General features: G+C 47.9%; 2 protein-coding genes and 1 non-coding gene across 5 annotated transcripts; 2 read left to right on the top strand and 1 right to left on the bottom strand.

The window, feature by feature from the left end:
• Nucleotides 1-81493: 81493 nt before the first annotated feature.
• TOP3B (DNA topoisomerase III beta) lies at nucleotides 81494-103155 on the top strand. Of its 2 annotated transcripts, XM_043558228.1 has the most exons (18): nucleotides 81494-81652; nucleotides 84342-84524; nucleotides 85704-85835; nucleotides 87333-87439; nucleotides 88033-88107; nucleotides 89501-89697; nucleotides 90199-90355; nucleotides 91130-91243; nucleotides 92730-92820; nucleotides 94304-94458; nucleotides 94582-94687; nucleotides 95417-95563; nucleotides 95709-95882; nucleotides 97094-97222; nucleotides 97991-98140; nucleotides 98760-98860; nucleotides 99693-99894; nucleotides 100935-103155. In XM_043558228.1, exons 2-18 carry the CDS (start codon nucleotides 84455-84457, stop codon nucleotides 101414-101416), a joined length of 2589 nt encoding a protein of 862 aa, XP_043414163.1. In that variant the 5' UTR covers nucleotides 81494-81652; nucleotides 84342-84454; the 3' UTR covers nucleotides 101417-103155. The 2 variants fall into 2 exon arrangements, with proteins under 2 accessions (XP_043414163.1, XP_043414164.1); XM_043558229.1 differs by lacking the exon at nucleotides 97991-98140 and having other exon boundaries at nucleotides 100935-101497.
• On the bottom strand, nucleotides 84013-84085 carry TRNAK-CUU. Its single transcript has one exon. It is a non-coding gene; the product is annotated as a tRNA-Lys (tRNA).
• A 3536-nt stretch (nucleotides 103156-106691) lies between the features above and the next one.
• On the top strand, nucleotides 106692-136615 carry PPM1F (protein phosphatase, Mg2+/Mn2+ dependent 1F). Of its 2 annotated transcripts, none has more exons than XM_043558227.1 (8): nucleotides 106692-106797; nucleotides 113038-113284; nucleotides 117531-117700; nucleotides 122815-123017; nucleotides 123687-123875; nucleotides 126863-127006; nucleotides 131182-131275; nucleotides 132445-136615. In XM_043558227.1, the coding sequence occupies exons 2-8, from the start codon at nucleotides 113088-113090 to the stop codon at nucleotides 132795-132797; spliced, it is 1350 nt and encodes a 449-aa protein (XP_043414162.1). In that variant the 5' UTR covers nucleotides 106692-106797; nucleotides 113038-113087; the 3' UTR covers nucleotides 132798-136615. The 2 variants fall into 2 exon arrangements, with proteins under 2 accessions (XP_043414162.1, XP_043414161.1); XM_043558226.1 differs by lacking the exon at nucleotides 106692-106797 and adding an exon at nucleotides 111285-111459.
• The last annotated feature ends 5932 nt before the right edge of the window (nucleotides 136616-142547 follow it).

Raw genomic sequence — 142547 nt, 5'->3', positions numbered from 1 at the left:
TTGTCTTTCTGTTGCTTCATTGTTAGTGTATAAGAATGCAACTGATTTCTGTACATTGATTTTGTATCCTGCAACTTTGCTGAATTCATGTATCAGTTTTAGCAGACTTTTGGTGGAGTCTATCAGATTTTCCATGTATAGTATCATGTCATCTGCAAAAAGCGAAAGCTTGACTTCATCTTTGCCAATTTTGATGACTTTGATTTCCTTTTGTTGTCTGATTGCTGATGCTAGAACTTCCAACACTATGTTAAACAACAGTGGTGAGAGTCGGCATCCCTGTCGTGTTCCTGATCTCAGGGAAAAAGCTCTCAGTTTTTCCCCATTGAGGATGATGTTAGCTGTGGGCTTTTCATAAATGGCTTTTATGATGTGTATGTTCCTTCTATCCCGAGTTTCTCAAGGGTTTTTATTAAGAAATGGTGCCGGATTTTGTCAAAGGCCTTTTCTGCATCGATTGACAGGATCATATGGTTCTTCTCTTTTTTTTTTTATTAATGTGATGTATCACGTTGATTGATTTGCAAATGTTGAACCAGCCCTGCATCCCAGGAATGAATTGCGCTTGATCATGGTGAACAATTCTTTTTATATGCTGTTGAATTCGATTTGCTAGTATCTTATTGAGAATTTTTGCATCCATATTCATCAGGGATATTGGCCTGTAGTTCTCTTTTTTTACTGGGTCTCTGTCTGGTTTAGGAATCAAAGTAATACTGGCTTCATAGAATGAGTCTGGAAGTTTTCCTTCCCTTTCTATTTCTTGGAATAGCTTGAGAAGGATAGGTATTATCTCTGCTTTAAACATCTGGTAGAACTCCCCTGGGAAGCCATCTGGTCCTGGACTTATTTGTTGGGAGATTTTTGATAACCGATTCAATTTCTTCACTGGCGATGGGTCTGTTCAAGCTTTCTATTTCCTCCTGATTGAGTTTTGGAAGAGTGTGGGTGTTGAGGAATTTGTCCTTTTCTTCCAGGTTGTCCAATTTGTTGGCATATAATTTTTTATAGTATTCCCTGATAATTGTTTGTATCTCTGAGGGATTGGTTGTAATAATTCCACTTTCATTCATGATTTTATCTATTTGGGTCATCTCCCTTTTCTTTTTGAGAAGCCTGGCTAGGGGTTTGTCAATTTTGTTCATTTTTTCAAAAAACCAACTCTTGGTTTTGTTGATCTGCTCTACCGTTTTTTTAGATTCTATATTGTTTATTTCTGCTCTGATCTTTATTATTTCTCTTCTTCTGCTGGGTTTAGGCTGCCTTTGCTGTTCTGCTTCTATTTCCTTTAGGTGTGCTGTTACATTTTGTATTTGGGATTTTTAGTTTCTTGAGATAGGCCTGGATTGTGATGTATTTTCCTCTCAGGACTGCCTTCGCTGCATCCCAAAGCGTTTGGATTGTTGTATTTTCATTTTCGTTTGTTTCCATATATTTTTTAATTTCTTCTCTAATTGCCTGGTTGACCCACTCATTCTTTAGTAGGGTGTTCTTTAACCTCCATGCTTTTGGAGGTTTTCCAGACTTTTTCCTGTGGTTGATTTAAAGCTTCATAGCATTGTGGTCTGAAAGTATGCATGGTATAATTTCAATTCTTGTAAACTTAGGAAGGGCTGTTTTGTGACCCAGTATATGATCTATCTTGGAGAATGTTCCATGTGCACTCGAGAAGAAAGTATATTCTGTTGCTTTGGGATGCAGAGTGCTAAATATATCTGTCAAGTCCATCTGATCCAATGTATCATTCAGGGCCCTTGTTTCTTTATTGACCATGTGTCTAGATGATCTATCCATTTCTGTAAGTGGAGTGTTAAAGTCCCCTGCAATTACCACATTCTTATCAATAAGGTTGCTTATGTTTATGAGTAATTGTTTTATATATTTGGGGGCTCCGGTATTCGGTGCATAGACATTTATAATTGTTAGCTCTTCCTGATGGATAGACCCTGTAATTATTATATAATGCCCTTCTTCATCTCTTGTTACAGCCTTTAATTTAAAGTCTAGTTTGTCTGATATAAGCATGGCTACTCCAGCTTTCTTTTGGCTTCCAGTAGCATGATAAATAGTTCTCCATCCCCTCACTCTCAATCTAAAGGTGTCCTCAGGTCTAAAATGAGTCTCTTGTAGACAGCAAATAGATGGGTCTTGTTTTTTTATCCATTCTGATACCCTATGTCTTTTGGTTGGCACATTTAATCCATTTACATTCAGTGTTATTATAGAAAGATACGGGTTTAGAGTCATTGTGATGTCTGTATGTTTTATGCTTGTAGTGATGTCTCTGGTACTTTGTCTCACAGGATCCCCCTTAGGATCTCTTGGGCTGGTTTAGTGGTGACAAATTCCTTCAGTTTTTGTTTGTTTGGGAAGACCTTTATCTCTCCTTCTATTCTAAATGACAGACTTGCTGGATAAAGGATTCTCAGCTGCATATATTTTCTGTTTAGCACACTGAAGATCTCATGCCAATCCTTTCTGGCCTGCCAAGTTTCAAAAGAGAGATCAGTCACGAGTCTTATAGGTCTCCCTTTATATGTGAGGGCACGTTTATCCCTTGCTGCTTTCAGAATTTTCTCTTTATCCTTGTATTTTGCCAGTTTGACTATGATATGTCGTGCAGAAGATCGATTCAAGTTACGTCTGAAGGGAGTTCTCTGTGCCTCTTGGATTTCAATGCCTTTTTCCTTCCCCAGTTCAGGGAAGTTCTCAGCTATTATTTCTTCAAGTACCCCTTCAGCACCTTTCCCTCTCTCTTCCTCCTCTGGGATACCAATTATGCATATATTATTTCTTTTTAGTGTATCACTTAGTTCTCTAAATTTCCCCTCATACTCCTAGATTTTTTTAATCTCTCTTTCTCTCAGCTTCCTCTTTTTCCATAACTTTATCTTCTAGTTCACCTATTCTCTCCTCTGCCTCTTCAACCCGAGCCGTCGTCGTTTCCATTTTATTTTGCATTTCGTTTAAAGCGTTTTTCAGCTCCTCGTGACTGTTCCTTAGTCCCTTGATCTCTGTAGCAAGAGATTCTCTGCTGTCCTGTATACTGTTTTCAAGCCCAGTGATTAATTTTATGACTATTATTCTAAATTCACTTTCTGTTATATTATTTAAATCCTTTGTGATCAGTTCATTAGCTGTTGTTATTTCCTGGAGATTCTTCTGAGGGGAATTCTTCCATTTGGTCATTTTGGATAGTCCCTGGAGTGGTGAGGACCTGCAGAGCACTTCCCCTGTGCTGTGGTGTATAACTGAAGTTGGTGGGCAGGGCTGCAGTCAGTCCTGATGTCTGCCCCCAGCCCACCGCTGGGGCCACAGTCAGACTGGTGTGTGCCTTCTCTTCCCCTCTCCTAGGGGCAGGATTCACTGTGGGGTGGCATGGCCGTCTGGGCTACTTGCACACTGCCAGGCTTGTGGTGCTGGGGATCTGGTGTATTAGCTGGGGTGGGTAGGCAAGGTGCACGGGGGCAGGAGGGGCAGGCTTAGCTTGCTTCTCCTTAGGTGGTCCACTTCAGAAGGGGCCCTGTGGCAGCGGGAGAGAGTCAGATCCGCTGCCGGAGATTTGGCTCCGCAGAAGCACAGCGTTGGGTGTTTGCACAGAGCGAGCAAGTTGCCTGGCAGGAACTGGTTCCTCTTATGCCCAGAATTCGTGATCCCCAAAGACCACCAGGGAGCCGAGTCCGATGCAAAAGCAAAAGAGCCTTTATTCAAGCTAGCTCGAGCTCAATCCCCTACCTGTACCGACACAGTGGTGGGATACCGGGGAGAGAGAGTGAGTTTCAAAAGGACAAAGGTTTTATTGGGGCCTAGGGGCAGTTGGTGAGGTAATGGCTATGGCCTCAGCTGATTGGCTGGGGAATGGTCCGAGTCCTCTTAGGCAGGTGAGGGGGGGAGTTACTCAAGGGGAGGAGGTGTGGTCAAGGTGAAGGACACAGAACAAGATGGAGTCAGCCGGCGTAGGCCTGCCCTTTCATTCCCCCCTTGTCATGTAGCTTAGGGACCCAATCATGGGACCAGCTGCATTTATGGTGACAAGGGGAACAGAGTTTGGAGGTTTATGCAAAGTTCTGAGAAGCAAGTGTCCCTGGGGTGGCTCTGGGAGGTCTGATTAAGTAATGTCCCCGAGCTGGTGTCTATGATCTGCCAGGTGATGTTTTGGGGGGTGTGGGGACTCCCAGCAGCATGAGCAATGACAAGCAGAGTTAACAGAGTTACCAATATTAGGTGGGTCGAATGCGCTGTAGCTTGAGCTTCAGCGGGTTGTGTTGGTCCCTACTGATGGCCCATTGCGTGACGAAGTCCTTCTGTATTGAGGAGGGGTCCGCTGGCCGAACGTGGGTGTGATGGACCCAGGTCGCGATGCCGTCTACTTTGAGAGCGGTGGGGGTTGTCAACACCACGATGTAGGGTCCCTTCCAGCGCGGCTCGAGGGTCTCTCGGTGGTGCCTCTTGACGTAGACCCAGTCTCCCGGCCTGTACTGATGAGGTATCGGGGTCGGGCCAGCCTCATAGATGGCACGGAGGCGCGGCCAAATGTCCTCATGCGCCCTCTGGAGCCCGCTCAAGGAAAGAAAAAGTTCTTGATCTTTAAACTCAGCAATAAGTTCAGCTTGAAGGCTGGGAATAACAGGGGGTGGCCTGCCAAACATGATCTCGTAGGGAGTAAAACCCAAAGCGTAAGGAGTGTTTCTAACCCGGTAAAGGGCGTACGGTAGGAGAGTCACCCAGTCCCCGCCAGTATCCATGGTTAATTTGGTAAGGGTCTCTTTTAGGGTTCTATTCATTCTTTCTACCTGTCCTGAGCTCTGGGGCCTATAAGCACAATGTAATTTCCAGTTTGCCCTCACCGCCTTGGCTACTGCCTGTGTTACCTGCGAGATAAAAGCTGGTCCATTGTCTGATCCTACCATGGCAGGAAAACCATACCTGGGTAAGATGTCTTCTAGTAGCTTCTTAACCACCATCTGAGCCGTTTCATGCTTGGTTGGGTATGCCTCCACCCAGCCAGAGAAGGTGTCTGTAAATACTAAAAGATATTTAAAACCATACTTTCCTGGTTTGACTTCAGTGAAGTCGACTTCCCATTGGGCTCCTGGTCTGGTGCCTCTGAGCCTGGTTCCTTTTTTATTTGATGTGGCTCTCGCATTGGTGAGTTGGCAGGTCTTGCAGGCAGATACAACTTGCTCTATTTTGGTGTCCTGTTGGTGAATCTTGATTCTGGCATGTCGGATTGAGTCTTTTAATTTTCGGGCCCCCATGTGAGTAGACTGATGCATGTGCTCTAATACTGAGACTCCGAGCCAGTCTGGCAGCACGAGCTCCTTGTTAGGTGTAGACCACCATCTCTTTATCTCCTGGGCCATGGGGAGTTTCTTGATCCACTGTAACTCCTTCTGGGAGTATTTGGGCTGGTCTGGTAAAACTGGGTCTCCCGGGTCCAGTAGTTGTATGGTCATGGTGGGGACTGAAGTAAGGGCTACTGCCATGGCTGCCTGGTCAGCCTTTCGATTACCTCTAGCTACTGGGTTATCAGCTTTTTGGTGCCCTTGGCAGTGGATAATGGCTAGCTTGGCAGGAAGCCATAAGGCCGTAAGCAGGTTAAGTATCTCCTGCTTATTTTTTATAGTCCGTCCTTCTGCCGTCAGTAGCCCCCTCTCCTGATAAATTGCCCCATGAATATGAGCTGTGGCAAATGCATAACGGCTGTCTGTGTAGATGTTAAGCCGTTTTCCAGTTCCCAGCATCAGCGCCTTGGTGAGGGCTATGAGCTCTGCTCGCTGGGCTGACGTTCCGGAGGGTAGAGCCTCCGCCCATACGGTGTCCATTTCAGTGACCACCACTGCACCCGCATACCTGTGTCTGTCTCGCACAAAGCTACTGCCATCAGTGAACCAAGTAGCCTCGGCATCGGGGAGGGGCCGGTCGGTCAGGTCCGTCCGGAATCCATGTACTTGTTCCAGGATTCCCGCACAGTCATGTAGTGGAGCACCTAGGTCAGGGTTGGGCAGCAGGGTTGCAAGATTGAGGGCTGCACTGGGGTGGAACTGGACTCATGGAGGGTTGAGTAGGAAGCTCTGGTAATGAGTCATATGTGTATTGCTCATCTATCTATCCAGAAGCTGTTTCAGGACCCCTTCAATGGCGTGTGGGGTCGTGATCCAGATCTCCTGTCCTAGGGTCAGTTTGTCTGCATCCTTGACTAGGAGTGCTGTCGCTGCAATAATTCTTAGGCATGGTGGCCAGCCGGCAGCCACTGGGTCTAGTTTCTTAGACAGGTAAGCCACTGGGTGGTTCCAGGGGCCTAAGGCTTGAGTTAGAACCCCTTTTGCTATTCCCTTATGTTCGTCTACAAAGAGGTGGAAGGGCTTCATAATGTCTGGTAGGCCCAGGGCTGGGGCACTTAGGAGGGCCTTTTTTAACTGATTAAAGGCAGTTTCTTCTTTTTCAGCCCATTTAAATGTTTTCCCCTCTTTGGTAGCTTCATATAGGGGCCTGGCGATCTCAGCAAAACCTGGAACCCAGAGGCGGCAGTAGCCGGCTGATCCTAGGAATTCCCTCACTTCTCTTCGGGAGGTGGGATTAGGGATCTTTAGGACAGTTTCTTTTCTGGCATCTGATAACCGCCGCTGTCCGCCCTCCAGGATATATCCCAGGTAACTTACCCTCTCCCTGCATATCTGAGCCTTCTTCGCGGATGCCCGGTACCCTAAGGCCCCCAGGGTAGCCAGCAGGTCCTGGGTCCCTTGCTCACAGTCTTTGGCCATGTCGGCCGCAATCAGGATGTCATCTACGTACTGTAGAAGGGTGAGGCCAGGGGGCTCCCTTCTGTACTCACCCAGGTCCTCGTGTAGTGCCTCGTCGAAGATGGTGGGTGAATTTTTGAATCCCTGAGGTAGCCGTGTCCAGGTGAGTTGCCCACTGTAGCCCTCCTCCGGATCATGCCACTCAAAGGCGAACAAGGGCTTGGCTCTGGGGTGCCAGCGGCAGACTGAAGAAGGTGTCCTTTAAATCTAGTACAGTATACCAGACCCTGGAGGGCGCCAAGGAGCTCAAGAGAGTATATGGGTTGGGAACAGTTGGGTGTATGTCCGCGACCCTCTTATTTACTTCCCAGAGGTCTTGTACCGGTCGGTAGTCATTTGTGTGAGGCTTTTTGACCAGCAGTAAGGGGGTGTTCCAGGCAGACTGGCAAGGAACTAGTACCCCTAGGCTTCATAGTCTCCGAATGTGTGGCTGGATCCCCTTCCGGGCCTCCTGAGACATGGGGTATTGTTTGATCCTTACCGGACTCTCTCCTGGCTTGAGCTCTACCAGGACTGGGGTCCTATGAGCGGCTAGTCCCATCCCCCCCCCCCCATCTCTGCCCAAACCGAGGGGAATTCTTGTAGCCATCTGTCTATATTATCCTCTCTCGGGAGCGCCTCCTGGTGGAGGAGGTATTCATCCTCCAGTTTCATGGTCAGGACCTGGATGGGGTGGCCCTTGCCATCGGTGACCTGAGGCCCCCCTTGTCTGAAAGTTATCTGAGCTCCAATCTTGGTCAGTAAGTCCCGTCCTAACAGTGGGTAGGGGCATTCTGGTATTACTATAAAGGAGTGGGATACCCGGCCCATTCCCAAATCTACTGTTCTTCAGGTAGTCCATGAATACTGGCTCATACCAGTTACCCCTTGTACCCAGGACTTCTTACTAGCTAGTTTTCCTTGTGGGGTGCGGAGGACCTAATGTTGTGCTCCAGTGTCGACAAGGAAGTCAATAGGGGTCCCCTCCACTTTAAGAGTTACCCTGGGTTTGGGGAGAGGGTCCGAACCCCAACTCCCCTAATCACTTAGTTCATCTAGCTCTAGGACTTTTACTCGATCAGTCTTGCTTCCCTTCCCGCTGGCCCTTTTTGGACAATCTCGGGCCCAATGCCCTATCTCCTTGCAGTATGCACACTGATCCTTCTGCAGCCTCTGCTTCCCCCCCTTGGTGGTTCTTTTACCTTTTCTTGCATCGTCTGCCAGCTGCCGGAGACGGCAGTCTCGTTCCTCGGGGAAGTCAGCAGTGGTAGCTGGTAGTATTCTGGCCAGGTCTCGAGTCTGCTTACTGCTGGCAGCCGCCATGTCGCGAGCCTGCTTGTCCTCAGGAGGCTCCCGGTTATTATATACCTTTTCGGCTACCACCAGTAAGTCCTGCAGACTTTTTTCTCCTAGTCTATCTATTTTTTGTAATTTTCTCCTAATGTCTATGGCCGATTGGTTTACAAAGGCCATGATAACAGCTGCCTTGGTTTCGGAGCCTCTGGATCCATGGGGGTATAGGTACGGAATGCCTCCATGATCCGTTCTAAAAAGGCAGCCGGAGATTCATCTTTTCCCTGTTGTACATTTCCTACCTTGGCCAAATTGGTTGGCTTTCTAGCAGCCATTCAGAGACCGCCCATTAGAGTCTGGCGGTAGACCCGGAGCCTCTCCTTACCTTCTGCCATGTTGAAATCCCACTGGGGCTGAGTTAGGGGAAGGAGGCATCTATCTGAGCCTGGTTGGTGGTGGGATTCCCGTCTGCTCCCGGAACTAGTTTTCGGGCCCCATTGAGGATTCTTTCTCTTTCTTCAGTCATGAACAGGACCTGCAAAAGCTGCTGGCAATCGTCCCACGTGGGCTGATGGGTAAAAAGAACAGAGTCTAATAAATCAATAAGCCCTGCCAGTTTCTCGGAAAACTTAGGATTCTGAGCTTTCCAATTGTAGAGGTCACTAGTGGTGAAAGGCCAATAGTGATGGGGCTGATTCCCCTCCGCGTCTGGGGGTCCGGTGGCTCGCAGGGGCAGAATAGTGGAGTCGGCAGTGGAGGTGGATTGCTCCCTCTGAGCCCTTTGTCTGGTAAAGGGCGGGCTTCCCACTGGAGTGTTTCTGCCTCCCGCTCTTGGAACAGCGTCTGCCTCCCCCGGAGGGGGAGGATGGTGTTCTTCCGGCATCCTAGAGGGGTTATACGGGGGAGGAAAAATTAATTCTTCAGTACCCCCCTGTAGGACAGGGTAGAGGGGTGCTGAAGGCTGGGTAAGACTTTTCTTCTTCTTTGTCCCCTGCAAAGCAAGAATGGGTTTTGGCTCTGGAGGGAGCGGGGCTAGGAAGGGCTTAAGCCAAGAGGGTGGGCCTTCTACAAGGTCCTGCCAAGTGATAATGTAAGGGAGCTGATCAAGATGGCCCATCTTAGGCCGAGAGATGATACTCCTGACTCGGTGGATGGTAGGGAGGTCAAAGGTCCCCTCTGGTGGCCATCCGACATTGAAAGTTGGCCACTCGCTAGAACAAAAAAACTGCCACCGACCCTTTCGGACTTCCACACTGAGGTTGTTAGCTCTTCCCCTCACATCCTTAAAGTGATCAATCATAATACTTAGAGGAGTAGTCTGAGTCTGTCCCATAACGTCCGTCCAGTAAGTCCACAGAATAAAACAGAGAAACACAAAAACAGACAAACAGAGGGCCCCTAGAAAGTCTTCCAACTCCATGGAAGTAAAACTGAAAGCTAGCTTAGACATTTGAGGGGATTCCATGTCCCTCCAAAACCGATGAGGGGATTCCACGTCCCTCCAGAGACGACGGCCTCATGCCGACCAGCAGGAGCGACCCGCCTCGTCTCAGACCTTTGAGGGGATTCCACGTCCCTCCAGAAGGGAGGATCGGAACGTCTTCCAAAACTCCCGGCCCGTGGTCCTCCAGTGCGTCCACTTAGACCGCGTTGGGCACTACCAGAATTCCAGAAATGAGCGCACACAGAAAAGACAGAACGACACTAACCATTGCCAGTCAGGCTCTCCGGGTCGGGGGTCCCTTGGGGGTCTTGGGGATCCTGGACGAGCCCCCAAATGTTATGCCCAGAATTCGTGATCCCCAAAGACCACCAGGGAGCTGGGTCCGATGCAAAAGCAAAAGAGCCTTTATTCGAGCTAGATTGAGCTCAATCCCCTACCTGCACGACACAGTGGTGGGATACCAGGGAGAGAGAGCGAGTTTCAAAAGGACAAAGGTTTTATTGGGGCCTAGGGGCAGTTGGTGAGGTAATGGCTATGGCCTCAGCCGATTGGCTGGGGAAGGGTCCGAGTCCTGTTAGGCAGGGGAGGGGAGGGGGGTTACTCAAGGAGAGGAGGTGTGGTCAAGGTGAAGGACACAGAACAAGATGGAGTCGGGCCGGTGTAGGCCCACCCTTTCAGTTCCCTTTGGGATTTTGGCTGGGGGATGGGCGAGGGAGATGGCACTGGCGAGTGCCTTTGTTCCCCAGCCAAACTGAGCTCTGTCGTCCCGGGGCTCAGCAACTCTCCCTCCCTTTGTCCTCCAGCCTTCCCGCTTTCCGAGCAGAGCTGTTAACTTATGACCTCCCAGATGCTAAGTCCCGCTTACTGTGGGAACACACTCCATCTGGCCCCTCCGCTTTTGCCAGCCAGACTCGGGGGCTCTGCTTGGCCAGCAGGCTGCCCCTCCGCCCCGGCTCCCTCCCGCCAGTCCGTGGAGCGCGCACCGCCTCGCCGCCCTTCCTACCCTCTTCCGTGGGCCTCTCATCTGCGCTTGGCTCCAGAGACTCCATTCTGCTAATCCTCTGGCGGTTTTCTGGGTTATTTAGGCAGGTGTAGGTGGAATCTAAGTGATCAGCAGGACGCGCGGTGAGCCCAGCGTCCTCCTACGCCGCCATCTTCTCACACTCTCCAATGATAGCCTTAATGAAGGTAATAAAGTTGAGAAGAGTGTTCCAGTAAGAGAAAACGATATGGATCAGACATGAGGAGAAAACGAAAGGTGTCCACATAACCCCACAGCAGGATTCTTGAGAGGAAATAAGGTATACAAAGCCCTGGCCAGGACGCCTACCACAGGGCAAGCGTCCATTAGGAGATAGTTACTTCTGTGAGCTTTCTGATGGCCGTAGGGGAGAAGGTTGAGAGCCTGCTCTCTCTACAAAATCTGATTCAGAGCAAGCCAGTTGCAGACCTCTGGGACCCCTTTCCAACACCAGAAGGGATCTTCAAACTGATGCTAGGGGCAGGGCCGCCTTCCAGACCTAATCCTCAGGCCCAGTGCCGGGACTTCAGCGAACAAAGACCCTTTTCTCAGGTGCTGAGGCTCTTTCTCCCAATTCCCAGAGGACCTTCCCAGGGTCCAGGTGCCCCCCGGGGGTCCTCCATGCCCCCTCCTCAGTCCTTCCAACAGGTCTTGGCTGGCTGGAGGCCAGCACCAGGCCTTGGGCTGCCCAACCTGCAGACCGGAACTTACTCAGCCCCCCATGTTTCCAAGCCCACACTAGTGACACGACCCACAGATGGCAGTCCAAGGGTGCTTCTCAGTCCTTCCCAGCCAACTCACCACCCATGAGACTGGTATGAGGCGCGCAGGCCCCAGCCACTTCCCACGTGATACCAGGTGAGAAAAACGAGGTCCTGTGCACATGACCAAGGTGAGGCGACCAGGCCCCACCCACGCACCCAAGATCCCTTGAGGAGAGCAGGCCCACCCCACCTCACTTCCCACGCTTTCCTTGGTAAGAGGCAGCCCCCCTCCCCCACCCACGTGACCCATAGAGAGTTGGGGGAGGAGGTAAACTTGTCCAGCCCCCACTTCCCACCCGACCCAAAGTGAGGGGGAGCAGGCCCTGCCCTCGTGACCAGTGTAAAAGGCGGCAGGCCCTTCACTCCTCCCACGTTTGACCCAGGAAGAGGCCCCAGTCTTAGGAGTCTCTGCAGAGCTGCAGTCAGGCTCTGAGTCTTCCATGTCGGGCTCTTTGCGACGGCTCTCATTCTCCGAGGGTGCCATTCTCAGCTGCCCCCTGGACTGTGGGGTCGCCGGGGGCCTTAAAGTGTGGAACAGGAGCCCAGGGCTTGCACACCGAGGCCTCAGGACATCAGATTGGAAGCTGCCTGGGCCCTTGGCTTCCTGCTTTCTTGTGCGGTTCAGGTGGCCCATTCCGGATGCAGGACACTCCCCAAGAAAATTGATGGGGGATCCAGAGAGGTTCCCAAAGGAAAATCACACGAACCAGTGGCATGGAGAAATAGGCAGATTCCCAGGTGGGTACAGACTCCGTTATTACAGGGCTAGGATAGATGGTCTTTTCTTGCTGTAGCCACCTGCGCTGCTTGTTACCCTTGACCAAAGACCGCAGGTGGTGCCCTTACGGACCTCGTTTGGAGGCTGTGGCCAACACAGTGGGACAGAGGGCACGTGACAAACCCGGTTCCTAGCGTTGCCCACACGGCGGACCTACAAGGATGGGCTGAGGCTCACACCTCACCCTGTCCTGCTTCGGGATACCGCGCACCGCCTGTTGGCATTGAGGAGCCATCCCTGGTGGAAGGCGTAGTGGAGCTCAGGTAGCCCAGGCACAAGATGGTGGCCCCATAGTTAAAGCTTCCACTGGTGTTGAATTGGGATGGTATGCCCATGGAAGGGAATGCAGTAGCCAGTGCTGTAGATCAGGCGCTTTGGAAAGCATAAGGAACTATGCTAGTGTTAGGCTGGGTTGACACCATAATAAAGGATAAAGGCAGGGAGCCAACTAGCAATTGAAAGCCATCCTGAGGATCTCCTTGGTAGCATATAAAGAGGCCTTCATCTAACCCCGGGGGTGGGATGGGGTGAGGGTTGGGGGTCGGCAGCAGAGAAAGCTAAGGATCCGGCCAGGACTTAATCTTCAGAGAAGTAGAGTTCTGAAGAAGGTTAAACTCACAACCACCATAGGTCTGCTATGCCAAAGTCATCCCTGTTGGGAAGGAATAGCACCCTGGCATAGTGATGGAGTTATTTGCATTGAGGTCTCTGTCATCTCAAATTCACTAATTCTCCTTGACCCTCTGAACCTGCAGAAGTTAGTGGGCCAACCCACCCTATTAAAAACTAAATTTTTTATTTGAATACATTGCAGAAACATCTTTCAGGAAGACAAAACATCTGTTTCTTGGTGTCTTCCCCAGTTTCCCTCCTGGCCTGTAATAGGGTTATGTCTCAGCATAACACAAGAGATGTGCTCAGGCTGAGAAGGGAGAAAAGGTACCACACCCTAAAGAAGCCGGAAGATCTAACCAGCATGTACCAGCTTGGGGACTATGTTTGGGGCTGGATTATGGGTGCTTGATAAGGTTGGGAGGGGGGAGAGTTAAGATTGGGTAAGGTGAATTTATTGATTTGGGAGCCTTCTTCTGAGATACAAGATTTAATATCTTGCCAGGGATTCCAGAAGTTTGTGTGGACTTGCTACTATGATGGCTTCTAGAAGCATGAAAGAAAACAATGGCCCATGCTAAGTGAGGTTGGAATTCCTGGATTGCTGACAGGTTGCAGCTCAGGGCTAATACACTGGGGGAAGTTGTCAAGCTGTGTAAGGTTGTATAATACACTTACTGTGTAAGGTTAGAAAACCCAACCAAATGGGTATATCCCACAGGAAGCCCTGTCAAACACACAATTTACCAGCGTTCTTAGGAATATGCTGATGAGAGAGGCAACAGTGACATTGAACAGTCCAGTGGCAGTGTACCTGTGTAGGCCAGTGCTGACAGTAAGAGTGTTACAGTAAGAGTGTAAACAGAAGAGTGTAAAACAGTAAGAGTGTTACAGAATTAGACTAATAGAAACAGGGATGATAGGACCCTTAAGCAATTGAAGTCAGGCAGTAGCATTTAACCATCAGAAGGCAGGTTTACACACTTTACTATGAGCCATAAAGGTTGGAGTGGCAGCGAAGGCACCTGACCCACAAAGAGTTATAGAAATGGTTTAAAAAACACAGCATCATGGGGCATGCAGGTGGCTCAGTGGGTTAAGCATCCAACTTCAGCTCAGATCGTGATCTCATGGTTCGTGACTTCAAGCCCCATGTGTTGGGCTCTGTGCTGACAGCTCAGAGCCTGGAGCCTGCTTCAGATTCTGTGTCTCCCTCTCTCTCTCTGCCCCTCTCCCACTCTGTCTCTCAAAAAATAAATAAATATTTAAAAATTTGTTTAAAAGATAGTAAAGAGAAAATATCACATACTAGGAGGAGTGACAGATAATTTTGTCATTCTTAAGGCTGTAAAGGACTTGAGTGGTGGTCCTTGTCATATTTCCATTTAGTTCACCAGTCTACCCCTGCAGAAACCAAATTTATCCTGGAGGTTGGCTGAGACTTCTTAAAACTCACCCAAACAGTAGCCCCAACTGAAACTGCTATGCCAGATGTGCTGTCTTTACTAGAACTGGATTAATGAAGTTTCAGGTATATGATATACAAATGTTAACTGGAAAATGTGTTCCTTTCTGTCCCTAGCAGATACCATTTGTGTTCACATGGAACAGACGACAGTATACATTTAATTTTGCTCCAGGATTATACCCTTCCATCCTCTGTCACAGTTCACAGAGATCTGGACCATCTACCACCTGAGCATCTACAGAACATCAAATTGACTCACTACTTCTATAGTATGTTAATCAAGTTGTATTAGTAAGAAATGGCTGGCATATTGGAGGCCTTAATAAGAAACATGCACCGCATTGTTGGAGAGAATGTATATGAAGATTCAAGGATCTGCCACATGAGAACGATTTTGAGTGTCCCAGTGGTCGAGGACATGCCAGGACATATCATCCAGAGCAAAAGGTGATTTGTAACTTTCACCTTCTATGGCAAAGAAGCACAGTGACTGATAGGACTCTTCAGGTTTTGGAGATGGCATATTCCATATCTTGGAACACTTCTCTGGCATGTATACTAGGTGACCCAAAAGACTGCTGCTTTTGAGTAGATCCCAGAATAGGAAAGTTCTCTGCAGAGCAGCAAAATTTAGCCTGTAGTGAAAGCAGCCCTGTTGCTTGGGCCATAAGACTTGGCAGATTTTAGGGGTTGGGGGGTATCAGTGGCAGGAAAGGGTGTCATGGAGAATCACAACCCTGACTTCTAGGGACCTGGAGCAAGGTTGTGAAGTCTGCAGTAGAGACTCACATATGTTTTATTTATTTGTTTGTTCGTTCGTTCATTTGTTTATTTTGGGAGAGGGAGAGTGCATGTGTGTGCATGCAAGCAGGGGAAGGGCAAAGAGAGAGGGAGAGAGAATCCCAAGCAGGCTCTGCGCCATCAGTGCACAGCCAGACACAGGGCTCAATCCCTATGAACTGTGAGATCATGACCTGAGCTTAAATCAAGAGTCGGAAGCTTAACTGACTGAGCCACCCAGGCACTCCTCAGATATGTTTTATAGAGCAGCTCCTATAGTGCTGCCAAACCCTGGCAGAAGACCATTGGACACAACAGGACTGCATGTCCAGGACTGCTTGTCATGAGGTAAGTTGTGGCAGACCCGCCGAGTCATAAAGTTGGTTAGGCTCAGCAACCATCCATTGTTAAACAGAAGAGTCCCATTGAGTTATAAGCTATGGCTGCCACCTGAACACTTTGTCATCTTTGTGTCCAGCACCCAGTTGGCAAGAAAAGGAGCCCCATCTTGGTGGGGGTAAGTGACCCAGATCAGGAGAAGGTAGGGCTCCTTTTAAACCAGAGGATAGAGAGGAATAAGTTTGACTCCCAGGGGATCCATTTAGCTATCTCTTTGCCTTGCCCCATTGTGGCAGTAAAAACACAGGCGCTACAGCCCTCACTGGAGAAGGTGGAGTGAGCAGAGGCTTAGACCCTTTAGAGACAAGGCATGAGTCAGGCCACCTGGTAAGCTACCAAGGACAGCAGAGATGGTAGGTGATCTTGAGGGGAATCTACAACGAATAATGCAAGGAGGATAAGATGGCCATTGTAGCCCAAGACCAGCTGCAGTGGCCAAGACTATAATTGACCTTATCAGCCTTCCTCTTTTAAGTTTCCCCTAAGATTAGAGGCCGCTGGAATCCCAGAGGAGTCCCTTCCCAAACAGATGAAGTGCATTCAGGTGGTGCAAATGTGGTGGTGCAAAGCTAGCAATAGACCTTGGGTTTTGTGGACAAGGAAGATAGTGGCTGATTGTTGACTGCTCACAGGAACCAGAGGCCTCAGCTCATCATATCCTGCTGGGCAGAGACCCATTCAGAGGAAAAGATGCATTGGGACCTAAGAGAAGGCCCTGAGAAAATCAGTGGGACAAGTAAAATATGTGCTTATGTTATAGAGGGAGGTTGGTGAGGATCCTTCAGGTGCTGGGTGGGGAAATGCTTAGGGGCTTCAGTTGGGAGAAGCTGGAGGTGGGAATGGCTCTTCCTAAGAAAGGCATTTGGCGGGAAGACTGACAGGCTGAGGGAGGAACAGGGAGGTTGGCTCAGTGTGCTGAGTTCTCACTGCCGAGTTTTGTGGAACCTCTTCTCTCTGTCCTGTGCAGACGTCGGTAGGATATACATCCCTCATGAAGAGTTTGGTATTTGGACTTAATTTTTGCTGAGTGAGAGGGGCATGAGAGGCAAGGACAGAGGCACCCCTGAGGGTCCCAGGCATGTGGCTTCCCTTGGGCTGTTCCTCCTGAGAAATGGGACATTTCAGAAGCACAGAGGAGGGCTCAAACTTGTCACGGTCTCTGCAGCAAGGGCTCTGTCAGCTCCAGAGGAGCTCTGCCTTCAGAACAATTGGTGGATTGTGACAGGGACCTGGTGCTCACTCTTCTGCTCTGCCTGCTCCATAGGCTGCCTACGAGGCCTGATCTCTCAGCAGGTGCTTCTTCTCACTCATACAAAAGTGGAAAATGCTCCAGTAGAGAAGATTCATTCGGGTCATAGTCCAATGTTACATTTGTTAAAATGATCATTTACCAAACCTGCCCTAGTGCAACCCGCTTGTCCCTGACGAACAGGTAGCCTGCTGTAAGATGAGGGTTGAGAGCTGCTCCAGGAAGCAGCAGAGCAGAGTCAGGGCAGGAACCAGAGAAAGGTTGGGCCCAGGTGTGGATTGCTGGCTATGTGCTGGTGGTGGAGGTAAATGCATGTGTTTGTAGAGACTCTACCACAAGTACCACAGTGCTGGCTGTGGTCTCTGGCTCTTGCCCAGGGCCATACTTGTGAGAACCACTCCTGAGGCCTTTGCAGGTTCTGCAATTGATTTTTTTTAAGTTTATTTCTTTATTTTGAGAGAGAGAGAGAGTGCATGCACACGCAGCGGGGAGAGGGTCAGAGGGAGAGCGAGAATCCCAAGCAGGCTCCCCACTGTCAGCACAGAGCCCAACACGTGGCTCCATCTCACGAATCATGAGATAATGACCTGAGCTGAAAATTAAGAGTCAGATATTGAACCAACTGAGCCACCCTGAAGCCTCTGCAGTTGATTTCTTTCTTTGCCACCCACGTGGGCTTAGGTTTTGGCTTCCGTAGTGTGCACAATGGTTCCCTTAATCCACCCTTTTCCAGATTCCAAAGTGTGCCTTTTTCTTGAAGAGCAGGGATGTCTAATTCACTCTCTTTTGACTTTCTGGTTTTAGATCTTCTTTACTTCATTTGGGTTTTCAGGTGGCAGCTCAGAGCACTCATGTTTCATTATCCAAGTGTAATCAGAAGTTCACTGAGGGATTCTCTTATGTGTTCTCCTTTTGTTCCTGGAAGAAATGCTTTGTGATTCTACTCCTTTATAAGACTCGGCTTAGTTCTACTTCATAACATTTTATTCAGGACCTTTGTATCTATTTATACATGAAATGGTGCTTTAATTTTCCTTTTTCTTGTTTTTTTTTCTGACATTCTGTGTCAAAATTTTACTAGCTCCATAAGAGGAGCTTTATATCTTTTTTATTTCTTGGAATAAGTTTTTGGTCTCTGAATTGCATTGAAGCCTGGTGGGATGTGAGTAGGAATGCACTCCATAAAGCAGGAAGGATGACAGATCTGAACATGTGCAAAGTTGCCATTACTGTTTCAGAAGCCCTGTTTGCTGGAGAAGGCAGACAAAACCATGGGATTAGTGTAAGAGATAGGTTGTTCAGTCCTGCTCCTTAAAATCACCTTGAAGATGGTGACAGTCTTGGGGAAAGCTCAAGAAATTAAGTTTGGGACAATTTATACTCTCTGAAGCCCAATAAGGAACAAAGGTAAAACCCTAATTATTCTCATTTCATCCAGCTGGTATCAGGGTGAAGGACACCAGGTGACATCAGCAGCAAAAGAGCTGAAGATTTAGAACTAGAAGTTGTAGGACAGAAGGAAGGGTGGGGGCCATCTGGGGGCTCACTTCCTGCTAAGAAGGGTGGTTGACGCTGGGTTGTCCTGGCCCAACAGAAGGAGGCTGAGCACCATGAAAATCCATTCAGGATTTTCCCTTCCCTTGCACCAGGTCAGTGGAGATAGGCAGACAAGACCCTCTCAGTCTCTTGGATCTTGCAGCACAGAGCCTGCTGAATGATGAGGACTCAACTGTACATGCCGTGAAAGAGCTCCCTGTGGGCCTTTTCCCAACTCTGTCCACACCAGCCTTTAATGGGGGAACACACGAAGCCTGTGACAGCAATGGTATGGGCCTAGCACTTCCCCTGCCTCCATCTGGGATCGTTAATAGATCAATGACTCAAGACCTGTTAGAAGCTGTACTAGATCGGCTACCAACCAATGCTCCTACCAGTGTTGCTTGCCCCAGTAACTCTAGAGACAGGGTGTGGTAGGGGCACATTGAACTGAGGAAGCAGGAGCTGAATTAAGAGATGTGGGGCCCATGGATATGCCAGACTCTCCTGGCGGTACATCAATCATGGGGAGGCCTTGAGGCCACTGTTCAGAGTCCCTCTGAGAAGTAAGCCCTCGTGTAGTTTAGAGCTGATCGTGCTGAGGTGGTTAAGAGTGTGGTTAGGTTCCTGGGTGATACCCCTGGACCATATAAGAGGTTGGGATGAGGAGGATCTGAGGGTGGATGAGGCTGGAGGAGAACACTTGGAAGGCATGGTAGATGGCAGTGGGCAGGGCTGGCGGGCACAGAGGCCCCTTCCCAGGGTCTGCTGCTGCTGGTCTCATACCAGCTCTGCTATACTGTCCTGAAAGTAAAAATCTCTGCTCTCCTTCTCTTTCCCTACAGGAGATCAAAGCTAAAGGTGCTGGATTTTATCCATGACTTTGAGCACTGCTCTGAGACCACTCCCGTACCCTTTGTCATCACGCACATGCTAGAAGAACCAGAGTCAGACCAGCTCACACCCAGCTCCAGAGAACAGCCTTGGCATGACCAAGAACCTGTGGAAATACACACAGACCTTTTCCTAGGTTGTTTGTTTGGCTTCTTCCATCTGTGTTCCCCTTATACTTGTTGCAGAGAGTTGAGAAGAGCCATGGCTGGCTGTGCCTCCACTGTCAGACACTGGTCATTAACCAAGGGCTGTTCCACAGCCTCGTAGAGATCCTGGGAATGCTGGAGCTGGAGGCCATCCAAGAGGTGAGGCTTCATCACAGAAGTATATTCTTCTCCCAGTCGGACCTAATCCAGTTCTTCACCCAGGTAGGGCAGATGTACAACCTGGGCAACCTCATCATGAACAACATCCCCTGGGATTTCCCTGCGGACTATTTCTCTTTGCTGAGTCTGCTGGGCCACCTCCAGAAGCTCCACCTCATCTTTGGCTGTCTCTTGGTCCAGTTCATAAGATGCTTAGGTGAATGTGTGGAAGGTCCCTCTGAAGGTACAGAGGCCGAGATCCCTGAACACGTCTATGAGCATTGCTCTGTCGGAGCAGAGACAAGCCTGGACTTCCCCCTTCTGTGAGTTTGTGGAGTCACTGATAGACACAGACTCCAAGGCTGGGGTCCTGGGCCAGCCAGTGGCTGTTGGCTGCTATAGAAGAGAAAGATTTATGTCTGAAATTGGCGTCTCATCCACTCATTTATTTGCTCATTCATTCATGCACTTAGTCCGTGCCAAGCAAACAGCTAAGAATGGATACGAAACCCTGAACAAAATCAGGGTCTCATATTCATGGAGCTTAGAGAAGGGTAAATAAGGATGTTAAGTTTTGCGGGTGGTATTTGAGGGAGGGAATTGCCCCCACAACACCTAAGTTGGTAAACTCATTGCCCTCATTTATGTCTCACAGATCTGTCTGTGGCACACCCTAGAATAGGGAGCTGTTCTCCAGGGGCCTGGTCTTTGAGCAAATAGAAGCATGGGGAACCATCTTCGTGAATCTTCCAACCAGTAAAACTTAGGCCTTACCATGTGTAAGAGCTATATCTATAAGTCATTAATTCTTACAGCAACTTATGGAGTCTGAGTGATAACTGTGTTTATGTGACTCGTTAGGCAGCTGAGACTAAGAGGTGTGCCCAACACCATACTCTAAAAAATAGAAAGGTCCTGTTAGGAATGGGGAAATGTTGCACTCCAAGCTTTATGTTCTTAACCACCACAGAAGCCTGGCTCCCCCCATTTGCATCCAGACTGGGGTAGGCATAGTGCAACTTTTTCAAGCCAGATTTCTGGATCTTGCCCAAATTTATCTAGTGCTGCATTCCAGTTTCCAAGAAGTAACTGTCTGTCTCTCCACAGTGGCCTGCAAAAACCACTGGAGACTCTGGTGATCAACGGATGTAGGCTTACTGAGAATGACATCACCTACTTGTCCCAGAGCATTCATGCCACCCGCCTGAAGGAGTTGGTCCTCCGTGGCAATAATCTGTCCCAAATGGTCCCTGAGCCCCTCGAGGCTCTGTTGGGTGAAGTGTCAGGCACTCTGCAGCACCTGAACTTGAGAAGGTGCCGGCTGAAGGAAGCCCAGCTCCGAGCCCTGCTGCCTGCCCTTTGCTGCTGCTCCCACCTCCACTCTCTTGTGTTCTATGATAACATCATCTCCACATCAGGTATCGTGAACGTGCTGCAGCACTTATCAGGGCTGAAGGAGTTGAAGTGTGTGTAATACCCTGTCCCTGATGAACATGTTGTACACTTGGAAAAATATGGGTGAGGGAGCTTCAACAGAGTGGAACTATCCCGGGTGCACACCAGGCTGCAGCACATGTTACAAACACTGGGGTGGGCTGACCTGATGTTGACTAATTTTACCTCTGTGGCCTCCTTCCAACATTTGGTCTTTGACCCCATCCCTGATGCTGGGCTCTTGGAACCATTATAAATTCCTAAGTGATAAGAACACTAGGAGCATCTTTTGTTCTACCTCCGTGGCCTGAGTTAAAACGCACAGCTGAGATGGGAAAGAGAAGCAGCAATGAGTCCTGGAGCTGTGGAGGGGGATTTCCTCAATGGATGGTGTGGCTTGAAAGAAACCTACCAAAATGAGAAAAAACACGATGAACATTCTGGTGGGGACTGCAGTTTCTGGATCCAGCTGGGGCTCAATGATTTCATGAAACTGACAAGCACTGGTCAAAAATCTGCACCGTGCAAGTGTGGTTCTAATGCCGGATATAAAAAGACAGCTTCTCCAAGCACTTGTCCTTCTGGTCTGTTTCCTCAATTTCCCTTTCATTTTGCTTCAGTATTCCCACTTTGAACAACAAGCAGTTGGGTGAGTTTCTTCTCAAGACATTTGTTTATAGAGTGGGATAAAGGAAATGTTCATCAAGGGAATAGATGAAAATAAGGTGTTCACAGAGCTTTCGTTCAGCCGTGTATTCAGATATTTGTTGACTTCCTGCTTTGTTCAGAACTGAACTGCTCTCACGGAGGGAAACAGAGGTAAACATTCAACGTTTCTACTTCCAAAGGACTTAACTTTGAATGGGGTTAGAGCACCAAACAAGTGAGCAAACCAATAAGAAAGCTGGTTTCAGAGGAGCTCCATGAGAACAACAGGCCACCAGCACGATGAGGGGTTACTGGAGTTGGAGGATTATGAGATCATTGAAAATATGTATTGGTCTAGTTCCTGGCAAAGAGCTCCTGAAATACTTGTCCTTTCCTAAGTGATAAGAACATTAGGCACATCTTTTGTTCCAACATTTGGTCTTTGACCCCATCCCTGATGCTGGGTTCTTGAAACTCTTATAAATTCCTAAGTGATAACACTAGGAGCATCTTTTGTTCTAATGAGGTGATTCTAAGTGGGCTCCTGGATGGCTTCCAGATGGGGCTCGTCCCCAGAAGGACCAAGCCATAATTAAGAGCTTGGAATTTTCAGCCCCACCCCTCATCTTCTAGAGAGGGGAAGAGGGGTTGGCAATGGAATGAATTGGTCATGCCTACATGAGGAAACCTCTGTAAAACCCCAATAGAAGGAGGTTTGGAGAGCTTCCACTAGGAAGCTGGGAGGGTAATGCACCCCAACTGCAGGAGGACAGAAGCTCCTGCACTTGTCCCCCCCCCCCCGACACCAACTTCTGTGTCTCTCTTCATCTGCCTATTCCTCCATATTATCTATCACCCTTTCATAAAGTGATAAATGTGTTTCCCTGAGGTATGTGAGCAACTCTAGCAAAATAATTGAACCTCAGGTGGGGGGCATGGGAGCCTCTGATTTGTAGCCAAATCAGACAAGTTGTAGGTAACATGGGGACCTCCTCCTTGCTATTGCTCAAGTAGGGTGGGGGTAGTCTTGTGGGACTGAGCCCATAAACTGGGATCTGCCACTATCTCCAGGGGGATGGTGTCAGAATCTCTGGTGTCAGAGATGTGGTATGACTTAATTTTTGCTGCAGGAAAAAAATCCCCACACATTTGGTGACCAAAAGTGTCAGAAGTGAAGTATTTTGTGTGAGTAGTAAAGGAGACACAGGAGAAAGACTCCCAGTAGGGAAGAGCTGGGTTTTTCCTTATGAAGGAGGTAGACAGAACTGGGGTTTTCCTTTATAGCGACTACTCTTTTTGAGGGGCTTGGGGAGATTAGGGAATCATGTCTTCTCTGTAAACATACCAATGACTGATAGGTGAGTGTTGAGAGACATCCAGAGAGTTGGGGAGAGCCCTCCCAGGCAGAGAAATGAGAGGTACGGTGAGAAGGAATCAAGAAGATGGAGGATGAAGGATGTGTCACATCCTTTGATGGTGAAATGGAGAATTGTTTTTCATGGAGTGGCCCTTTACATAGAGTCCTCTGGAGAAAAAGCAACTGATATGGAACAAAGGTGATTACGGTGGAGGGCAGGCTAATGGAACAGAGTAGTTTTAGTTATTTTTGCTTCATAAGAAATTCTGATACCTAAATGCATGTCTCTTCCCAACCTGTTCCCTATTCTGCACTACTTCCCAAGAACTACTCTTATTTTCTAGGTCCATTACACTTCCCTCTGTTATCTCTAATAATTTATACTTTTGTATTTTGTCTATCATCTGCAATAGCAGCAGTTTTATTTACTTATTTCCAATTTTATGTCTCCAATATAATTTTCATTCCTTATCACCCAGGCTAGGATCTCTAATAAACAGTGGGTATCCTTGTCTCATTCCTGATTTTGTAAGATATACCTCCAACATATGTCAGTCTAGAATGATGCTTATTCAGGAACGATGTTTCAGTATGTCTCACTTTTGCTGTTTGTTTTCTTCCTAGACACAGGTGTCCCCTGCTTTTTTGAAAATTTGCGTTATGCTACTTCATTTTTTACGAAAGACCTACGTTAGTACCTTTTTTCCCTAAGCGAAAGAAATCCAAGGAGGATTTTCACTTTTATGAAGAAAGGCAAAAAGGGAAGATAGCATTCAGCATTTGTTTTGCAGCAAGCAATGCACACCCCAAGCAGTACCCCAAGCAGCAACAGTGGTCCTACCAAGTTTCTTCCCTGGGAACTCCACTCAGCATCTCAGCGTCAAGCCATGGTAGCTTTGGACTGTGTCTGTGAGCATCTGTGCTTTATCTTGATTTATTTTGTGCATTTGTTAGCAGGGTGTGTGCTAAGGTATCAGACAAGCCTAGAAGAGGTTATTTTTGGGGTCTGGGAACACTAAAGTATTTTCCATATAAATTAATGGCAATTGCTTTGCTTTATGCCGTTTCAGTTTATGAAAGCTTACATAAGAATGCTCTACTTCCAGGGGAAATCTATAGTCTCTAAAAGTCTAAAAGTTTAGTAAAATTCCAAGTGAAACTATCTAGGTGTGGTATTTCCTGCACAATAGATCCTGATAGCTTTCTCTGTTCCTTCTATGGAAATTAATCTAAGTGTATAATTTAGTGGCATGAGTTACATTCACAATGTTTTGCAACTATAACCACTATTTTCCAAAATTTCTTCACCCCAAAAAGTCTCTGTACATTTACACAATAACTTCCCATCCTCCTCTCTCCACCACCATAACAAAGTACCACAGTGTGGGTGACTTAAAACAAATTTATTCCATCACAGTTCTGGAGGCTAGAAGTGTGAAATCAAGGTGTTGGCAGGGCCATGCTCTCTCTGAAATATCTAGCATATGATCCTTCCTCGCCTCTTAGACCTTCTGATCTAAGCCAGGAATTCCTTGTCTTGTAGCAGCATAACCTTCATCTTCACCTGGCTGTCTTCCCTCTGTGTCTGTGTCCAAATTTTCCTTATAAGAACACCAGTCTTATTGGATTAGGGGCCAACCTAGTCAAGTATGACCTCATATTAACGGATTGCATCTGCAAAGACTGTTTCAAAATAGTCATATTCACAAGTACCAGGAATTGGGATGTCAAGTAATCTTTTTGAGGGGATACAATTCAACCCCTAATCTAGTATTGTCATAACAGTATGAAGTCCTCCAATCCATGAACATGGGATATCTATTTCTTTAGGTCTTCTTTAATTTATTTCCATTTTATAATTTTGTAGTCTCCAGTGTGCAGATCTGTCATCTCCATGGTTCAGTTTATTCCTAAATATTTTATTATTTTTGTTGCTATTTTAAATAGAGTTGTTTTCTTCATTTTTTGGATGGTTCATTGCTAGTATATGTAAATACAACTGATTTTTATTTGTTGATTTTTGTATCCTACAACTTTGCAAACATATAATTTTATTTCTTCTTTTCCGATTTAAATGCCCTTTATTTCTTTTACTTGCCTAACTGCACTATCTAGAACTTCTAGTGCTATGTTGAATAGAAGTGTTGAAAGCCGACATGCTTGTTTTCAGTCTTTCACCATTCAGTATAGCATTACCTGTGGTATTTCATTATGGGCCTTTATTACATTGAGGTGGCTTGTTTCTATTTCTGGTATATTGACTGTTTCTTTTTATCATGAAAGGATGTTGGATTTTTGTCAAATAGGCATCAGTTGAGATGATCATGGAGGCTTTTCCCTTTCGTTATACTAATTTTATAATTAATATAATTATACAATTATACAATTGTATAATTGTGTTGACTGATTTTTTTTTAATTTTTGTTTGTTTATTTTTGAGAGAGAGAGAGAGGCAAAGTTTGAGCAGGGGAGGGTCAGAGAGAGAGGGAGACACAGAATCTGAAGCAGGCTCCAGGCTCTGAGCTGTCAGCACAGAGCCCAACGAGGGGCTCGAGCTCACGGAGAGTGAGATCATGACCTGAGCTGAAGTCGGAAGCTCAACCGACTGAGCCACCCAGGCGCCCTGATTGATTTTTGAATGTTGCTTTCTGGGAATAAAATTCACTTGGTTATGATGTATAATAATTTTTAAATGTTGTTAAATTGCACTTGGTAATATTTTGTTGAGGATTTTAGAATTTGTATTTGTGAAAGACATGTAGTTCATTTCTTGTAGTGTCTGGGTAATGCTTAGGTGTCAGGTTAATGCTTACCTCATAGCTTGAGTTAGGAAGTTTTCCTTCCTCTTCAGTTTTTTGGAAGCATTTGTGAAACAGTGGTGTTAAGTCTTTAAATGTTTGGTAGAATTTACCAATGAAACCATCTGGTCCTGGGTTTTTCTTTGCTGGAAGCTTTTTGATTGTTTCAATCTCCTTAAAAGTTGTAGATCTAGGGGCGCCTGGGTGGCGCAGTCGGTTAAGCGTCCGACTTCAGCCAGGTCACGATCTTGCGGTCCGTGAGTTCGAGCCCCGCGTCAGGCTCTGGGCTGATGGCTCGGAGCCTGGAGCCTGTTTCCGATTCTGTGTCTCCCTCTCTCTCTGTCCCTCCCCCGTTCATGCTGTCTCTCTCTGTCCCAAAAATAAATAAAAACGTTGAAAAAAAAAAAAAAAGTTGTAGATCTATACAGAAATTCAATTTCTTTGTGATTCAGTCTTAGTAGACTTTATGTTTCCAGGATTTTTTCCACTTTTTCTAGGTTATCTAATTTGTTGGCATATAGTTATTCATAGTACTTTCTCATAATAATTTTCCTAAAATAGCCTTACTAAGATATCATTGACATATAAAAATTGTATATATTTAAGTTATGCATTTGGTGTTTTGCTGTATGTATATATATTGTGGATGATCACCAGAGTCAAGCTTATTAATAGACAATATTAGTTCTACATAGGTATGGGGTGTGTGTGTGTGTGTGTGTGTGTGTAGTGAGAACATTTAAGATGTGTCCTCTCAGCAAATTACATGCATAAAATACCAGTACTGTGAATGTTTGGCACCATAAGGTACATATATTAGATCTCTAGAAATTATTCATCTTGCATACTTGAAACTGTATTCTGACCATCATCACCACATTTCCCCCTGTCCCCACCCCTGACCACCACCATTCTACTCTTTGCTTCTGTGAATTTGAATATTTTAGATTCCACATGTGAGATCATTCAGTATGTCTCTTTTCTGTGTCTTGTTTATTTTGCTTAGCATACTGTCCCCCAGCTCCATCCATGCTGTCACAAATGGCAGGATCATAAATATATATATATAAATGTATAATGACAGAAGAATGAATAAAGAAAATATGATACTCTTTATCATTCATTCATCCATTGACAGACATTTAGTTTATTTCCATATCTTAAAAATGCTGCAAAGAACATGGGAGTGCAGATACCTCTTGGCTATCCTGCTTTCAATTTCTTTGAAATATTTACCCAGAAGTAGGATTACTGGATCATTTGATAGCTCTGCTTTTAATTTTTTGAGGAATCTCCATACTTTTTTTTTTTCACGTTTGTACTGATTTGTATTCCCACCAGGAGTGTATGAGGGTTCCCTTTTTCTGCATCTTCACCAACACTAGTTATCTTTTGTCTTTTTGATAATACCCTAATTAGCAGGTATGAGGTGATACTTTATTGTGGTTTTGATTTACATATCTCTGATGAGAGATGTTGAGAACCTTTTCATGTCCCTATTAGCCATTTGAATTTCTTCTTTTAAGAAATGCTATTTAGGGGCGCCTGGGTGGCGCAGTTGGTTAAGCGTCCGACTTCAGCCAGGTCATGATCTCGCGGTCTGTGAGTTCGAGCCCCGCGTCGGGCTCTGGGCTGATGGCTCAGAGCCTGGAGCCTGTTTCCGATTCTGTGTCTCCCTCTCTCTCTTCCCCTCCCCCATTCATGCTCTGTCTCTCTCTGTCCCAAAAATAAATAAAAAACGTTGAAAAAAAATTTTTTTAAAAAAGAAATGCTATTTGGGGAACATCTGGGTGGCTCAGTCAGTTAAGCATCTGACTTTGGCTCAGGTCATGATCTCGGGGTTCATGAGTTTGAGCCCCATATCAGGCTCTGTGCTGTCAGCTCAGAGCCTGGAGCCTGCTTCGGATTCTGTGTCTCCTCTGTCTGCCCCTTTCCTGCTTACACTCTGTATCTCCCTCCCTCTCTCTCAAAAATAAATACATTAAAATTTTCTTTAAATAAAAAAATGCTATTTAGGTTTTTTGCCCATTTTAAATAAGGTTATTGATACTTTTAGTATTGAGTTGTAGGAGTCTTTCTATATTTTGGATATTTAATGCCTTATTAGGATATATGCTTTGCAAACATTTTTTCCCATTCTGTGGGTTGCCTTTTCGCTTTCTTCTTTCCTTTGATAAGCCAAATATTTTTTATTTCATATAGTCCCACATTTGTCTATTTTTGCTCTTGTTGCCTGTGCTTTTGTGTTATATCCAAGAAGTTATTGCCAAGACCAATATCAATACTTTTCCCTATGTTTTTTTTCCTAGGAGTTTTGTAGTTTCAGACCTGAGGTTTAATTCTTTAATACATTTTGAGTTGATTGTTGTGTATGGTGTGAGATAAGGGGTATAATCTCATTCTTTTGAATGTGGATATCCAGGTTCCCAAAAACATATGTGGTGTTCTTGGTACCCTTGTGGAAAATCAGTTGGCCATAAATGTGTGTGTTTATTTCTGGATTATCTCTTCTGTTCCATTGGTTTATATGTCTGTTTTTATTTGGTTTGGTTGCTGTGTAATATAATTTCAAACCAGAAAGTGTGAGGACTCCAGCTTTGTTTTTCTCAAGATTGACTATTTGTGGTATTTTTATGGTTCCATATGAATTCTATTTCAGTTTTTCTATTTGTGTAAAAGGTGTCACTGTAAAGATTTTGATAGGGGTAGCATTGAATCTGTACATTACTTTGAGTAGTATGAACATATTAGCAGTATTCTAATCCATGAACATGGGATGTTTTTCCATTTATTTGTGTCTTTGAAAGTTTCCTTCAGCACTGTTTTATAATTTTCAACATTTAAGTTTTGTACCTCTTTTGTTATTTCTAAGTATTTTATTCTTTTTGTTGCTATTGTAAATGGAATTGTTTTCTTGATTTCTTTTTTAGGTAGTTCATTGTTAGTCTTTAGAAACACCTTATATTTTTGTAGGTTGATTCTTTATCTTGCTAGCTTACTGAATTTGTTGTAGTGGTTGGTTGGTTGGTTTTTAAAATTTTTATTTTTAAGTAATATCTATGCCCAACGTGGGGCTTGAACTTACAACCCTGAGATCAAGAGTCATATGCTCCACTGACTGAACCAGCCAGCTGCCCCTCTAGTAGTTTTTTATGGAGTCTTTATGGTTTTCCACATATATGATCATTCTGTCTGCAAAGAGATAATTTTACTTCTTTCTTCATGAATTCTATGTCTTGTATTTTTGTTTCTTGCCTGATTTCTCTGGCTAGGACTTCCAGGACAGTGTTGAATAGCAGTAGTGAGGGTGGGAATCCTTGCTTTGTTCTGGATCTTAGAGGAAAATCTTACAGTTTTAACTCATTGGTTACGATATTAGCTGTAGACTTTACATAGATGGTCTTTATTATGTTGAGGTTTGATAGGTTTTATTTATCATGACTGGATGTTGAATTCTGTCAAATGATTTTCCTGCATCTACTGAGATGATGATGTAATATTTGACTTTCATTCTGTTTATTTTGTGTATCACATCATTTGATCTGCATATATTAGACCAACCTTGCATCCCAAGGATAAATCCTACTTGGTTATTGTATATGACACTTTGGCTATGCTGTTGAATTGTTTGCTAGTAAGTTGACCCTTGAATAGCATGGGGGTTAGGAGCACCAACCCCCGACATGATAAAAAAAAAAAAAAAACTATGTATAATTTTTTAAAGAAATTCTCTTTTATTTGTTTTCTAAGTTTATTTTGTTTTGAGAGGGAGAGAAAGTGCACGCATGCGCAAGAGTGGTGAAGAGGTAGAGAGAGAGAGTCCCAAGAGCAGGCTCTGCAGAGCCTGGTGTAGGGCTCAAACTCAAAGAACTGCAGATCATGACCTGAGCCAAAATCAAGAATTGGATGCTTAGCTGACTGAACCACCCCCCGTGTATATTTTTCACTCCCCCAAAACTTAACTTCTAATAGCCTATTGTTGATCAGAAACCTTACCAATAATAGCCAATTAACACATATTTTATGTTATATGTGTTATATATTGTATCCATACAATATAGTAAGCTGTAGTAAAGAAAGCATTAAGAAAATCATGAAGAAAAGGGGCGCCTGGGTGGCGCAGTCGGTTAAGCGTCCGACTTCAGCCAGGTCACGATCTCGCGGTCTGTGAGTTCGAGCCCCGCGTCAGGCTCTGGGCTGATGGCTCGGAGCGTGGAGCCTGTTTCCGATTCTGTGTCTCCCTCTCTCTCTGCCCCTCCCCCATTCATGCTCTGTCTCTCTCTGTCCCAAAAATAAATAAACGTTGAAAAAAAAATTAAAAAAAAAAAGAAAATCATGAAGAAGAGAAATACATTTACAGAACTGTATATCTAATTACTGAAAACAATTTGTATATAGGTGCACTGCGCCAGGACAGTGATGGCGGCAGTGGCAGGCCTGGCCCCACAATGGCAATGTTCCGCAGCCTGGAAGCCTTGGTTCAGCAGTGACAATGCTGGGTGGGCCCACAGGCGGCAACAGTAACCCGGAGGTATAGTATAGCTGCCCATCTGCCTGCAGGTGTACCACCAACCATGGTCAACAGCTGCTGTTGCCAAACTTGAGTGTGTTGGCATCTAGGAGGCCGTTGGCACCAGGGCATCTCTGTAGGAAGAAGTCCGTACCCAGCCCAGGAGGAGCCCAAGGCCTGAAGTCACCTCAGCACATCCCCAAAGCCCAGTGCATGGAGGCCTTGCAGGGTGTTGGAGGCACCAAGGGTGTGCTATCCCTGCCCTCTGGGCACATTCTCCTAGACTAGCCTCCTGCCTGCCATCTCCAGGAGCTCAACCCAACCACCCCATTGGCACATGGGATTGACCTGCACCCTTCCCAGTCCTGGGTCCCCTGGGGGTATGCTGACAGCCTCATTGAGCCTTTCCAGGTACTCGGCAACAGGCATGACATCTGTGCCAGTGACTTCAGTTTGGTCCTGTGCAATTGTAAATAAATGCTTTGTGGCTTTTGCTGTCAGCTCTTCAAAAAGCCACATATAAATGGACCTATACAATTCAAACCTGTGTTGTTCAAGGACCAGCTGTATATCCTGTGCTTTTTCTTATGCAAACATACCTATGGTAAAGTTTACTTTATAAATTAGGTACAATGAGAAATTAACAACAGTAGCTAATAAAACATTTTTAACAATATACCCTAATAGAAGTTATGTAAATGTGGTCTTTCTCATCGTATTGTGTCATCTTCTTGTGATGATGTGAGATGGTAAAGTATCTATGTGATGAGATAAAGTAGGTGAATGACATAGGCATTGTGATTTGATGTTAAGCTGCTATTGACCTTCCGACGTTACCTCAGAAGGAGGAGGATCATCTGCTTCTGGATCACAGTTGATCATGGGTAATTGAAACTGTGGAAAGCAAAACTGTGGATAAAATTGACTACTGTATATTCACTGGGATGCTGGGTGCATATACATGTACAATTCTTTTACTATCGAGTTAACCCTTTTATCATTACATAATGACATTCCTTGTTTCTACAGACAGTTTTTGACTTAAAGTCTGTTTTGCCTGACATAAGCATAGCCACTCCTTCTTTTAGTTACCATTTGCATGGAATATCTTTTTCCATTCCTTCACTTTTGGTCTTGTGTATTCTTAGATGTACCATGAGTGCCTTACAGCATGTCACTGGTTCTTGCTTTACTTATCCATTCAGTCACTCTATGCCTTTTGAATAAAGAGTGTAATCCTTACATTTCAAGTAATTACTGATGGATGAGGACTTACTATTGCCATATTTTTCACTGTTTTCTATTTTGCAGTTCTGTTCTATTCTTGCTATCTTTGTTATTTGATCATTTTTTTGGTAGTAATTTGCTTTCTCTTTATCTTTTATGTATCTATTACAAATTTTTTTCTTCATGGCTACCATGAAAATGTTCTTAATGGCACCTAGAATGGTGTATCCTTTGCAGAGGTTTTCAGTTTAGTTGCCCCATATCCATCAGAGGAATAACTATGGCAGCTATAGCTTTACAAAATATATTTCTTAAGTAATAAGACTTGAAAATCAAAATTGCTCCTTGATCCATGGGCTGCAGAACAGATGTGTTGGCAGGCATGAAAACATTAATCTCATTGTATATCCCCATCAGAGCTGTTGGGTGACCAGGTGCATTGTCAGTGAGTACTGATATTTTGAAAATAAGCTTTTTTTTCTGAGCAATAGGTCTCAACAGTGGGTGAAAAATATTCAGTAAACTGTGTTGTAAACAGATGTGCTATCACCCAGGCTTTGTTGTTTCATTTATAGAGTAGATTTTGCATAGTTCTCAAGGGCACTAGGATTTTTGGAATGGCAAATGCGCATTGGTTTCAACTTCAGGTCACCAGCTGCACTCGCCCCTAACAAGGTAGTCAGCCTGACCTTTGAAAAATAAATTTTTTTTATGTTTTTAATGTTTATTTTTGAGAGAGAGAGAGCAAGCTGGGGAGGGGCAGAGAGGAGGACAAAGGATCCTAGCAGGCTCTGTGTTGATAGCAGCAAGCCCAATGTGGGGCCTGAACTTGCAAACCATGAGATCATGACCTGAGCTGGAGTCATGATCTCAGACTCTCAACCGACTGAACCACCCAGGCATCCCGTCCTTTGAAGCTTTGGAGCCAGGTATTGACTGACTTCTCTTTGTAGCCATGAAATCCGAGATGGCATTTTCTTCCAAAATAAGTCTATTTTCTTTACATTGAAAATTTGTTGTGGGGCACCTGGATGGCTCAGTCCATTGAGCATCCGACTCTTGATTTCATCTCAGGTTATCATCCCAGGGGTGTGGGATGGAGCCCTGCGTAGGGCTCTACACTGAGTGTGGAGCCTGCTAAAGACTCTCTCTCTCTCTCTCTCCCTCTGCCCCACTCCACTCCTGCTCTCTCTCTCCCTCTCTAAAATTACAAAATAAATAATTTTTTCTCAGGGTACCTGGGAAATTTTTTCTCAGGGTACCTGGGTGGCTCAGTCAGTTAAGCATCCAACTCTTGATTTCAGCTCAGCTCATGATCTCATGGGTTGTGAGTTTGAACCCCATGTTGGGCTCTGTGCAGACAGTGGGGAGCTTCCTTGGGATTCTCTCCCTACCAATCTCTATGCCCCTCCACTGCACACCCGCTTTCTCCCTTTCAATAAATTTAAAAAAATTTAATTTAATTTAAAAAATAATTTTTTCTCAGGGTACCTGACTGAGTCAGTAGAACAACCAACTATTGGTTTCGGCTCAAGGTGATCCCAGGGTCATGAGAAGGAGCCTTGTGTAGGACTCCATGCTGAGTGTGGAGTCTGCTTAAACTCTCTCCTTCTGTCCCACTCCCCCGCTTGCTTGCTGTCTCTCACTAAAACTAAAAACATAAATTCTTCTCAGGGCGCCTAGGTGGCTCAGTCTGTTAAGCATCCAATTCTTGATTTCAGCTCAGGTCATGACCTCACATTTTGTGAGTTTGAGCCCCACATCAGGCTCTGCACTGACAGCGTGCTTGGGATTCTCTCCCTCTCTCTCTCTGACCCTCCCCCATGCTTGCTTGCTCGCTCTTTCAAAATAAACTTAAAAATTAAATCTTAAAAAATATTTTTTTCGGGGCGCCTGGGTGGCACAGTCGGTTAAGCGTCTGACTTCAGCCAGGTCACGATCTCGTGGTCCGGGAGTTCGAGCCCCGCGTCGGGCTCTGGGCTGATGGCTCAGAGCCTGGATCCTGTTTCCAATTCCGTGTCTCCCTCTCTCTCTGCCCCTCCCCCGTTCGTGCTCTGTCTCTCTCTGTCCCAAAAATAAATAAACGTTGAAAAAAAATTTTTTTTTAATATTTTTTTCTATGGGTGGTTGGGTGGCTCAGTCGGTTGAGCATCCAAGTCTTGATTTCAGCTCAGGTCATGATCCCAGAGTCATGGGATGAAGCCCTATATAGGCTCCTCACTGGGTGTTTGGCCTGCTTAAGATTCTCTCTTTCCCTCGTCCCCCTCCTCCGCTCATGCTTTCACTGTAAATTTAAAAAAATAATTTTGTCTTGGGGTGGTTGGGTGGCTCAGCTGGTTGAGCATCTGACTCTTGATTTCGGCTCAGGTCACGATCCTAGGGTTGTGGAATCGAGCCTTGAATAGGGCTCTGCACTCAGTGTGGAGCCTGCTTTAGATTCTCCTCTCTCTCCCCATGCCCCTCTTCCCTCCTTTTTTCTCTCTAAAGACAAAAAAATAATAAAACTTTCTTTAGTGCACCTGGGTGGCTCAGTTGGTTGAGCATCCAACTCTTGATTTTGGCTCAGGTCATGATCCCAGGGTCATGGGATCAAGCCCTGAATAGGGCTCCATGCTAAGTGTGGAGCCTGATTAAGATTTTCTCTCTCGGGACGCCTGGGTGGCTCAGTCGGCTAAGCGTCAGACTTCAGCTCAGGTCAAGATCTCACGGTCCATGAGTTCGAGCCCCACATCAGGCTCTGGGCTGATGGCTCAGAGCCTGGAGCCTGCTTCCAATTCTGTGTCTCCCTCTCTCTCTGCCCCTCCCCCGTTCATGCTCTGTCTCTCTCTGTCTCAAAAATAAATAAACGTTAAAAAAATTTTTTCATAAAAGATTTTCTCTCTCTTAGTGGGGTTCCTGGGTGGTTTAGTCAGTTGAGCCTCCGACTTCAGCTTAGGTCATGATCTCATGGTTCATGAGTTCAGGCCCCACATGGGGCTCACTGCTGTCAGGCTGTCAGCACATAGCCCGCTTCCTATCTTCTGTCCCCCCCCACTGCCCTTCCCTCACTTGCACTCTCTCAAAAATAAATATTTCTTTTAAAAAAAGGTTTTCTCTCTCTTGGGGCACCTGGATGGCCCAGTTGGTTAAGCATCTGACTTCAGCTCACATCATGATCTCACAGTTCGTGAGCTCGAACCCTGCCTCAGGTGAGCATGAACCCTGTTTCAGACTCCACACTAACGTTGCAAAGCCTGCTTGGGATTCTCTCTCCCTCGTTGTCTGCCCTTCCCCATTCATGGGGGTGCACGCTCTCTCTCTCTCAAATTAAAAAAATAATAATAGGGGTTTTTTTTCCTATTCTTGGTGTGTCTGGGTGGCTCAGTTTTGCTAAACATACAACTCTTGATTTTGGCTCAGGTCATGATCCCAGGGTCATGGGGTGGAGCCCTGTATAGGACTCTGTCCTCAGCATGGAGCCTGTTTAAGATTCTTTTTCTCTCTCTTTCTGCCCCTCTCCTCTACTCCTGTGCCCTCTCTCTTTCTAAAATTAAAAAAAAAAATTTCCTCAGGGCCCCCAGGTGGCTCCGTTGGTAGAGCATCTGACTCTTGATTTTCATTCAGGTCCTGATCTCACGCTTTGTGAGTTGGAGCCCTGTGTTGGGTGCTGTGGTGACAGTGCAGAGCCTGCTTTGGATTCTCTGTCTGTCTACCCCTCCCTGGTTCTCTGTCTCTCTCCCTTTCAAAATAAATAAATAAACTTTAAAAAATTATATTGAATTAAAAAATAATTTTGGGGGGCACCTGGGTGGCTCAGTAGTTAAGCATCTGACTCTTGATTTTGACTCAGGTCATGATCTCACAGTTCATGAGCTCAAGCCCTACATCTGTGCTATCAGCACAGAGCCTGCTTGGAATTCTCTGTCTCCCTCTCTGTCTGCCCCTCCCCCAATCCCACATGCACACTCTTTCTCTCTCTCAAAATAAACATTAAAAATAAACAAAACAATTTTTTCTCAAGGCACCTGGGTGGCTCAGTTGGTAGAGCATCTGACGCTCGGCTCAGATTGACCCCAGGGTCATGGAATTAAGCCCTGTGTAAGGCTCCATGCTGATCGTGGAGCCTGCTTAAAATTCTCTCTGTGCTCCTCTCCCCTGCTCATGCACACTCTCTCTCTAAAATTAAAACAATATATATATTTTTCCTGTTCTTGTGGCACCTGCATGGCTCAGTTTCACTGAGCATCTAACTCTTGATTTTGGTTCAGGTCAGGATCCCAGGGTGGTGGGATGAGGAGCCTGCATAGGGCTCTGTACAGACTCAGTGTGGAACCTGCTTAAGATGCTCTCTTTCTCTCCCTCTGCCACTCTCCCCCTCTCACACTTTCACTTTCTCTCTTTCTCTCTTTCAAATAAAAAAAATTGGGGGGGGGGGCGCCTGGGTGGTTCAGTCGGTTAAGCGTCCGACTTTGACTCAGATCATGTGAGTTCTCACGGTTTGTGAGTTCGAGCCTTGCATCAGGCTCTGTGCTGACAGCACAGAGCCTGGAGCCTGCTTTGGATTCTGTGTCTCCCTCTCTCTGCCCCTGCCCCACTCACACTCTCTCTCTCCTTCAAAAATAAGTAAACATTAAAAAAATTTTTAATTTTTTTCCTGGGGTGCTTGGGTGGCTCAGTTGGTTGAATGTTCGACTCATGATTTTGGCTCAGGTCACGATCCCAGGGTGGTGGGACTGAGCCCTGCATAGGGCTCCACAATTAGCATGAAGCCTGCTTAACATTCTCTATCTCTGATCCTCTGCCCCTCTCCCCCATTCTCACTCTCTCTTGAAAAAAAAAAAAAGAAACAAATCTCTTTGGGTAGTTTCCACTATTCTTCCAGATTGCTGATCCATTCTTCTGTGTTATCTCATCTGCCATTGATTCCCTCTAGTGTATTTTTCTTTTCAGTTATTGTGTTCTTAAGCTCTGTTTGGTACTTGAGTGTTTTCTAATTCTTTCTTGAAGGCCTCACTGTGTTCCTCCATTCTTCTCCCAAGTACAGTGAGCATCCTTATGAGTGTTACTTTGAACCTGTTATCAGGCAGATTACTTATCTCTGTTTCATTGAGGGTTTTCCCCCCCTGAGGTCTTGTCTTGTTATTTCATTTGGAATATATTTTTTTGAGTCCTCATTTTGCCTGACTCTGTTTTTACATGTTAGGCAAATTGACTACCTCTCCCAGTCTTGAAGGAGTGGGCTTTTGTAGGAGATATACTATGGGGCCCAGAAGCACAATCCCCCCTCATCACCAGAGCCAGGGCCTCAAGAATGCTCCCGTGTGGGCTGTATGTGCTCACCTGTTTTGGCAGGAGAGTGGCTGTGGCACTCTGGTGGGCAGGACTCTTTGCACAGATGGCTGGGGCTGCAATGGCTGGTGGTGCCATGGCTGCAGAGGTGGACAGGGCTCTCCCCCTGGCCTGGCTGACTGGGGCACTGTGGTTGCTGATATGGCTGTGGTCATGGGCAGTGCTTTCCTACTGGCCCAGTTGGCTGAGGTGCTGAAGTGGCTTTTGTGGCTACTGCCCTAGCTGCAGTGGTGAGCAGGATTCTAAAGCAGTGCATGCGTACCAGCATTAGCAGGTTGGAGTGAAAGTTCCAAGATGGCATCTGCCAGTATTGGCACTACCAAAGTAGAATTTGACAGCAAAAATGGCACCCAACAGTGTCTCCATCCCTAGGGCTTATATTAGCAGATTTCTGCCTCTGTAGCAGATGCTTCAGGACTAGTAAGTGGGTTTCCTTCACCTGTGTTCTAGGCACTTTTCCAACTGGTGTCTTATTGCAGGGCCCCACCATCTCATCTCATGAACCCTTTAAGAGAATGGGTTCTCCATTCTCTATAGCTCTATGGTTTTCCTCTAATCTGTTAGTTTTCAAATTCCAGCTTTCTGGGGGCTCATTTTTCCTATGAAGGATCTAACAGTTGTAGTTCATGATGTGGAACCCCCAACTCCTCCTCAGAGAGACTTTCTGTGTTTTTGATATCACTCCTAATTGTGGGTAGCCACACCTGGGGTGGGTTTTGTTTGTTTGTTTGTTTGGTGAAACCTTGTCTCTGCTAGTCCTACCCATCTCATTGCTGTCCCTTGACTTTCATTTTGGAGGTTCTGTTCATCTAATTTTCAGGTCTTTTTGTATGGAAATTATTTCATATGTAGCTATACATTTGTTGTGTCCCTGGGAGGAGGTGAACTCAGGCTCCTTCTCTGCTGCCATCTTGAACCCCCCCCCCACTGTCTCCCTTTCATTTTTTTTGTCTCCCTTTTATTGCTAAAGAACAGTTATGCCAAGTATAGTATTTTTGGTTGTCAGTTGTCAGTCTTTTAGTTCGTTGAATATCAACCTACTCTCTCCTGGCCTGCGAAGTTTCTGTTGAGAAATTCAGTTATAGTCTTATGGGGGGGGGGGGGGGGTCAGTCCCTTATAGGTGATGAGATGCTTTCCTCTTGCTGTTTTTAAAATTCTGTCTGATTGCTTGTTTGAAAGTTTACAGTAATCCTCCTTTATCTGTAGGGTGTACGTTTCAAGAACCCCACTGGTGCGTGAAACCATGGATAGTACCAAACCCTATATGTACTATGTTTTTCCCTATACATACATATCTATGATAGAGTTTAATTTGCAAATAAGTCATACTAAGAGGTTAACAACAACTAATAATAAATAGAACAATTATAACAATATATTGGAATAAGAAAATGAATGTAGTCTCTCATCTCAAAATATCTTATTGTACTGTACTCATCCTTTTTCTTGTGGTGATGTGAGATGATAAAATGACCATGTGATGAGATAAAATGAGGTGAATGATATAAGCATTGTGATGGTAGTGTTAGGCTACTGTTGACCTTCTGACAATACATCAGGAGGAGGATCATCTGCTTCCAGACTGCAGTTGACCACAGGTAACTGAAACTGCAGAAAGCGAAACTGTGGATAATGGGGGACTATTCTGTAATATGTCTCAGTGTGGACTTCTATATGTTCAACTATTTGAGATCCTTTGAGCTTCTAGGGTCTGGATGTCTATTTCCTTCCCTAGACTTGGAAAGTTTTCATTTCTTATTTAAGTTAATCTTTTCGCCTCTTTTTCTTTTCTCCTTTCAGTATTCCTGTAGTGTGCATATTGCTTTATTTGATAGAATCTCATAAATCCTGTGGGCTTTCATCATTCTTTCTCATCTTTTCCTTTTCTCTCTTCTAAATTGATAATTTCAAATGATCTGTCTTCAAGTTCACAGATTCTTTCTTCTACTTGATGCAGCTTGCTATTGAAACTCTTTATTGCAGTTTTCAATATATCATTATACTCTTTTGCCACAGAATTTGTTTGATTGTTTTTTTTATGATTTTTATGTCTTAATCAAACATGTTATTTTGTTCACATATTTTCCTGTTTTTGTTGAGTTGTCTGGGTTCCCAAGAAGCCTGCTGAGCTTATTTAAACCTGGGTGACTCAGTCAGTTCAGCGTCCAACTGTTGGTTTCTGCTTAGGTCATGATCCCAGGGTCATGGGATCAAGCCCTGCATCGGGCTCTACACTGAGCATGGAGCTTGCTTAAGATTCTCTCTCTCTCAAGGTGAGGAAAAGGCCAGTAGAAAAAAATTCTTTCTCTCTCTTTCTCTCTCTCTCTCTCTCTCTCCACCTCCCCCGACCTGTGCATGCACACTCTATGTCATAAGTAAATAAATAAATAAATAAATTTTTTAAAATTTTTTTTTCAACATTTATTTATTTTTGGGACAGAGAGAGACAGAGCATGAATGGGGGAGGAGCAGAGAGAGAGGGAGACACAGAATGGGAAACAGGCTCCAGGCTCTGAGCCATCAGCCCAGAGCCCGACCCGGGGCTCGAACTCATGGACCGCGAGATCGTGACCTGGTTGAAGTCGGACGCTTAACCGACTGCGCCACCCAGGCACCCCTATAAAACAATTTTTTTGAGAGAGAGACAGAGGGCACAAGTGAGCAAGGGGCAGACAGAGGGAGAGGGAGAGAATCCCACGAGGGACAGAGATTGGGAGAGAGACGGAAACAGGGCTCACCAGAAGCAGGGCTCATGCTCATGAACTGTGACACCATAACCTGAGGCAAAGTCCAGTGCTCAACTGACTGAGCCACCCAAGTACCCCAAAACCATTTTAATTCTTTGTCAGGTACTTCATAGATCCCTATTCTTTGGAAATGATCGCTAGAAATTTATTATGTTCTTTTTGTGGTGTCATGTTTCCTTGATTTTATCCTGTGATCTTTTATTGATTTGTGCATTTTCAGAAGCAGTCACCTCTTGGGGCGCCTGGGTGGCTCAGCCAGTTAAGTGTCTGACCCTTGATTTCAGCTCAGGTCATGGTCTTAGGGTTCATGGGATCAAACCCTATGCCAGGCTCTGTTCCAACACAGTGGAGGCTGCTTAGGATTCTCTCTCCCTCTCTGCCCCTTCCCTGTTTGTGCAGGTGCATGTGCTCTCTGTCTCTCTCTCTCTCTCTCTTTCTCTCAGAGTAAATATTTTAAAAAATGATATTATCAAAAAAGAAGAAGAAGAAGCAGTCACCTCTTCTAGATTTTCCAGGCTGGTTTGTTAGGGAAAGACCATCTGTGAGTGAGTGTGAGGCCGCTGGCTGAGTGGGGTGCACATTATCACAGGTATAGGGAATAATGTGGTGCAAGATTCATGGCAGGCTTAAGCTGGCACCAGCAGTGAGGGAAAGAGCTAGCACAGTGATGGTGGCTAGGGGTCAGGTCGCATGGCAGCATGCATTCTGGGTGATGCACAATTCTAGCTCCTAGCTACTCCAGCAGCTGGGAACCACATCTTTGAAGACTGAGGGGATTTACAGTAGTGATAAAGATTGCTGGGGTCCTCCTGCTCTCATCTTCCCCACAAGGGAACTGGCAGTCCTGGTAATTCCCCTTGATACTGAGATGTTCCAGTCTGGAGGATGTGGTGACACAGATATAATTCTTCCTACCCTTTTCTATGTGATTATCCTCAGTTTTTGTGCTTTGCTGGGTTGTTGCAACTCATTAGCTGTATTCTGTATCTCTTCCAGAGCTATTTTCATGCTTGGGTAGTTAAATCCTTAGTTTTGTGGGGTCACTGTGCTTGGGATCTCCTAATCCTCCATCTTACCGATTTCTAACTTCATCTCACTGTGGTCAGAGAAGATACCTTCTATAATATCTATCTTTTTAAGTTTGTTGAGTCTTGCTTTGTGGTCAGTCCTGATGAATGTCCCATGTGTGTGTTAGATCAGGTTGGTTTATTGTGTGCTTCAAGTCCCCTGTTTCCTATCTTTTATCTGATTGTTATTGAATTCTCCAACTATTATTGTAAAACTATGTATTTCTCCCTTTAGTTCTGTCAGTTTTTCTTCATGTATCTTGAGGGTCCCTTATTAAATGTGTAAATGTTTATACTTGTTACATCTTATTGTATTGAATCTCTAATTAATATATAATGTTTTCTGTCTCTTTTAACTTTTTAAATTTAAATTCTATTTCGTCTGATATTAATATAGCCACTGAAGCCCTCATAGACAACAATGGTTAGATCGTGTGTTTTTTGTCCTTTTTGCCAATATCAATCTTTTGATGAGACTGTAATCCATTCATATTTACAGTAATTAATAAGAAGTAAATGCCTGCCATTTTGCTATTTGGTTCCTATATGCCTTATAGTATTTTTTCTTCTTCATTTCTTGCCACACTTCTTTTGTGTTTAATTGACATTTTTGCAGTGCAACGGGACTCCTTTCTCATTTCCTTTTGTGTACATTCTATATTTTCTTTTTTAAATGTTTTTATTTATTTTTGAGAGAAAGTGAGTGAGTGGGGGGAGGGACAGAGATATGTCTTTTGATTTTTTTGATGTTTATTTTTGAGAGATAGAGTGTGAAAGGGTGAGGGACAGGGGATGGGGACAGAGGATCCAAAGTGAGCTCTACACTAACCAGCAGCAAGCCCGATGCAGAGCTTGAACTCAAGAAATGCGAGATCACGACCTGAGTCGAAGTCGGGCCCTTAACCGACTGAGCCACCCAGGTACCCTACTATGTCTTGGGATTTTGGGTTGTTTTTGAAAACTAGATATGTGAATCTCACAATGTGGTGACTCCATAAATCAGATTCTTCCCTTTCTCTAAGGTTTGCTAGGTTAGGTTTTTGTAGTTGTAGGGAATCTCTTAGCTGGGGATCACCTGAGATGTAACTTTAAGGTCTTCTTTGTTCTTCTCTGAGCCTGCCTCTTTCCAGGATATGTGCAGTGATTTTCTAAAGCTTCTGAAGCTGTTGATATAGAATATCTGAGTCCTTCAATGTCTAGATCCCAAAAGGGAAAAGGGAGAAATGGGGAGAAAACCGCTGCTGTCTTTTCAAATTCCCTGGAATCTGCTTAGCCTGTGGGAGTTATAACAATGGCAGCCTGCTTCTAACTGCACCTATATTATCCACAAAAGCCATCAGAACACAGATCCCTGATTTTTTTAGGAAAAAGTCTTTATTGCCCATTCTGCTCCTTATCACGCAACCAATGCAGATTGCTCTTTGGTGAATTATAGACAGAGACTACACCAGGTGGAGGTGCCTCACAACGTCATGTTTATTTGCAGTACATAAGGAAATCACAGGGACTCATTTCTAAAGCTGTAACTCCCCAAGCAGGGGTAAGCATGGTCCTTTTATTAGGGTTGGGATGAATATTCAGAGGGGGAGGACGCATCATTACAGGCATAAACGTGGACACGCACACTCAGAAAACATCCTAAGGGAGCCTGGGTGGTGGTTCAGTTGGTTAAGCATCTGACTCTTTTTTCAGCCCAGGTCATATTCTCACAGTTGAGTTTGAGCCCCACCTCAGTCTCTGTGCTGACAGTGCACAGCCTGCTTGGGATTCTCTCACCCTCTCTCCCTGCCCCTTCCCTGCTTGCTCTCTCTCTCTCTCAAAATAAACTTAAAAAAAGAAAAGAAAAGAAAACATGCTCATACATACATTGTATGTCACACCAATGAGTTTTATGTCCCTCCCAGGGGTTTTTACATATAATGAAGCTCTTAGGCACTTTATGAATCATATGATTCAATGGAATCTTTTTCTTTTCATGCAACTTTAACAAGGAACCTATCCAATGACACTTGCTTTTGCCTCCTTTTGAGGATTTCCCAGAAATGGGACATTGCATGGTCATTAAACAGATTCATTGCTTGCACTGCTACAGCCTATTCACGTGGTGCTTTTCTACAGAATTTTGCAGTTTCCCACATTTTACACATTTTCACAATCTCATTTGAAGTGAGGGATTCCTCTGCCTTGTTCTCCTCCTCCTCTGCAGATGATATCTCCTCCATAACCTCTTGCTGTTGCTCGTGATGCAGATCCATCAGTTCATCAGTGGTCAGCTCCTGGCCATGTTCCTCTACCAGCTCTTAAATGTCATCCTCATTCACCTCCAGACCCGTGGTCTTCCCCAATAACACAATTTCATCGACAACTTGTGGCCCCTCTAGGTCATGTCCAAGAACGCAGTCACGCCACAGTTTTCTCCAAGCAGAATTGAGGGTTCTCTTGGTGACCTTATCCCAGGTCAGTGTACAAGGCCTTTGCCTTCTTGCAGATAAAGTTCTCAGTTACAGTACTACCTGCAGTTGCTTCTTGTTTATCCAAACCAGAAGCAGCTTTTCTACATCGTCCAGAACACATGGCTATTGCTTTGATATTCTCGTGACTCCTTTTGCTGCATCTAACCTCCTTATTTTCCTTCTTTTTATTGTACAAATGGCCAGGGCGTCTGAGTGGCTCAGTCAGTTAAACGTGCAACTTCAGCTCAGGTCATGATCTCACGATTCATGGGTGCAAAGCCCTGCATCAGGATCTGTGCTGTCAGCCCAGAGCCTGGTGTCTGCTCTTGATTCTGTGTCTCCCCTTCTTTCTGCCCCACCCTGCTCACGCTCTGTCTCTCAAAAATAAATAAACATTTTAAAAATTTTAATATATATATTGTACAAATGGTCAACATAGACTTCTTGTAAAATCTTGCAATTTCAGCCACTCACATACCTCATTCATACTTCTCAATGATTTCATTCTTAACTTCCACCATAATCATCTCTTCCTTCTTACTGCCTTTCTTTTCAACCTTTTTCTGCATGGGGGGCCATTGTGTACACTCTCACGGATGTTGACTACAATATTAACAAAATCTTGTCATATACTGCATTTAATGTATCTGGCAATAAGGCAGCAGAGGAAAAAGTCTATACCTGCAGGCAGCCTGACCTAGAATGAAGCAAAGCATTCCTAAGCTTGCTCTTGTATGGAAAAGCAAAGGACTGTCCATAGGTGCTTTGAAGTGACAAAAAATACACTAGTGCCAGTTGTGGGCACCTTCTAACTTTCTGAAAAATCACTGATTTCTGCAAAATACTGAAGCCTGAGGGGCGCCTGGGTGGCGCAGTCGGTTAAGCGTCCGACTTCAGCCAGGTCATGATCTCGCGGTCCGTGAGTTCGAGCCCCGCGTCAGGCTCTGGGCTGATGGCTCAGAGCCTGGAGCCTGTTTCCGATTCTGTGTCTCCCTCTCTCTCTGCCCCTCCCCCATTCATGCTCTGTCTCTCTCTGTCCCAAAAATAAATAAACATTGAAAAAAAAATTTTTTTTTTAATACTGAAGCCTGAGACTGAGCATCAATGCATAGGAGATGATCACCCACAATCCCACAGCAAGAATGAGAGAGTGAGAGCAAGAGCGAGAGAGAGAAGAACTGTTGGCTCTGTTGTGATCATGTGATGTTTGGCGTCTCATACTTATATTGCAAGACATCACTCACTTATCAAGTTAAAATTTATTAGAAATGTTTGCTCATCTCCCAGAACACTCACAGAACAAGTTACATGCAATCCAATGTTTTACTATAATTATTAATAAGGAGTTACTTCAGTCATTTTGCTATTTCTTTTCTATATGCTTCCTAACTTTTTCTCCTTATTTTCTGCATTACTGTTTTCTTTCATGTTCAGTTTGTTTTTGTAGTGAAATGTTTTAATTATCTTAGCATTTCCTTTTGTGTATATTCTATAGCTATTTGTTGTGATGTTATGATACGGATTATGTTTAACATTTTAAGGTTACAAATCCTAATTTGAATTTATACCACTTTAACTTTTATAATGTAAAAACTCTGCTTCTATAACCCTTTTTCAATCTTGATTTTGCAAAATTACATCTGTATATACCATCAAAAAATAGACCAATACTTTTTTTCATGCATTAGTCTCTTAAATCACATAGAAAACAGAATGTCGAGTTATGAACTAAAGTTACAGTAATACTTTATAATACTTTTTTTACCTTTACTGAGACCTTTATTTCTTCACACAGCTTTGAGTTAGGACAGGTCTAGTGGTAACAAATTCCCTACAGTTTCATTTATCTGGGATTGTCTTAATTTCTCTCTCTTTTGAAGGACAGTTTTGCTGGATATAGGATTTGGGGTTGGCATTTATTTTCATTCAGCTTTTAAATACATTAACCCACTGCCTTCTGGCCCAGTAAGTAGTAAGCATTTGCCACCCTTATAATGTATAATGCAGGACCAAGGAAGTCAGTTTTTTGTATTAGAAGCCCTTTGTGGCAGCGCTTGGGTGGCTCAGTCGGTTGAGTGTCCGACTTCAGCTCAGGTCATGATCTCACAGTTCATGGGTTTGAGCCCTGCATCAGGCTCTCTGCTGTAAACGAAGCCCACTTCAGATCCTGTCTCCCTCTCTCTGCCCCTCCCCCACTCATTTGCACCCTCTCTTTCAAAAATAAACATTAAAAATTAAAAACAAAAAGAAGAATCCCTTTGTAAGCTTATGGGCATCATAGGTGGTCTAGAAACTCCAGGAGGTATAAGAGGAGATTGCTAAAGCCTCTACAGTAAAGGAATCCCTGAAGGCCCTAACAGGATTGCCTGATGATTCTAATCTGGACAGATTCTACAGCCTTTTGTTAGAGGAATTGCCATTCCATGTGGGTCGATTTGCAATAAGCATCAATAAGATTAAGTAAAATTTGTAAATAGGGAATGTGTTGACTTCTGAAGGCCCAAAAGAATTAAAAGATTTTGGAGCTGTATTAATACCATGGATGCTGAGAACATTAACTGTTTCCTGACAGTGTCAGGGATAGTTTGCCAAATAATTTTCAAGATTTTTTTTTAATTTTTTAACATTTATTTTTTGAGAGACAGAGAGTGTGAGTGGGGGAGAAGCAGGGAGAGAGAGAGGGAGACACAGAATCCGAAGCAGGCTCCAGGCTCTGAGCTGTCAACACAGAGCCCGATGCGAGGCTCAAACTCACGAACTGTGAGATCATGACCTGAGCCAAAGTCAGATGCTTAACTGATTGAGCCACCAAGGCACCCCAATTTTCAGGATTTTTAAGTGAGGTGGTGTGACATTGCATTATGTGTGGGGCATTGGCAACCCATCCTCCTTTTGTGAGCTCTAGTATTTGTATCTCCTTAATGAGTGTGTCAAGTGAATCTCTTTGGAGGGAGGATATCATCAATACAATGTTATTTGTGTGCTTCTTGAGAAAATTGGGTGCAGTTAAGGGCTTGCCCTCAAAGATTTTATGTGATGGATGGCAAAGCTGTTGAAGGTAGCCCATGGATAGATAGCCTGGTAAAGGTATATCGTATCCCTTTGAAGATGAAGACAAACTGTGGCTGAGAGGTATTGAAATAGGCGATGAACAGAAGTATTAGCCAAATCTGTAATAGCAGAATATTTATTGATTACTGATCGGATGGAGTCAGTAATTTCAATAATATTGGATATTGGAGCCTTAAGTGATGTGATCACGGAATTAAGGTTGCAGTAATTTGCCATGAGGTACCTGCCTTCTTTCCAAGTTTAAGAACAGGCAAAATTGGGCTTTTCAATGGAGAAGTAGTGGGGATAATCACTTCTTCACTCATTAGGTCCTAAGTTTCAACCTTTGAAAGAGGCCTATTTTAATTTAAATTGGGCTATAGTGACTATTTTAGTGGAGGAGGGGTGTCCATGGGGGTTCAGTTTTGTCAAGCCAATTTGTAATTGCCAAAGTCTTTTTTTTTAAGTAGGCTCCATGCCCAACATCGGGCTCAAACTCACTACCCTGAGGGGTGCCTGGGTGGCCCAGTCAGTTAAGCATCCAGCTTCAGCTCAGGTCATGATCTTGTGGTTCAGAACCTGCTTGGGATCTTCTGTTCCCCTCTCTCTGCCCCTCCCCAGCTTTCACTCTCTCTGTCTCTCAAACATAAATTTTAAAAAAATTAAAAAACACCAAAACTCACGACCCTGAGATCAAGAGTCACATGATCTACTGACTGAACCAGACAGGAACCCCTGTAATTGCCAGAGTCTTAATTTTTTTTAATATAATTTATTGTCAAATTGGTTTCCATACAACACCCAGTGCTCATCCCAACAAGTGCCCTCCTTCCTGCCCATCACCCACTTTCCCCTCTTCCCCACCCCCCATCTACCCTCAGTTTATTCTCAGTCCTTAAGAGTCTCTTATGGTTTGCTTCCCTCCCTCTCTGTAACTTTTTTTTTCCCCTTCCCCTCCCCCATGGTCTTCTGTTAAGTTTCTCAAGATCCGCATATGAGTGAAATCATATGGTATCTGTCTTTCTCTGCCTGGCTTATTTCACTTATCATAATACCCTCCAGTTCCATCAACATTGCTGCAAATGGCCAGATTTCATTCTTTCTCATTGCCAAGTAGTATTCCATTGTATATATAAACCACATCTTCTTTATCCATTTGTCAGTTGATGGACATTTAGGCTCTTTCCATAATTTGGCTATTATTGAAAGTGCTGCTATAAACATTGGGGTACATGTGCCCCTATGCATCAACACTCCTGTATCCTTTGGGTAGATTCCAAGCAGTACTATTGCTGGGTCATAGGGTAGTTCTATTTTTAATTTTTTGAGGAACCTCCACACTGTTTTCCAGAGTGGCTGCACCAGTTTGCATTCCCACCAGCAGTGCAAGAGGGTTCCCATTTCTCCACATCCTCGCCAACATCTGTAGTCTCCTGATTTGTTCATTTTAGCCACTGCCAGAGTCTTAATTTTAATTTATTACTTATTTGGGCAGAACTTTCCTACCCACCATGGGATATGTTTGGGCAATGGGTGCTATGGCCATGAAGATTTAGGCAAGAGTTCTGATGGCTAAGGTAAAGCCTACCTATTTGTTCTCTATATTCAGTAACTCCCTTAAAGGATTATAAGGATGACCTTGTTTAAATTTATAAGGATACAACTATAATTTGGACCTCAGTATTAAAGCCATGAAGTTTTACCACCTGGTACATTTCAGCAGATATTAAAGTTAATTCAGAACCTCTGTTGTAGAGGCATGAAGCCAATCAATCTGTGCTTTTTTGTTGTATAAAATTTTTTAGGAGATTTTGAATTTCCAGTTGGATCAAATTGTGGACCCTTATTTCAGCCTTTGTTACAGTTGTTCCCTCACTATGTCCAGGTTTCTTTCTTTCCTCTTCCAGTCACTGGGTATGCTTCAGTGGATTCCCCTACATTCTTCCTCATCTGTATAAATTTCTTCCTCCAGAGATCCTCCAATCAGCACCATCAGGGTTAGAGGCCTCCCTCATGGCATGGTTGCTTTATAGGATTTAAGGACCCTGGGTTTAAGTTTAGTTTGAATTAACCTCTTCACTGTGCTACAGGGATGTCACAAATGTTTGTCCCTATAGCCCTAAAAATAGGGATTTTTGTTACAGTACAGGCACAGGCAGCAAAAGGGTGCTGGACTCATAATCCAAAAGGTCAATGGATCAAAACCATCCTGTGCTATAATCCTACATTTTCTGCCATGCTTTTTCTTCTCTTTTTTTTTGTACAAAGAATATGTTGGGTTTCTAGCCACAATAAGGTCATAACTTTCAGTTTCTATCTTTGTCCAATCATTCCTACTGCAGGCCTTTTGGGTAGTTATGGGAAAAGTTCAGGAACCTAATGGCCTGGCTCATAAGTGACTATCTCCTCCTCAAGGGAGCACCAGTCAGTCTCCCCCAGATTGGGGTACACATCCAGTAAGATCATTTTGTCGGTGGCATATTTACATAAGTGTTTAATGCTATTAATTTCTTTCTAAGCACTGCTGTAGCTGCAGCCCATGAATGGTGATACATAGCACCGTAGACTCTTGAACATTTAAACTGCAAGGGTCCACTTGTACGTGGATTTTTTTTTTACAAATATAATACTATAAATGTTTTTCCTTATGATTATATTTTCTCTAGCTTTATTGTAAGAATACAGTGTATAATACATATAACATATAAAATGTGTGTTCATTGACTGTTTATGTTATTGGTAAGGCTTCTGGTCAACAGTAGGCTATTAGTAGTTAATTTTGGAGAGAGTCAAAAGTTATACACAGATTTTTGCCTCTGTGAGGGTTTGGTGCCCCTAATCCCTGCATTGTTCAAGGGTCATCTATATTTTTATTTTCCTTCTACTCATAATATTTTAAAATTTCCCTCCTGACTTTTTGTTGACTTTCCTTAATCTTAAGATAGTTGAAGATTTTAAAGATATCCTTCTCTAATTGATTTCCAGTTTTATTTTGTTCAAAAACCTACTTTGTATGATTTCAGTTTTCTTCTATTTGTTTTATAACCTAGGATACAGTCTCTCTTGGTGCTTAGAAAGAATGTGTATTCTGCTATTGTTGGGTGGAGAGTTCTATAAATGTCAGGTCAAGTGTGTTACATATCACTATAAAGTAGGTCTCTTATAGGTGGCATATGGCTGGGTCTTTTTTTTTTTTTTTTTAATAAAATCTGAGAGGCGTACCTGGGTGGCTCAGTCCATTTAGCATCTGACTTTGGCCTAGGTCAGGATCTCGCCGTTCTGAGTTCTGTGCTGACAGCTCAGATCCTGGAACCTGTTTCAGATTCTGTGTCTCCCTCTCTCGCTCTACCCCACCCCACTCACGCTCTATCTCTGAAAGATAAATAAACATTAAAAATTTTTTTCAAATAAAATCTGAGAGTCTCTGCCTTTTGATGTGTTTAAGCCATATGTATTTAATGTAATTATCAGTATGGTGGGATTGATGTCTGTGATAAGAAATAAACATTCAGTATTTATCTGGTTCCTTGATGCAGAATTCCTAAAACTCTTGGAATTTACTGTGTTTTATATGCTAGTGAGATAACTCCTTAGGGAAGAGGGGCTAGATAGCTTTAGGATGTGGGCTGATGTCCAGAAAAACCAACCACACAATTAGAGAGTTTTAAAACTTTTAGCCTCACCCCCAACCTTCTGGGAGGGAAGAGGGATCAGAGACTGAGCTCAATCACCATGGCCAATGATTCAATCAATCATGCCTATGTAATGAAAACCTCCATAAAAAAAAAAAAAAACTTAAAATGGGGCACCTGGGTGGCTCAGTCAGTTAAGTGTCTGACTTCAGGTCATGATCTCAAGGCTCCTGGGTTTGAGTCCTGCATAGGGCTCTGTGCTAATAGCTCAGAGCCTGGAGCCTGCTTTAGATTCTGTGTTTCCTTCTCTCTCTGTCCCTCCTCCACTCACGCTCTGTCTCTCTCACTCTCTTTCTCAAAAATAAAAATAAACATTAAAAAAATTTTAAATGAGTTCTGGAGAGCTTCTGGGTTGGTGAACACATGGACGTGTTGGCAGGGTGGCATACTGGAGAGGGCATGAAAGTTCTGTGTCACCCAACCTCTATACCATGTCCTACATATCACTTCCATTTGGCTGTTACTGAGGTTTATCCTTTATAACCAGTAATAGTAAGTAAAGTGCATTCCTGAGTTCTGAGTCATAAACCTGAGAGGGTGATGGGAACCCCCAAATTTGTAATCAGCCAGGCAGAAGTATGAGTAGCCTGGGTACCCCATTTGTGGCTAGCATCTGAAGTGGACATAGTCTTGTGAGACTGAGCCATTTAACTTGTGGAATCTAATGTTAACTCCAGGCAGTGTCATTATTGAATTGAATTTTCAGACACACAGTGTCAGAATTTGTTGATATGGAAAACAACACATATTTGGTATGAGAAAAACACACATTCCTTTCATCTTATTTTTCTTCTGTTTGTTCCCTCCATTTTTCTATTTCTGTTTTCCCTTTCCTGCCTTATTTTCCTTTCCTGGGTTCACTGTTACAGGCACTACCTGCCCAGGATGGGGAAGGAACCAGAGGAGTGATGTTGGCTGAGGTCTCAGGCTGCAGAAAAGCTGATTTCCCTGTTCAGGCTCCTTAGATCCTGCCCCACTTCCCCACCATCTCAGACCCCTTCTCCCTGTGGTGCTGCACATTGTAACCTCTTCTGTTGAGTTCCTCAGACCTTCTGATTCCATGAACCTCCTCATTCTGAACAATCCCTAGAGGCATTTCTTCCCCCAACAGGTATATTTAAATTCAATTTCTAGAAAGCACTACCCCTGACTGGATTAACTTAACATTTTTTGAGGACTTGACCTGTAAGTAACCATTTACCTGTGATACACTGGGGGTGTTAAGTCTACAGAGACCTGCTCCCAGCACCACTGAGGACAGATGACCCCACTGTGAGCCCCATTGGTTTTTGATAGTGCCGCCGATTTATCCACCTACTGTCATTTATGCACAAGATCTGTCTTAACAGGGTCAAAAGAAAATCATGCTGAGGGCAGGCCATCCTATTTGGATTAATGGAGTTATTTTTAAGGTTTATGTTCATCCCAATCTCCTGGTAATGACCAGTCCCCTGAATTTTATGGAATATGGGCTATTTATGGGGGTTGTGAAGTAGGTCACTGTGTAGACAGGCCTTAGCTCCTATGACATCATGGGATAGCATGGAAGTTTGAACCAGGTTTTAGATGCCATTACCTACCACCCTGATGCCAGGAGCATCTTGAGGTCAGCACATTCTCCTAAAAGGATCACACAGAATCAGAGCCGCTGGGAACAGCACTGAACAGGATGCAGAAGAAACAGGAAGTAGGACCATGAAGGGAGGAGGTGATCCTTTGAAAACAAGGAACCTTATTAACCACGCCAAATTTGGGTGATGTCCAGAGTGAAAGAGCACGTGGCTAGGGGTGAATGATGGACTTGGTGGATAAGAGGTTACATGTGCATTGAGGATAATTGTTTCCTGAACTAAGATGGTCTCTGATCTGGCTTGTGAATTCAGTCCATTGAAAGGACTTTGGGGGTGCCTGGGTGGCTCCATAGGTTAAGCATCCGACTTTGGCTCAGGTCATGATCTTGCAGTTCATGAGTTCGAGCCCTGCGTCAGACTCTGTGCTGGCAGCTCAGAGCCTGGAGCCTGTTTTGGATTCTGTGTCTCCCTCTCTTCCCCTTCCCTGCTCATGCTCTGTCTCTCTCTTTCTCTCTCAAAAATAAACATTTAAAAATTAAAAAGAAAAAAAGTACTTCAGTTGATCTTATAAAACCAACTCAAAGAATCACTTCCCCTCACTTTTTTTTTAATGTTTATTTCTGAGAGAGAGAGAGCCAGAGAGACAGAGTGCAAGTCAGGGAGGGGGAGAGAGAGAGGGAGACATAGAATCCGAAACAGGCTCCAGGCTCTAAGCTGTCATCACAGAGCTGGGTGCAGAGCTTGAACTCATGGACCATGAGATCGTGACCTGAGCCGAAGTCAGATGCTTAACCAATTGAGCCACTCATGCACCCCTCACTTCCCCTCACTTTTATGACAATAATGGATGACTCCTAGAAAACAACTGGACACATAGTGCCACCATACCCTGACAAAGCTGAATAAAGTGCCCCAGTCCTGCATGAGACCTTCCCCACGCCACCCCCAGGACACAAATACGTTCTGTGGTGGGATCAGAGTCATCAAGGTCCACACCATCCCTGTTTCTCTCTCACCCTAAGCTCCTTCTGACCCTCAACAGCAGCAGGACTTCCCAAGCTTCTGGCTTCCCTTTAAAGTCACATAGGAGCGTTTCCCCAACCCCATACAAAGCACTACTCCTGGAATGCAGTGTCTGCAGCCTCTCTGAGGCTGTTTCAGGCTAGGAAGGAAGCTCTCCATCTGCCTCCTGCAAAGACAGGAATCACCCAGTGGTGGGACTGCCTGTGAGTCTCCCAGGCCTCTAAGATGCCAGGTGTGATGGAGACAGGAGGGCTCTGTTGCCTGCCTGTCACTCTCAAAGACTGGCCTCTGAAGGGTCAGCTCTGTGTCACCAGTGTTGGTGAGCTTCATCTCAATACCACAGAGTTGAAATAAGACTGAAGGACTCTATTTTGGGGTGGTCTTGAGCATTAGCCTTTTTGAGCTCTCAAACATATTTAATGGGAAGTTGGGAGAAGGAGAATTAGGGACCATAAGCACAAACTCACTTTCAATTGCTGTCTCTATAGATTAGTACCATAACTCCTTTTTTTTAAAGCTTATTTTTATTTATTTTAGCGCACATGTGAGCAGGGGAGGGGCAGAGAGAGAGAATCCCAAGCAGGCTCCATGCAGTCAGTGCAGAGTGCAGTTCTGGTCTCGAACTCAGAAACCGTAAGATCATGACCTGAGCCTAAATCAAGAGTCAAATGCTTAACTGACTGAGCCACCCAGGTGCCCCAATACCATAACAACTTAAAAGATTTTTAACAACCACGAAGGATCACATTACTCAGAGTCTGTGAATCCCAGTCCTTCTTTGTTTCAGTGAGGAGATTATAGAGCTAGACCTGGTTAGAGTCAGATATAAGCAGATGCTTGGCACCATCTTTAGGTGCCAGAACAGCAATTGGGGACCCAGAGCTGAAGGCTTCCTTGAGTCTGAAGAAAGGGACAGGAGAAACTGGGAGGGCTACCTGGTTTCTGCTTATACTAGAACACCCTGTAGCCTCCAACCCAGAAGCAGTCGCTCTGGTGAGTGTGGCCAGTTGACCCCTGGGACATGGAGAGGGAAAGCAGCTGACTTAGCATGGGCTGAGAGAACAGATACATGGATCACTCAGCAGGGGGCCAAGTTGTACCTGCTCTGGGGTCTGACCCATTCTGGGGAGCAGCCCCCAGATCTCTGAGAACTATCCCCACTCACACAAGGAGAGGAGCACAGAAGACCAAGCAGGCTGTGGGAGATGCAGTGGGGCTGGGCTACCCTAGGTCTTTCTTCCCCTTTACTGACCTACAGATGGGGGAGTTGCTCACATAAACTAGTCCCCACTCAATGCCTTCTCCAGTTCATCCCTGAGCCCTGCTTTAGGCCTGAGCTGAGAATCTGTAGGGAGACGGGGCTGAGAGGGCTGTGTATGCCAATAGTTATTTCAGAAATTTTATTTTTTAAATTTATTTTTGGGAGGGGGGAGGGGCAGAGAAAGAGGGAGACAGAGAATCCCCAGCGGACTCCACACTGTCAGTCCAGAGCCAGATGCAGGGCTCAGACTCATGAACCATGAGATTATGACCTGAGCCGAAACCAAGAGTTGGGCACTTAACAGACTGAGCCACCCTGGTGCACATATTTCAGAAATTTTAAAAGTGAATAAATCAGTGACCACTTATGATACCACTGCCCAAAGAAAGTGTCAGTGCTTTGGTGGATTCTCTCCCATTCATTTGCTTGAGACCATTATACAACTGATAGTAAATTATTTCCTGAACATAAATATAACATGCTCACTATGGGGCAAAAGAACAGATGAAGACCAGATTGGGATCCTGTCAGCTCCAAATAGCTAAGGGGGTAGAAAGTGGATGAACCCTAGGGCCAGAAAGCACCAGAAAACCCTAATAAACAATTACTCGGGTCTGACCTTCACCTTTTGCCTCTTAGGAGAAGTAGTATTGGGGGGGGTGGGGGAGACTCTCAGACTGTAACTACCCAGAGCTGTGGGTTTGGAGGTGGAAGGATAGGAAGGCAACTTCCCTGAGATCAGACCATCTCCACTTGTTTTCAGCTCAGCATAAGCTAGGCCCTGGGCAACCCCCCTGGTTCTAGACCTGAATACCCATGGTGCAGAGTGTGGGTTTGTGGGTAGCTTCTCTTAAGGCAATGAAACTCCAGCAGTTCCATATCTATCTTGTCTTCTAACAGGCAAACTAGTGACAATATTGAAATTTACCTGAGCCCTGTGTGCCCAGAAAACAGCCATGGTTAAGAAATCTATCCCCAGCCTTTTGTTTTCTGAAAAGTTGTGTTCTAGGAAACAGCTTACCTCAAAAAATTACCTTTCCCCATTAGGTCAGATTCACTCCCCACACTTTCTCATGACTCTTGTTTACCTGTGGCAAGGCCAGACACAGACCCTGAACCTGTTGAGATTGAAAATGTTTGTCTTCCTGAAACTAACCACAAACAAAAATTTTTGCTGTTCAGATAACTGACTTGAGACTTCACCCACTTGCAAACAATCCCATCCGCAACTGGTTTACCCCTCGCTATAAAAGTGTGAAGCAGAACCATTCTGCCCAGACACTCAGATTTTTGGATCCAGAGTGCTCTCCTCATTGCAATTACCCAAATAAAATCTCCTTAATTGTCCAGTGCATTTTGTCTGACACTAGGTTACCTCCTGCTCCAAGCCAAAGCCACCATTCCTCCCATTCCTATCCAAACAACCCCCTCTATCCCATTGCCATCTTTTTCTCCATTTTCCTTCTCTAACCTTACCAGGTTGATCTTGGAGGTTAGCATCTTTATTAGTACCATCTCAAACAAACATCTAGTCACCGGACCAACTCTTGCTGAGCTGATCACCCTGAATAAATCAGTTTACGTTTTTTTTTTAATGTTTGTTTATTTTTGAAAGAGAGAGAAAGATAGGGCATGAGCAGGGGAGGGGCAGAGAGAGACACACACGCACAGAATCCAAAACAGACTCCAGGCTCTGACCTATCAGCACAGAGCCCAATGCAGGGCTTGAACTCATGAACTGCAAGATCATGACCTGAGCCGAAGTTGGACACTTAACCAACTGAGCCACCTAGGTGCCCCCTGAATAAATCAGTTTAGAAGAGAATGATCATTAAAAATAAATTCAATACCTGTCTCTCAGCCTCCCTGTCTTGAGAAAATTTCCGAAAATCACTGTTAGAAGGGCCATGGGTGAACACATTCGAATTTTTGCTCCCAGAAAAGTTTCCCATGCCCTCATGAAGCTTTTATTCTAATTATGGGCAGGTGGAGAGACAGTACACCAGATACACAAATATGTAACATGACAGGTATTAAATATAATGAAGGAAAATGGGAAAGGGGAAGCGACCGTGTCTGTAGTCAGGCTGACACTAAACCTACACATTACCTTTTTTAAAGACTCAATCTATGGATTAAAAAAAGGTTGGGGCACCTGGGTGGCTCAGTCGGTTGAGCGTCTGACTTCAGCTCAGGTCATGATCTCACGGTCCATGATTTCGAGCCCCATGTGGGGCTCTGTGTTGACAGCTCAGAGCCTGGGGCCTGCTTCAGATTCTGTGTCTCCCTCTCTCTGTGCCCCTCCCCTGCTCATGCTCTGTCTCTCTCTGTCTCAAAAATAAATTTAAAAACATTAAAAAAAATTTATATTAAAAAAAAAAAGGTTGAAAAGATCTGTCACCAATCAGCATGTGGACTTTATTTGGATCCTGATTGACATAAACAGCTGATGGGATGACTGAAAATTTGAACACAATTGAGCACAGACTAGATATTTGATATATACAAAATTAAGTTCTTTGCATGTGATGAAATGACGTGGTTATTTTTTATACTTTGGAGATAAATGCTAAACATTCGCAGATGGAGTGATGTGATGTTGGGGATTTGCTTCCAGAAATACAGAAGGAAAGAAGAGGCTGTGCATGTAATGTAAAAGGATTGGTATTGATGATTATTGAAGTGGAGTGAGGGGTACATGGGATTTATCATACTATTTCTTTTTCTACTTTTGCATTTCCATTGAAAAAGGCTTTTTAAATTTTTTTTAATGTTTATTTATTTTTGAGAGAAACAGAGACAGAGCTCAAGCAGGGAAGGGGCAGAGAGGGACGGAGATACAGAATCTGAAGCAGTCTCCAGGCTCCGAGCTGTCAGCACAGAGCCCAATGCGGGGCTCAAATTCATGAACCATGAGATCATGACCTAAGTTGAAGTCAGACGCTTAACTGACTGAGCCACCCAGGTGCCCCAAAAAAGACTTTTTAAAAAACTGCTGTAATGGCCTGAATTGTGCCCCTCACCCTGCTTCCAAAATTCATTTATTGAAGTCCTAATCGCCAGTTCCTCAGAATGTGACTGTATCTGAAGATGGGGCCTTGAAAGACGTAAATAACATGAGGTCATATGGGTCCGATGTGACTGGTGTCTTTATAAGAAGAGGAGATTGTGACGCAGACATGCACACACACAGGGAACCAATGTGAGGTGGGGAGGTGGCCATCTGCAGGCCAAGGAGAGAGGCCCCAGAAGAAACCAACTCTGTCAACACCTTGATCTTAGACTTCTAGCCTCCAGAACTGTCAGATAATAAATCTGTTGTGTAAGCCACCCAATGTGGGTTATTTTGCTATGTATGGATGCCCTCATGAACTAACACAAATGACTTCAAGAAAGAAACTAGAGAATTTAAAGCAATGCCTGGCAAGTTGGCCAAGTACAGCTTTCTGATTCTACAACACTCACTTTAACAAAGTTGTGAAATTCAAATGATCACATGCTTGCAAAAATGTGAAAGATGAAAAATACTAATAATCATAATGAATAGATTTTTTAAATATTTATTTTGAGAGAGAGTGTGAGCAGGAAAGGATCAGAGAGAGAGACAGAGGATCCAAAGCAGCTCTGCGCCAACAGCAGTGAGCCTAATGTGAGGCTTAAACCCATGAACTGGGAGATCATGACCTGAGCCAGAGTTGGATGCTCAACTGACTGAACCACCCAGGTATCCCATGAATAGAATTTTTTAAATGTTTATTTATTGTGTGTGTGTGTGAGAGAGAGAGAGAGAGAGAGAGAGCGAGCAGGGGAGAGGCAGAGAAAGAAGGAAAGAGAGAATCCCAAGTAGGCTCTGTGCTGATGTGGGGCTCAAACTCACAAACCATAAGATCATAACCTAAGCCAAAATCAAGAGTCAGCCATTTAGGGGTGCCTGGGTGGTCAGCTGGTTGAGTGCCCAACTTTGGCTCAGGTCATGATCTTGCTGTTATGAGTTTGAGCCCAGCGTTGGGCTCTGTGCTGACAGCTCAGAGTCTGGAGCCTGCTTCAGATTCTGTGTCTCCCTCTCCCTCTGCCCCTCCCCCACTCTCTCTCTCTCTCTCTCTGTGTGTGTGTGTCTGTCTCTCAAAAATGAATAAACATTAAAAAAAATTATGGCACAAAAACAGACATTCAGATTAATGGAACAGAATAGAGAACCCAGAAATGGACCCACAAACATATGGCCAACTAATCTTTGACAAAGCAAGAAAAAATATCCAGTGGAATAGACAGTCTCTTCAGCAAGTGGTGCTAGGAAAACTGGACAGCGACATGCAGAAAAATGAACCTGGACCACTTTCTTACATCATACACAAAAATAAACTCAAAATGGATGAAATACCTAAATGTAAGACAGGACACCATCAAAATCCTTGAGGAGAAAGCAGGCAAAAACCTCTTTGATCTTGGCCACAGCAACTTCTTACTCAACACATCTCCAGAGACAAGGGAAACAAAAGCAAAAATGAACTATTGGGACCTCATCAAAATAAAAAGCTTCTGCATAGCAAAGGAAACAATCAAAAAAACTAAAAGGCAACTGATGGAATGGGAGAAGATATTTGCAAACAACATATCAGATAAAGGGTTAATATCCAAAATCTATAAAGAACTTAACAAACTCAACACCCACAAAACAAATAATCCAGTGAAGAAATGGGCAAAAGACATGAATAGACACTTCTCCAAGGAAGACATCCAGATGGCCAACCGACACATGAACAAATGCTCAACATCACTCATCATCAGGGAAATACAAATCAAAACTGCAATGAGATACCACCTCACACCTGTCAGAATGGCTAGCATTAACAACTCAGGCAACAACAGATGTTGGTGAGGATGCAGAGAAAGAGGATCTCTTTTGCATTGCTGGTTGGAATGCAAACTGGTGCAGCCACTCTGGAAAACAGGATGGAGTTTCCTCAAAAAATTAAAAATAGAACTACCTTATGACTCAGCAATTGCACTACTACTAGGTATTTATCCAAGGGATACAAGTATGCTGTTTCCAAGGGGCACATGCACCCCAATGTTCATAGCAGCACTATCAACAATAGCCAAAGTATGGAAAGAGTCCAAATGTCCATCAATGGATGAATGGATAAAGAAGAGGTGGTATCTAGATACACAATGGAGTATTACTCAGCAATCAAAAAGAATGAACTCTTGCCATTTGCAACTAGGTGGATGGAACTAGAGGGTATTTTGCTAAGCGAAATTAGAGAAAGACAAATATCATATGACTTCATTCATATGATGACTTTAAGACACAGAACAGATGAACAAAAGGGAAGGGAAACAAAAATAACATAAAAACAGGGAGGGGGACAAAACATAAGAGACTCTTAAATATGGAGAACAGAGGGTTACTGGAGTGGTTGTGGGAGGGGGGATGGGCTAAATGGGTAAGGGACATTAAGGAATCTACTCCTGAAATCATTGTTGCACTATATGCTAATTTGGATGTAAATTTTTAAAAAATAAAGTTAAAAAAATAAAAGCAAAGAAAAAAATTTTTTTTAATTTTTTTAAGAGTCACTTAACCGACTAAGCCACGCATGTGCCTCGCATAGTGACTAGGATTTATTGAGGCCTTAGTACATGCCAGGCATTAGGGTAGAGCTCTCCATGAAATATTTGGCTTGCTCCTGCCAATAATTTCATGACCAAGGTTCAAAAAGATTACGTAGTCAAATAACTCAGTCAGAGAGTGAAGTTTCACCCCGGACCATTTGAGTCCATGCAGAAGCCCCACTCAAGCACTGTTTCTCTGGTAGATTTGGTAGAGTTTCCTTCTCATCCTTGGGAAATTTCAGTTGTTTAGATCTTGCTGCCAATATCTGAAGACAATGGAAAGATTCTCTCACAAACAAGGCCATATATCTCTTTTAGTCTCCTCTTCCTTCAGTGCTCCATTTAGGAATCTTCATCTTCAAAACCATGGCTGGATGGGGCTGAATTGGCAGTGACAGCTTTAGGGTGACCTTTTATTCAGATAACTCCAGGATCCTCTCTAAGAGGACTCCCTGAAAATCAACCACTTGAAGTAGAGCATTCATGGAAGAAAGGTAGCTTCTGTTACCATATGGGATAGCAGTAGTTTGCCAATTCCACACTGTCCATATCCTAAGATTATTAATTTAATGCATATATTACAAATACATGATCAAGAAGGATACTTTGAATGACCACCGTTTAACAAGACTTATAAGGCCATACAAGATGTGGCCCTGCTTTTCTCTTTACCTATGCTTTGCTTTAATATCTCAGTTAGAGGCTAACTTCAGTTCTCCACACCTACCATGCTCCAGCTCATTTCAGGGCCTTCTCACATGCTATTCCAATTGTCCAGAATGTTTATTCATTCTTTTCTCCCTCCTATTGTCTCTTCCTCTAAGAATCCTTTCATGAACCTAAAGATTGTAAACTATGGTGACAACCTACCTTTCAATGTTCTTTTTCCCTTTTTAAAGCAATGTGAACCCACTTCATTCTTTGCTAAAGTTTTCAACACGTAATGACTCTTTGTTTTGGCCTCACTAGTTTGCCAGGAGAGTGCCATAAGGCCCCTGGGACAAGATGAACCAAAATAGGCAAGCGTTTTCATCAATTCACATAAGGTTAAAAGCACAATTGTAAATTGAGTACCTATTATCTATAAGGCTCAGTGCTGTGTGATGTATATATTTTCTCACAGTAACTCTAAAACAAGTATAATTATAATCCCCCTTTTAAAGATAAAAATATGAGCTTTAGAGAACTTAAGTAACTTACCAAAATCACACAGGAAGCGAGACAAAGCCAGGATTTAAGCCAAGATCACATGACTTTACATCACAGCCTATGTTGCTATAACTCTCCTAAGCAGTAAGAAAACCTCATGAGGAAAGGCTGGGAACAATGCCATGATGGAGAGGCTGGGCCCACCGCCCTTTTGAGCTTTCTTTAATCTTTTTCTTTTGCTTTAATCAAGACTCTAGTTAGTAAGGGGCTTTATGCAAATTATTTACCTCCAGTCCTAGGAGGAAGAAGAGACTTTTCTCGCCCTGCCTTAACACATTGTGTCATTCTCTGGCTCACCAGCCTTCCGGACCTTTCAGAACCAACACATCCCTGCCTGCAGAGATCCTTCATGGAGATCCAATACAGGGCACAATCTGGGCCTTAAGATCCTCAGCCTTGGTCAATCCCTAGGAACTAAAAAACAACACACCACTAGTAGCCCACAGAGTGGGAGCAAGATGAACTTCCCGCTCCACACCTGTGCCCCGAGGCCATAAGAGCAATCGCCACTCGCCATTTTGGACTCATCACGCAGAGTTCCCAGAGGGGTCTTCTGTGACCCTGCATGCTCAGATGTGAGTGGATGTGGATCCAGCTGGTCCCTAAGTGAGGCTTTTCATGGAGGTTCCTAGAAGCCCTTTGCCAATGTAATATTACTTAAGTTGTTTCAGAGTCTCATCCTTTTCTGGAACCCTCGGTCTGTTGAGATAGGTCCCTCTAGCAGCTCTTCCTTCCCACATACTCTTAGAAAATGGTTTCTCCCTTTGCATGGTGCTTTACATTCTTAATGCTGGCTCATTGCCTTCCTAAAATATCCCTAGGGTAAGCACTGTGTTTCTGATAGTCCTCTCTGAATTAGAGATCTAGGAGTTCTCATCCTGAGATACTAATAATAATGATGGACAAGACGTTCTCAACCCTGCCTCCCCCATTCTATTTATATACTCATTTTATGGATGCAGAAACTGAAGCTTGGCGTAAGGAAAATGTACAGTGTCACTCAGCGGGTAACTGGTAGAGGTAAAGTTCCATTGCCAAACTATTCCAAAAGCCCCATCCATTTAACCACATCTGTACTGCAGAACATAAAACGTCAGGGCCCATCTGAGTCACTTCTTTTTTTTTTAATTTTTTTTCTTCAATGTTTGTTTACTTTTGGGACAGAGAGAGACAGAGCATGAACAGAGAGAGAGGGAGACACAGAATTAGAAACAGGCTCCAGGCTCCGAGCCATCAGCCCAGAGCCTGACGCGGGGCTCGAACTCACGGACCGCGAGATCGTGACCTGGCTGAAGTCAGACGCTTACCCGACTGCGCCACCGAGGCGCCCCCTGAGTCACTTCTTAAAGTCATGAGTGTCTAACTTTTGTCTTACACTTTAAAAATATGAATATAGTTCCTGGGGTACCTGGGTGGGTCATTCTTGATTTTGGCTTAGGTCATGATCTCATAGTTCATGAGATTGAGCCCCACATCAGGCTCTGCACTGACAACAGGGAGCCTGCTTGGGATTCTCTCTCTCTCTCTCTCTCTCTCTGACCCTCCCCTACTCATCACGTTCTCTGTCTCTCTATTGAAATCAATTAACATTTAAAAAATATGAATATAACAAGCTTTATTTGCTTCCAATTAAAAATAAGGACTATTTAAAATAGAGTAAGTAAAAAATAATAAGGTTGTGTGTTACGAAGAAATAAGGATAGAGACAGGAACAGTATTGGGACAAGGAAAAATGTAAGAAAGAATAACTGATAAGACAGAACTGGAAATATTGACAGATCCTACAGAAAAATTAACAGCATAGAGTCAGGCATATCTGCACAATTTCCAGCCATACTTTGAAATGGGACTTAAAGCAAGAAATACATTAAGTTCCTTATAAAAATCTAAGCTCCCAGCAGGTGGAACTTCCTTTGATTCTTCAAGCAGACCCAACTCTGCCTTGCTTCTGTGCCTTTATCTTTGCTCTTCTGTTAGCTTCACAAACTTGTTCTCCCCCTTCTCCAGGCTTATTCCCACACATCCTGGTCTCATCTTTTGTGCTTCTTGCTCTGCAAAGCATTTCTGGACTTCCCACATCTGGCTTAGATGTTTCTGGGCAGAATTCCCACTACCTTATATGAGTAACTGCTTTGTACTTAGGGTAAATCCAATACTTTATAGAGATTATTTCTTTATTTTGACACACATTCAATGGCATTTTCTTTTGGCTGGAAAAACTATTCAAATTTTGCTTTTTGGTTTTTTAATTACTGAGTAATGAGGCAAAAGAATCCCCCTTATCCAACATCTAACATGATAGGAGCTTAAGAAATTTATGTGTTAAAAGGATAAGGAATTAATAGATTTCACACCCTATTGCATAGCCAACCCTCCCCTATCTCTCATGCCTTCTTTCTTTTTTTTAATTAATTAATTTATTTTTAAATTTATATCCAAGTTGGTTAGCATATAGTGCATCACTGATTTCAGGAGTAGATTCCTTAATGACCCTTACCCATTTAGCCCATTCCCTCTTCCACAAACCCTCCAGCAACCCTCTGTTTGTTCTCTATATTTAAGAGTCTCTTATGTTTTGTCCCCCTCCCTGTTTTTATATTATTTTTGCTTCCCTTCCCTTATGTTCATCTGTTTTGTATCTTAAATTCCTCATGAGTGAAGTCATATGATACTTGTCTTTCTCTGACTAATTTTGCTCATCATAGTACCCTCTAGTTCCATCCACATATACGTATATGTATATGTATATATATACACATACATATGTATGTATATATGTGTGTATATATATATATATATGATATATATATCACCTCTTCTTTATCCATTCATCCATTGATAGACATTTGAGCTCTTTCCGTACTTTGGCTATGGTTGATAGCACTGCTATAAACATTGGGGTGTGTGTGCCCCCTTTGAAACAGCATACCTGTATCCCTTGGATAAATACCTAGTAGTGCAATTGCTGGGTCATAGAGTAGTTCTATTTTTAATTTTTTGAGGACCCCCCCCCAACCTGTTTTCCAGAGTGGCTGCACCAGTTTGCGTTCCCACCAGCAGTGCAAAAGAACTCCTCTTTGTCCATATCCTCACCAACACCTGTTGTAGCCTGAGTTCTTAATGTTAGCCATTCTGACAGGTGTGAGGTGGTATCTCATCGTGGTTTTGATTTTCTCATGTCTTCTTTCTAATGAATGGAAATGAGAACCAAAAAAAACACATTATTCTGTAACTCAGCTTAAACCTAATAAATTGTATTTTAAGGGAGGATTCCTGAGAGCACAAACTGACTCAGAAACAGACTTCAGTTACCAAGAAACTCTTCTCTGTTGAGGGAAAGATGTTTCAATTGACATACATCTAATTCGGATTTACAACCTCCAGATTACATTTACTCATTCAAACATATATTTGAGTTCCTGCTATGCATCAAGCTCTGTTCTAGAAGTTAGGGATATGGCAATGAACAAACATCCAAGAACCTGCCATTCTAGTGGAAGAAAGCAGACAATCTAGGAGAAAATAAGATCATTTTAGATAGTGGTAAATGCTACAGAAAAGTAAAGCACATTATCGGCTTTGGTGGGATTTGGGAAAGAAGAAATCTTGTTGGAGTGATTTCCAATGGGCAACTGGGAGCAAGAATGAGTTCTCATTGCCAGGGCAATAAGGGGACAGAATATCCCCTCTCCTCTAGGAGAGGCATGTCTCTAATTATACATACATAATTGACAACATGATGTAAAGATTAGTTATTTGGTTAGTCTGGCTCATTTTAGTAATTTCTAAGAGCCTAAATAATTCTCTGTATCTAACTTCTGGATGCAAGTGCTGAGAGCCAGACTCCAGAATGTGGTGCTCATCCCAAAGTAGTGCCACTCATGGACTCCTGACTAGAACAATGTCCAGCAACTAGGACAGCCCCATTAGCTCATCACTCTCTTACAACATCATCCTGATCCACAATTTCACTAACTGGTGAGTTAAAAATTTTCCACTGTCAGTGCCTCTATTTTCCTGGTCTTAACTCTTTATTAATTTATATAATCACAGAGTGGGGGGATATTCTCACGTGTGTGCCATATTGAAGTACATGGATTGAACAAAATGGTTGGAAAGCCTCTCACATGGGACCCCAGCTATGCACAAGTCAACACTAATATTAATAATTTAATAATAATACTAGTAATAGCTATCATTTAATGACTACTTACAACATGGCAGGCACTGGGTTGAGGAAACAAACATGACTTAGCACACCTTATCTTCACAACTGTCCTCTGAGCTGAGTACCTTCCACGGGGGGAGAAGAGTATGCAATGTTAAGATCGTGTGGCTCCAATTACTAGCCACATGACCTCAAGCAAAGAATTCCTCAGCTCAAAAATGGGAATAAGGTACTACATACCTTGTAAATTGTGTGTGTGTGTGTGTGTGTGTGTGTGTGTAAAGATTAAATGAGTTATTGGTTATAAACTGGTATTGAAATAGAATGTGTTTAATGTGAGCTTTTAGAGTTACTGTTGTTTAAGTCTAAAATGTGCTATACCAGGTAGAGATTTGGTAGCCATTCATTCCATTTTCTTTTTGCTCTCCATGTTTTTATATCATTCTTCAACCAGTCTGGTAGTCTTCTAACTTGATGTGTGTCTGCTTACAATTGATCACAAAAAGAGCCTCATGTACACTTTCCAACCATCCCCTCCAATCTCTGAAGCCAAAGGGAAGTATACACAAGTCAGTTGAAAGAAATGTGTGAGCAGATAAGAATGTTTACAAAGCTGTGTAAAGAGGAGAGTGAAAAGCAGCCACAGTAACATCTTGCTGTTTTTCCTTTAAGAATTACCTGGAGCATATATATCTGAATACAGTCAAACACACTACACAGTAAAATCTTTTATGCTTAAAAAATTAATAGACTCCAATTTTACAATAAATTTCATATTAAAAATAATAAATAAATAAATAAATAAAAATTAATAGCCTGCCTAAATTATTTCATTTTACTTAAAATAGATTCATTATCGTCTTAAATACTTATCCCATCATAATTCTTATTGACAGTTATTTTTTATTTTCAAACTATAAATAACCCAGAAATGAATTTTGTTAAGACACCTGTATCCAAATTTCAGATTATTGAGTGTATGACTCCTTTACATTTTTTCTCCTTTATGGAGATGATTATATGGGATTTTCCCCCTCTTTTGTGTCATTAATATGGTGAACTTTAAAGATTTCCTCATAATGTACTATCCCTGCATTTCTAGTATTTCTCACTTAGTCACTCATGTGCTGTTCTTATTTTCATGTGCTGCTCAGTGCCATTGCATTGGTATTTATTTTTTTTTTCAACGTTTATTTATTTTTGGGACAGAGAGAGGCAGAGCATGAACGGGGGAGGGGCAGAGAGAGAGGGAGACACAGAATCCGAAACAGGCTCCAGGCTCTGAGCCATCAGCCCAGAGCCTGACGCGGGGCTCGAACTCACGGACCGCGAGATCGTGACCTGGCTGAAGTCGGACGCTTAACCGACTGCGCCACCCAGGCGCCCCTCAACGTTTATTTTTAAGACAGAGAGAGACAGCATAAATGGGGGAGGGGCAGAGAGAGAGGGAGACACAGAATCGGAAGCAGGCTCCAGGCTCTGAGCCATCAGCCCAGAGCCTGACGCGGGGCTCGAACTCCCGGACCGCGAGATCGTGACCTGGCTGAAGTCCGACGCTTAACCAACTGCGCCACCCAGGCGCCCCTCATTGGTATTTATAAGTGAGGTTGGTCTGTAGGTTTTTTATTTATTTATTTATTTATTTATATATTTATTGGTAGGGGAGAGCGCAAGTTGGGTAGGGGCAGAGAGAGGGGAACAGAGGATCTAAAGAGGCTCTGTGCTGACAGGTGGACAGCAGAGAGCCAATGTGGGTCTCGAACTCACAAACTGAACTGCAAGATCATGACCTGACCAGAAGTCGGACACACAACCGACTGAGCCACTCAGGCGGCCCCCAGCACCACGCGGCTGGAATGCAATCAAGGCTTATGCAGGCGGAGGCACAAGGAGGAGGCAGGGGGACTTATGAGTGACTGGCGCAAATGCAGGAGGTGCACTAGAAGACCAGGATCAAACTGACACAGAGCCAGAGAGGAGCCAGAGAATCAGCCAGGTGGGAAAGGCTTACAGAGCACCCAGTGAGCCACACAGCCCACTCCCCAGTAAGCCGGCAGAGACCGGACCTTCAGGCCACACCACTGGCCTGCTTGTTACCTTCTGTTCTCCTTGCCTCGCTGAAGTTCCATTGGAGCATTCTGGCACAGCCCATGCAACTCCCAGAGCCAAAGCTGTATGGGAAAAGGGCCAAGTGTAGCGGAAAAGGCCTCAGTGCCTCACTTGCTCCACGCTTCTTCTGCCCAGGCCCGGGAGCTCCGTCCCGCTCCCTGGTCCCCAGCTCCCCTGAACCCAGGAGATTCCTCACACAATTCCTGCACAGGGCAGGAGAGGGCCTCTGCCCCAGACCCAGCAGCTACACTTGTTCCACCTTCTCTTCACAAGTAGAGGCCCTGCTTGGATACCATGCATCACCTCCCAAAGCCTACCAGCAGTGGTGATTTTTGCATTATCCACTTATATGATAAATACAGTGCTTGCTAAGTACTTGTCAGGGACAGATATTTTGCAAGAACTGAGAATAGATCAAAAATAACACTATGTCCCTGCCCTGGTATAAACAGGCTCACAAATGAATGGTATTGATTTCATGTGAAAGCTGTTGGGGGTACTGATGAGGTGGGCACCAAAGGGACTATTTGATTTTTTTGTTAATGCTTATTTTTTTTTGATGGGGGAGGGGCAGAGAGAGAGGGAGACACAGAATCTGAGCTGTCAGCACAGAGCCAGATGCGGGACCCGAACTCTCGAACCTCAAGATCATGACCTGAGCTGAAGTTGGACACTTAACCAACTGAGCCACCCAGGCGCCCCTAAAGGGACTATTTGAAATAAAAGTACCAAGCAAGTTCTCCCTGGGCAGAGAGTGAGAACACGACAATCTGCCCAGCCTGCGCATTTGAGCAGACACCTGAGTGGGGGCAAACCCTCCAGGTGGGAGAGCAGAAAAGTACTGGTTAGAGGATCATTTCTGATATAGGAAAAGAGACTAGGGGCTAATGCACAGCTGTGCTGAGAGTCCAAATGCTTCCCCAAATAGCCTCTGATTCCACATGACTTACTCCCGTCTGGATGTGGCCATGCAGACATACTCAGCTGATCCACGCATTATTCCCAGGGTGCAGTGAAATCCTATCATTTTCTGTAGGTCCCTTCAATAAAAATACAAAAAAAAATTATAAAGAATTATAAATCTACATTATTCATCATTCCATACGATAATATGGTTTGCTTTTCTTTTTATTTCACTAGGTTAAAAGAATTACTATTTATATTGCCCCCCCCTTTTATCACTAAGATATCCTTAAATATTTTAACTTTTTTTTAAATTTTTTTTAACGTTTACTTATTTTTGAGGCAGAGAGAGACAGAGCATGAACAGGGGAGGGTCAGAGAGAGGGAAACACAGAATCTGAAACAGGCTCCAGGCTCTGAGCTGTCAGCACAGAGCCCGACGCGGGGCTCGAACTCACGGACCGCGAGATCATGGCCTGAGCCGAAGTCAGACGCTTAACCGACCAAGCCACCCAGGCGCCCCATATTTTAACTTTTTTTTAAGTAAACATGGGCACTTGGGTGGCTCAGTCTGCTGAATGTCCGACTCTTGGTATCGGCTCAGGTCATAATTTCATGATTCATGGGATTGAGCCCTGTGTTGGACTCTGTGTGGACAGCGCATAGCCTGCTTGGGATTTTCTCTCTCCCTTTCTCTCCCTCTCCCTCTCTCTCTCAACATAAATAAATAAACTCTAAAAAAAAAATTTAAGTAAACTCTATGCCACACATGGTGCTCAAACTCACGACCCAAGATCAAGTTGACCCCATCAACTCCATCAGCCAGGTGTCTCTCCTTAGATATTTTAAGGGAGACAGGGAAGTAGCTTCTCTTGTGCAGAAAATTCATATTTGAACCATTTGTTTACATGAGGGTTTTTCTGGTTTTCACAGAATATACCTGCACATTGTAGTGGTTCTTCAATTATTTGTTGTTGGTTTTTTTAATGTTTATTAATTTTTGAGAGAGAGAGAGAGAGAAGGGAAGGGTCAGAGAGAGGAGGGCAGAGGATCCGAAGTGGGCTCTTCGCTGACAGCACAGAGCCCAATCCAGGGCTTGAACTTAGGAGCTGTGAGATCATGACCTGAGCCAAAATCAGATGCTTAACCAACTGAGCCATCCAAGTACCCCTTCAATTATTTGTTTTGTGTAGAAGGGAATGTGAGGACTTGCTCAGTCCAGGTCACAGGGGAGGGCCCCAAGAGCTCTTTCTCCAGAAACCCTGAGAACCATATGGGCTTCCATGACTCTTTAAGCTCCACCCACTTAATTGTAATATAATCAAATATATCAATCCTTTTATAGTAATATAATCAAATATATCAATCACTTTTTGTGTCTTAAGAAATCATATCCTGGGGCGCCTGGGTGGCGCAGTCGGTTAAGCGTCCGACTTCAGCCAGGTCACGATCTCGCGGTCCGTGAGTTCGAGCCCCGCGTCAGGCTCTGGGCTGATGGCTCAGAGCCTGGAGCCTGTTTCCGATTCTGTGTCTCCCTCTCTCTCTGCCCCTCCCCCGTTCATGCTCTGTCTCTCTCTGTCCCAAAAATAAATAAACGTTGGAAAAAAAAATTAAAAAAAAAAAAAGAAATCATATCCTACCTTAAGTCAGAAAGATATTCACCTATATTTTCAAGTAAAAGGCTTAAAGTTTTACTTTTAACCTACAAGTTTTGAATTCATCTGAAGTTTGTTTTTCTGTGCTTATTTGTCTGAAGTAAGAATCCGGAGTCTTTTTTTGTGTGTATGTGCATAAATAGCCATTTATTATAATATCAATTTCCACTGATGTGACATGCTACTTGTGTCATAATTCAGAGTCACACATATGGGTCTATTTCTGTGTTGTCTGTTCACATTGGTCAGTATCTGGTAGACCAAGTCTCCCTCCCTAAAGATCACCCCCAATCCAATCATCTTCTTTGGAAGTCTCTAGGCAATTATTGTCCCTTTACTCTTTACTATAAATTTTAGAATCACTTTGTTAAGATCCACAGAAGACTTTACTGGGGTTTTTATTTTAATTGCATTGCATCTAAAGGTCAATATAGAGAGAACTGACATCCTTCTGATATTGTTTTCTTATCCATAAACATGGGCTATTTATTTATGTCTTTTTAAATTTATTTTTTTAAGTTTATTTGTTTATTTTGAGAGAGAGAGAGAAGGGGAGAGAGAGAATTCCAAGCAGGCTCCGCACTCTCAGCGCAGACCCCAACGCGGGGCTGGAACTCATGAACTGTGAGATCATGATCTGAGCCAAAATCAAGAGTCAGACACTCAACCGACTGAACCACCCAGGCACCCCTTTTTAAATTTATTTTTTAAAGTTTTATAAGTAGCCCTATATAGATCTCCAAAAACTTTTATAGATTTATCCCTAGATATCTTATAATTTTTTTTGGTGTGGTATATGCTTTTTCTTATTACATTTTCTTTTTTTTAAGTTCATTATTATTTTTTTTAGTAATCTCTACACCCAGTGTGGGACTCAAACTAACAACCCCAAGATCAAGAGTCACACGCTCTTCTGACTGAGCCAGCCAGGCACCCCTATTATTACATTTTCTAATTATTGCTAGTATATAGAAATGCAATTGGCTTTCATGCATTGATCTTACAAGTCACCTTATAAATCTCTCCTGTAATTTCTATTAATTTGTCAATTGATTCTTCTCAACATTCTAAGTAGAATTTCATATTATCTGCAAATAATTGTGGTTTTTTTCTTCCTTTCCAAACCTTATGCGTTTGATTTCTTATTTCTTCTTTTACAGCATAAACCGAGTGTTGAATTTTACCAGATGCTTTTTCTACCTCTTTCAAGGTGATAGCATGATTTTCTTCTTTCATTTATTTTTGACCAAACACAATTTCATTTAGTTCAACCATTGCTGGGGTGAACCTAACCTGATTATGACATGTTGTCCTTCTTTTTTTTAATTTTTTAATGTTTATTTATCTTTAAGAGAGAGGATAGCAAGCGTGGGAGGGGCAGAGAGAGGGAGACACAGAATCCAAATCAGGCTCCAGGCTCTGAGCTGTCAGCATAGAGCCTGACATGGGGCTTGAATTCACAAACTGCAAGATCATGATCAGAGCCAAAGTCAGACACTTAACCAACTGAGCCGCCCAGGCGCCCCTGACATGTAACTTTCTGACTCTCCTCTACCTGGGCTTTTAACACTCTTTTGGGTCTTGTTTGCTAAAGTTTAGTTTGGAATTTTGTATATATATATACATATATATATGTACATATTTTGTATATATAATATGTATATACCAGGTCATATAGTTAATCAACATAGATGTATTAATCACCCACCGTGATGGGGATTTATTAATTCCTCCCTGTAGTTCTATCAATTTATGTTTTATATATTTTGAGAACATTTTATTATGTGCATACATGTTTAGAATTATTATATTGCTGGGGCACGTGGGTGGCTCAGTCAGTTAAGCATCCGACTTTGGCTCAGGTGATGATCTCATGGTTTGTGAGTTCCAGCCCTGCATCGAAATCTCTGCTGCCAGCATAGAGCCTGCTTTGCGTCTTCTGTCCCCTTCTCTCTCCACCCCTCCCCAGCTCACATTCTTTCTCTCAAAAATAAATAAACATTTTTTTAACTTTTTAAAAAGAATTATATTGTCGGTAAATTGACCTACCCTTCCTAGATAGTTCTGTTCTAAGGGTCATAAAGCAGTTATTCCTGCATGCCTGGGAAAGAGGGGACAGAGTCTGAATGACTCTCCTCTACCTTGCCCCACCAAGCCTTGAGGACTTGGACTGTTTCCAGTTGGGTTCAGTCTCAGTACTGTGAATGGGGACCCAAGGGATTGGGATGGTCCTACTCTAGGGGTGACCCTTGCCTCTTGGCTCCTACCTGATGATCAAAAGCAAGGCACCTGCTCCAGGGGAGCCAGTCAGAAGCCTTTCCAAGACAATTGCCCGTGTTGCCCAGTGGGGCCAAGTCAGGTTCACCTCCTCCTACGGCCAGTGAGCCTCAGCTAAATTTGCCCAGTGAGGGCCCTTCTAGCCTCATGTGCCCAGGCTTGGCAGCTGCAATTTTCCTGAAATCATACAGGGCACTTTGCTGGGGTTCTTGTATTGTGGGTCTCTCTCACTAGGCAGAAGCAGAGTTGAGGATTTCAGGTGCTAAATGGAGACTTAGAACAAAGTTAGCATAACTCTGGCTTCTCCAGAGGCAGCTGCTGAAGAGGCTTTGGTTTTCCTTGTCTGTTCCATGAGGGAGAGCATGCCCCCTAAATGTGCTCTCCGGAATCCTGCCACAATGGGGCACCTGGGTGGCTCAATTGGTTAAATGTCCAACGTCGGCTCAGGTCATGATCTCACAGCTCATGAATTTAAGCCCCGCTTCGGGCTCTGTGCTGACAGCTCAGAACCTGGAGAAATGCAGACAGCTGCATTTGTGTGTATGACAGCTGTCATCTGTGCATCTGTGCTGACAGCTCAGAACCTGGAGCTTGCTTCAGATTCTGTGTCTCCCTCTCTCTCTCTCTGCCGCTCCCCTGCTCACACTCTGTGAGTGTGTCTCTCTCTCCATAATAAATAAACATTAAAAAAAATCCTGCAGCAAATTCCATCCAGGTAAGGAACCCAGCCCCTTCCATGCTCTTGGTAGTTGCAGCCTGAAACACGGTGAGAGGCAAGGCCTCAGTTCTTGGCCGCCTGGAAGAGTTCCCCAAGGGCCTCTTCTCACCTCTGATTCTTTCTGCTTTTTCTAGTTGACTGAAGAGGCAGTGAAAGCCATGGTGCAGATCTGACCCTTTCCCAAGATGGGGCTTATTTCCATAATATCAGGGCTGGAGGCAGGTAGAGGAGAGTCAGAGAGTTACAGTCAGGTGAGGAAGGAGAGGCTGGGATGGCACAAAGCTGATTTGGTCAAGGTTGATGCAGATGAGGTTGGTTAGTGAGAGGTGTGTACCTCCTATAGGAGTGATATGGATACGTACTAAGGATGGGAATGAGGAAGGATCTGAGAGGGAATAAGGATGGATGAGGGGAAGGAGGGACAGGCTGGCAGCAGGGAAATAGGCCTGAGGACCAGGAGTCCTGCCCTTGCTTGAGGTCTCTGGCCTCAGGGCTTATTATGTGGTGGTACACCATCCTGAAAGTCAGCCTCTCGAAACCAACCTCTCCCATCCCCCTAGGAAGCCAAAGCTGAAGAATTTGACCTGATTCTAGACTTGTAACAGGATCTATAGAACACATGCTCATGCTGTTCCCAAGCAGCAGCCATAAATGTGCAGTCAAGCCAGTGACCCAGACAGAGAGGAGGTGAGCCCAAGGCAGCTTGGGTGACAGCCAGAGCTGTCAGCACAGAGCCTGATGCAGCACAAGGCAATAGAAATATGCACAGACCAGGCACCTGGGTGGCTCAGTTATTAAACATCTGACTTCAGCTCTGGTCATAATCTCACATTGTGTGAGTTCGAGTCCCACATCGAGGGAGCTCTAGCCCCACTCTGGGTAAGCCCCACTTTCTGTCTCTGTCTCTCTCTCTCTCTCTCTCTCTCCCTCTGTATCTCTCTGCCTCCTCACTCACTTGCACCCTCTCTCTTTCTCTCAAAATAAAATAAAATAAAATATAAGCAAATTAAATAAAAAAGAAATATGCAAAGACCTTGTACTGAGCTATTTCTGCAAGACAGACAAGTTCTTCTCTATCTCCTAGATGAGATCAAGCTAAGAGTAGGCTCTCTGCTCCTCTGCTGCCAGACAGTGTGATCAAGATAGCATCAGATACTTCATCAAGATGGTGTTGTGGGTGCTGGAGCCAGACTCTCTCTGGGAGGCAGAGATGCTGGAGTGGGACTTTCCCCTGTTGCTATGAGAAGGCTTCCCCAGGCCTGGGACTCTTGGCCAAACTGAACAGGGCCATGATTCCACTGGTATCTCTCTGAGAAAGAGTGATAGAATACAATCTCAGTAATTTTCTTGCCCACCTCAGGAGTCTGGACGATTTTAAAGCCAAGATGTTTCTTCAGGTGAGCAGGGAACAAGGGAGAAGCATCCTTTTAGACACAGAGGCCATGAACCCCCTGAATATTCTCAATTTAAGGCCCAAGCCAGGAAGGGATTGTTCACAGACTTGTGGTCATAACTGGGAAGTTACTATCCTGGATTAGTTAGGGGTAGTAACCTATGGGGAGGAGAAAGTTATATCAAAAAGCAATGCTTCATTCATTATTCTTTCAGTGAACATCTTCTGCCAAAGACCATGCTAGGTATGAAGGTTTCAGAGGTGCTGGTGGCAGCCAAGGCCCTGCCCTTCTGGAGGGTACAGTCTCTTCAAGGGAAGGTGAAAGAACAAGTAGCCAAACGGCAGAAGTCCTGCCTTATCAGTAATTACTTTATTATTTTTATTTTTTGTCGTTTATTCATTATTGAAGGATAGAGAGAGACAGAGCATGAATAGTGGAGGGGCAGAAAGAGAGGGAGACACAGAATCCTAAGCAGGCTCCAGGCTCCAAGCTGTCATCACAGAGCCCGACGCAGGGCTCGAACTCACAGACCGCGAGATCATAACCTGAGCCGAAGTCAGACACCCAACTGACTGAGCCACCCAGGCACCCCATCAGTAATTACTTTAAATGTAAATAGATTAAATTTTCTAGTCAAAAGGCAGAGATAAGCAGAATGCATTTTTAAATGATTCATGTAACTACTTGGCAATGAGAAAGAATGAAATCTGGTCATTTGCAACAATGTGGATGGAACTGGAAGGTATTCTGCTAAGTGAAATAAATCAATCAGAGAAAGACATATATTTTCACTCCTATGTGGAACTTGAGAAACTTAACAGAAGACCATGAGGGAAGAGAAGAGGTAAAAGTAGTTTCAAATAGAAAGGGAGGCAAACTGTAAGAGACTTAAATACAGAGAACAAACTGAGGGTTGATGGGGGCGGGGAAAGGGGAAAATGGGTGATGGGCATTGAGGAAGGCACTTGTTGAGATGAGCACTGGGTGTTGTATGTAAGCAATGAATCACAGGAATCTACCCCCAAAACCAAAAGCACACTGTTTGTTAGCTAACTTGACAATAAATTATATTTTAAAAATAAAAATGATTCATATATGATTCAAAAATGATTATATATGAATCATACATATACATAAAGGAATGGAAAAATTCACTCCATGCAAATAGTAATCAAAGAGTGAAGTAGCTGACGTAGCTATACTAATATCAGACAAAGTGAATTTTAAGTCAAAAACAGTCACAAGAGACAAAGAAAGACATTGTCTCTTGACAACAGAACCCCAAATATATGAAGCAAACACTGACAAGGGAGAAACAGACAGTTCTGCAATAATGGAGACTTAGATATGCCCTTTTCAATAATGGATAAAATATCTGGACAGAAGATCAATAAAGAAATAGAGGCTGTGCACAACACTGTAAACCAATTAGACCTAACAGACATATACAGCACATGCCGCCCAACAACAGAACACACGTTCTTCTCCAGTACACATGCACATTCTCTGAATTGACCATATGTTAGGTCACAAAACAAATCTTCATAAATTTGCAAGGACCATGATCACTCAAAATATCTTTTCTAGCTCATAATGGAATGAGCTAGAAATCAGTAACAAGAAAAAGTAAAATTTACAAATACGTGGAAATCAAACAACACACTCTTAGTCAATACATCAAAGAAAAAAGTTACAAGGGAAATGAGAAAATAGTGGAAGAGGAATGAAAATGAAAGCACATCATACCAAAAGGTATGGTGCTTCCTTTTTTTTTTTTTTTAAATGTTTTTTTTTTAATGTTTTTTAATGTTTATTTATTTAATTTTGAGAAAGAGAGAGACAGCGTGCACAAGGGATAGAGGGGAGGGGGAGGCACAGAATCTGACGCAGGCTCCAGGCTCCGAGCTTCAGCTCAGTGTGAGATCATGACCTGAGCTGAAGTCAGATGCTTAACTGACTGAGCCACCCAGACGCCCCTACAGGCACTGCTTCCTGACTAGAGCCTGAATCCACACTAAATACACATATTCACTCACGTACACACAAAGCACAGGGCAAATTCAAACCTTAGTAGCAGAATGTAAGAGGGAGTACTGACTGGGCAGGCAATAAGAGTGCCTTCTGGGGTGTTGAAAGTTTTCCTTATCTTCATCTGGATGGTGGTAACACAGGTGTTTGCATATGAATGGAATCATCAAGTGTACATTTATGATGACTGCCCTTTATTGTCTTTTACAGTAACTTTTTTTACATTAACTGTTAAGTTTTACATTAACTTTTTTTAGCCCATGGGAGTTGAGGTTTACTTACTTCAAGCACCACTTATTGAAAAGACTTTCCTTTCTCCTATTGAATTGCTCTGGTGCCCTTGTCAAAAAAATCAGTTGATGTTTGTCCTTGAGTGGAAGCTCTATTACATTTCATTGATCTGTCTTTCTCCTTACACCAGTACCGTGATATTTGATGACTGCCTTATGGAAAGGGTTGAGATCAGTTCATGTAAGTTTCCCACCTGTGTTCTTCTCTTTCAAGTATATAAAATAGACTGACAAAACAAATTCAAGAAAAATTTACAAGTTTAAAAGACAGGTACACACAAAAAGAATCCAACACCTGTATATTAGGAGATCCTGAAAAGGAAAGCCAAAACAAGAGAACAGTACAAAGTCAAGTACAAATAGTACAGAACGAAGAAACTTTCCTTAAATTTGAAAAAAAAACATTTTTGAAACCATATATTCCAAGGGAAACTGTACACCTGAGAAAACTGATCCCAATGACCAACACAGGATGTATTCTAGTAAAATCAATAAACTTAAAATAAAAAGAAATATACTTTGGGCATCGAGGCAAAGTAATAATAATAATAACTTACAAGAGAAAGAAAAATCAGGGGTGCCTGGGTGGCTCAGTCAGCTAAGCATCCGACTTCCGCTCAGATCATGATCTCACATTTGTGAGTTTGTGCCCCAAGTCAGGCTCTGTGCTGACAGCTCGGAGCCTGGAGACTGCTTCAGATTCTGTCTCCCTCTCTTTCTACCCTTACTTATTGAAGGCAATGTTTTATACCAGAAGAAACTGGAGTCACATATTTAAGATATTCGAGGAAGGAAAACATGAGCAAAGAATTTTAGGTCTAGCCAAACTGACTTCCAAGTACAAAGGTCAGTGTTATCAATATGCCACAGTCAGCCATGAAAGCAGAGATGCGTGTAGAACCGGCATACATAAGATGTGAGTACTAAAAACACAAAAATGCCAGAATGGATTTAAACCATCTTGGTAACAAGAAACAGTAAAATTTACCCAGCAGGTGTCATGAATGTGCTGGAGGAGACGAAAGGTTTGTGTCTCACTTGGGGTCTGGAGCTCTGAGCCATGCAGGCTTAACTGAGATGTCATAGGAGTGACAGGAATAACTAGCTTTGTCTCAGCCTGGAGCCCAGCAATAGTCAGGAGGACCATGTGCCCAACTTGGAGCCAGAGTACGAGTCAGGAATCCCAAGGGCTGATTGTTTTTCTTGTAAAGGAGGACTTTGAGGAACTGGCAGCTGCTGGCAGTTTGAGGTATATCCCACAACGTTGCTGCCACTTCCGCTACAGGATATGGTGACCTTGTCTCTCAGGGATCCCAACACTGAGGCCAGCTGAGTCAGCACAGACTGAAGCCTGAAAAGATAAAGAGAATGAGAAGGCAGTGAGAAGCCCCACAGCCAGTGGTTGAGGACTTGGCTTCTGGAACGGAGCTGCTTACTCTTGAAAGCTGGCTCTGCCATTTACATCTGTGTGACCTATTTCTTCATGTGTAAAATAAGGATAATAGTGATATCAATAATTGTTATTAATAATTGTCTTATTGATAGCAATGAGAATGAAATGCACTAATAATAGAAAACTGTCTGGAACAGAATAAGCACTGAGTGGGTGTTAACTATTAACAACATTATTGAAACCGTGGCTCAGCCTGATGTGACCAACAAAGGCAAATGAAAAATGAAAATTTCTTACTGTTTACAGCTCATTGACACATCCTTGAGACAGGCAGAGTGACCTTCTTCTGGGAGCTCAGCTGCCTCGATGGTGACGCTTTGCTAAGGGCAAAAGGCAATCTTAGGTTAACATTATCCTGAACCCCAGGATCTTGTAAGTCTACTTTAACATATTAACATTTCTTTAGAGGGGGGCCTGGGTGGCTCAGTTGGTTGAGCGTCCAACTTCAACTCGGGTCATGGTCTCACAGTTTGTGAGTTTGAGCCCCATGTTGGGCTCTGTGCTGACAGCTCAGAGACTGGAGCCTGCTTGGGATTCTGTGTCTCCCTCTCTCTCTCTGTCCCTCCACTGTTTGTGCTCAGTCTCTCTCTCTCTCGAAAATAAAATAAAACATTTAATAATAATAATAATAATAATAAATAAATAAACCTGAACCAAAATTCCTTTGGAAACTTCCTTATCTCACCTCCACCCCCAAGATATATGTTGACAATCAAACTCCAAGTTTATGACCCACTGATATACATCTAAAGGGTCTCATGCCTGAGTTTTTACTAAACAGTAATAAATGACCTTTTTCTAACAGCAGCTAACCCCTCAAGGTCCTGGAAAACTTGCTTCCAAAATTCCTTAGAGACTAAACACTATCCCTAACCCCCTCCCAACCTGAAGGTATACAATCAGTCACCAGCCACAACCCCAGGGCAGCATGTTCTGCCCACGGGTCCTGTCCCTGTGCTTTAATAAAATTCCCTTCTTTTGCACGAAAGACGTCTTAAGAATTCTTTCTTGGCCGTCAGCTTGGGACTCCCATCACTCCAAAACCCCATCAAGCCTATAACCAAGGAGAGAGAAGAGAGATCCGGGAATTCTCAGGTATCCCATCCACCACTACCAGGCACCTGTGCAGTAAGGAAGGAAGATCAAAGGGTTCCTCTCTGAATATGGGTCATTTGTCAACCTGAGGGTCCACAGGAAGGCCTGACCTGCAGTTTCCTGGGAGATCTGAGGGAAGGCTGCAAGGCTCTCCAGGCCGAGGGGCGAGGGGGCGGGGGTGGGGGGAGGCAGCTGACTATTCAGCGCCCCCTGCTGGCCTCAGTTCTTACCTCCTGGTGGGCGAATGAACCCAAATTGGATTAAAACAGCAGAGGGGCTCAGGTGTTGCCTCTCTGCCAACTGGCCACATTCCTTAGATCCAATTTTAGTACTGACTGCTATAACAGTATGGAGAACAGACCTAGGGTGCAGGGTGGAGTCCAGGGAGATGGAGCTTGGATCAGGATGGTGGCAGTGGAAGCTGGGAGGATTGATTGGATCTCAAACATATTTTGAAGATGGGGATGGCAGGATTTTTTGGAAGGGCAACAAGTGAGAAAAAGAGAGAAATCCAGGATGCTTTCAAGGCACTGGGCTTGAGCAAGCAGGAAGATGCCATTTTGGAGATGGAGACCCTGCCAAAGAGTGGGTTTGGAATCAGGAGTTCTCTTTTGAAAATGAATCTCACTGTGCCTTTTAAATTTTGGCACTTCCCAAACTTAATTTGACCATAAAACTTTTCTTTTTCCAGAGCATCTATCAGGACTAGTATTCCAATAAAGGCAGGTTGGGGAAAGTGTCTGCGGGGTGCAAGGGAAATGTGTATATGCTATTATTTAAAAGATATTTTAAAATAAGGTCATGAAAATTATTTTAAGTCTTCCATAATCCTAATGCTTTAACACACACAAAAAAACTGCTTTTATTGCCCAATTCATCTTGCAGATATATTTTACACAGTGCATTCGTTCGTTCCACAAAGGTGCATAGCATCGAAAGAAGCCTGCTATACACACACCTGCAGTTTTAATTATTTTAATTATCAACAGCATATATATTTTCATGCTTATCCGGTTTTCATAATCATAACAACTGTCATTTTTGCATCGCAATAGCGGAGAAGAATAAGGTGGAGGATTTGGGAAGGCCTCCGGGAGGGGTCAGGATGGAGGCTTGGGGATACCCCCCCCCCAAGGACCGCTGCGAGGAGGGATCTGGGTGGGAGGGTTTGGGGACCCCAACCGACCGCGGTGAGCAAGGGCTGGCTGGAGACCATGCTCCCGGAACGTGGGAGCCACGGAACTCTCGGACGCCGACGTGCGCGCACCGGAATTCAGACGAAGGTACGCCAGCAGCGGCCGGACCCGGAAGTAAAGGTTGCCGAGTCCCCCGCATCGCCCCCCTCCCCCCCCCCCCCCCCCCCCGAGCGAAAGCTGAAGCCGGAGCTGAGGCGGAAGCCGCGGCGGGTGAGCGGTGGGCGGCGCGGGGAAGCGGGAAGCGCCGGCCTTTTGGGGGCACGTTTCCCGAATGCTGGCCGGGCGCCCAGGGGTCCCAAGCCCGGGGCTTGGGAGAGGACCTCCTTGCATTCTCGCCGCCTCTTTCCCGCCCCGGAGCTTGCATTGGCGGTTCGGGGAGGTGATGATCGGCCAGCGCTTAGTCCGGTGCCTGGAAGGAATAGGCGCTGCAGTTATTACTCTCGTTCGTCAACCTGGTCCGCGGTTCTTTTAAGTGGGGTCTGTTGTCTGAATCTGTTGTCACGAGTAGGGAAACTGAGGTTCGGGGAGGCCGTGCAGAGGTCGGGGCCAAGTCAGGGCACGCTCCACTCGCCGCTACCTGGGCCCTGGCTCAGTCGTGAGGGCAACCGGGTGTTTCTCTGAGGTGTTGATGGAGATGAGGGAAGGTCCTTTTGTGAACAAAACAGCTAGAATCCGGAGGCACTAATTTCTTACAGGTAAAAAAGAAGACTGTGACCTAATCTTGCCTCTAAAGATTTGTGTTTAAGCACAAAGCCTTAGGGAACAGGACGTGGAGAAGTCAGCCCGACGTGGGCTTGATGGCCACTTAGCCCTGGGTTCCCCAGAGCCTTGGCAAAGGTCACCTGGCACTAGTTTGGATTGTTCTGAACCTCCGTTTAATCATGGTTTAAAAATTACAAAACCAGCTTTGTCAAGCTGTTGCAAGATTAAACAAAGTAGCAGTTTGTAGCAATCGTTTGCCTCCAAAGGAGGAGTCTTCTTTCCCTCTTTTCCTGACTCCATGGGTATTGGGTTAAATTGCTAAGATGGGAAATCCTAGGGCTCTGCATGCTGTTTGGACCCCTGGGAGGCCTCCACTCCCAAGCCAAGTTCACTTGTTTATAAGACTGACAGAAAGGACCTTATTATGTACAGCGTCTCCCAAAGGACACATACCATTGGTGGTATTGCTGTTGATAGTTGACAGGGTAGTAACAGGCTAACCTGCGTATTTGCTGTCAACACTGCCTTAGCACTTGCTGATCTCCCCTTTTGAAATAAGAGAATGAACTTTAGGCTCAGCTTTACCAGAAAACAAGACCAAACCCGATACACGACATAGGTTACGGAAAGAACCTGGTTCTGGCCATTGATCACAGGCTTTCGGTTCCTACAAGGCTATACAATTTCCCTTTTTAAAAATGTACATTTAAGGTTTTTTTAAAAAGCAAAAACTTAAGTGAATAATAATGTTGGTAAAGCAAAAAGGTTAACAACAATGGCATAATGAAGGTTGCAAACCATTGCTTTCAGCTATTACTGACTTCCCTTTTGAAATCTGAGTGTACCTTAATGGAAAAATAGGTCCCAAATAATCACAGAAAATTAATCACAGTTAAAACTGGAGAATGCTTTTAAGAGGTGAACCCTGGTGCCATTTAAAAAAAAAAAAAAAAAAAAAGGTACCCGGCTGGAAGTAAGGAAGCATGAGTTTCAGCCCCAATTCAAATTTCCCAGGTAACCTTTGGAAAATCCCTTTCTCTGAGTCTTAGTTTGTTCTTCCTTGAGACGGTTGTACCAGATCATCACCAAGGTCCCTTTCCCAGGATTCTATGATTCTGAATCCTTAAAGGAAGTCATATTTTTTTCCACAAAGTACTCATGCAGAACTGAAATATAAACTGTTGAACTAGAACGTGTGTTTCTTTAGAGCCACTACTACCAAAGACCAACACGTATTAGTGGGGAGTAACAACTAGTCTGTCCTGTGGACGGGTGACCAGAAATCAGAACAGATGCTGACGGCCCTTTGTGGGCACCATCCAGTTGTCTAGCCGTGGATGAATGAGGTAATCCCTTTGAAGATGCTAGGGTAAAACATATTTCTCTAAAGTGATCTTTTTTTTTTTTTTAAGTTTTTATTTATTTATTTATTTTGAGAGAGAGAGCATGAGCAGGGGAGAGGCAAAGACAGAGGGAGAGAGAGAATCCCAAGCAGGCTCTGTGCTGACCGTGAGATCTCACGAACCATGAGATCATGTGAGCAGAGATCAAGACTCAGATGCTTACCCAACTGAGCCACCCAGGTGTCCTCTCTCTAAAGGGATCTTTAGAGAAGAATCTGTTAATTATTTACTGAAAAGGTATTTAGGATCCTTAGGTGTGAAGAGGAATAGTAGAAATATGAAACTTCTACAAACTGACACCATAGGAAACAAGAACAGTGAGAAGTGCTTGTAATACTCATACAGATTTAAAGTCCGTTTTTAAAACTTAGACATCTAAGGGGCGCCTGGGTGGCTGAGGTGGTTAAGCCTCCGACTTCAGCTCTGGTTATGATCTTGCAATTCGTGAGTTCAGGCCCGGGGTCAGGCTCTGTGCTGACAGCTCAGAGCCTAGAGCCTGCTTTGGATTCTGTGTCCCCCTCTCTCTCTGCCCCTCCCCTGCTTGCATTCTGTCTCTCTCTCTCTCTCAAAAATAAACATTGAAAATTTTTCAAAAAAACAATAAAACTAAAATTAAAAAATAAATTTCTAAAATTTAGACATCTAAAAGTATTTTTATTATTCACTTTGCAGGTAAAATTATTGTTTCATACATGCAGCCATTTATTCAATCAGTATTTGCTTAGTGTCTACTACTTACTGTTAGAGTAAACAGTAAACATTTTACCTCTAATTTGCCATGATGGGTGTTGCTGGCCCTCCTACTACAAAGAGCTAATTTCCTCATTATATTAACAGTTCCTAAAAATAAGAAAACAGCAATCCAGCTAGGGTGAAAAAGGATAAAAAATATGAATAGACCATTCACAGGAAAGGAAATCAAATGATTTTAAACGTGAAGAGGTGTGCTTCTGAGCTTCTGAAATCCTTAGGTATCTTTCATACCAAAGTTGTTTTCTTCTAGTATTTTTCTAGTTTCATCTTTTTGCTTAAATTTCTGCTAGATCTAGACTATGTTTTGGTGGAAATTATAAAGTAGAAGTCTAGCTTTAATTTTCCTCCCAGAAGGTGGCTCAGTTGTCTCAGTAGAAGACATGTTTTGGTGTTTTGTTTTTTTTAATACAGTGCCATACTTGTCAATGTCAAGGCCATATCTATAACGATCAAAAAGACAGGGGCACCTGGGTGGCTCAGTCAGTTAAGCATTCGACTCTTGATTTTGGTTCGGGTCATGATCTCACAGTTGGTAAGTTCGAGCCCCACGTTGGGCTCTGAGCTGACAGGATGGAGCCTGCTTGGGATTCTCTCCCTCCCTGCCCCTCCCCTGTGCGCACATGTGCGCTCTCTCTCTCTCTCTCAAAATAAGTAAATAAGCTTAAAAAAAAGACAGAAAGGGCCCATGTTTCTTTTATTTAGCCAGCAGGTATTAGATGTCCTGTATCAGTCATGGAACTAGCTATTACAGTTGCCAGCAGTGATCTAGACCTCAGGCTGCTCCTGTGTTGGTGGGGAGATGAGGCAGTAACTAACTGTGGCACAGTGCACAGTCCATTGTAATGGACTGGGGACAGCAGGAAATGACTCATACTGTCATGGGTGTTAGAAGAGCTCTTTAGAGTTAGCACTAGAGCCAGCTGTTACGCAGCCAGGCTGCATTCTCCAGCCTTGGTAGTACATTCCAAGCAAGGGAACAGAGGCTTAAGAATATGTTTTTCTTTAGACAGTGGTGTCCAATTTAATTGGCCAAAAGCACGGTCTGCAATGCTAGAGGTTGTGTGGGGCAGGCAGGAAGGTAGATTGGAGCCCATTGCAAGGGGCTATTAAGTTCTGGGGACTGGATTCCCTGGCCAGTGGATCTCAGGCCCAGCGCCCAGCTGTGGATCAGAAAGATCTGAAGAATGTGGCCTGGGCATCTGCATTTTATAAAATGTCCCAGGGCATCCTGATGCTCAGCTGAGGTGGAGGTGCTGCCCTCAGCCCTGAGGAGTAAACAGAACCATGGCCTGGGAGGAGGGCCATCTGCCCTATTTCAGCCCATCAGCCCAGGTCCAAAGGCCCCGAAGCCTTTGTAGCATGGATCTGGGGACAAGACAGACCTGAGGTCATGGAGCCATGTCACTGTCTCCCAAAGGAACCTAAATCCCCAAGGTCATCTCCGAGCCAATTCCATTGCCCTGATTTGTTCAGTGTCTTCAAGTTTCCCTAACTTCTTTTTCTTACCTCAGGTTTCTTTTTGCTCATTTATTTGTTTTTTAATTAAACTATGCCCAACACGGGGCTCGAACTCATGACCTCGAGATCAAGAGTCACATGCTCTACCAACTGAGCCAGCCAGGCACCCCTGTGTTTTGGTTGTTGTTGTTGTTGTTGTTGTTTTTAAGTAGGTTTTGTGCCCAGTGCAGAGCCCAACGACCTTGTCTTATGACCCTGAGATCAAGACCTGAGCTGAGACCAAGAGTCAGGCACTTGACCGACTGAGCCACCCAGGCACCCCTGTTTTTTGTTTTTTAAAGTGAATTTCCTTCTTAGGGGTATAGATTCCATTAGAAGCATTATTATTTTCTACGTGTCTTTTCTTCTCTTCGGGAGTCAGCGCTGACAGCAGTGTTGAGCCAAAAAGAAGAGCAGAGCAATTTCTGAACTTCATTGCCATCTCTCTGAAACTGGAGTGGGAAGGGCCAAAGCCCTTGGCAGCTTTAAGACAAGATGAGGACCGTGCTCATGGTTGCAGAAAAGCCATCCTTGGCCCAGTCTATTGCTAAAATCCTCTCTCGAGGTAGGGAAGACCAACACGGGGGGGGGGGGGGGGGGGGGGGGGGGTTGGAATCTATGAGCGTGGTCATTTCTTTCTTTTTCCAGCTCTCTGGAGTTGACTTGGTTCAAGATAGCAAGTGCTAACGAGGCACCTTGGTATCAGTCACTGGGGGATGCATTTACTGCTGCACCCGGTATGAGCCAGGGCTGGGACTCCAAAAAGGTACAGGCACACTTCACAGCATAACACCAGGCAGGCTGCTGTCAAAGTACTGTGCCTCTCATGTTGTTGGTCATAAACAGCAACCAGCCCTGGTAACTTACCCAGAAAGAGAATTCATCGGAAGGAAGAAGACAGAGCCAAGACCCCACCCTAGTCTAAATTTGACCCCAGTCTGAGACCCCAGTCTAAGTCTGAGGCCATGCCGCGGACATCGTCACCACAGGACCCTTGCCACTGGACCCTCAACCCATGACTGCTACACCTGCAGCCTGTGTGCTTATGTCACTCAAGAGTAGCCACTAGGCTGACCCTTGGCTGCGGTCCTCCTGAGACACCAGGACACTAAGAAAGGGAACATGTGTTCCTTACCCTAACTCTGGCCACTGGGATAGTTGGTGGGGTGCTACTTCCCCTCCCATCTCTGAATTCCCTCCAGAAAGGAAGGGTGTTTGCATGCTGGGTACCCAGAAATGGCAGATGTCCACCATGACCTCCCCTTGGCTAGGACAGTGGGCTAGCATCCCTCCAGAAGGGAGGGGAGAGCTGAGACATGCCCACTTCCCAGAGGCTAAGAAAGGTCAGCCAAGGGGCTGTCCAGGGGGAGCATGAGAATATTGTGGAATTTGATAATGAGGTCCCTGGATACCTTTGAGTAAAGTTTGAAAGAAATGGGGCTGAAATGCAGAGAAAGGGCCCAAGAGTGTCTGCTCTTAAGAGTGTTCAGAGAGGGTGCTCCTGGCCTTCAGAAACACAGGGCTCTGCATTGAGAGCACACCATACTGGTTGGTCAGCAGCGGTGTTTTCCGTGAGATCCATGACCTCTCAGCACTCCATTACCCGCAGTGGTCCAGAGAACATCATCACTGACCAGTCTGGGGAAGGGGTACTCTGGCCCTCCGAGAGGCAACACCAGGGTCTGGGGCCTCCACAGCAGTTGTGGCTTGCTGGAGCAGCCGTCACTGTACTTCTGCCCTGTAGGAAACATGTCCTCACGCAAAGGGCTGAACGGAACATGCTCAGTGCACGAGTACACAGGGACTTTCGCTGGCCAGCCCGTCCGCTTCAAGATGACATCTGTCTGTGGTCATGTGATGACCTTGGATTTCCTGGGTAAGCCCCCCATGCCCCTGCTCACCCTCCACCCTGCTAAGGGAAGCCCTGCGAAGTGCTCCCCTGGGTCTTTTTGGAGCCAGGGGAGGGCTCCAGGCAAGGAGTTTGTGCAGAACCTGTGAGTCCTAAGGCCAGCAGATTGTGGAGGGTTGACACAGGGTCTCTGGGTGACATGCCCAGAACCCTGGCTTTGGAGCTCAGTGCCCCTGGGTCCCCATCCCAGAGGCACCCCTTAGTCACTGCACGCCCTATGCTCCTTCCTGTGCTTCCTGGAGGCAGAGAATGTCCACCTTAGGGGGCCTGGCCTCTGCAGGCATTTGGGAGGTGGTTCCTGCTGAGTGTGACTATTGTCCAGTGGTCATTCAGTGGCTGTCATTGTCATCCTTGTATCATTGTTGTGTCACCTTGGAAGAGCCAGCATTAGTACCCAACAGAGCTAGGTGCAGGGCCCTGTGGTTGGCAAAGAGTCGGCTGGGACTGGGGCTTCTACAAGTTTCTGTTCCACAGATGTGAAATGGGTCTTACAACAGTGCCATCCACTTCCCAGGACTGTTTGAGAACTAAGTGTGACAGTGAAGGTAAAGAGCTTAGCACACAGCAAGGTCTCCTTCCTATTGCTCAGTGACAACAATGACATCAATTCAGTTGTGTCGCCAAGCATTTGGACTGAGTTTTATCACCAGCTGGCAGTTGGGGAGCTAGGATTTAAACTTGACTTGAGGCACCTGGGTGGCTCAGTCAGTTAAGCGTCTGACCGGCTCAGGTCTTGATCTGTGGTTCATGAGTTTGAGCCACACATCAGGCTCTGTGCTGACACCTCAGCCTGCTTCAGATTCTCCCTCTCGCTCGCTCTCTGTCTCTCTCTCTGACCCTCCCCTGCTCATACTCTGTCTCTTTCTCAAAAGTAAATAAAAACATAAAAAAAATTTTAACTTGACTCTATCTGACCCTATTCTCCCAGGCTACACAAAATGGAGACTAAAAGAAAGCTGGAGGGCTAAGCATGCAAGCACTGAGCCCTGAATAGAGAAGTAGGTGGATGTACCAGATAAGAGGCCCAAAAGATTGATTCCCCACGGGGATCACCTGAGCACCTGTCAGTGCCAGGTAGGGGGAGAGTTACAAAAATTCAGGCTGGAAGAGAAGACAGAGGTAGGAGTGGTATAGTTCAGTGGTCTGGCAAAGTGAGCCAGCCCAGGAATGGCACTTCCAGCCACAGGGCATGTGCTGAAGTGAGGTTGGAGCAGCAGCAGCCCGGCCCAGTGTTGGCTCCTGTGGGTGGCCAAGGTGTGGTGTCACCTCAGCAGCCTAGGGGAACGAAGGCCCAGCGCTGCCTCCAATTGTGGGATTGCCCTGGGTAAAGTGTTCTCCAAGCCTCCTTTTCCCCGTTTTTGAGGCAAGACCACCACCATCCTCCTGAGGTTATGACGATTGGAGAGGTCAAGCCCTGTGAGCCAGGAAGTGTGATTCAGGTGTCACTGTGGCTGTGGTTTGTAGGAAAGTACAACAAGTGGGACAAGGTGGACCCTGCAGAGCTGTTCAGCCAAGCCCCAACAGAGAAGAAGGAAGCTAACCCCAAGCTGAACATGGTGAAGTTCCTGCAGGTGTGTGGGGCGTGCAAGAGCACAGGCCCCCCCGGGGGGGTGGGAGGGGAGGTCCACCCCTGCACTGCAGGAGGCCTCCTGAATCCTTCCCCCTTTTTTGAACCTGGCTCCCTTTGCTGGATGCCTGGGCTGGCCTTGCAACCCTTTCTGAGAGCGCCCCCTGCTGGCCCTCCTGGACAGCCCTGTCACTCAGCCCTGGGGAGCAGAAATTCTGTTTTTTAGATTGTTTGGCACTGGTGGTGGTTTTTCTAATTTTAAAACAAATGCATACACATGGAAAATATTAAAAAGTAGAAGGAAGAACAAATCATTTATGATCCCACTAAGACAACCACTATTAACATTGAGTCTTATTGCAGCCCTTTTTCTGTGCAGCATTGCATTAATGACTTTTTGTGCCCAAAAAACTAAGTTCTAAGCTAAGTTCTATAAGTGGCTAAGGCAGCCTAAGTGCAGCCAGCTCCTCTGCTCAGCCTGGGTCCCACTCAGCACTGGCCCTCCTACTTGGGGCTCAGGGGCCAGGGGGGAGCACCATGGGTGGGCATTGAAGGGCTGGGCTGTGGAGGTGCCAGTTGCTGTGTGCTATGTGGCAGGTGGAAGGCAAAGGCTGCGACTACATCGTGCTGTGGCTGGACTGTGACAAGGAAGGGGAGAACATCTGCTTTGAGGTAAGAGGGGTGCCCACTGAGGTCCTCACTGCCAACCTTCCCACCGACCTCACTCGCAGTCATCCCGTTCTGGGGCTGCAGTGGGGAATCAGCCATGTTGCCTTAGAAATAGCCTTTTTTCCTCCTCTATTTTGAAAATTCCATACACACTTTCAAATGCATGGACTCTACCAAGGGTGAAGGAGTGTTACTTCCCCTGCTGGGGCTCACTGTGAGAGCAAACAGAAAGGGCAGAATTTTCTGGGTGGATGGGAGTTTCCCAATCAAGCTGCCTCAAGGAGAGGGTTGGTTTCCAGCATCCTGGCCACTGGGCACCTTTCAGGGATCTTTGGCCAAGGCTGGTTGACACTCAGCAACATTCCTCACTCCTTTTCTCACCTCCAGCCTTCACTGTCCTCTCCCCACCCAAGATACCCTCCCACCTCCTGTCTCCACCCTCCCTGCAGGGAAGCAGGTGCCTGCCTCATCTATGGCTGTGATGCCCCCACGCTGGTCCTGGCTGGAGGTGTCCCCTAGTGAGGCTCACCCTCCTGCCTCTGTGTCCCCAGCTCTCACCTGGTGCCTGGCACACCCTGGGGCTCAGGAAATGCTTCCCGCATGGCAGAGGGTGCTCAGGGCACCCCAAGTTCCAGCGCAGCACCCTCAGGAAACATGCTATGTCCCTTCCCAGACACTCCTCTCCTGGCCCCTCCCCTGCAGGGCTGCTCCTCCCCTGGGGGGCCTTTGCATCGAGGAGTGGAAGCTCACCAGGCTCTCTCCCCTCAGAAACAAAGGCACTTCTTCCCTGTAAAGAAGCTGCATGCCCAGGCTCCAGTGTGACTCCCCTCCCACAGCACAGCCTTCTTAGTGAGTCTGGCTCCAAGCCCCCGCTGTGCTTTAGCCCTAAGAGGGCCACCGCCCCCACCCCGCCACTCTTAAGCCCCATACCATGGGGGTCCCCTGCGCCCTTACCCCTCCTGTCGTTTGCCTTTTCCACCTCATCTCTGTTTTCCTTCCCTGGCTTTTCTCCAGTCTCTCAAAAGTTCCACCTACCCCTCCTGGCACTCTGCCCTCTAGAAAGAAGGGAAGCGGGTCAAGTGGGATGGACTTGGTGACTGAGCTCCCTTGCACCCATGGCAATAGCATTTGCTGGTTGGGCAGGGATGAGAGCAGAGGGTGAGAGAAAGGGTGGTAGTAAAAAGGGGGATGTTTGAACAGATTTGTCAGTGGGTGGAAGAGCAGCCATGTAGCAGGAGTTCTGTGGAGAGACTGAGACTTCTGGACAGGGAAGGAGACAGAGGAGGGTCTGGCAGGAGTCACACACATTGAGGGTCAGCCCCGGGCCTCACAGGCAAAATGTGGAGCAGGAGGTAAAGACCTCAGTGGTGGGTTACAGCTGGGCTGCCTCCCCCAGGTGCTGGATGCCGTGCTGCCCATCATGAATCCAACCCACGGTGGCGAAAAGACGGTGTTCCGGGCCAGATTCAGCTCCATCACGGACACGGACATCTGCGCCGCCATGGCCCGCCTGGGCGAGCCCGACCATAACGAGGCGCTGTCAGTGGATGCCCGGCAGGAGCTGGACCTGCGCATCGGCTGCGCGTTCACCAGGTGCTGGCTGCCCTCCCTTTAGCCAGAGCCCCTGTCTTTCTGGTCCCTGTTTGTCACCCCAGGACCTGGTTAGCACTAGGCCAACATCCACATTCTAAAACCCCTGAAGAACTGTCTGTCTAGCTGATGAGACCACACAGGCCACTACTTGATAAGCAGAGTGTTTGTCTACACTGTGTGGGTCTTCAGGAGAGGGTGGAGGGGATAGAATATAGTAGAAGGGCTTCCCAGACCTGGGATGGGTGGAACCTCTGCTCTTCTCTCTTGCGTTTTGTGTCACGTGTGCACACACATGATTCCTCTCTGTCTGCACACACCCTTCCCAGCCCCCATGCTGAGCATGACCTCACCCTGTCCCCTGTCTTCTGAGCAGGGAAGCCACCTTGGTCCCCTCCCTGCACTCACTAGTAGCCCCATGCTGGATTCACATGGGTGGTTAACAATGGTGTCTGGAGTGAATACATAACCGGAATATCTTTCTCTGCCCCCTCCTCCTTATAGGTTTCAGACTAAATACTTCCAGGGAAAATATGGCAATCTAGACAGCTCCCTTATCTCCTTTGGACCATGTCAAACCCCTACCCTGGGCTTCTGTGTGGAGAGACACGATAAAATCCAGTCCTTCAAACCAGAGACCTACTGGGTGCTACAGGCCAAGGTTTGATTTCCTTTCCCTATGCACACTGGGTCTTTCCAGGTTTGGGCTGTGGACTCTGAGAGTTTTCCATCATCATCATAGCCATGCAAGGGCCTGAGGCCAAGGGCACAGAGGAGAGAGGCCAGAGAGTGGTCTGCGGGGTGTCCAGGGAAGGGACCCCAGCCTTCATAGAGAGGCAGGATAAGGTTAGGCCTGGATGCATTGAATTTGGGTAAGCAGGAATGAACTCCACTTTGGCAGTGTGGGGCAGGGTCACCCCTAGGGCCATCAGCTGTGATGGTCAGGTCCAAGGACTGGACTGAGGGCTATAGGCCACTGACTTTCAAATTTTTTAAAGTCTTAGAACCCTTTCTCCAAATAAAATTCTCCATGTGAGCTTCTTATAAGGTTTAAAACATAATACAGAGCTGGTCTGGTTGACGTAGGACTAGGGGCCCATGGACCAACTGCACCTAGTGGGCAGGGATGGCATTCAAGGCAGAGTTTCTAACACTCCTTAAGGACACAGCCTTGACTTTCGGCTCCCCTCCCACCTGCCTGGTCTCGGGGAAGAAGCCTGGAGTCAGAGCAGTCTTCCCTTGGGATGGGGCTGGGTCTCAGCCTACATATCTGTACACCTGCACACCTGTACAGGTATGACTGTGAGACCTTAGGGCTGGGATCATTTTGCTCCCAGGCAAGGACCAGCTTCATCTCTCTTGATTTTCACTCCTGGCAGTGGGCTTACCTGGATTTTTTCTCTCTTGTTTTGTCCTTTTATACTTTTTCCTCCAGGTTAATGCCGATAAAGACAGATCTCTTCTTTTGGACTGGGACCGAGTGCGAGTGTTTGACCGGGAAATCGCACAGATGTTTTTAAACATGACAAAGCTGGAGAAGGAAGCCCAGGTGGGCCTGCCCCACCCACATCTGTCACGTTCGCTCTGGCTGGGAGTAGACCTTGGAAGCCTCTGGCCAGAAGAGTAGCTTGTGGCCTAGGGTCCCATCTTTCTGTCCCTCTTTGAAACACAGACATCTTTTGGAAAGAAGAAAGGTTACAGAACTGCTTGCAGTAACCAGTGTGCCACATATCTACCCTGTTCCGGGCACCGCCCCATGCCCATGACCTGCCAGGCCCCACAGGCATTATCCCCTTTTGTCAGGATTCCATTTCACACAGATGTCCCCTTTCTGTGATCTCTAAATGCTAACAACTCTGGAGGGACCTGTGTGCACATCAGTGAACCTGCCCAAGGTCACACAGCTAACATGGGATCCCAACCTCAGTCAGCTTTCATGGCCTTTATGGTGCTGTGTTTCCTACTCAGGGTTTTTATGAATTTGAGGGACATGTGCTTGACCTTTAGGAAAAGGGTGACACCACCTGGCAAGGGGCTGCCTACCTGGGATGGAGGTAGTTCTGCCACCATTACAGAGGTCCACAGCAGTAACAGCTACCAGAGTCATGGAGGCACAGCCTGGCCTCCTTCAATCACCTTCTCTTGTCCTTTTCCAGCCTTCCTTGGGTGCTCTCTGCTCACCCATGCAGTTGACTCAGGCTTCTAGAACTTCCTCCAAAGCTGCCTCGTGCGTTTATCCTTGACCATGTTCCTCAAGAGACTCACTGCCATCATCTCCAGATCTCGACCCTAGTGATCCCAAGCCTCCACTGAAGCATGTACCCATTTTGTCCCAAATTAACCCCCCACATTGGTCTGTCTGGAATTCAGAAGGCACTGCCTTGGCCATGTCTCCATGGGATTGGGAGAGACGAGGCATTGGAGTTGAGTTTGGATTGTTTTTGTCCCAGGCAAGACAGAGTCCTCTTTTCTAACAACTGTTCTGCCCAGAGTTGGAAGCTGCCTAGTATTTTATCTAAACTGCCTCACGTTTATAAACGTTTCAAATGGTCACCAACATTTGAAAGTCACGAGATTTCGCATGAAAGTCCTGATTTGCAGCTTTTGCTGATGAACTGGAAGATGTAGCAATACTGGTAGGCCCTGGTGGAAGCACTCAGGTGCAGTGAGGGCAACTGACTGCCCCTGAGACAGGCCTGCACTCCGTGGTCTGCTCCAGCCCTCACCTGCCATCCCCATGGCCTGGCTGCCACTGGCTCCCATAGGAGTTTGAATTTGCAGCCCTTTCTCTTGGCTCTTCCCCATTTCTCCAAGTTTTCTCTTTCCCTAGAAAGTTCTCTTGGAAAGAATTTTCTTTCTTTTTCCCTTCCTTGGCCTAAATAAATATTCAAGTCTTGAGACCACTGTGATAAGTGAAATTGAGAAGCAGGGAGACCAAATGAACGAAACCAGACCCTTTGCCCATACCTCCTGATTCTCTATTATGGCCTCTTTTCCCCACTACCCCAAATCTCGGAATCTGTTCTGTCTTCTAGGTGGAGGCCACAAGCCGGAAAGAGAAGGCCAAGCAGAGGCCCCTTGCCCTGAACACTGTGGAGATGCTGCGAGTAGCTAGCTCTTCTCTGGGTACGTAGGGGCATTCCTCTAAAGCCCCCGAAGGGCTTGGAGCAGGCATGCAGTGAGCCATTCAGCCCTGATGCAATGCCTGGGCTTCCAGGGTGATGCTGACTCTCACACTCCCTTCATGCGCACTTGTGCTGAGTGCCCCCTCCCCCTCCTCCCCCCCCACACCCCCGCTGTGTGCACCTGTGCTGAGTGCCTCATGCTCACCTATGTCAAGCCACAGCTCACCTGCAGTGTCATTCGAGGCTTAGTGGGAATCTATGCCTCATGCAGATTTCATTTCCAGAGTGGAAATAAGTAATAACAAACTGACAAACACGAGAGAGGATTCCATTTTGGAAGATTATTGGTTAATATGCAACAGCCCCTTTGGACTTATGTGGGGAAAATAGACCATATTATTGAACATCGATGCAGCTGCTGCCAGGGCCAAACACATGGCAGGCCATGGTCAGAGACCACCTATAGGGCAGGCCTGTGTGTCACTGGCACAGTGGAGTCCCCTCAGAGGCATTAGACGATGGAATTCCAGCCCTGGACCCAAACTCTGGTCCAGTGTCAGCTTGGCTACTTTCTTTCTTGTCCTGGAGCCTTGGTTTTCTCACAAGAAAACAGCAGCCATTGTGACCATCTCTCAGGGCTGATTGTTCTAAAATGATTAAATTATTGTAATGGTGTATTGTAACAGCAACAGTGGTAATGACTGCCACTACCCAAGAGAGATGTCCTGACTTTAGCACCCCAGAGTAGCTTCCCTGGTGTAGGGAGAGAGGCCAGGGGTGGGAGGTTAATGCCCCAGGCTAATGTTCTGCAGGGGCCAGTGTGACCAGTGTTGATGTAATCTCTCTGAGCCTTGTTGCCCCAGGAGGAAGAAGGGCTTTTGACTGGAAAGTTGGCTGTCTCTGACAGCTGTTGGCCTCAAGGCACTGGTGCCTCTGCAGCCTGGGGAAACCTTGGCCAGTGTCCTCAGAACAGCACCTTCAGGGATCCTCAGAGGGCAGTGATGACATTGAGTGGCTAATAGCTGAGTGGCAGCCTCTGCTGCCCTCCCTCAGTAGTCCTGGAGTGCCACGAGGACAGAAACACCCACGGAGCTCAGAACAGGGGGTGTGTGCTAATTCTGCAGTCATAGTGGGACATCAGCAGATGCTGAGGCACAGTTGCACTCCATGGCCAGAATGTGAGAGAGCAGCACTTTGCAGGCCACATTTAATCAGCATAGCCACTAGTGTTATGAGGGTGACACTGTGGAGCATCCCTGTCCTGGGCCCACCTTTACAGGTTCAGGACCTCGGCCTCAGGTAAAGCTGTATGGGCACAGTGGCCTGGCCAGCAGCTCTGTGCTCTAGCTGTGCCCACTCAGAACCACCTCCACCTGCCAGGAGGCCCTGGCCGCCTTTGATGGGGAAGCTGAGTGCCCAGGCCCATTAGCAGGGACCTGGCCATCCCCAACATTCTGGCCCACTGAGCCTCCCATCCCTCACAGGCATGGGGCCACAACATGCCATGCAGACTGCCGAGCGGCTCTACACGCAAGGCTACATCAGCTACCCGCGGACTGAGACCACCCACTACCCTGAGAACTTTGATCTGAAGGGCCCTCTGCGGCAGCAGGCCAACCACCCCTACTGGGCCAACACGGTGAGCAGAGCCACCGCACACCCTTGTTCCCAGGCACTTTGGCCAAACCCAGAACTAGTGCTGGCTCCTCCCTGTGGGAAGTCAGCTATGCCCAGACTCACTGCTTTGTTTTTTCTCCCTCAGGTGAAGCGGTTGTTAACAGAAGGTATCAACCGCCCACGGAAAGGCCATGATGCTGGTGACCATCCCCCCATTACCCCCATGAGGTCTGCCACAGAGGCTGAATTAGGTATCGGTCACTCCCCCCAACACTCACACACTCACTCAAACACACACACCAAGTTTCTGGGTGGGAAGCTATAGTCATGTGGCACCTTAGGACAGTGTCGGGCCCCGTTGGCAGTGTGGGGGCTCCCTCCCCCACCTGCCCCCAGCTGTGGCACAGAGGGTCACCTGAAGGTTGTGTTCTGTTACCATGGGGCAAGACAGAAGAGAAGTGGTGGCAGCAGGTGTGGGGTGGTATGCCTGAGTGCAGGTGCAGGTGGCTGCTCGTAGGAGGCAGGAGGGTGAGGCAGATGGGCAAGGAGGGGACAGGACGGGACCAAGACAGGGAGTGCTGGGGCCCAAGCACTGGGTGTGCCTCCTGCTTCCCACCCGACCAAGGCAGTGTGGGGGCCTGTGTACTGGGAGGAGGCAGGGAAAGGGAGAACTGTGCAGGTAGAGACAGGAGCCACTGTGCACCACCCAAGCTTGCAGTCACCAACTAAGAACATACCAGGCCCTGAAGAGCAGTCCCACCTGGAAGCAGAGGTCGGAGCTGTAACTGTGTAGGAACCACCACAGCACAGGATACTCACTTTCCCTTCCTGCGCACTTCCTACTCCTCTCTCCAGCTTCAGTGCAGGCCAGCCCTGCCATTCTGTGCTGATGGCCAGGGCCCTGCCACCTGAATGAGAGTGCTGGGGGATCTTTAGAGCCAGAGCTTCTGGACAGTAACCAACTTCCTTGCCTGCTGCAGGCAGTGAGGCGTGGCGGCTCTATGAGTACATCACCAGACATTTCATTGCCACAGTTAGCTACGACTGCAAGTACCTCCAGAGCACCATTTCCTTCCGTATTGGTCCTGAGCACTTCACCTGCACAGGGAAGACCGTCATCTCTCCAGGTAAAACTGCAGGGCCAGACTGGCTCCTCTCTCACCTCCACAGACAGACGGAACATTCTCCATTGAACCTGGGGAGGGAGGCCCAGGGTCTTGGGCCTGGGCTGCCTGGGACGGGACCCTAAGTGGCAGCACCCTCTCCCTCCAGGCTTCACGGAGATCATGCCCTGGCAGAGTGTGCCTCTGGAGGAGAGCCTGCCCACCTGCCAGAGGGGCGACACTTTTGCTGTGAGTGAAATAAAGATGCTGGAGAAGCAGACGAACCCACCCGACTATCTGACAGAGGCCGAGCTCATCACACTCATGGAGAAGCACGGCATTGGTGGGTGCACCCACCCTCCTGCCCACCCAGGCCCCGGGCCTGAGGGTTTCCATCCCAGGAGCAGGTCCAGACCTGCTCAGTGACTCTTCCGTGCCCAGCACCTAGTAACTGCAGCCCAGGGTGTGGCCAGCTCCCCAGGCAATGTTCACTCTAATGGGAACTGCCTGTTGTTTGATGTGCTGCACCAGCTGACCCAGCTCTGGAGGGCCAGAACAATCCAGGGTGCTGTGCCTGAGTCTTGTTCTGTCACTAACAGTTGTGACAGGTGACTGTCAGGGAACGTCTCACCTGGGTTTGGTGACAGTGGTGTGTGGGTGCTGCTCCCCCAGCATCCTCTGTCCTTCCCCATTGACAAGACATCCATGGCTCCCTGCAGCCACATACTGGACAGCAGCCCAGATCCCATAACCAAAATGAGCCCGTGAAAAGGGCTCCTGTGACCTTCTGAACAAGACAGTGGCCCTGGGCAGCCCTGTTAACCGGGAGCCCCCAGGGCTGTGTGAAAAGGAACTGGCAAGGGCTGCCGCTCCGGCAGTGGCAAGAATGCAGTGGGCACAGCGGGGAGCGTGCTGGGGCTCAGATCCTAATCCCAGCATTGTCCTTCCAGTGCGGTACCTCAATGGCCTCCATAGCCTCTAAGCACCATCTGAGGAGGCTCCTCAGCACAGGGGAGCAGTAAAGGCAGCATCTGGCAGCGCCAGGTGACCCTGAAGTCTCTAGGGGAGGTGCCATCCTGGAAACTAATCACAAGGGACCTGGGAGCTGGAAAGTGGGCAGTTCTGAGCAGGTTTCAGAGGGGACGATTTGGCAGCGAGCATGGGAGTTCCTCCGTGTTCAGGGGTCTTGAGCCCTGTTTCTAGAAGGGGTAGATGTCTCAGAATTGAGGCAGGGAGAGGTCAAGGAGGTCGCATTTACCAAATGTGAGGGGCAGGCAGACTGAGCTCCCATGACTTTGGCAGAGTTCCTTAACCTCCATGAGCCTCTGTTGTTTGTAGAGGGGAATTAAGCGCCCGGCGCTGGGAGGGCCATTTTTGGATTCACAAGACCATTCTCAAAACACATGGTGTGGTGTCCAGCACAGTGCTAGCCAAAAACAGAGGTGAGGGGGCTGAGAACCAGGGTCCCCATGGTGAGTGGGAGCAAAGGTGGAGCCTACGGTCTGATGGGGAGTCTGCTATGGAACACTTGGTATGTGTTGCTATGTGTTTCAGGGACAGACGCCAGCATCCCCGTGCACATCAACAACATCTGCCAGCGCAACTACGTCACTGTGGAGAGCGGGCGCCGACTCAAACCCACCAACCTTGGCATCGTCCTGGTGCATGGCTACTACAAGATTGGTGAGTCCGTGGGGCACCTGGGTGGCTCAGTCGGTTGAGTGTCAGACTTCAGCTCAGGTCATGATCTCACGGTTCCCATGTCGGACTCTATGCTGACAGCTCAGAGCCTGGAGCCTGCTTCTTCTCTCTGCCCCTACCCTGCTTATTCTCTCTCTCTCTCTCTCTCTCTCTCTCTCTCTCTCTCTCTCTCTCAAAAATGAATAAACATTCAAAAAACTTTTAAAAAAGAAAAGAGATTGATGAGTCTGGCTGGCTGTTGCTCCCTGACTTTGGCCTGGGCTGCAGCTCTGCATTCATCAGCCCCCAGCCTCTGACAGGCCATGGCCCTGTGGCAGGTCAACTCCCACTGGAACAGTGCTACATTGTCACCCCCCACCCCCCCGCCCGGCCCCGGACGTGCTCCAGCAGGGTCTCTGTGTGGTGGATGGATGAATGGACAAGTGCAAAGGATCCAAGAGAGGAGGCTCGAGGGGCTTTTCCCCACAGACCAGCTCCGGATGGGGTCTGGATCCTCCTTGCAGAGCTCTTTGCTCTGTCCCAGAGAGGTTCCAAGGGTCTTAGGGGAGATGGCAGGGCACAGACCTGGCCTGAGGACTTCCAGGAACTGTGACACAGTCTTGGAGACAGGATGCCCCTGGCCACTCGACACTGGATTTTCTGGGTAGGAGATCAGGAAAGGCGTGGGACCACAGGACTGCAGCCTGAGCTGGTGGGGGCAGCCACAGCTCCCCAGTGCGAGTGCTCACAGCAGCACTCCCCTACTTGCAGATGCAGAGCTGGTGCTCCCCACCATCCGCAGTGCAGTCGAGAAGCAGCTGAACCTGATCGCCCAGGGCAAAGCTGACTACCGCCAAGTCCTGGGCCACACCCTGGATGTCTTCAAGAGGAAGTTCCACTACTTCGTGGACTCCATCGCCGGTGAGCCCACCTCTTCCCTACCCCTGTGCCAGAGGCCCCTGGGCCAGGGCTGCCCCAGCTGTGTGGAACCAGTGTCCAGATTTGGGCTCTGGGCTCCGGGGCTCCTTTGGGAGGACAGGGCAATAACATCTCATTGCTGGACCATCGTTGGGGTTAAAGAGCGGGCTTTTTTTTTAATAGTATTTTTTAATAAGTTGTGTTTTAATAAGATATTTTTTAATAAGTTATTTTTGAGAGAGAAAGCACGAGCAGGGGAGGGGCAGAGAGACAGGGAGAAAGAATCCTAAGCTGGTTCCACATTGTCAGCGCAGAGCCTGACGCAGGGCTCAAAACCACAAACTATTGAGATCATGACCTGAGCCGAAACCAAGAGCTGGACACTTAACCGAGTGAGTCACTCAGTTGACCCAAGAGCACACATCTTAACACCACACACGAGGCACCCAGCTCATGTGAGACATGAGGCCACAGCCCTGCTGTTCCTGTTACCCTAGCACCCTCAGGGATAGAGACACATTTACTCAGATGCTTGCTGTGGCCTCCCCCTCCGTGCACGTGTCTGAGGCGGGCTGCCGGAGGCTAGGAGGATGTGACTCTTCCCTGCGCTGCTTGCTTTCAGGCATGGACGAACTGATGGAGGTGTCTTTTTCACCCCTGGCGGCCACGGGCAAGCCCCTCTCCCGCTGTGGGAAGTGCCACCGGTTCATGAAGTACATTCAGGTAAATGAGGGTGAAGGGCTGTGACCACCCCATCTGGCCTACAGCACCCTTGTGTACAGACCTGGGCAAGTCCTGTCACCTCTGTAGACCTCTGCCTTATCCTTAGTCATAAAGAAATCATTGTTCTGGCTGCCACACAAGAATGAGAGGCCTACTGCAGCCTTGCCAACAGACACCCAGTTTCCCCTTGACCCCAGGAACATGTGAGCTGTGGGGGCTCTTAAACACATTGTCCATTTTTTCCTAACAACACATTATTTGCTGTCCTGGGCATTAATACACATGCAGGGGTTCTAGAACTACCTTTCTCCATGCCTGGAGCAGGTGTCCTGAGACTCATGGCTATGGGTCCTTGCCTGAGAGGTCCTTGCCTGGCAACATGCTACACATTATGCATTATGTATTGTGTTACATGTTATAAGTTACACATTATGTGCATATTCCGTGTGTTACACATTATGCATTGTGTGTTATGGGTTACATATTATGTATTACATATTGCACATATATTACTACGTATGTCTCTGTTGTGTACATAAGTATACATGTGTATTATGTGTTATGCATACATAATACATAAGTAGTATGTAAACATAACGTATTCTACGTGTGTGACATACGTAACACATTATGTATTTTGTATATGCGTTAGATTTTCTGTGTGTATCATATATTATGTACTACATACACATTACAGTGCTGCATATTTGTCTTATGTTATATACATTATATACTACATGTCACCTGTTACTTCTGTATTAGGAGAGTGAGGGCAGACCAGAGAGCAGGGTGGCCTCAGTGACCCTGAGCCTCTTCCCTGGTGTTTCTGCAGGCCAAGCCCAGCCGCCTGCACTGCTCCCACTGCGACGAGACCTACACCCTCCCCCAGAATGGCACCATCAAGCTCTACAAGGAGCTCCGGTGCCCACTGGATGACTTCGAGCTGGTCCTGTGGTCCTCAGGCTCTAGGGGCAAGAGCTACCCACTGTGCCCCTATTGCGCCAATCACCCGCCCTTCCGAGACATGAAGAAAGGTGAGTGCCCCGTCTCTTGGCCTCAACCGCTCCCTCCCAAGACAGGCTGCCCCGTCCCCCCTGGGTGTCTGTGGTGCCTGTCCAGCCCCTGCCCTGCCCCCACGCTATGGCTGGACTCACCGGCTCAGGGACAGGAGACCTGAGGTGTACTTGGGCACTGCTGAGGCGGAGCCAGCCAGTCTGCCACTCTCTGTCCCGGTCATAATTGAGAGGGCAACTGTAATCCACTCACTCGGGATCTGGGCAATAGGCATGCCGTGCCCTCTCCTGGGCTAGGTTGAGTTGAGTGACGCAGCAGGTTGGGGGGCCCCACCTGGCAAGGGGTGCACCCTCAGTCAGCGTCTACCTCCGTTCTCTATCCTCACAGTCATTACTGGGGAAAGGAGACACATGTGCATGGGTAGGGGTGGGTAGTGGGAGGCACCAACAGCACTGAGCCAAGAGTCTAGAGGAGGTACAGGGCCCAGCGTGTTCACCCCATGCTACAGACAGGAATGAGGTACAGCAAGAGGCATCTACCCACGTTCATCAAGGGGTCTAGGGAACCCTCAGGGGTCTCAATTCACCCTTCCTGACTCAAGCCTCACCTGTAAGGCAGGGACAGCCTGCATTTGGGCTACTAGGGTTACTGAGGCCCTTCCCTGCCCTCCAGCATCTTTCAGGGCAGCCAGTGGCTCCGTGTGACCCAGCAGCACAGGAGCCACATGGAGCTGATGGGAATTGGCTGTGGAAGCAAAATGAAGAGGGGGAATGGACCTGGCCGGAGGCCACCAGGAAGGCCTTCTGGAAATGATGGGGGGAGGGGGAGTGACACTCACAGGTTGAGGAGGTTTTAGATAAGCAGAGAAGCAGGGGCAAGGGCAGTGGGGGAATCCAGACCCGGGGTGATCAAGGAACACTTTTTGCTGGGACGACAGATCTGGACCATGAGGCCCTAGGGGAAGACCCTCTGGGAGGTGGCAGCAGGGGGGGTTGTGGGGGGGGGGGCACAGCACAGGGTGGGGGCTGGTGTGCATCATGGGCTGCCTCCTCCCCACCAGGCATGGGCTGCAACGAGTGCACACACCCCACCTGCCAGCACTCGCTTAGCATGCTGGGCATCGGCCAGTGCGTGGAATGCGAGAGCGGCGTGCTGGTGCTGGACCCCACCTCAGGCCCCAAGTGGAAGGTGGCCTGCAACAAGTGCAATGTGGTGGCGCACTGCTTCGAGAACGCCTACCGCGTGCGGGTGTCTGCCGACACCTGCAGCACCTGTGAGGCTGCCCTGCTGGCTGTGGACTTCAACAAGGCCAAGTCCCCGCTCCCAGGCGACGAGACACAGCACACGGGCTGCGTCTTCTGCGACCCCATCTTCCAAGAGCTAGTGGAGCTGAAGCACGCGGCCTCCTGCCACCCCATGCACCGTGGTGGGCCAGGAAGGAGGCAGGGCCGGGGGCGGGCCCGGGGCCGTCGGCCCACAGTGAAGCCCAGTGCCAGGCGGCCAAAGGACAAGATGTCAGCCCTGGCTGCCTACTTTGTATGACAGCCCCGCCATCCCTTGCCAGGCTCACACAGTTGCCGTTGGGGCCACAGAAATCATTAAAACGTATTTGCCTTCTCCAGAGCAAGCAGCTCAGGACCTTTCCCTGGTATCAGAGGGTTATGGCGTCCTCACTGCGTTTCCTGGTCTCCCCGCCCCTCCTCTCCCTTCTGCACACACCATGGTGGTGCCTGTAGGGAGGCCACCAAGTGTGGAAAGGGGGATCAAGCTCAGTCTGAGGCTCACGTCATAATTCAGTATGTGTAACAGACAGCAAGGTAGCACAAGTAGGTAGCGTCCCTGATGTCTGCAAGGAAGAAAGGAAGGCACCAACTGCCTGTTATCCCAGGCAGGTGTCATAGGAGGAAGGCCTGGTGGAGGAGACAGGGCTGAAAGAAGTCCTCACTGGACCTTGGCCTTCCCTGCAGCCCATTTTTTGGGGTCACACAGTGGCTCTGAACAGGTCTGTGTGTGGTATATGCGACCCTGGCAGCCTCTCAGGGCCTCTTCCAATTCCTGTTCTCAAGCCTTTACTGTCTCAAACAGAGGCAGGCCAGTCACTTCCCAGGGTGAACTGCAGGGAGCCCCACTGAAGCCATCTGCGTGATTTAATGTTTATTTTTGACAGAGAGACAGAGCATGAGCGGGGGAGGGGCAGAGAGAGAGGGAGACACAGAATCCAAAGCAGGCTCCAGGCTCTGAGCTGTCAGCACAGAGCCCGATGCGGGGTTTCAAACTCACAGACAGCAAGATCATGACCTGAGCCGAAGTCGGACACTCAACCGACTGAGCCACCTAGGCGCCCCCATCTGCGTGATTTAGAAAATAATCCATAAACCAAACAGCCCTGTGGGCTGCCCTCCGCCTGATGTCCTTCCTGTGCCCCATCACCACCACCCCAGTCCCCACAGAGGAGCACTCACATTAGGCAACCACGTGTTGAATATGCCACTCCTGCCCATGCTCCACAACACAGGAGCTCAGAAAAATAGCTTTCCAAGCTGTGTGGTGGAACACCTTCATGAAGGGCGGGTCAGAACTATTTTGCACGTTGTCTATCTGGGTACTAGATTCACAGTTCACACTAGAATATAACAAGGCTCTGAGCAGAGCTTCCGTGAATACACCTGTGACTTCACCCAGCATTCCAAGCAAATGCTGCACCCTCCAGCCTCCCTCTTTGGGGAGATCCCAAAGAGCCACTCCTCGTGTCCCTGGAACACTGGGAAACCACTCAAGAAGTTCAAAGAGAATAGGCAGTGACATGGTGACACATCATCATCCGGAAGGCTGCCCCTGGAGGCAGGCTCCCAGGAAGGTGTAGTACGGCTGCTGGGATAGTGTCACAGGGAAAGAGGTGCTTCCAGAATGCTGGTGTTCCTCCTCCCTCCCCTCTTGCTGTGGTCAGATTCTGGGGCACTCACAAGGCCACATCTGCTAGTGGATAGTGTCCCTGGCACAGGGCTCTGACTGCTCTGCCACCTTGTCAATAGTGAGTGGACCCAGGGCCTTCTCCGTGGGAAGGTGACCCAACTCCCTTCTGCTCTAGGAGCCCCCCCCCCCAACACACACACACACACACACACAAGCAGCCCAGGTAGATGGCCAGAGGGACTTGGGACAGAAACTGTACCTTCGGCTTTAAGCCCAAACCACCTGTTCCTTCCTTACTAGAATTCTGCACTAAGGTTTCAGCCCCAAACAGGGCTAATCATAAAAGGTTCATTCATTTTTCTCTGCAATTGTCCCTTGTGTATGAATCTCCTTGGCATTTGAAACTGGAGTCTGCCTTCTGGGTCTCTTCATCTCATACCAACCAACAGCATCCAACCCTCCTGCTACTTCCAAGGTGGCTGCAGGAGCGAGGAGGACAGGAAGAGATGAGGCCCACTCCGTCTAGAACAGCCTAATGTGCTCCTTGAGACAGCACCTCCTGCCCTTGAGGTCAGGGAGGTGGCTGACCTGCTTCAGTGGCTTCAGGCTGACCTGCTCTGGAGCTGCAGGGGGCAGAACTCCTGTAGACCAGGCCTTTGTGCATGGCTCACAGAAGCAGGGCCTGGTTGTCTGGCTGAATTGGTTAGACACAGACCATTGCCCTTGACAACACCCATTCCTGTCACTTTGAGACCAGTACATATTGTCATGAGGTGCACCATGAGCATTTGCTCAGTTGAGTGTGGCATCCCTTCCAGGGCTGCTAGACAGGAGAAGGCACCACAGACTTGCAGATGTGAACCCACTCCCCCTCTACCCTCCATCGTCAGTCAGGCCCTCAAAGACCTGAGGATACCAGCAACCAAGGGAGCTCTGAGAGCCCCCTTTGAGAAAGCAGCACTGCTGGAAATAGGAAGCCAAGTGGGGGTCCCTAGGCAGTCAGGGGTAAGGGTTTGTAACTTCTTTCCAAGGTCACAGCATCACCAATGGTTTGAAAACCCAAGAGCAATGTCACCCCATCTCTACGATGAGTCTGGCAATGTGTGAAGGGACAGGGCAGGAAGATAGGAGGAGGGGGTAGGTATAACCACCTGTAGACACATGAGGTCCTATAGCAGGGGAGTAGAGGGTTCAGGGTGAGTTTCCAGAATAATGGTCATTTGGGGACCAAGAGAGGGTTCGGTCACAAGGGGCAGAGGTGGGAGGAACACCCAGGCTGAATACTTCGGGAGATCTGTGTGGTCTGCTCACCTAAGCCAGGGGTGCAGCCTTGTAAGAGAAGCAGAGCTCAAACTCAGTGGTTAGGTGGGGTGGGTGACATTGAAAGATTGCTTTCAAGAGATTGAAAGCCAAGAGCCAGGAGCTGAGGCATGATGGAATGCAGACAGGGAGAGGTTGACAGAAGCCACAGGGCACAGGTAATCTCACAGGCAATGCCTTGGTCTCGTGCCCCTATGGGGCCAGCTCCATAGTGCAAGGGGCACTACCTCACTTTGCTGTCATCTCTAAGCCGCTGACCTTGAATAGAATTAGTGCTCCAAAGAGTCTAACATGGGCCCCAGCTGAAGAGGATTGCAGGTAAACCAGCTTTCACAGGCACCCCACTTCACAGTGCAGGAGGTCCTGTCCCATGCACCACTTCACCTGTGCCATGGTTCTCAAAATTCCCCCCATGGTCATTCTGATGTCAGTGGTCTGGACACTATGAGAAACACCGATTCAGGGTTTCACAACTCACAATGACCCCATCAGATCGTGTGGTTGCTATATTGCTGTAGTCCCCACTTTTCTGGTAAGGAAACAGGCTCAGCTGAGCTAAGGAACATGTCTAAGGTCTTAAGTTATAAAAGTAACCTCAAGCTTTCTTGGGGTCACCACACTAACAGGGGGTTATAGGATCTAGGAGGGTCTAAGCAGGAGAATGGGATGAGCCAGCACCCCTCTCCCACCCTGCTTTCTCCACCTAAATACACCCTGCCTTTCAGACTCACCCCCACCCAATATGGCTTCCTTTCATGTCAGCCAACTGCTAGTTCTCCAAGGTTCCTTGCTTCACTGAACCCCTCCTGTTAGTGAAGCATCCCAGAGACCCTAATTCCTGGGAAGGATACAGGCCCGTATGTGGACCAGGAAGTCAAGGAGGTGGGGCTGCAGTATGACTTTTGAGAGTCCTTGCTCCATTAAATTTTTTTTAATGTTTATTTATTTTTGAGACAGAGAGAGACAGCATGAACGGGGGAGGGGCAGAGAGAGAGGGAGACACAGAATTGGAAGCAGGCTCCAGGCTCTGAGCCCTCAGCCCAGAGCCCGACGCGGGGCTCAAACTCACGGACCGTGAGATTGTGACCTGAGCTGAAGTCGGACCCTTAACCGACTGAGCAACCCAGGCGCCCCCATTAAATTTTTTAAATTATACTTTACAAATGCATTGATATAAAGATGAATATATTAATATCATATATTAAAACATTTTATTTGATCTAAAAGTTCACTTATTCTAGCTTTAAAAGAAAACATTTTCATGGGCCTCTCTTGGTAGCAGAAAAACGCCCCACCCCCAAAGATGTCCATGTTTTCTTTTCATACCTGGAATCTGTGATGTTAGAGTACATGGCAAAGGAGAATCAGGGTTGCAGACAGAATGAAGGTTTCACGTCATCTAACTTTAAAATAGGGAGGGGCGCCTGGGTGGCTAAGCATCAGACTTCGGTTCAGGTATCTCCCAGTTCTCAAGTTCAAGCCCTGTGTCGGGCTCTGTGCTGACAGCTCAGAACCCGGAGCCTGCTTCGGATTCTGTGTCTCCCTCTCTCTCTGCCCCTCCCCCATTCGTGCTCTGTCTGTATCTCTCAAGAAATGAATACACATTAAAAAAAATTTTGGGGGGGGCGCCTGGGTGGCGCAGTCGGTTAAGCGTCCGACTTCAGCCAGGTCACGATCTCGCGGTCCGTGAGTTCGAGCCCCGCGTCAGGCTCTGGGCTGATGGCTCAGAGACTGGAGCCTGTTTCCGATTCTGTGTCTCCCTCTCTCTCTGCCCCTCCTCCGTTCATGCTCTGTCTCTCTCTGTCCCCAAAAAAATAAATAAACGTTGAAAAAAAAATTTTTTTTAATTAAAAAAAAAAATAGAGAGATTACCCATGTATCATCTGGGCAGCCCAAAGTCATCACAGGGTCTTTAAAAATGGAACGGAATCAGAGGAGGCAGTCGGAGAGGTGGCAGCGTGAGGACTTGTCCTAATGTTCCTGGCTTTGAAGATGGAAGAGGCTGCCAGCCAAGGAATGGGCAGTCTTTAGAATCGGTAAGGCTAAGGAACGGATTCCCCCCAGAGCACCCAGAAATTCAGGCACGCATGCTGCTGACACTAGGAACTTAAGGCCCATTGAGAGCTCTGCGGACTTCTGATCTCCAGAATCATAAATAAATAAATTTGTGTTAAGTTTGTGGTAATTGTCACAGTAGCAATAAGAAACTAACACAACCGCTAAAAGTATGCTGGGCCCCAGGCACTGTGCCCCTGGCCTGGTGGTCCGCGGACCCCGGGGCAGTCTCGGACCCTGCTCTGCCACTCACCAGCCGCAGACAACACGTGCTGCTTAAAGTCTGGGCGCTGTTACGTAGGTGTTGCTTTCCCCCGTCTACCCAGCAACCCAAGGCTCGAGAAGTGAAACAATTCGCTGGTGAGCGTTTTTGCTCCAGAATCCAGGATGGGCGGGGGGGGGGGGGGGGGGGGGGGGGGGCGGCGGCGCTGCGTGGCCGCACGACCCTTTGGTTGCGGCGCTGCTCTTCACCACTTGTAATGAAAGGGCCGCGAGGCCACCAGGGGGCAGCAGAGGCCTGACCCCACCCGCCCGCCGTCCGACTGCGCCTGCGCGGAGCCCGCGGCGGCGGGGGACGGGAAGTGGGCGGGGCCGGCCAGGAGCGGCTCGCGGGGTCCGGAGTGGCGGAGTAGCAGGTGAGGCCCTTGGGGTCTGGGGAATGAGGAGCCCGGGGGGGGGGGGGGGGGGGGGGGGGGGAGGGGGGCGTGGGACCGGAGGGCTGACCGCACTGGTGTGAGGCTCAGGTGGGGACCTGAGGCATATAGGGGTGAAACGAGGCGCTGAGGAACCAGAGGGTGCGGAATAGGGGGCTGGGGAGGCAGGGAGGCCGAGATGGGAAGACCCAAGGGGTTCAGGGGCCGAGTAGGGAAGCTGAAGAGCGGAGGGAACACTTGGGGGCCTGAGGAACTCGAGGCAGGGAATTGGAGGGCAGGGGAGACGAGGATGTAGAATTGGGGGGCCATTGGGCCGACGGGGGTGTGGCCGAACCGAAGGCCAGGTGGGAACTGGGGGCGGTGAAGCGGAATGGATGCTGAGGGGTGACGTGCCCCCCATTTGCCCGGACGGAGCTCCCATTCCTAGGAGCATCTGGCCTGGACCCACTGCCCTGACCCCTACCCCACCAGTCCCTGCACCTTTGCCAGACCACACCTCTGCCCACGTGCCCCTACCCCAAGGCCTGCCTCCACCCATGGCCCTCTTCCAAGTGTATTTAAAGTGAGTGTTTTAATAAAAGGGAATCCTTGGGCTGCTGCAACTTTAGCCCCAGATGTGTGAAATCTAAATCTCAGGCAGGGAGGTGATGGACTCCACCACCACTGGTAGCTGTGTGACCTCACCCAAGCTTCCCAACCTCTGTGCAATAGGGAGAGATGACACCTGATTGTAGAGATTTTAATGCAGGACCTAACACATAGTGAGGACCGGTTGATGGTGATGGACTCCTCCCCCACAGCCTTCCATCCAGCGGAACACAGGTCCTTATGGTATTTCCTGGGACAAGTTCTGTCGGCCAAGCTGTACTCCCACCATGGGAGATAGAATGTAGGGCCAACACTCTGAGGTCAGTCATCTCTAGCTCACTTCTGCCCTTTATGCCCATATCTGGCCTGTTGTCAAATCTCACTCTTTTCTTCCTACAACTGAGCTGAAAGTGACAAAAGGCATCAGAAGACCTCATGTGAGTCCGGCTTTGCCATTTCCTCATGTGTGACCTTAGGTGGGTTGTTACCCTCCCCAAGCCTATTTCTTCATTCACAGTGTGGCCTGACAGCATGTACTTCTCAGCCTAGTTGTGCAAGAGGTATCAAAACAAATACCAATGTGAAGACCACTTTGAAAGTTGTAAACCTCTATACAAGTTCATTTGTAGAATTCCTTTTGAGATACTGCCTGAGGCCAACCCTGTCTTTAAAAACCTTTCTCTGCTGATCCCTGTTCTCCGAAGAATGTTTTAACTTCCTCTTTGAAGGTGCCAGTCCTCAGGCTGCTTATCTCAGCCTACACCACCCACTGGCAGTGGCAGAAGGCAGCCAGCATCTTGCTTCTGCCGTCACACTTGCCAGGTTCCCTGCACAAAGGGCCATGATAACACCCAAGAAGACAGGGGTGGGCTTCCTGACTTCAGTACAGAGAAAGTAATACCTGTAAAAAGTGGTTGCACAACAGTGTGAATGTACTTGATGTCATAGAACCCTAGACCTAAGAATTGGGGTAGAATGATAAATTGTAGGTCATGTATATTTCACCACATTTTTTTTACATTTATTTATTTATTGAGAGTCATAGACAGAGCACAAGTTGGGGAGGGGCAGAGAGAGAAGGAGACACAGAATCCAAAGCAGGCTCCAGGCTCTGAGCTGTCAGCACAGAGCGCAATGCGGGTCTCAAACTCACAAACCATGAGATCATGACCTGAGCCAAAGTCGGACGCCTAACCAACTGAGCCACCCAGGTGCCCCTTACCACGTTTTTTAAAGAGAAAAATGTCACATATGTAGAAAAGGATCTGGAAAATTGACACCATATTCTTCCCCGCAGTTGCTTAGGAATAAAGAAAGAAAATTCTCCATTTACGGACAAGTTTTTAAAGATGAAGGCAATACTTTGTAACGATGCAGTTTCCGTTCTTAAGGATTGCTATTTTTTTGCATTACTCCTACCTCCTGAAGTCAAGCAGGACTCTAAAGTATTTTGTCCACACGATCTAGAAAAATGCAGTTGTACACATATGCATTAGTTGAGCTTATGAGTCAAAACTGATAAACTAGAGGAAAATAAGTATTTTTTATTTGGGGTCTAGCACATGGAAGACCGTGTGCTAGACCCAAAGGTGTGACAGTTTCAGCAGAGCTTGGATCAAAGAGGTCTGAGGGGCAAAAGGGTATGCCACGAGACAAGGCACAGGAACTCGGAGGTGAGGGGCTGGACCAGGGTGATGAGCACAGAAATGAAAGAAGGGAAGCCAAGAGGGACTGAATCCCCAGGCTGGTGGCCAATGATGGGTGGGCAGGGTTTCTGTTGCAGTTAGGGGCCAGGCTCCATAGACTCCCGAGTGTGAACCCCACTGAGGGACTTCCAACAACTCACTTGGTTCTTTTGCTGCAACCCCCACCTGTAAAGGGGGATTAATGACAACAGGTTGCCGGGAGGTAAAAAGACGGAGATGCAGGAAGACTGCCATTGTTGCTGGCAGCCTCGGGCCCCTGGCAGATGTAGGCTGGCGGCACCGGCATGGCACCGTTATGCCGGCCTCCGCGGCTGCCAGCCGACGAGCAGCGTCATTCCCGGAGCCCCGAGGACCCGGCCATGGGCCAAGTGTGCCCAGTCTGGTTGAGGCAGGTGACAAGGGGGCTGGTAGCCCAGTGTTCCTCCCATGCCCACCCCTGGGCCTTAATGATTTGCACAGACTTTGCGCATGAGCTCCCCTCCTCAGAACCCCTCACCAGTGCACGCAGTCAGGGCGCCCAACAGAGTTCTGGCTCATGTTGCACCACCTGCCAGCTGGCTGCTGAGACTGCCCCCTCCAGGTGGTCCTGCAAGAGCTCAGGGCCACAGCTCCGTCCCCTGCCCCTCCTAGCACTGGGGCTGTCTCTGGGGCCCCCTTTACTTTTGGAATCTCTCCCTCCTGCCCTCTTCATGCCTTTATCTTTCGGCCCTAGGCTCCTGGGGGCAGGGATTGTTTTGCTTATGTATGTATGTATGGCAGACATCACAGATTTGGAGTTTGTTGAAAAAAAGAAGGACAAGGAAGGAAATTACTCTTGACTTTTACCCCAGCTGGGCCCCAGGGAAGGAAAGCCGTGTCCTGGTTCCTCTCCTGGCCCCTTGCCTCAGCCAGGTGATACAGAGACAAGCCTGGTTGGTCCTCAGCAGGGAGGATGGCTCTGGGCCACCCGCTTGTCTAACAAAGGAGGGCAGCTGGCGCAGGCCCTGGGAATAAGCCAGTCACACCCTGGCAAATACAGGCCAAGCATGCACACAAGCACTGTCACGCCCGTGCTGCCGTCCCCACTCACCCCTGACCCCTACCCAACTCAGCAGGCATGTCACAGGCTGCCATCCAGGCCTGTGCCTGACCCTGGGCTTGGGGCAGTGGGCATGGGGCAGAGACAGAGAGGAGGGTTCACCAACCCCCAGGGAAAGGGGCAGGCTCTGGGGAAGGGGACTTCAGGCACAGAAAACAGCATCCCAAGGAGGTTCCTGCATTCCAGAACATTGAGCAAATGCCCCCTGGCAAGTGAGGTGGCAGGTGAAGGGTCTTGAATTCTGTGCTTTATTTACACGGGGGGGGGGGGGGGGGGGGAGGAGGGAGTGTCTCAAACTAGGGCCCTCCTGTGCATTTTGGGGAGGTTAGCAAGCAAGCCCTCCTCTCATTTTGGTCTTAATCATATACTTAAGAGGCTCTCTCTTTGTGCCGCCTAAGATTCCAGTGCCTGTATGAGTATTGTTTCTGGGCTCGGAATTGCTGGGAGGCAGAAGGCATTTCATGAAGGAGGAGTGGGGGTGCAGGCTGTTGCTTGAGGGCAGCTCTGCGGTACTCACATTTGTCTCCCCGCTAAGCAACAGGCCAGAGGTGTTCGCTGGCAGAAGAAGTGGCTTGGCCTCCTTCTCTGCCTGAGGGTGTCAGAGGCTGCTGGGAAATACACAGTCTTCTTATTTTTCTCCGGCTTGGTTCTCTGTGCTCTGCTGTGCTGTGCGGCTCTGCCAGCCTGCCTTCTCCCCGGTTGACCCTCACCGCCCCCCACAAGGCTCCCAGCCCTTTCTGATCTTCCCAGTTCACAAAGTCTCACCTTTATGGTTAGAATACAGTTTTCCGACCTGCTCTTGTCTTGATTTCTGCTTCTCTTTGACCATCTTTTTTTTTTTTTTTTTTTTTTTTTACTTGTTTGCCTTTTGTAACCTGGGGTCACATTGTACTTACGTCTATTTGTAAGTAAACGTGAAGAATGGCAGTGATTTTAAATCTGTCCCCATTACCTTCCATCATAAGTGCCCTCGTTTCTATATTATTTCTGTGGCCACTTTAAAAAGTCGACTTTTGACAAGTCTCCGAAAGAGAGAGATTTTCTGTTTTTTGTTTGTTTGTTTTTTAATTTTTTTTTAACGTTTATTTCTTTTTGAGACAGAGACAGAGCATGAGCTGAGGAGAGGAGAGAGAGAGAGAGGGAGACACAGAAACCGAAGCAGGCTCCAGGCTCCGAGCTATTAGCACAGAGCCCAACGCGGGGCTCGAACTCACAAACTGGGAGATGATGACCTAAGCAGAAGTCAGACACCGAACTGACTGAGCCACCCAGGTGCCCCTGTTTGTTTGTTTTTTGTTTACCTCCCATGTCCCTCCAAATTTCTCCCAGATTAGACATTGAACTTTCCCTCTCCTTTTCACCCTGTGCTTTTCTGCTTTTTGGGGTTTTTTTCTTAAGTTTATTTATTTTGAGAGAGCAGAGGAGGGGCAGAGAGAGAGAGAGGGAGACCAAGAATCCCAAGTAGGCTCTGCATTGTCAGCGCAGGACCTGACGTGGGGCTCAAACTCACAAACCTGGAGATCAGGCACCTATGCTCAGGTGGGCTCAGGTGCCTGTGTGGCCAGGGTGTGGCACACCTGGATGTGGGGTAGGAAGTGGAGCTTTGAGAGTGAACAGGGAAGGGTGTATGCCAGAAGACAGGCTCCAGACCCATTTGAGTCTAGAGGGCTGAACATGAGAAGCAGGAGTCCAGGCGGGCCACGCAGGAGTCTGACAGACAGGCCTTTGCTGGCCCAAGGGGGCAGGGTAAGGGAAGAAGATGGGCTGGCAGTGCATGGAGGTCCTGAGCTGGGAGAGAGGAGCTGGAGGCCCACTTTGGGGAGGATAATAGGGCAGGATCCATGAGTGAGTGAGGCCCTCGTGGGAGAAGAGCTGGGCAGGGTGGTGATGACTGTGGGCTCCAGAATCCCTCCTGGACCCTACCATCCATTGTCAAAGGGCTGCCCCTCTCCAAGCCTCACTGTTCCCTTCTGTGAAATGGGGGCTCATCCTAGCTCCCAAGGTTGTTATGGCTTGGCAGCTAGTAAGCCCTTGGCCTTCCTGAGGATGAGGGAGGAAGAGCCTGACAGGTGGGAGCCAGTGCCCAGTACCCAGCAGCCTGGGCTCTCCCTGGTGCTTCTCCTTCAGCCAGGGCTTAGGAGGCCCAGGACTGTTCCTGTTGGAGAAAACACATCACAGATGTCCCCAAGCCAGATGTTTCCTGGCTTCTGTCCTGCCCACGCCCCTGGGGTGCCCTGCAGCCTCTGGGGCCCCTTCCTACTCCCCCTCTTGTCCATGTCCAAAACAGCCCAGGGTCAGCCCTGGCACTGTCCAGACTCTTTTTTTTTCTTCCCCTGACCGATGTCCCTTCTCTCTTCTATGCTCACAGACCTGATGGTATCACTTCCTCACCTTCTGGCTCCCGAGGTCCCAGGGTCAGGTTGAATTACCTGTTGTTTTTTTGCCTCAATGGCCTGGCCCCGGAGTCCCTCTGCTGCCTGCCCTTGGCCATGCCAGCCATCCTCCACCAGGAACACACCTTCCTTCTCTGTCACTTCTCCTTCAGGGCACCCATGTGGCCTCTGATTTCAGCTCTGTCTCCTTCTCTTGGGCTCCCAAGTATCCCCTCTTGGACCCATGTCAGGACACTGATCAGCGTCGTTGCTCCCACTTGGGTGTTCTGAACTATATGTGAAGCCAGTAGCCCTGCCCTTCTGCCTTGAGGCCCTGGGCTTGGTGTAGTACCTGCCATATGATGTTTCGAGGTAAAGGAGAGAAAGCAAGGCACCACACACTCAACATTGTGGGGTGAGGGCACAGTTACCCCAAGAGCAGGGCACTGTGTTTGCTGACCCTCACATCTCTCCTCAGAGTGAAGATCACCCGGAACCCCAGCAGAGCCCCCCCGGGATGCTGTGGACATGGCCTCTGGAGACCCACAGCAGAGCAGCCAAATGGCAGAGGAGATCCCGGGCTTCCTGGATGCCTTCCTCCATGACTTCCCAGCCCCACTGAGCCCAGAGAGCCCTTTGCCATGGAAGGTCCCAGGAACAGTGCTGAGTCAGGAGGAGGTAGAGGGTGAGCTGGCCGACCTGGCGATGGGCTTCCTGAGCAGCAGGTAAGTGGTGTACCAGCCAGGAGGGGACCACACGGGATGGGAGCAAGGGGCTTGGCATGTGCCATGTGTTGAACTTGACCTCAGCTGCCACTCACCCCACATGTCCTGCCTCCTCTTCCATCCCCATAACCGTGCTGCATTGCTTTCCCAGGGCTGTCATCATAAACTCATAGGCTGGGTGGCTTAGAACAACAGAAATGTATATTCTCATGGTTCTGGAAGCCAAAAGTCAGAGATCAAGGTGTCGGCGGGGTCATGCTCTCTCAAACAAAGACTGTGGAGAATTAGTTCCAGGCCTTTCTCTTAGCTTCTTGCCAGCAGGACTTAGTATTCTTTCACCTGTAGATGCATCACAGCAGTCTGGCCTTCATCGTGACATGGCATTCCCCCCGTGTGTCTGTCTTCATGTGGCATTCTCTCTGTGTCTGGGTTTCTTCTCATAAGGACACCGGTCTTATTAGATTTAGGGCCCACCTTGCTCCAGTATGGCCTCATCTTACACCTGCAGAGACCCTAAATCCAAATAAGGTGACATTCTGAGCCACTGCAGGTTAGGACTTCAACATATCTTTTGGGGGGGGGGGGTGGGGAGACACAGTTGAACCCATGACAGGTGCAGCAGATCCTGTTTCTGTCCCATTTCACAGATGGGGAGGCAAAGGCCAGGTGAGTTAAGAGACTGGCCAAGGCCTCAGGGTGGGCAAGGGCCAGGCCGTGTGCCTACCACTCTGCCCGTGGCCACAATGCCCAGGTTGTACTGTCTGCTGTTCACAGGTGGCAGCTGAGGCGCAGAGATGAGACACAGCAAGCTTAGCAGATTTGAAGGGAGAAAGAAACAGATAGTAAGGGCTAGTAGGCCATGCAGCATCTGTGTGAACCTCCTCCCTCCCCAGGGGCTGGGCCCACAGTCCCTAGTCACTGTGTCACCCCTAAAGTGGGACACACACCTGGCCTCAGCATACTGGCATTTTATTTTAGTGTCCCCAAGCATGCTTCCTTTGTGGCAGGTCAGCTCTACCCCTGCACACACACCCTGCCCTGAGGGCCTGCTTGGTGGGATCCAGCAGAGTTCAGGACTCTTGCTCACCGCATATGGGGTGGGAGCCTGAGTCAATGAGCGTGAAGGTCAGTGTGAGCTGGCCCGTGTCTACCCTGACAGTCCCACAGCCCACAGAGCTCAGGAAGACATGCCTGGTGACCATGTCCCTGTAGGGTGTGGCATGTGCAAAGGGTGTTACTGGCTTGTTCTGTTCTGCTTTGAGGAAATATTTTAGAGGCAGGTGGCATAAAGCAAGTTGGTGAAATGTAGTAGGCCGAAGTTGCTAGAGTCTGGAGAGGGGAGAGGAGGGCTCCCAGGGCTCTGCCTCCCTCAGGGCCCAGGGCCACAAGGTCTGTCCCCACAGCAGCCGTTGGGACTTCTGTGAGGGCTTAGGGGCTGCGGGGGGGAAATGCAAGCCAGGGAGGATTGGTACCCCGGCTGCCCCTGCATGAGAGCCAAGAGCCTGGGGAGAGTGAGAGCACCAGCATGGTGCCTGGTATGCCAGGGATGAAGACACATCCACAGGGATAAAGAGAAAGTGACCTGGGGATGGAGGCGGGAGAGAGCCCCAGGCTAGTAGCTCAGAGTCAGAAGAAGGACAAGCTACCAGTGTGAACAGTCAGTCAGCTGCCGGTGTGTGGAGGGAAGAACAGAGAGGAGGGACATGCCCAGAGGGGCAGGAATCCCGGAAGGTAGGGCTGGTTTTGCTCCGAGGTGATGGAGATGCAAGGGGGTGAGGAAGAGGAGGGCAGCCAGGCAGTGGCAGGAGCAAGTGACCAGCCCTCCTGCCTAGGGATGGGCCTGAGCTGGAGAAGTCAGGGGTCAGTTGGAGGGGTCTGCAGGGTGCAGGGCCATGGGGGTGAGGGAGTTTTAGTTATGTCAGAGGCCATGTGTCTCAGGCTACATGGAGGAGAAAAGCAGGACTTGCTTGAGGTGACATGGGACCTCATGAGGCCCTAGTGGCAGTGCCTGGGCTCAGGTGTTGAACAGGCACCCTGTTAATTAGCAGGATGGTGGAGTAGGCCTGAGATCATTAGCCATGAGGGAGAGGCCAAGGGTCATGGCCCCTGTAAGCCCCCTAATAAATCCATCTTAAAACACTTTTAAAACATAATATTGTGGGGGTGCCTGGGTGGCTCAGTCAGTTAAGCATCCGACTCTTGATGTCAGGTCAGGCCTTGCTCTCAGGGTTATGAGTTCAACCCCAGCGTTGGGCTCCGTGAAACCTACTTAAAACAAAAACGTAATATTGTAAAGGCATGTATTTTCCAGTCATCTTAAGGGATTTATCTTCAGTTATTTTCATCCTTTTCTAGTATTTCTTCCCTGTGTAGACCCGATAGTCACACATGTGGTCACGTGTTGTCTACACTGTGTCTGTCAAGAACACCCCACAGCACGTTCCTGGCAGCTTCCTGGTGGGTTCCTGTCCGTCTGTTTCCTGTTCCTGTCACTGGTGTGCAGGCCCCTGGGTGTAAGGGGCTCTAAGCATAGTGGCACATGGCGTTTTTCCGGATTGTAAATGGTGTCATTCATGAGACTGTTAGGAAGTCAGATCACCAAGTTCAAGGGTGCAATGATTTATATCCTGTCTTCCCCCTTGTTAGCGGTTCTGTGTCCTGTCTCAGGTCCCCAAGCAGTTTGTACCTTACACTATAATTATTCATCTGCATTTCTGTCTTTGCTACTAGACTGCAAACTTGAAAATCCTGAGGCAGGCAAGTGAGACTAGAGCATTTCTTGGGTACCTAGGTCTTGCACACACCTTCTGTTCATTGTAGCACCTTCTTGAATCTTTAGGAGCTCTGACTGCTGCAGGGCCCACGGGCCTGGAGGGTGCACGGGCAGATGACCCCTGAATGGAGGTGGACCCTGCATCCAGGCAGTGAGGCCTGTGGCCTGAGGCCAAGCATTGTCTGAGTCACCACTGCTGGAAGCTGCTTCCCTGACCCTGGTGGCCTCTGCAGGCCTGCAGGAAGTCACAGCACCACCTCCCCGGGAGCAACGCCCCTTCTCCCTGCTTGAACAAGGAAAACCAGTAGTTAGCAGGAAATCCCCAAACAGCAGAGGAACTCATTTCTCATGTCTTGGCTGGTTGTTTTCTAAAGGCAGTTCCAGAGGCTTCTCCCCTGAGTCACCTTCTCCTTTTAAATCACAAATTCATCCCAGTAGATTCCTAAGACCATCTATAGACACACCACGGACACCCAGCCCCCAAAGAGAAGTGACCCATTTGTCTGGCTGTTGGGAAGTGGTTGCCCTTAGGGGAAAGCCAGTTGCATCTGCCCAGCAGAGAATTGCTGGCTACCCTGGGCGTTGCCCCCCAGCCCTCAAGAACAGACACACAAGGATGAGCACACATCCTCTGGTCTGTGAAGGGCTCCCACTGGTGGAGAGCCCCACTGGTGGGGAGGCAGATTCTGGGGTCAGGATGCATCTAGAGGTATAGGGACACCAAGGGGATTGACCCCTACACATGGGGCAACCATGGAAGGCTTTCCATGGACATGGTGTGAGAAGCACCACAGGCCAAGCAATTTAAACACAAAAAATGTGTTGTCTCAGAGTTCTGGAAGCTGGAGTCCAAGATCAGGGTATCAGCAGGGCTGGTTCCTTCTGGTGATTTCTGGCTCATTACCCCAGCCTCTGCCTTCATCTCCGCATAGAGTTCTTCCTGTGTGCATCTGTGTCTGAATTTCCTGTATGTTACTGGATTAGGGACCCACCCTACTCCAGTGTGACTTAATTGCATCTGTTTCTAAATAAGCTCACATTCTGAGGCATTGGTAGTTAGAACTTCAACATATGAATTTGGGGGGACACAATTCAACCCATAAGACTCGAAACCCTAGAGGTCCCCAGGTGGTATTGGTGACCATGAGCTGTCAACAGTCTGGATATTGGGCAGTTGTCCGGCCCGGTCACGGGGGCCAGCAGACACATCTCTTCCCCACCAGCCCTACCCATGTTTGGTGTAGCTTGGGACCTGATGAATGGCATTGAGTGGATGTCCCATCCAGCTCCTTGAGGCCCGGAGGCTGACCTGCTCCTTGCGGCTGCACATTGTGGTGCGAGCAGTTATCACTACCTCCAGCAGGGCCCCCTGAGTGGAAAGGAGGTCTCTCATCTGGAACAGTCGGGTAGGCACTGGGGTATTAGCTTCTGCTGAAGTGCCAGCCCCACTTCACTTCTTGTTCCTGTCCCCAGGAATGCTCCCCCACCACTTGCTTCATGTCTGGCCCACGAGGCGGTTTCCCAGCTGCTGCAAATGGACCTTTCTGAATTCAGGAAATTGCCCAGACAGGAGGAGGAGGAGGAGGAGGAGGAGGAGGAGGAAGAGGAAGATGACAACGAGGAAGAGAAGGCCCCTGTGACCCGTGAGTTCTCTTCCCTCCCTGGCCTGGAGGCTTAGCCCATGACAGACTCACCAGCCAGACAAGGGACAGGCCTCAGGGGAGTGCCAGTTTGGGAGATGTCAGGGCTCACCTGGGCTCCACAGCCTTTCCTATTTTGCTGCTAGAGGGGTGGTCTCAGGCAGCATGTGGCTGAGGGCCACAAAAGGGCAGCGCTGGCCACATGTGTTCATGACAGTGTGGCAGAATGGAGGTGCAGAGAAAACACACCAGCACAAGGTCAGCAGAGGGAGGGCAGCTGAGCTTCAGAACAGCTCAGGAGATGAATAACGCTTTTCCCGTTTTACATGGGAGGAGACTGAGGTGGTAACTCAGCCACCCACTTGCTCTTCTGCCTCAGATGACATTGCCCCAGGGTGGCGTGGGAGTCAGGAGGGTGACGTGAGCCATTGCTGGGGGCGGCCTCAGGGTCCAGCTGGTAGAAAATGCCAGAGCTTGGGCCTGTTGCCTGGGCCGATCCAACTCAGGACCCAGTCAGGTGGAGACTCTGCAGTGTCTGAAAGCTGGCTTGGGGATGGACCAATGGGGCTTGTTTGTCTGCCTCCTCCTGGGAGACTGGCTAGCAGGGTGGGCCCCAAGCCACACCGCCCAGCCTGAGGAACCCAGAAACAGTCAGGGCTCTTATTTTGCATGTCTTTCTTTCACTTTCCTAATACAGTAGGATCCCCCCTCTCACCCAAGGGGGATATATTCCAAGACCACCAGGGGAGGCCCGAAACCGCAAATGGTACCAAACCCTATACATTCTGCATTTTTTCCTATACACACATACCTATGAGCACTTGAATTTATAAACTAAGCACAGTAAGAGATTAACAACAATAGCTGATACTCAGTTATAACGATATGCTGTCATAAAAGTGGTATGAGTGTGGTCTTTCTCTGAATATCTTACTGTACTATACTCGCCTTCTTGGTGTTGGTGTGAGATAATTAAATGCCTACATGATGAGATGAAGTGGGTGAATGACCTGGCATTACAGGGTAGCGTTAGGTCACTGTCGACCTTCTGACGATACATCAGGAGGAGGATCATCTTCCAGACCACAGTTGACTGCCTGTACTGAGACTGCGGAAGGCAAGCAGATGGGAGCGGGAGACTACTGTACAATTTACTGATTCTGTCTCTTTATGTATTGCATATAATTACTTCCATCAGGTCACGCATTTATTACCTATGTTACTTTAAGCTTAGCATTAGCACGAGCATTGAGGACAAACCAAGAACAGGCCGGGGAGAAAGAGGAAAACCATGTGGCCTCTCGCTTCAGCAGGTGCCAAGCCCTCAGCCGTGTGCCCTGCCTTTTCCCTGGCTCCCTGCCCACGTTCCATCCCAGCATTGCCTCGCCTTCCTGCCTGGGAGCTGCGGGAGACCGAGGCCCACAGTGACAGGCAGCCATTGTCCTCTGCAAAGCCTGCAGGCACACAGCCCCACAAAGGGAGTGCCCCACCCAAGAGTCCCGGCGGGAAACCAGCGCCACCTGCTGGCAGGAAGGCCCCAGGCGGTGGCTGGCACCCGCAGCGCCCTACACCTGGGGGTTCCCGCAGGCCAGTGAAGGAGGGAGGGGCCCATGTAGGAGGAAATCACAGACTGCCCCCACCCTCCACGCAGGCCTGGGCCTGTGGTCTTGATCAGCTATCCCTGTCACTGGAGCAGAACATTGTTAAGTCTATCATTTCGAAGCCATTCATGCAAAATTGGCATCATGGCAGGTGTTATAAGCATCACTGCTCAAGGACAGAGATATGATTAAGACCTCTGTAGCTGTGTCAGGTGGGAACGCCAGCCAGCCCCTCCCCAGTGAGCAGGTCCTATGGGCGCCTGGATGAGGCCCTCAGCCAGACAAGCAGGCATCTCCTGCCAGTGGCATCAGGAGTCTGTGAGCCAGCCGAACCTCCCATTGCTTATCCATTGCTTATCGTTGTCAGTGGTAATTGCCTTTGCTTAAGCTGAGATTCAAGTTCAAACACGCTGACGGAAATGATAGGACAACCTAAGGCAAGAGGGTACACGGTGCCCTGTGCCTCCCTGGGTGTCTCAGGCCTAATAAAAGCAGAGCCCAGAGGGGGAAGAAAGGAGCCCAACAGCTCAGGTAGTCATACGAGCATAGCCATCTGCAGAGGAGAGAAGGAGGAGACTGGGGGAGGCGGCACTGTGCAGTCCAGCTGAATGACGGTCCTGACTTGTTGGCAGGGGGTTCACTGGGCCAAGTGCATGTGGACCTGTCTTCCCTGAGCTGAGCCTTCCTGTACCCACAGCCCCTCAGTCCAGTCCTGATGGTCTCCCGTTTCTTGCCAGACACCTGAATGGCCCTTGTGTCCTGGGTATGGTGGCAGTGGCCAGTTCTAGACACCCCCGCCTTGGTGCATGGATTCCCTCAGATGTGTCTTCCCGTAGCTTCTTGTGCTCTCAGACTCTCTCTGCCCCCCACCTTGTCTCTGCCTCTCTTTTTCTTCTATAGCCACTGCCTTTGGGCAGGAGCTCTTCTCCAACACCCCAAGTCCTATACGTGTGACCTGCAACACTCCTCAGTCTGCCCTCAAACCCCCCCTCCCCAGGTGACTGGCTCTGACTCACCTGTACCTGCTGCATGTACCTGGGCCAGCAGGAGTCCCAGGAGGGCTTTACATGTGGAAATGAACAGAGTCTCTGAGGCATGTCACCTGAGGTTTCCTTGGGACCTGTTCCTTGTTAATCTTTTCTTTAGAAAACAGGTTTAGATAGGATTTTTTTTAATGTTTATTTATTTACCTTGAGAGAGAGAGCAGGAGGGGCAGAGATAGAATCCCTGCGTTGTGAGGGAAGAGCCCAACAAGGGGCTCAGTACCATAAACCATGAGATCATGACCTGAACCAAGTCGAGCACCCAACCAAGTCAGCCACTGAGCCTCCGCCCCCACTTTTTTTTTAAGCCATGTTGTAGAAGCTGTTACCTGTTGCTGCATAACAAATTCTCCCAAAATTTAGTGGCTTAAACATTTATTATCCCATAGTTTCTGTGGGTCTGGAATTTGGGAGCAGCTGAGCTGGTGGTTCTGGCCCAGGGTCTCTCAGGAGATCGTGGTCACGAGCTGACAACCAGTGGGGGCAGAAGTTCCATTTCCAAGGTGGTTCAGTCACTTGGCTATTGGCAGGAGGCCTCAGTTCCTTACCATGTGGACCCTCCACAGGGCTTCTTGAGGATCCTCACAGTATGGCAGCCGGCTTCCCTCAGGGCCAGTGATTCACCAGGACACAGAGAGAGAGAGACACAGACAGACAGGGAGAGGGAGAGCATGCAAGGTGGGAGCTACAGTGTCTCTTAGGAAGCTGTCATGGTCACTTCCATTTTATTCTGTTTACTAGGAGCAGGTCACTAAGGCCCATGCTTGAGGGGAAGGAAACCGGGCTCCCAATCAAAGCATCAATGAATTTATGGACATATTTTGAAACGATTACTAGGGCTAACACTTGTCATGGAAAATTGAAAAGGCACTAAGAAAGCATTCTTAAGAAAAAAACCTCACAGGCAGAGCTACCACCTGCAGACAACCACTGCTGACATTTTGATTGTATGCCTTTCCTGCATTTTATTTTCCGAGTCCAAGCAGCTAAAGGCTTTTTCATGTCCTCACAATCAAACTGTATGTGGGATTTTCTGTTCTCTTTTTCTCATTTCCTTAATATCATGACATAAGCATTTTACGTGCTCACACACTCTAAAAGGCCATTTTTGTTTTACACTGTAATTATTTTCCATTAAATTTTATTTTGAGATAACCGTAGCCTCACATGCAGTTGTAAGAAATAATACAGAGGGAATCGCCTGGGTGGCTCAGTCAGTTAAGCATCCAACTCTAGATTTTGGCTCAGGTCATGATCTCACTATTCGTAGGTTCGAGCCCTGCATTAGGCTCTGCGCTGTCAACACAGAGCCTGCCTAGGATCCTCTCTTTCCTTCTCTCTCTGTCCCTCTCCGGCTTGTGCTCACTCACACACACTCTCTCTCTCTCAAAATAAATAAAAGAATAACCATCAAGCCATCATTATTAAAAGAAAAAAAAAAAAAGAACACAGAGGGATTCCATGCATTCTTTACCCAGTCCCTCCACAATGGTAACATCTTGAAAAAACTATATTTAAGTATCACAACCAAGATCTTGACATAGCCAAGATACAGAACAGTTTCATCCTATGAGGATCCCACATTACACTTTATGGCCACCCTAATACCCCATGCCCTGTCCCTAGTCCTGACAACCATTAATCTCTATTTCTATAATTTTGTCATTTCAAGAATGCCTATGAATGGAATCATAGAATACGTAAGTTTGGGGATAGGCTTTTTTCACTCCACATACTTCTCTGGAGATCCATCCGGGTTTCTGTGACCTGCCAATAGCTCCTTCCTTTCTTTCCTGCTGCGAGCAGTATCCCATGGCATGATGTCCTGAAATTTACCCACTCACATGGTGAAAAACATCTGGGCCATTTCCAGTTTTCGCCTATTACAGGTGAAGCTGCTGGGAACACTGACTGGGGCTCACAGGTTTTTGTGTGAGCGTAGCTTTAATTTCTCTGGGATAAAAGCCCAGGGCTGCAGTGGCTGGGCCATGTGGCAATTGCATGTTTAGTTGTGAAAATCATGATTAATAGCAGCTTAATTCTTCATCAAGAGAATAGAGTGTAATTTATTCTGTCACTGGATACATAGTGTTTCTAATTAACACGCAATTGTAAATGATTCTTTACTTCATCCTTAAATTGTCCTTGCGTCTCCGGCTATTTCCTTGGGGTGGGCTCCCACGAGTGGAGTTGCTCACTGTGGGACAGGAGGTTCATTCCTGTGCATATTGTCAAACCACACACTGCTCACTGCTGATGACACAGGCTGTCACACATAGTTTACTAGGCTGGTGTGCCTGTTACTAGGCCGGAATGCTCTGGGGGTTCATGGGCTTATGGGGCCTGTGCAAGCCTGTGGTGGGGGCTGTCTGCTGAGCCAACGGGGCCACAGGGAAGGGGTGGCAGGGAGAGCGAGTGGAGCCCAGCTGGTCTGGTTGGTGCTTCCCTAACAGTCTTCTGTTATACCCATCAGTGCTGGATGCCAAGGGCCTGGTGCGAAGTTTCTTTAACCAGCTCTGGGAAGTATGCAGCCAGTGGCAGAAGCAGGTGCCCTCGAGTGCCCAGGTTCCTCAGCGGCAGTGGCTGGTCTCCATCCATGCCATCCGGAATACTCGCCGCAAAATGGAGGACCGGCACGTGTGCCTTCCTGCCTTCAACCAGCTCTTTGGCCTGTCTGTGAGTGCTCCACCTCTAGTCTTCCACCTCCTGGCCCCCAAGCAGAACAGCCTAGGAGGCCTTGTGCAGGGGGTGGGGGCCACCTGGGGTTCCCATCAGAGCTTCTAGCCAGAGCCGAAGCAGGAGTAACGGCTGTAGCTGTCATCTGAAGGCCAAGGTGCTAGGTGAGGCAGAGCACTTCCCAGGAGGTCTGAGAGACCCGATTCATCGTCCCATCAGTCCTATTCATTGTCCCATCGTCTGGCTTCTGGGCCAGACCAACCGTGGCCACCTTGCTTTCCCAGCTAAGGGACTGAGGAAGGGGAATGGTCTGCCCAAATCTGTTATAAGGGGAAAGCCCCAGGATTCTCTCATTTGCCCCAGACTCACAGTTACTGGGCTCTGCTCTATCTCCAGCACTGGGAGCCGCTGGTACATCGCACCTCATTTTATGCTCCAGCAACTCAGTATAGAAGGTGAAACCAACTCCAGAGAGTTGTCCTTTTCCAAATCTTCCAGTTCCTAATGCTTGAGTCAGGTTGACCTATCTGATGGCAGAGTCCATGCTGATTCTTCCAGACCCACCCCAGTCAGCACCTGGACTCTACCCCCAGACAAAGCCTCTGGCCAGGTCACACACAGCCTTGGTCAGGGCAAAGTCAGTGTGATTCCCACTGCATTCCCTACCAGGACCCCGTGGACCGAGCCTACTTTGCTGTGTTTGATGGCCATGGAGGGGTGGACGCTGCAAGGTATGCTGCTGTACATGTGCACGCCAACGTGGCCCACCGGCCGGAGCTGCCCACAGACCCCGCGGGAGCCCTCAGAGAAGCCTTCCGGCACACAGATGAGATGTTCCTCTGGAAAGCCAAGCGAGAGGTGAGAACCAGTGAATGGGCCTCATGTGCAGTTTGGGGCCAATAGCCATTAGCATCAGAGAGACCCAGCCCTTGCCGAAGGAAGGAAATCAAAGCGATTGGTGGTGTCAGAAGGTCCTCACTAGAGGCGCCTGGGTTGGGCATCCAGCTTCTGCTCAGGTCAGGATCTCATGGTTCTTGAGTTCTAGCTCCACATTGGGCTCAGCTGACAGCTGGGAGCCAGGAGCTTGCTTCAGATTCTGTGTCTCCCTCTCTCTGCCCCTCCCCTGCTCACACTCTGTCTCTCTCTCTCTCAAATATAAATAAAACATTTTTTAAAATTATAAAAAAAAAAAAAGAAGGTCCTCACTAAACTCTGTTGGCAATCAAATCACTTCATTCTTATGGTAAAAAGGGGGCTTGTTTTCCATTTGAATAAAAGCCGCATAAAGCATGCATCTGGTCTTGCATGCCTGGCCCCACTGGTGGGTGTGCAGGCCTCACAGGGAAGGTCAGTCTATTTTAAAATGTGCCAAGGATTCTCTTTTAATCAGGGATGGCAAGGTGACAGGCACAAACACCTGCCTTGGAAGAAGAGTTTTATTATTTACAGTGCCCAAGAGGAGACATCACACCATGCAAGGCCATGGGGGGGGGGGGGGGACGCCAGGGTTGGTCGGGAGGCAGAGGGAGAGAGCACAGCATGACTGGAGCCTTTGCTCTGGCCTCACAGGAGGGCCTGGATGAGGCAGAGCAGGCAAGTCACAAGTTTGGATGGTTTGAATAACCTGATGGGCTCTGGACTACAGACAGGGGCAGTCCCCAGCCATCCAGGCCAGGGGAAGCAGCCTGATGGGAGAAACAGAGGAGATGGTTGAGGAAGTGGGTTCAGACCAGCTGGCTCATACATGAAGGTTGCATCCCTGGGGGAAGACATTTCCTGTCCTGGGACAGGCACTCTTTAGAATTAGCAAGTACCCCAGTTTGTCAAAGCATGAGAAAATACAATATGGGGTGCCTGGGTGGCTCAGTCTGTTGAGCATCTAACTTTGGCTCAGGTCATGATCTCATGGTTAGCAAAGAGCCAGCAAAGAGCCTGAAGAGCTGCCAGCAAAGAGCCTGAAGAGCCTGCTTCAGATCCTTGGTCTCTCCCTCTGTCTCTGCCCTTCCCCCCGCTTGTGTGTGTGTGTGTGCGCGCGCGCGCGCGCGCTCTCTCTCACAAAAATAAACATTTTTTAAAAATTAAAAAGAAAGGAAAATACAAAAAATAAAGCCCATGATTAATACCTTCCCTTGCTCACCCAGGCAGAGTCTTGGCAAGCTGCTGGTGTCCACTGGGTATATTCTTTCTTTGGGAATTAGAACCGTGTAGGGGTGAGGCACTTGTTTCTGAAAGAAGCCATCCAGCCCCTCCTCTGTGAACTTAACCACCCACTGAACCTTACGTGCAGAATGCAGAAATTCTGTGGGGCCCTCCTAGCAGCCCCATGAGGTAGCTACTAAAATTTTGTCCATTTTAGACTTGGAGAAACTGAGGCTGAGAGAGCTTAAAGGATGTGCCCCAGTTGACATGGCTCGTAGGGAGACTTAGAAGGGGGTATACTGTCCTCAGACACTCTAAGCACGGGCCTCAATGGAAATCAGCAAAGCCATACTTTACATCTTTTTTTTTTTTAGTTTATTTATTTTTTTTATTTAAAAAAATTTTTTTATGTTTATTCATTTTTGAAAGAGAGAGACAGAGCACAAGCAGGGTTGGGGCAGAGAGAGGTTGGGGGGGGACGCAGAATCTGAAGCAGGCTCCAAGCTCTAAGCTGTCAGCACAGAGCCTGACGTGGGGCTCGAACTCACGAACCGTGAGATCATGACCTGAGCCGAAATCTGATGTTCAACCGACTGAGCCACCCAGGCGCCCCCTTTTTTTAGTTTTTTAATGCTTATTTATTTTTGAGAGAGAGAGACACAGGGCATGAGTGGGGGAGGGGCAGAGTGAGAGGGAGACACAGAATCCAAAGCAGGCTCTAGGCTCTGAGCTGTCAGCACAGAGCCCGACGTGGGTCTCAAACTCACAGCCCGTGAATTCATGACCTGAGCAGAAATTGGACACTTAACTGACTGAGCCACGCAGGAGCCCCCAGACTTTGCATCTTTTTTTTTTTTTTAATTTTTTTTTTTAACGTTTATTTATTTTTGAGACAGAGAGAGACAGAGCACGAATGGGGGAGGGGCAGAGAGAGAGGGACACACAGAACTGGAAGCAGGCTCCAGGCTCTGAGCCATCAGCCCAGAGCCCAACGCGGGGCTCGAACTCACAGACTGTGAGATCATGACCTGAGCTGAAGTCGGACGCTTAACCGACTGAGCCACCCAGGTGCCCCCAGACTTTGCATCTTAACAGAAAACCATACAGCATCTAAAACTACAAAGTGGGAGCCTGGTGCAAAGCTGACATGCCTCAGACCTCCTGGTCACTGTCACCTATGGGAGGTGAGGAAGGCCCTGGAGCTCTGGGCCACCTCCCAAAATAACGATTCACTGAAGCAAGTATTTAAATTAAGTGTATTATTAATTTAAGATAGCTGAATTGGGATGAAATTGACACATAATAAATTGCACATATTACAAATATACAGTGTACAGTTGGTTCAATAAAAATAAAGTGTACAATTGGATAGGTTTTAGCATTTGTCTACAATAACGGATGTACCCATCACCCCCAAAGAATTTCTTCCCGGCCTTTGTCACCCCACCCTCCCCAGACAACCACTCTGCTTTCAGACGTAATAGACGATAGAGCTTGTGTTTTCCAGAGTTGTAGATAAGCAGGACCACACAGGACGTGCTCTCCTGTCATGCAGCATAACCCTTAGGAGACTGACTGTGCCCTGTGTACTTCTGGAGTCTGTTCCTTTTATCTGACTTAGCACTATTGCAGAAGTCGTTCAGTCTGGACAGGATTGGGCCCACAGTGCCAGCACATGGCTCACCCTCAGCCCTCTCTCCCTTCAGCGGCTGCAGAGTGGCACCACGGGTGTGTGCGCTTTCATTGCGGGAAAGACCCTGCACGTTGCCTGGCTCGGGGACTCCCAGGTCATCCTGGTGCAACAGGGACAGGTGGTGAAGCTGATGGAGCCGCACAGACCTGAGCGACAGGTAAGGGGCTCCCTCCCTCCATGCCTGGGTCATCCCCGGCCCCGATCGTGCTGGACTGCTCGGGTTAGTGTATGGTCAGGTAGGCAAGGAAGCAAGAGGGGCCCTGCACCGTCTTCGTAGGGAGATCCTGGTGTTCCTCCAGAGGGAGGGTCCTTCTGCCTGAGTCAAGTGGCCAGGGGTTTGTCTGTTGGCAAACAGGATTTGTCTGTTGGCGGAGGGGTCCCCTCCCTAAAGTTGGGGCATTAATAGCCAAGAGTCCCATGTAAGCCCTTCTCACCACAGTGACATGGAGCCCAGAGCTGCAGAGGAGAGGCAGCCCAGGAAGTGGGGTCAAAGTGCAGGGTCCTGCACTTTGTGCATGTGGGCAAGGGGCGGCTGGCCACCTGGGCTGTGGGGGTGGAGGGCTCCAGGGAGGAGGTGATGCTAAGCCAAGGTCAGAAGGACCTTGGGGCTTCACTGGGTAGAGGCTACACTGGGATCCTGAAGTCACTCAACTGTCTGAGCCTCAGGGTCCTCATCTGGATCTAAGGCTGACATTCCTCCTTGGACCACATCTCACAAAGGTGTCCAGTCTGTCTGTCTCTGTAGGATGGTGGGAGTTTGCATACTGGGAAATGCCCGGGAGCCCTGTCCCTGCTCTGCTTTCCCCACATGTACAGGCCTCCACATCAGCACAGAAAATGCCCCCACCTTCCACAGGGCAATGCAGAGCCCCATCTGTCCGCCATCCTGTGCATGGACATTGAGATTTCTTCAGTCTTTTTCTTTTTCTTTTTTTTTTTTTTTTTAACATTTATTTATCTTTGAGAGAGAGCAGGGGAGGGGCAGAGAGAGGGATATACAGAATCTGAAGCAGGCTCCAGGCTCCTAGCTGTCAGCACAGAGTGCAATGTGGGGCTCAAACTCATGAGCCATGAGATCATGACCCGTGCCAAAGTCGGACGCTTAACTGACTGAGCCACCCAGGCGCCCCGAGATTTCCTCAGTCTTTTTCATGCTAAAGTCCACACGGCACTAGATGACTTTGCATAGCGTTGCATTGTTCTGGGTCAAGTATGTTAATAGAACGGTTCCTAGGAATGGAGGGATGAGTCAGGGCACTCCCATTTACAGTCTTGGCACTTTTGCCACACTGCCCTCCTCAGGCTGTATGTCCTCTGGCCATAGCCCCACCGACAGTCTGAGAGGAAGGAAAGTGGTTATTCAGTTTGCATTTCTCTTACAGTATGAGGCCGAGCATCTTCTCAAACACTTAAGATCATTTACGTTGCCTTCTGTGAGAACCCTTCATTCTTGTCCTTTGCCCATTTGTCTCCTGACCTGTTGCTATTTTTCTTATCAATTTGTAGGCATCTGTTATACACCAGGGAGGTCAGCTCCTTGTCTGCAGGGTGATTTGCAAGTTGCCCCCTGCTTTGTCTTTGTTTATGGGCTTCTGCCTTGTAGACATGTTGGTTTTTATGTAACTGAACGGAGCTGTCCTTTTGTGGCTTCTAGATTTGGAAAGCACTGCAAGGGAGTGTCAGGCCGTGATCACCAAAACAGCCAGGAATGACAGCATTCCTTGGCCTCACTGCAGCTCGGTCTGTGCTAAACCTCCTACATACGCCCTCCCTGTCATATAGAGGAGAGAACTGAGGCTCAGAGAGGTTAAGTAACTTGCCCAGAGCATACCGCCGGGAAGTGGCAGGTGTCCTGTGTCTCTCCACTGCCACTGCAGCACTGGGGCATTCGGCACCTGCTCCCTGGTGGACCCTCCTTCCCTGAGATGGGCAGTCAGGTGAAATGCTGCCTAAGTGAGGACTAGCTGCAAGCCTCTGCTCGGGGTGCCTCGCCTGCTCCTGCCCACCCTCATCCCTACAAGCTTGGCGTCCTGTGCCTCCTCTGCAGCCCGGTGAGGACTTTTCTGGCAGTGTCTCCCCAGCACTGCCTGAGCCCTGCAGAATGACACCACAGCAAAGATCACAGACTGACAGCCATGCTGAGTCCTGGCTCCACCCTTTCCAAGCCTTGAGTGCCTTGTCTGTGAAATGGGGTTCCCAGGAGATAAGAATGGGGTGTCCTGGTGCACATGGGGTGCTGGGACCACAGCCGGCATGGGAGAAGCCTGCCAAAGTGTCTGTTCTTTCATTGATCTGCACCCTACATGGCTACAGAGACTAGATTCCAGGGCCCTCTTGGCCCCTGCCAGCCCCTCCCGGCTAATGAGCCCTGTGATCCCAAGCTTAGCCTGTCACCCACACCCTTTGAAAAGTCATCAAAGACTGGCTCAAAGGTCTCCCACGAAAAATAACCACCATCACACTTGTCACGAGAGTGGGAAACTAGTAACAACCTAGTGAGCCACAGTGAAGGGCAATAAGGGTCTGGCAGCTGCTGAAACCGGCTCTGAGGCACATGTGGGGACTGCATGGCACTCTGCCTTGTTCTGCTGCTGTCTGGACAGAGCCTTGCTGCCACTGGATTCAGTTCAGGCCAACAAACAGTTACCACCTACCGTGCACAGGACACTTTGCTGAGGCAGTGAGCCTTCCAGCACCTCTCAGACTAACGGGCAGCTGCAAGCCACAGTACTTGGGCAAAGTGTTGGGAGATGTGGAAGAGGGAAATGAGCAGGAAGGAGGCATACAGCCCAATCCTGATGGCAGGTGGGACCCCAGCAGGCCAGGGGTGGAGTCCAGGAGGAAAGGGCAGGTTTAGCCAGGACCAGCCACTGAGAGACCGAGGGCTCCTGCTCCTGTGTCAGGAGGAACTTCACAAGGAATTACTAGAAGCTTCTAGAATGGTCAGACCACCAGAGGGCAAGGTGAGAGCTGGGTCACAAAAGAGGCTGCTGCAGTCACCTGTCCAGCTATGGGGAGGAGGACCTGTCTGGCAAGGCAGCATCAGGAGGGATGGAGAAGAATCCAGGCTTTTGAGGATGGGGAAAGGGCCTTACACTTCTAAGAGGTTGGTGATGCCATTAGCCAGGGGCGCTGGGGGCCAGGGAGGACAGGGTGGGGTGTTCCCTGTGAGTGCAGAGTCTGGAGGGATGGGTAGGATATCCTGTGATGACAGGCAGAACCGGGAACATGGGCCTGGGGGCTGCATGCTCACAGAGCTGAGACGTGTGTGAGAGCGAGCATGTGGCAGGAGAGTGGGCCTATCCTGTCAGAAGTAGGGAGGTGGGGAGCACAGCAGAGGGGAAACCCAGCAGGAGAGCCTAGGGGTGGCCGAAGCACAGTGCAGGGCACGATACCTCTGCAGCTGACCTCAGTGCCAGCCAAGCCCAGGGGGAACTGACCACTGCCTGGGCAATGTGCAGGTGAGCGAGACCACTCAGTCAGGGGGCAGAAGGGAGGCCGGAGGGCCATGAGGGGAAATGGCTGGACAGGGCAGCCTCACGGAAGTGGGGGCCCAGGGGCCCAGCTGTGCAGAGCCTTGTATTCCAGGTCGAGTGGGAAATGGCCATTGATGGGAACCCACTTGGCCACCGGCTCTGGGCTCAACCTTGGAGAAGCTGTTCAGGCTGGTGGAGAGGATACGGTAGGAGGACAGCTGAGGGGCCTGGTTCAGGTTTCATCCAATCCTGCCAGGTGGCCACGTGTAGCACAGGCTTGGGCTCGTCCCAGCAGCTTGCAAGGAAGAAAGTATTCCCAAGTGAAAGGTGAGACAGCTTGGGGGGGATGGTCAGGGGGTCGGTGACTATGGATGGTCTGGCTGTGTTCACCCTATAACTGAGGTAGCCCTTGCTGCAACTGAAGGACGTCTAGGTTATTCATGGTTTCCTGCGGTTCCACTAACGCCTCATCTGGGCGTTGTTTGAGAATCGCAGCCCCCAGCACTTAGAAACCAGCTCAGCTCAGGGCACTTGGGTGGCTCAGTCAGTTTAGCATCTGACTTTGGCTTGGGTTATCATTTCACGGTTCTTGGCTTCGAGCCCCGCATTGGGTTCTGTGCTGACAGCTGGGAGCCTGGAGCCTGCTTCAGATTCTGTGTCTCCCTCTCTCTCTGCCTCTCTCCTCTGCTTGCGCTCTCTCTCTCTCTCTCTCCCTCCCTCTCTCTCTCTCTCTCTCTCTCTCAAAAATAAATAAACATTAAAAAAGAAGAAACCAGTTCAGCTCCACTCAGGCAGCAGCACCTGGCACCCTTCCCCACGAGTGCACCCCAGCCCCCACTCTGGCTGTCCCCCACAGGATGAGAAGGAGCGTATTGAAGCGCTGGGCGGCTTTGTGTCTCACATGGACTGCTGGAGAGTCAACGGGACCCTGGCCGTGTCTAGAGCCATCGGTAAGGAGACGGGAGACAGGGGGCAGGAGACAAAGGCCTCATGCGTGAGGCCCAGGGGCTCACATAGCTGTTGGGGACAGCAGCATCCTGTGCTGATAAAGCACCTGTGGTCTGTGGGGCCGTGGAATCAGACTGAGGAGCCTCTGGTAAATTGAGAGAGTGCAGGTGCAGACACCTTAGAAACTTCTATCTCACACAAATAATCACAGAAGTTAACCCTTACGTGATTATCTCCTCATTAAAACAGTTCCCCAGAAAAACCTACCAGGAGGTCCTTGGTTAACTACTGTATGTGCTGAAAGGTCATAAATGAGGATTGTCCTCCCCTCCCCCATTCATGCTGATGATTCCTTTTTCTATCTTTAAAAAAAAAAAAGAAAAGCAGCCCCCTCTCCCCACAATCCTGTTTTCTCAGCATCCTACAGCTGCTGGGCCTCACTCTGGGCTCCGCATCCACACTGCTGCCCCCAATTACCTAGGCAACACTCCATTCCTGCTAACCCCCTCGGGGTGACATGTCTCCTCCCAACCTCCGGACACACGCCATCCTATCCTTAAGGCCGCCTGCGGTGCCTGCCTTATAGCCCTTCCCCCTGCTGCTGCTGCCTATTGGGTCTCTGGCACATCCGGGTGCGGAGGCAGCAGGATGGGCTTCTCCAAAAGTGGAAGCTCCTTAAAAGGAGGGGGACACCCTAGGCAGTTCTGTGTCAGCGGTGTGGTCTGGTGCACACCCCTGGGCAGGAGCAGAAGGAGGGGGATCAGTGGTTCTGGGCAGTTTGTGAGGAGGGGGAGGTGGTTTCGAGTCGCACTTTAAAGGTAAAGCCACCAGGACTTGCTAACAAATTGGATGTGGGCCCTCAGGGAGAGGGACCTGGGGGAAAGGGAACCTGCAGACCTGAGTATAAGGGAGGAAAAGTGAGGTCCTTTACCTCAGTCATCCCCTCTCTCGGGCTCGGCTCCACTGGAAGTGAAAAGGCTGTTTTGTAGAGCTGACCTCTGGTCTGGCTGGGTTCTAACTCTGCACCCAATAGGTCTGCCACATTGCCCTTAGCACCACATGAAACTATCCAATTTCACTGGTGAACACGGGCGTCGGAAGAGGGTGGCCACAGTGAGGCCCCGGGCCTGGCTGGACTTGGCAACAGGAGGCCTTTCTCTCCTGTGCCCAGGGGACGTCTTTCAGAAGCCCTACGTGTCAGGAGAGGCCGACTCAGCCTCCTGGGAGCTGACAGGCTCTGAGGACTACCTGCTGCTGGCCTGTGATGGCTTCTTCGATGTCGTCCCCCACCAGGAGGTCGCGGGCCTCGTCCAGAGCCACTTGGTCAGGGAGCAGGGCAGCGGGCTGCAGGTTGCTGAGGAGCTGGTGGCTGCAGCCCGGGAGCGGGGCTCCCACGATAACATCACAGTCATGGTGGTCTTCCTCAGGGACCCCCAAGACCTGCTGAAGGGCAGGGCCCAGGGGGTAGGAGACGTGCCCACTGGCCTCGCAGAGCCAGGGACCGATGCTCCACAGAGACGCTAGGAGGTGCAGGCTCCCTGCCCCTACCCCGTAACCCTCCCCCTCAGATGCCTTAGGACCCGACAGGTGATGGTGGACAGTGGGTGCCACCCTCACAGTGCTTTCCCAGGGCCCCAAGTCTCCCGTGCTGCTTGCATTGGCCCATCCTGGTGGCTGTGGAACTGGACTGGGTGGTGGGGGATGTGCCCTGCTCGGACAGGCAGTGGGATGGCCTTGTTCTCTGAAGGAGGCCTAGGGAAGAGACCTCACCAAAGAAAAGACGACCCAAGAAGTGGAGCAGCTCTTGCTCCCAGCCCCATCAGGTAGGGGGCTCAGGTGGGGACCACAGCCAGACCAAAGATGCTGGGCATGTGCATGGGGCAGCAGGATGCTGCATGAGTCCCCAGGCAGACCCAGGAGCCACGGACATTTCCAAGTGCGACCTGGGTGTCCAGCACAGGTTTCTCACTTGCTCCTCACTGGCCGCCACTGGGAGGCTCGTCTCCGCTGACGCACCTGGCCTCCCGAGCCAGCTTCCCAAATTGGGGAGAACGGAGCACCAGGGACCTGGTCTGCAGTGAATGCTCACAGCCCCCAGCCTCCCTGGTTCCCTCCCGTCCCGCACACACCCAGTGAGAGGAAGGTCAGAATGACGACGAGGTGTGTGTCTTCAGTTTGTGGTCTTTTTTTTTTTTTTCCAGGACAGTCGAACTCAGAAGCAGTATTTCAGGTTTTTGTCTTTGTTTTGTCAGTGCCAAGGTGACCTGTTGTGTCATGTAACTTAAGCAGAGCTTAGCATTTATTTTATTCTTGGAAACCTTAAGTATTGATTTTTTTTTTTTTTTGGAAGAAACTTCTTTTGCAGTATTACTGAATTTTTTTTCCTAAATCAGGATTGAAGCAAACACTTTTCCAGGTGGTGTTAATAAGCCATTCAAGTGCCTTAAACAGCTTTAGGTGAGGCTAGAACCGCCGGGCCTGGGATGGATTCTACTAGGCATGTTTAAGTTTTTACAAGAGCAGGATTTATTTTGTTATAGTGGCATGATTTCAGCTAGAATTCTTCCCACTCCACCTCCTTTCTGCCCCTTTGTGATGCGATTTGCTGCTGACAGCAAAGCAGCTGAAAGAGCATGAGCTATGCTGCACAGCCTGGGCCAGACCTAGGGGCTCTGGGAGTTCAGGGTGACCATGGCACCTCCCCCAGCCTCCCTACGCACCTCAGTCCTGCTGCCCATGTCTCTGGCTGGTCCCCAGGCTGAGGAACTGAGCTCCATGAGCAGGCTTCTCATTTGACTGGAATGTCCTAGAACGTCTCGTGTTGGTAATCGAATTGGTTTCCTTGGGAAACACACTTACGAGGCCTTGGCAAGTCTGGAGGCAGCCTGGGGGGGTTCTGGCTCTGTTTGGAGTCTGTCCATCCACCTGCTCCACAGCTCCCCAAGCCCCTCCTCCTGTTTCTTGCCCACCATGGCGGCGCCCTCTGTTACCTTGCTTTGCCCACAGCCTGACCACCTGGGGGAGAGCTCTACGTTCCCTAGCATGCCCTGGGCAGGTGAGGCTCAGAAGCCACGAAGCTTGGGTGACTCGGGCTACTCACATCCAGTGAGGCAGATATAGCATGTGTGTTGAGCTAGAAGTGGCAGGGCTGGGTGAAGAGTCCGGCAGAGAGGGGTCTCTGTGGGAGGACCCAGGCCTACAGGTCTGGGAAGAGCAGTGGGTGGCTTTGGAGGCTCATGGAGAATGTCACTGGGAGGTGGGCAGCAGGAGAAAGCTTGGCACTGTGTCCCCCAGGCCAGAATCCACCTGCAGTAGCAAGGCTCCAGGAAGGTGGGAGCTGGGAGAGCCTTGGCGGCACTCATCAGCCCGGGGAAGGGCAGACTTGGTAAGAGCCACCCCCTGAGGCCCGAGGGCTGTGCAGCAGGGAGGGTGGGAGCCAGCTTTGGGCAGGCAGGGGGGCAATGGGGGATGCCGCCCACAGGCTCAGCACTCACCCCTACTCTCACCGCAGGGATGAAGAAGCCAAGATGATGTGGTCAGTGCCATGCTCAAGGGCTCGTGACAGAAAAAGTATCTTAAATGTGGTCACCGCAGTTCAGAGAAGGTTTGGTGGGAGCCAACAATGACCTGGTATTGCCGCACTTAATCTGAAGGCCCTGCTGCCTTCTGGGGGCCAGAAGCCCCCTCTTTGGCCCTTCCCAGCGCAGGGCCGACAAGAGGTGGCATGTGGCCCCTACCAGCCTGGCTGCCCCTGAGCATGACCTTAATAGAGGAAAGAGGTGTGGGCTTGTTTTTCTCATTTCTTTGCTAATCTTATTCTGGGATTGCCATCAAGAGTGGGGTTTCACCTTTGGAGTCTGGACTCCCCACGTGGTGGTCTGATTCCTGCCCAGACTCAAGGCTCCACCGGGAGATCTCTCCAGGCTCGTCCCAGTGCCCACCCCTCTCGTCTGTGAGAGGCCCTTGCCATCTGGTGCTGCTCAGCCTTGCCTTGAGGCGGAGGGAGCCCTTGTTCCCACTGCGCAGATGCTGGCTTTGTGCAAGCACCTAGGCATAGAGGTCTCTTCCCTCTTGACCAGGGAGGACTGGGAGCCACTGGGCATCTTCAGCCTCTGAAAGTCCTGGCCCACCTCCTTGTCAGGCCACAGTCCCAAGAAGGCCTCTAGCCAGGACCCCAAGTCTAGAAGCCTCAGTCCCCTTCTCAAATCCCCACTTTGCCACTAGCTCATTATATGAGCTGAGCAAGTCGTTGAGCCTCCTTGGGCCCCCTTTTCTCCTTTATAGGACACAGGGTTGCACGGAATCTGTGCAGCAGATCTTGGAATTTTGGAGGTTTGGGGCCCATCGAGGGCAAGCCTGGCACATCCTGGAGAGCTGCTGCCAGTGCTAAGGGAACCCTCCCCCTCTGCTAGCGGGAGGGGTGGTTAAGTATCATTAGTGTTTATTCTTACAATTAAGTGGGTTGGAAAGGAATGGAGCTACAGTTGCTAGCCGTATATGGAACACAGAAGCTGGAGAGAGGGAGCCCTGCTTTTACAGGTAGAGCTGATCCCAAGCCAGCAGGAGGAGGAGAGGCAGACAGGCTCAGCTGCCTCCCTCTGCAGGTGTGAGGCTGAAGGGCAGGGCACAGCCAGGGTCTCCCTTGCCTTTTAGTCAAGCTCCCAACCTGCTGAAATCCAGAGGCAGATGCATGGCCTCCCTGACCCAGCTTGTCCTCAGCATCCAGGACTAGGAAAGGGGTGTGCTTTACTGGGGACAGTGATGGGGGCAGGCCTCACTGGGGAAGCACAGGCCCTCTGAGGTCCTGAGCCAGCCTTTGGCCACAGTCCTATCTCCCCCTACCCTTTGAAACCAGCATGTGGCCCTCGTCCCTACCCCTATAATGCCAGTTCTGAGTTCCGGCTTGGGTGTCTGGCCACCTCAAAGGTAGTCCCAGGGCTTGGGTCACTGCTCTGGCAGTTCCTAGGCCTGGCCCCAACAAGAGCCAAATGGGCACCTTAAGGGCCTGTGCAAAATAAGCTGTTTTTGGTTTAATTCTGCCTGTAGCCCAAAGGAGGCAGCCCCAGGAGGCCCACGCTTTTCACCGAGGCTCCACAGCTTTGCCAAATGCGCCGAGCTTTGCCATTCACATGCCATGCCAGCCTTGCCAAGGGTTTATTTGTGCGCGTCTCAGCAGGGCTCCTGGGAGAGGTGTTCTCTGCAAGGCGCATCTTGTTCCAAGATGGGACTACTATTTCCCCTGTGTGCAGGGGCAAGTCCCAGGAGAAGAGGGCCAGAAACACAGTCTCTTCCCAGGGGTCACTGTGCTCAAGTGTCAATAAACCACGAGTTTTGAAACCCTGTCACCTGAGTCCTGCCTTCTTTTCTCACCTCTCAGCAGCTGGTGCCTGAGTGTCCAGAGTATGTTTAGGAGCTGCTGGGGTGCTGAGAGACCATCTACCAGTTCTCCCCACAAAGCCAGCAGACTAATTCAGGAGAAAGCCCTGCTAGCCCATGCCCCCCCTCACAGGGGACCTCACACGATTGGGGAGCCCCCAGATGCCTGAAGTGGCCCAAGGACACTGAGGATGAGGACCCCCCTGTGAAAACACTCAGAAGGGAGAAAGCAGGTCAGCATCTGCCAGGTTTCTTGTGCTCCTGGCTGAACTCAGACCCCCAAGGAATAGGAAAACATTCCAAAATGCCTCCATGCAGCCACTGCTGAGCCATGGCCCCAAAATGCTGCCTGAACTCCCCAAAATGTGAGGGGGCACTTGTGCTTCGGGGTTAGTTGGGACCAATTAGCTGGATTGCTGTATCCCCTCCTCCCCTCCAGCCCGGCCTTGGATGCCGAGCCTTTGTCCCCATTTAGGCCTTGCCAGACTAGCTTCTAGTCCCTTCCCAAATCACCCTGAGAGCTTTCCGTGCCCCTCCGGCTCCCAGCCTCATTGCAAGGGAGGCAGCTTTATCTGTCTCAATCATGTCACTGAGAGGGGGCTGGGGCTCCCAACCAGGCCCTGAGCCCCACCCCCCAGCCCCACCTACTCATCCATCTGTCTTCCCCCTGCCCGGTCCCCTCCGCCTCCTTGGAAGCTCCCTGCAGAATCTGCCCAGCAGAACCTCGTTCTTAAGTATATGCTGTCTTGATTGTTCACAAACAAATTGCTTCACGATTCTATATCTCATTGCTATAGCCAGATGGTGGCTCTACACCACCCCCCACCCCACTGTCACTGAGCTTGGGGCCTGGGATAGCACCCTCTCTGGAGCCACAGGGTAGTGGTGGGGGAGACCTGAAGGACTGGACACCAGGCAGGCAGGGATTGAACGGCCTCTGGGGCAGCTGGGTGTCATTCACCTGCCAGACCAGGCCATCATGGTGGCAGGTAGGGGCTGGGGATATCAGCCAGGCTCTCTGCCAGCAGGGAGACAGACCTATACCCAGAAGCCAAGTCTGGCATAGACAACTGCCTCCAGGAATGATGAGAGCAAGGTGGTCAAGACTGGGTCTTGTGCCCAGCGGGTAGAGGCCTCAACCTGGAGAAGCAAGTCCAACAGCCAGCAGAGCCAGGGAGACAGAAACTGGAAGCCATCTAGGAGGGCTGATGACTACCTTGCCCCCAGAGTTCCCCTTAGAGGGTCCCAGAACTCCTAGCTACTTCTTCTGGTCCCACATGGCCCTCCCATTCTCACCAGGCTGGACTGGGGCAGAGAAAGCTAAACCAATCGAGGTCAGGGTGTCAGGCTCACACTCAAAGCCACACTTCATCTTGGGTCTGCTTCTGGGGACTTGGGCCAAAGAAGTCCCAGACATCTGCATGTCCAAGGCCAAGCAGTGGGTATAACCTCAGAGCAGCCCTGGGATTGCTCCAACCTGGGCAGACAGTCCGGGACAAATGCCAGCTCTGGCCACAGCGCAGGGGGCTGTGGTGGCCCCACTGCCCATCCCAGGCAGGCCCCTTAGTCATTATGGCTGTGGCATCAGAGACCACCTCCCCCCCCTCCTCTTCCCTCTCTTCCTCCCCCTCCCCTGTTCCTTCCTGAAATTATAAAAGTAATATGACAACATGACAAAACTTGGGGAAAAAAAGAGATATAACAAGATAACCAAGGTAAGAAACGTTTAGAACTGCAGCTTAGAAAAGAAAACCTCCTGAAAGGAAAGGCACCTTTTTGCCCAGAGAGACGAAAACAATATAGAGTCACTGGAGATGAAACAGATAAAATCCAAGAGCTATAAATCTTAGAGTCCAAGCTGTACGTACACATGATGCAACATGGGACATTTAATGTCTGTTTGCAGCATTTTGTTCTCCGTGAGCCGAGGCCTCACTTCGTGAAGCTGTTTCTCGGCAGCTTCTGCTAACGTTTGGGAGGCCTGGGCCCCAGCCAGCGACATTCCCTTTAATGGCAGCCTCTCCTCAGCCTCGGGTCTCAGCCAGGGTGCCACACACAGGCCACCGCGTGCTGTCCATCTCTCCATGCCTGATCCTGACAGTGCAGCATGCCCAGGTGGGTCATTCCCTGTTCAAAATAAGGAGTATTCAACATAAACACCTTGACAATCAGTGTCAAAGATTTACCACATATGCATATCTCCCCACACACCATTACACTGTTCATCTGGGCTTTTTATGAAAATGGGACATTGCTGTACACATTCTTCACATTTTTGTCACTCAGCATTGTTTCTCCGATTTCATCCATGCTGTGTGGGTCTCTGGCCTTTTGCAGAAACAGCTGCTATGAACATTCTCAGTGGGCCTCCTAGTACCCATATGCAAGAGTTGCTCTAGGGCATATACCCAGGAGTGAAACCATTGGGTAGGACTGGCCACAGAATTTGCAGGACCCAGTGCAAATCAAAACACAGACCCCTTGATAAATTATTAGGAATTTAAACACAGCGGCAGTAGAGCAGTAAGGCAGGTGTGGCCCATGTGATTACACAGGCGTGTGGCCAGGAGGCCACTCTGCCACTGCCTCTTCACCCACCCAAAAGGCTCACGACAAGGGCTTGTGCCATACAGATGGCAATACACTGAGGGTCCGCTGTTCCACACCCTCACCAGCACTTCCTTGTTTCCATCAGAGTTTTTAATTTTTGTCAGTGGTACATGAAATGGCATCTCCTTGTGGTTTCAGATTGCATTTCCTTGGTTACCCGAGAGGGTGAGCAACTTATGTGTGTATTGACGGGTGACTTTTTAAAATTATTTTTTAATGTTTATTTATTTGGGGGGTGGGGGTGCAGAGAGACACACACACACACAATCCTAAGCAGGCTCCGGGCTCCGAGCTGTCAGCACAGAGCCTGATGTGGGGCTCAAACCCACCAACCATGAGATCATGACCTGAGCCAAAGTCAGATGCTTAACCCATTGGGCCACCCAGGAGTTCCTGGGTGACTTTTTTTTTTTTAAGGAACAGGGGACAGAGTTGTTGCCTTGTTCTGTTCTCGCCCCTCAGTGACCACATGGCTTGGGTAGGTTACTCCCCTTCCTGGGGATTTCTTTTTCTTACCTGAGCAACAGAGATGCTGCTTTGCAGTTCTGCCATTAGATACAATCCTTAAGTCAGGAGCTGTATTCTCTTCATCTTTGTATCTTCGGCTCAAGGCCTGGCCCCAGGATGGTGTTACAGGCTGTCACTTCTGCTGAATGAAGGCTAAAATTCACCGGGTAGTTCTGTAATATCAACAAAGGCAGACAGGTGAGGGAGCCTCCCTCTGGAAGCAAGAGGGGCAAGCAGAGGGGCAGAAAGCAGAGACCTGGTTCAAAGCCAGCCTCTGCCAGTCTCTGCAACCAAGGGAACATCACTTCTCTGAGCCTCTGTTTCCTCGCCTGCAAATCGGGATGATGACAGATCCCTCCTAGGGTTGCAGTGAGGATTGATTTAGATGGTGGAATCAGTGGTTACTCTTTTCACCTCACCCCTGGAGTTCTAGGATGCATCCCCCACACCCGACCTGCAGGGGTCGCTCTTCTCTCTGGGCACCAGATCTTTCTTCTGTCAACGAGGGGAGTGGGCCATCATTGATTCCCCACCAATGGGCCACTGAGTTACAGAGGCAGAGGTTCAAAGTTGGAAAGTAAATCTGACCAAGCTAGAGCTCCAGCTGAGATGGGTCAACATGTGCCCCCTTGTTTTGGACTGACATACAGTTTATAACAACAAAGCCTTTCAGTGTTGACCATCTGAGACCTGTGTGTGATAAGCTTAGGGGAAGGTCATGATATATTGCTGGAAACTTCGATGTCCCTTCTCATCCCCCATTCACTGGTGCCCTAACACATGTGTCCTTCCACTGAGCTGCTGAGCAATCCATGGAGAGCAAATACAGGATTGCCAGTGCACCCCACCTATGCCGAGTGACCACTGGTGGGCAAGGACTGGGTCTTGGGCTGCTCCTAGACACTGTCCTGGAAAGTCTCCTGGATACTTCTGACTCAGTGTGTCCAAAACTCACCATACTCTCCACAAGCTCCACCTCATCTTAGGGATTGGTGTCACCATCCTCCACCCTGGTGCCCACAGCAGAACCCAGGAACCACCTCCACCCACCTCCCCCCACCCTGCCAACCCTCTTCCCCTCTGGTGGCTCTGAGGGGAGCCATGTAAGGAGGTCCATGTAATCTATTATCCACAAGGTGACACCTCTGAGAGTGAGAGAGGGCCCTATTAATGATTGAACTGGGACAACAGCAAACACTTGGATGTCTGGGTGCATAACTGTGTATAAAAGTAGGCGTGGACAATGAGTAATGTAATTACCAGGGCACTGCTGCTGTAGCCAACGATGGAACACAGCCTAGATCTCCACCAGCTGGAGTTGTTCATAGGGTGCAATCTTACTCAGCATTTGAAATGCTGCTCCTGGATTTTAGGAGGCTTAAACAGAAAGAAAAAAAAAAGGAAATTTAAATAATTAGAAAAATATGAAAATTAGGAGAAACTCTTGAGAAAAATGTAAAATGACAAAAGCAAAATACAAAGCATATGAAAGTATGTGCTAACTATGTACATAACTGTATAAATATACAAAGAAATGTGTATATTCTACACACATATAGAAAAGGGTCCAGGGACAGCTCAGTCAGTACAGCATGCAACTCTTGATCTCCGGGTTGTGAGTTCAAGCCCTGCTTTGGGCATAGAGCTTACTTACTTACTTAATTAATAGGACCCAAAGGAACTACCACAATTGGAATCATAATTACCTCTGGGTGATTGGATTTCTATTTTGATTTTGTAGTACTATTTTTGTATTTTCCAAATTTTTGGTAAGAATGTTTTACTTAAAAAAATTTTTTTTTAATCTTTATTTATTTTTGACAGAGAGAGAGAGACAGAGTGCAAGTGGGGGAGGGTCAGAGAGAGAGGGAGACCCAGAATTAGGAGTAGGCTCCAGGCTCTGAGGTGTCAGCACAGAGCCTGATCGATGTGGGGCTCAAACTCACAAACCACGAGATCATGACCTAAGCTGAAGTCTGATGCTTAACCAACTGAGTCACTCAGGTGCCCCATGAATGTTTTACTTTTAAGATCAGAAGGAAAAAAGGTTTTTAAAAAATTTTTTAATTTATTTTCAGAGAGAGAGATTGAGCAAGAGTGGGGGAGGTATACGGAGAGGGGGAAAGAGAATTTCAAGCACTGACAGTGCAGAGCCTGACTCGGAGCTTGATCCCACACAGGGCTCGATTCCATGAACCGTGAGATGATGACCTGAGCCGAAATCAAGAGTTGGACACTCAACGGACTAAGCCACCCAGGTGCCCTGGAAAAAAAATATATTTAATATTACTTCAAGACACCAAAACAGTTCATTTCTTCACAAGTGCTTCCTGAGCCCACTGGTCTAGACTTTCCAGGATCCGGGGACAGAGGCCCTTTCTCTGGGGTGCCACCTTGATAAAAAGAAAAAGGCTCAGGCCAGACTCTGGGTTCCCCAGGTGCAGTGTGGCTGGGGGAATGGAGAAAGCTGAGAAGGCAGGCCTCCCTGGAAGGGAAGAGTGGGCATCAGGGCTGTGGGTGGAGTTGTAAAGTGGCCACAGGTGTTGGTGAACAATACCATTCAGTAGGCCAGTGGCCAAGGGTACAGTGGTGGTTAGACCGTGGTCTGTGCTGAGAGATGACCACTGGGCCAGGAGAGCCAAAAGGAACCTGAGTGAGCAAACCCTTGAGGAGCTGGGGAGGGAGTTAGCACTTCCCGAGGGTCCTGAGCTTGGGACGCTGTGCATGCCTCATTCAGTTATGTTTGAGGCCCTGAAGGTCTTTGCCCATCCCTGCCTAGAG

The sequence above is a fragment of the Prionailurus bengalensis genome, chromosome D3 (assembly GCF_016509475.1).
Source record: "Prionailurus bengalensis isolate Pbe53 chromosome D3, Fcat_Pben_1.1_paternal_pri, whole genome shotgun sequence".
Lineage (NCBI taxonomy): Eukaryota > Metazoa > Chordata > Mammalia > Carnivora > Felidae > Prionailurus > Prionailurus bengalensis.
Note: the sequence above shows the minus strand (reverse complement) of the source record. Positions and strands in the feature narration are given on the sequence as shown.

Coding starts and splice junctions, on each gene's coding strand:
- TOP3B (XM_043558228.1), top strand. CDS start 84,455: ATGAGGACCGTGCTCATGGTTGCAGAAAAGCCATCCTTGGCCCAGTCT. Junction 95,564..95,708: donor GAAGACCGTCATCTCTCCAG/GTAAAACTGCAG, acceptor CTCTCCCTCCAG/GCTTCACGGAGATCATGCCC. Junction 97,223..97,990: donor GCATGGCTACTACAAGATTG/GTGAGTCCGTGG, acceptor CCCTACTTGCAG/ATGCAGAGCTGGTGCTCCCC.
- PPM1F (XM_043558227.1), top strand. CDS start 113,088: ATGGCCTCTGGAGACCCACAGCAGAGCAGCCAAATGGCAGAGGAGATC. Junction 113,285..117,530: donor ATGGGCTTCCTGAGCAGCAG/GTAAGTGGTGTA, acceptor TCCTGTCCCCAG/GAATGCTCCCCCACCACTTG. Junction 127,007..131,181: donor CGCACAGACCTGAGCGACAG/GTAAGGGGCTCC, acceptor TGTCCCCCACAG/GATGAGAAGGAGCGTATTGA.